The sequence below is a fragment of the Rhinoraja longicauda genome, chromosome 13 (assembly GCF_053455715.1).
Source record: "Rhinoraja longicauda isolate Sanriku21f chromosome 13, sRhiLon1.1, whole genome shotgun sequence".
Lineage (NCBI taxonomy): Eukaryota > Metazoa > Chordata > Chondrichthyes > Rajiformes > Arhynchobatidae > Rhinoraja > Rhinoraja longicauda.
In genome coordinates this window covers 49,871,476-50,002,839 of record NC_135965.1, presented here as the reverse complement: position 1 = coordinate 50,002,839, position 131,364 = coordinate 49,871,476, and the positions used below count along the sequence as shown (strand labels likewise).

Here is a 131,364-nt window from a genome sequence, read left to right as displayed (position 1 = left end):
ATCCCAGCTGAATCTTTTCCTTTATAAAGGTGAATTACTTTAATGTGGAAATAGCAAATATTTTGGACATTTTTAAATGGGATTCCTTCAATCTAATTTTTATATCGTATCATGATATTCTATTTTAATAAGTAGTGAATTGAAAAGAGCTGATATTTTGGTCATTTTTACAAAATAAAAGGAGACTGAAAATGAATGGGTTAGCAAGATGCAGATTAATTCCATGGACCCATGGCAATGGTTGAACGATTAAATATTTTTACTGTATTTGATGGAGTTACAAGGTATAAGTACCACTGTTAACAATTGGTGGGATGGGTTCTCACCAACCAAAGACACAGAGTGCTGGAGTAACTCAGCGGGTCAGGCAGCATCTGTGGAGAACATGGATAGGTGACGTTTCACAGAGTGCTGGAGTAACTCAGCGGGTCAGGCAGCATCTGTGGAGAACATGGATAGGTGACGTTTCAGGTTGGGACGCAAGGGATCCATGTTCTCCAGAGATGTTGCCTGGCCCCGCTGAGTTACTCCAGCACTTTGTGTCTTTTATTTTGTAAACACGCACTTGCAGTAGGCTTGTATACACTGGAATTTAGAAGGATGAGAGGGGATTTTATCGAAACATATAAGATTGGACACTTTAGAGGCAGGAAACATGTTCCCGGTGTAACCAGGGGCCACAGTTTAAGAATAAGGGGTAGGCCATTTAGAACTGAGATGAGGAAAACCTTTTTCAGTCAGAGAGTTGTGAATCTGTGGAATTCTCTGCCTCAGAAGGCAGTGGAGGCCAATTCTCTGAATGCATTCAAGAGAGAGCTAGATAGAGCTCTTAAGGATAGCGGAGTCAGGGGGTATGGGGAGAAGGCAGGAACGGGGTACTGATTGAGAATGATCAGCCATGATCACATTGAATGGCGGTGCTAGCTCGAAGGGCCGAATGGCCTCCTCCTGCACCTACTTTCTATGTTTCTATGTTTCTAGCTCACCAAAACACTAAAAGGTCAAACAGAAATGACACTCCTGCAAAGTTAAAAAAATATATAAAGTGCTGGGGAAACTCAGCGGGTAAGGCGGCATCTGTGGAGGGAAATGGACAGACGATGTTTGGGAAACAGAACCTTCTTCAGACTGATTCAAAAATGAGGTGAAGAAATAAAATGAAATCACGCCTTATAAAAGACACAAATGCTGGACTAACTCTGACATCACCACTTTACTGCCCCCTAACTCTGTCGTTTGTTTTGAAGCTATAAATCAAAATGCAAGATCAAGGTCTTGTTCACAATTTGCATGAATCAAACCTTTGTACGTTGAACTAATTAATCTCTCTGCTTTAAAGAACTTCACTTGGCCCCAGGGTCATTTGACTGGCGATTCATATAAGCTTATATGTAAAATTATATAATCCATTCTTTCTACCGAATCAAACAAAAATAAAATGACATTATTTGTTGGAATGGCAGAATTTCTAATTGTGTTGCGGGAAATAAATCAAATAAAAAGAATTAATATATCAGTCTCTAGGTCTAACTGCGATGCTGGAAAGCATACTCCTAACCCGATCCATGACCCTTAAGTTACAAACTTTCTTGCTTAGATCTGTATAATTCCAGTGAGGCACCATAAACATCGTAGTATGGCGAGTCCGAAACTCGTTAGTTGTAGACGAAGTTTATTGCAGCCGCAATACACGAATACAGAGTTAAACAACAAGGTACAGGACAACCAATATAAACTTACTGTCTTCCTTGAAGACTTCGCCGAACTGGCTAAATCGGGCGCCAAACGCGCACATGACATCGCTGGCCAATCAGCGATGTCGTTCCCTGGACCAATCCCCATGGTCGCGTTCCCACGTGACCTCGCTGGCCAATCCGAGGGTTCGACGACCTGGACCATTCTCTATGGTCGCTACATGACCCCCCCCAGAACCCGAGGTGCGGAACCTAGCTGGGAGCCGGATTTCGCGACCATAACGGGTACGGAGAGGGACAGCCGGAACCACAGGAGCCGGAGGTTCCGGACTTGGTGGAACAGCCGGCACGAGAGGTTCTGGAGGAACTACCGAAACGGGGGGTCCTGGAGGAACTGTCGGAACGGGGGTTTCTGGACTGGGCGGAACTAACGGAGGTCGGCCTCTCCTAGGGGTTTGACCGACCAGGACTGGTTGATCCGGGTCCAAATGGGCAGGTTTGAGCCGGGACACCGAGACGAGTTCACTCTTGCCGCCCATGTCTAAGGTGAAAGTAGCCGTTCCCTTACGTAAAACCCGGAACGGCCCTTGATAGACCCTCTGCAACGGGGCGCGATGGGCATCTTTACGCAAAAAAACAAACTCGCAGTCCTTCAGGGAAAACGGTTCATGTACCATGGGACACCCATGACGTGAAGTCGGCACTGGAGCCAGGGAGCCCACCCGTTCCCGGAGAGATGCTAACGCTGATGGGACTGTAGGGAGCAGGGCTGAAGGGTCCGGAAACAGATCTCCGGGTACTCGAAGGGTCGAGCCATATACTAGCTCTGCGGACGACGCACCGAGATCTGGCTTAGGAGCAGTCCGGATGCCCAAAAGAACCCAAGGGAGTTGGTCTACCCAGTCCGGGCCTTCCAGCCTTGCACTGAGGGACGCCTTAAGTTGGCGGTGGAACCTTTCTACGAGTCCATTTGCCTGGGGGTGATATGCAGTTGTGGGTTGTAATTTGGACCCGTACAGTTCCGCCAGCGCGGCCCAGAGGGACGAAGTGAACTGTGGCCCTCTGTCAGTTGTAATAACTGCCGGGACCCCGAAACGAGCTACCCAATGAAGGGCCAAAGTCCTAGCACAAGACGCTGACGAGATATCAAACAATGGGAAAGCCTCTGGCCACCGGGTGAACCGATCCACCACCGTGAGGAGGTGGGTGTAGCCCCGGGAGGAAGGCAAAGGCCCGACCAAATCCATGTGGATGTGGAAAAAACGAAAAGCCGGGACTTCGAAATCCTGTACGGGGGGCTGGACGTGGCGCTGGACATTAGCGGTCTGACAGGGCACGCAGGAACGTGCCCACCCCGCTACCTGTTTCCGCAGGCCATGCCAGACAAACCTCGCTGCCACCAAGGCAGAGGTGGAGCGGATGGACGGGTGCGCCAGCCCATGAATGGCATCGAAAACCCGGCGCTGAAGGGAGGGCGGTACTACCGGCCTGGGACGGGGAAGAGAAACATCGCACCAGACTTTCGTGCCCTCCGACCCACAAGCTACCTGGGCCAACTTCAATCCCGAAGTGGTGGACTGGTACGTCGAAACGGTATCCGCCAGGAGCTGTGCCTCCGCGAGCTCCTGGGGATCCACTTCGCAGTCCACCGCCGAAATAGGGGGAAAAGCAGGTCTAGACAGGGCGTCAGCAACGGCATTAAGCTTACCCGCGATATGACGGACATCTGTGGTAAATTCGGAGATAGCAGTCAGGTGCCGCTGCTGGCGGGCCGACCATGGGTCAGACAATTTCAAAAAAGCAAATGTTAATGGCTTGTGGTCCGTAAAGGCCACAAATGGGCGGCCCTCGAGGAAATACCTGAAATGACGGACAGCTAAATAGAGAGCTAGAAGCTCTCGGTCAAATGCGCTATATTTCAGCTCGGCCGAATTTAGTTGCCGGCTGAAAAACGCTAAAGGCTGCCAACGGCCACCAACCTGCTGCTCCAGAACCCCACCCACCGCCACGTCAGAGGCGTCAACCGTCAGGGCCGTGGGGGCGGAGGGGCTCGGATGGACCAACATGGTGGCGTCTGCCAAGGCTGCCTTAGCTGCCGTAAAAGCCGACTCTGCGGCCGGGGACCACAACAACTCTACCGGATTCCCTGCAAGGCATTGGAAAAGCGGGCGCAGGACTCGCGCCGCTGCCGGAACGAATCTATGGTAGAAATTAACCATGCCTACGAACTCCTGCAGCCCTTTTACTGTGGTGGGCCTGGGAAAAGCCCGGATAGCCTCCACCTTCTCTGGCAAAGGGACAGCGCCGGCAGAGGTAATTCTGTGACCTAGAAAATCGAGAGCGGGCAGGCCGAATTGACATTTGGAGGGTTGGATTATGAGCCCGTGGTCTTGGAGCCGCTGGAACACGGTCCGCAAATGGGCCTGGTGTTCCTGCACTGAGGGGCTGGCTACCAGGATGTCGTCTAAATAAATAAACAAAAAGGGTAAACCCCGGCCCACGCGGTCCATCAGTCGCTGGAAAGCCTGTGCCGCGTTCTTTAAACCGAAAGGCATACGCAACCATTCAAACAACCCGAACGGAGTAATAGTTGCAGTTTTTTGTATGTCCTCCGGTCGCACCGGAATCTGATGGTATCCTCGCACCAAATCGATTTTGGAAAACACCACCGCTCCTTCCAGCCCAGATGAAAAGTCCTGTAGGTGCGGTATGGGGTAGCGATCAGCCGTGGTGACAGCATTGAGACGCCAATAATCGCCACATGGCCTCCACCCCCCAGATGCCTTGGAGACCATGTGTAACGGCGAGGCCCACGGGCTGTCAGACTGACGGACAATTCCCATTTCCTCCATCTTCCTGAACTCCGCCCTTGCCACCACCAGTTTGTCTGGCGGTAGTCTCCTGGCCCGAGCGAAAACGGGAGAGCCTTCGGTGCGGATGTGATGGACCACACCGTGCTTAGCCGAAGGTGCGTCAAAACGTTGGACGAGCAGCTCTGGGAACTCTGCCAGAATCGCAGCATACGAGTCGGGGGCCGCGACGACGGCCTGGACGGTAGGGCTGGGCGAGGAGGCGATTGTCGGAGCGACGTGCTCATCTTCGGCGGAGGGTCGGAGGTCGTTACCGCGGACATCAGGAACCAGTGAAAAAGCCCAGAGAAAATCTGCGCCCAGGATCGCTTGTTTGACGTCGGCTATGATGAATGGCCATTCGTACGTGCGGAGGCCTAACACAAGGGACATCTTCCGTGTACCGAAAGTGCGAATTGGGCTGCCATTAACCGCGATGAGAGTGGGACCTGTCTTACCCGATCTGGTTTCGAGGTCGGTCGGCGGCACTATGCTGACGATGGCTCCCGTGTCGACCAAAAATTCTGTGTCCGTGAATCGATCATGGACATAGAGGCGCCGGTTCTGGCCAATCGAAACTGCCCCTATGTACGATCGGCCGATGCATTTCCCGCGAAAGTACAAGGCAAACGACAGTTGCGGGATTCGTTACCCCATCGTAGGTGATAATAGCACCAGCCGCGCTTGTGCGGATCTTTTTGGCGGGCTTTCGGAGAATTGGCGGGAGACGTGGCGCCATCTTGCCGTCGCTGTGGCGTGGTCACCGATGCTGAGACTTTGTTGATTGAACCACTTGCCTTGTTTTTTGCCGCTATGAGCGCGTCCACTTTCGCTGCATATGCTTCGGGGTCCTTAAAAGAACAATCCGTAAGCAGCAGTCGGACATCCTCGGGAAGTTTCTCGCGGAATGCCTGTTCAAACATCGGGCAATCCGTATGCTCACCGGCTAGCATCATCATTTCGGCCATGAGGACGGAAGGCAGTTGGTCTCCAAGCTCCGGTAGGTGCAGAAGTTTTGCCGCACCACCATGCTTATTAAACCCGAAGGTTCGCATTAATACCTTCTTCATGGCTTCATACTTGTCTTCCGCAGGTGAATTTACGATGAACCGCATCACGCGCTTGGTTGTGTCCGGCGATAGAGCGCTGACGAGGTAGAAGTACTTCGTGGATTCGTCCGACACCTTCTTTATATGGAATTGAGCCTCGGCGTGGATAAACCAAACTTGCGGTGCGTACGTCCAAAATAACGGAAGATGAACGCCTGCCGCGCTTGACTCCGGTGTTACCTGCTCGGTCATCGTCAACGAGGCGTCGGGTTCCTGCTCAGTCGGTGATCGTCCAGATCACGTTCGGGGTCACCAATATGGCGAGTCCGAAACTCGTTAGTTGTAGACGAAGTTTATTGCAGCCGCAATACACGAATGCAGAGTTAAACAACAAGTTACAGGACAACCAATACAAACTTACTGTCTTCCTTGAAGACTTCGCCGAACTGGCTAAATCGGGCGCCAAACGCGCACATGACATCGCTGGCCAATCAGCGATGTCGTTCCCTGGACCAATCCCCATGGTCGCGTTCCCACGTGACCTTGCTGGCCAATCCGAGGGTTCGACGACCTGGACCATTCTCTATGGTCGCTACAGTAGTCCTCAGGGATCTGCTTCGATGTTTATAACTCACTGTGTAAGTGAAAGAGCTTTCAAAATTAGAACTTCTTTCTCTATTTGATGGAGTTACAAGGAATAAGTACTACTGTTAACAATTGGTGGGATGGGTTCCCACCAACCAAAGACACAAAGTGCTGGAGTAACTCAGCGGGTCAGGCAGCATCTGTGGAGAACGTGGATAGGTGATGTTTCACAGAGTGCTGGTCTAAAAGAGAGCAGTTCCGACCTCCCATCTACCACGTTGGAGACTTTGAACTATCTTTGATTGGACTTGATCTTGCATTAAACGTTATACCCTTTCCCCTATGCTCTACTCTATGGACGGTTTGATTATAATCATGTGTGGTCTTCCGTTGAGTGGAATGCAAGCAAACGCACACAACAGCAAAGGCAGGAGAATGGGGTTGAGAGATCAGCCATAATTGAATGACGGAGTAGACACGATGGGCCGAATGGCCTTATTCTGCTCTGAGATCTTATGGACAGTAAACCTTTCATAAGGTGTGGAACTCTTTGCCACAGAAGGCTGTGGAGGCAAAGTCAGTGGATATATTTAAGGCAGATAGATAGATAGTTTCTTGATTAGTGCGGGTGTCAGGGGTTATGGGGAGAAGGCAGGAGAATGAGGTTAGGAGGGAGATAGATCAGCCATGATTGAATGGTGGAGCAAATTTGATGGGCCGAATGGCTTAATTCTACTCATATCACTTATGATCTTAATGACAATGTTCTCTATGTGTTACTACTGTACATCTGTGTTTGAAAGCCTCATATATGCCTCACTTTATTAAAGGCCTTGTGTATTCTTCACCAGTCGGAAGAAGGGTCCCGACCCTAAACATCGGTCCGATTCCCTCCACATCTACCTGGGTTCATCCAGTTTGTCTTTTACAAGGGCCTGACCTGTAGGGAGATAGCTAGGACTCTATTCCTTGGAATGCAGGAGGCTGAGGTGTGATTGTATAGAGGTGTGTAAGATCAAGAGGGGTTTAGATAGGCTGAATACACAGTCTTTTACCCCGGGTAGGGGAATCAAGAACAGAGGACATAGGTTTAAATGACGGGGGAAAGATTTAATAGGATTCTGAGGGGCAACTTTTTTTACACAAAGGGTGGTGGGTATATGGAACTAGCTGCCGGAGGAGGTTGTTGAGGCAGGGTATATCACAAAGTTTAAAAGACATTTGGACAGGTGCATGGATATGAGAGGTGTAGAAGGATATGGGCCAAAAGCAGGCGGGTGTGACTAGCATAGATGGGGCATGTTGGTCGGTGTGGGCAGGTTTGGCCGAAGGGCCTGTTTCCATGCTATATTAGTCTATGTCTCAATTCTAGCATCTTCAGTCTCTAGTGTCTGCATTGACTAGCTCTCTTCAGCTCTCTTCTAATCTGCCATGTACATATTCTGTTATACTCCTCTCTGCTGCATCTTGAAGGACCCCAACACAAACATCTGTCCATTCCCTCCACAGATGCTGCCTGACCCGCTGAGTAGGATTGCCAATTGTCCCGTATTAGCCGGGACATCCCGTACATTGGGCTAAATTGGTTTGTCCCGTATGGGAATGCCCTTGTCCCGTATTAGGCCTGGGGGCCGCTGTAGGCCCAGGCGCTGTAGGCCCGGACAGTGTAGGCCCGGACAGTATAGTAGGAAGAAAACTGCAGATCCTGGTTAAAATCTGTGCCTACCTTCCGGACAATGTCGGTGCGGACAGTGTAGGCCCCGAGGCCTGGGCGCCGCCTAACGGAGGTTGCGTAGCAACCCACCTCCTGGCCTGGGCGGTCGCCATTGGTGGAGCGGGAGCACGTGGTCGCTGGCTGGGTGAGGTCACGTGGGGCAGTGACGTCACCTTGTCCCGTATTTGGGAGTGAGATAGTTGGCACCCCTACCGCTGAGTCCCTCTAGCACTTTATGTTTTTGCTCAAGATTCAGCATCTGCAGGCTCTTACATAGAAAATAGGTGCAGGAGGAGGCCATTTGGTCCTTTGAGCTTTGTATTTTTATTAGATTTAGTACTGTACATCAGTTGAACTAAATCACATTCATTAATATTGGTTGAAGACTATTTTCATCTTGTGCTTTGTATGTAAAACACTTTGCACGCATAGGATTTTAAAGGTGGATTGTTATTTTGAAATGCTTCAGCATAGCCAAATATACTGCGGGAAATTAAAACAGCGTTTGTTTATGTTGGAGGATATTTCTGTACAACACTGCCCTCCTGTGTGAAAGTGATAAGTTGCAACAGTCCCTCCAAGATGAATTCAGCTTGCAACTTCTGCAGAAGAGAAGTTGATCTACGAGGGAAAAGTGTTCACTTCTTCATTATAAGTATAAACTTCTTCTAACATCGGTATTTATTCACAAAATGCTGGAGTCACTCAGCAGGTCAGGCAGCATCTCGGGAGAGAAGGAATGGGTGACGTTTCGGGTCGAGACCCTTCTTCAGACTGATGTCAGGGGGGGCGGGACAAAGGAAGGATATAGGTGGAGACAGGAAGATAGAGGGAGATCCGGGAAGGAGGAGGGGAAGAGAGGGACAGAGGGACTATCTAAAGTATAACATATATATCTTATAACATAGGAATGCATTATCAATGATTTTAGTACCTAGTTACATATTCACACAACACTGTTCTATTTAGGTAGATACAAAATGCTGGAGTACCTCAGCGGGACAGGCAGCATCTCTGGAGAGAAGGAATGGGTGACGTTTCGGGTCAAGATCCTTCTTCAGACTGATCACTCCAGAGATGCTGCCCGTCCCGCTGAGTTACTCCAGCATTTTGTGTCAACCTTCGATTTAAACCAGCATCTGCCGTTCTTTCCTACACTGTTCTATTTAGAGTCTGTGGAAGGGTCTCAACCCGAAACGTCACCTATTCCTTTGCTGCGGAGATGTTGCCTGACCCGCTGAGTTACTCCGGCTTTTTGTGTCTATCTTCAGTGTAAACCAACATCTGCAGTTCCTTCCCACACTGTGTTCTATTTATGCTGACACCATCAAAACCGCAGATGCTAGAAATCTGAAATAAAATTAGAAATCGCTAAATTTCTTGACAGATTGGGCAGCTTTTGTGGAAAAAAAGAATTAAAATAAAACATACGTCAGTGTGAAAGATAGACAATAGACAATAGGTGCAGGAGGAGGCCATTTGGCCCTTCGAGCCAGCAACATCATTCAATGTGATCATGGCTGATCATTCTCAATCAGTACCCCGTTCCTGCCTTCTCCCCATACCCCCTGACTCCGCTGTCCTTAAGAGCTCTATCTAGCTCTCTCTTGAATGCATTCAGAGAATTGGCCTCCACTGCCTTCTGAGGCAGAGAATTCCAGATTCACAACTCTCTGACTGAAAAAGTTTTTCCTCATCTCAGTTCTAAATGGCCTACCCCTTATTCTTAAACTGTGGCCTCTTGTTCTGGACTCCAACATTGGGAACATGTTTCCTGCCTCTAACGTGTCCAACCCCTTAATAATCTTAAACGTTTCAATAAGATCTCCTCTCATCCTTCTAAATTCCAGTGTATACAAGCCTAGTCGCTCTAGTCTTTCAACATACGACAGTCCCGCCATTCCGGGAATTAACCTAGTAAACCCACGCTTCACGCCCTCAATAGCAAGAATATCCTTCCTCAAATTTGGAGACCAAAACTGCACACAAGTACTCCAGGTGCGGTCTCACTAGGGCCCTGTACAACTGCAGAAGGACCTCTTTGCTCCTATACTCAACTATTTGCTCCTATACTCACATATCATCTCCATCTCTCCACAGATGCCTTCTGCCTTGTATATTGTTTCCAACATTTTCTGTTTCCTTTTGAGAAGTTTCAAAATGTAGAGCTTCAAATAATGAAATAGTGTATTTTAAGAAGTAGCCATTCGTTACAGTATTTATATATGAATTGTTTAGTGCAATTAGTAGCAATGTTTCTGAAGACAGACATAAAATGTTGGAGTAACTCAGCAGGACAGGCAGCATCTCTGTAGTGAAGGAATTGGTGACATTTCAGGTTGAGACCCTCCTTCAGATCCGCTAAGTTACTCCAGCTATCTTCAGTGTAAACCAGCATCTGCAGTTCCTTCCTACACAGTAACGTTTACTTTGGCGAAACACAGATCAAACTAAATCTTGGGCAGAGCAAAAGGCATTAAAATCTGAGGGCAGGCATGGGTGGCTTTAGTTTGGAAGATGAAAGGAAACAAATTGAAGTTTATGAAGTGATTAAAAGATATGATAAGATAATTGAGAAAAGATATTTCCTTGCGTATTCCTTGCGTGTTCCTTAACAAAGATAAATAACTTCTAAATAAGCGCTGCACTGCACAGGACATATTAGGAGGGTCTTTACCACAAAAGTTGTCTCTAATTAAGTTGTTGACAGGAGTGGGGGGGGGGGGAAATGGTTTTAACCATATAACCATATAACAACTACAGCATGGAAACAGGCCTGTCCGGCCCTACCAGTCCACGCCGACCATTCTCCCTGACCTAGTCTCATCTACCTGCACTCAGACCATAACCCTCTAATCCCCTCCTATCCATATACCTATCCAATTTACTCTTAAATAATAAAATCGAGCCTGCCTCCACCACTTCCACCGGAAGCCCATTCCATACAGCCACCACCCTCTGAGTAAAGAAGTTACCCCTCATGTTACCCCTAAACTTTTGTCCCTCAATTCTGAAGCTATGTCCCCTTGTTGGAATCTTCCCCACTCTCAAAGGGAAAAGCCTACCCACGTCAACTCTGTCCGTCCCTCTCAAAAATTTAAAAACCTCTATCAAGTCCCCCCTCAACCTTCTACGCTCCAAAGAATAAAGACCCAACCTATTCAACCTCTCTCTGTAGCCTAAGTGCTGAAACCCAGGCAACATTCAAGTAAATCTTCTCTGTACCCTCTCCATTTTGTCGACATCCTTCCTATAATTTGGCGACCAGAACTGCACACCATACTCCAGATTCGGCCTCACCAATGCCCTGTACAATTTTAACATTACATCCCAACTTCTATACTCGATGCTCTGATTTATAAAGGCAAGCATACCAAACGCCTTCTTCACCACCCTATCCACATGAGATTCCACCTTCAGGGAACAATGCAGTTATTCCCAGATCCCTCTGTTCCACTGCATTCCTCAATTCCCTACCATTTACCCTGTACGTCCTATTTTGATTTGTCCTACCAAAATGCAGCACCTCACACTTATCAGCATTAAACTCCATCTGCCATCTTTCAGCCCACCCTTCCAAAAGGCCCAAGTCTCTCTGTAGATTTTGAAACTCTACTTCATTATTAACTACACCACCTATCTTAGTATCATCTGCATATTTACTAATCCAATTTGCCACACCATCATCCAGATCATTAATGTAAATGACAAACAACAGTGGACCCAACACAGATCCTTGGGGTACTCCACTAGACACTGGCCTCCAACCTGACATACAATTGTCAACCATTACCCTCTGGTATCTCCCATTCAGCCATTGTTGAATCCATCTTGCAACCTCACTATTAATACCCAACGATTTAACCTTCTTAATCAACCTTCCATGTGGAACCTTGTCAAATGCCTTACTGAAGTCCATATAGACAACATCCACAGCCTTGCCCTTATCAATTTCCCTGGTAACCTCTTCAAAAAATTCAAGAAGATTAGTCAAACATGACCTTCCAGGCACAAATCCATGTTGACTGTTTCTAATCAGGCCTTGTTTGTCCAAATAATTATATATATTGTCCCTAAGTATCTTTTCCATTAATTTTCCCACCACAGACGTCAAACTAACAGGTCTATAATTGCTAGGTTTACTTTTAGAACCTTTTTTAAACAAAGGCACAACATGCGCAATGCGCCAATCTTCCGGCACCATCCCCGTTTCTAATGACGTTTGAAATATTTCCGTCATAGCCCCTGCTATTTCTGCACTAACTTCCCTCAATGTCCTAGGGAATATCCTATCAGGACCTGGAGACTTATCCACTTTTATATTTTTCAAAAGTGTCCGTACCTCCTCTTCTTTAATCCTCATAATTTCCATGACTACTCTACTTGTTTCACTTACCTCACATAATTCAATATCCTTCTCCTCGGTGAATACCGAAGAAAAGAAATTGTTTAATATCTCCCCCATTTCTTCCGGCTCAGCACATAGCTGTCCACTCTGACTCTCTAATGGACCAATTTTATCCCTCACTATCCTTTTGCTATTGACATATCTGTAGAACCCCTTGGGGTTTACTTTTACATTATTTGCCAAAGCAGCCTCATATCTTTTTTTCGCTTTTCTAATTTCCTTCTTAAGATTCCTTTTACATTCTTTATATTCCTCAAGAACCTCATTTACTTCCTGCCGCTTATATTTATTGTATATCTCCCTCTTTTTCCGAACCATGTGTCCAATTTCCCTGGAAAACCACGGCTCTTTCAAATTATTATTCTTTCCTTTCCACCGAACAGGGACATAAAGACTCTGTACTCTCAAAATTTCACCTTTAAATATCCTCCATTTCTCTATTATATCCTTTTCATAAAACAAAAATTTCCATTTCACTCCTTTTAAATCCTTTCTCATCTCCTCAAAATTAGCCTTTCTCCAATCCAAAATCTCAACCCTTGGTCCAGATTTGACCTTCTCCATAATGATATTGAAACTAATGGCATTGTGATCACTAGACCCAAAGTGCTCCTCAACACATACCTCCGTCACCTGACCCATCTCATTTCCTAACAGGAGGTCCAACACTGCCCCTTCTCTGGTAGGCACCTCTACGTATTGCTGCAAAAAACTATCCTGCACACATTTTACAAACTCCAAACCATCCAGCCCTTTAACAGAATGTGATTCCCAGTCGATATACGGAAAATTGAAATCACCCACAATCACTACTCTGTGCTTACTACTAATATCTGCTATCTCCTTACATATTTGCTCTTCCAATTCTCGTTCCCTATTTGGCGGTCTATAATACACCCCTATAAGTGTTGCTAAACCTTTCTCATTTCTGAGTTCCACCCAAACAGCCTCCCTAATCGAGCCTTCTAGTCTGTCCTGCCAAAGCACTGCTGTGATATCCTCCCTGACAAGCAATGCAACACCCCCACCTCTTGCCCCTCCGATTCTATCACATCTGAAACAATGAAATCCTGGAATATTTAATTGCCAATCGCAACCCTCCTGCAACCATGTTTCACTGATCGCCACAACATCATACTTCCAGATGTCAATCCAGGCTCTAAGCTCATCCACCTTTCTTACAATGCTCCTAGCATTAAAATATACACATTTAAGGGACCCATCATTTCTTATTCTCAGTTTATTTCTTTTCCCTTCTTTCTCTCCTACATATTGGGTCTGAGTGTTTCCCTTTTCTGCCTCCTGCCTCACACACTGCCTATTAGCTATCTGTGTTTGAGTCCCTCCCCCCAACCGTACTAGTTTAAAGTCTCCGCAATTACCTTAGCAAATCTCCCCGCCAGGATATTGGTTCCCCTCAGGTTCAGATGCAACCCGTCCTTTTTGTACAGGTCATACTTCCCCCAGAAGAGGTCCCAATGATCCAGAAACTTGAAACCCTGCTCCCTGCACCAGTTCCTCAGCCACGTATTTATCCTCCACCTCACTCCATTCCTATTCTCACTATCGCGTGGCACTGGCAATAAGCCTGAGATTATTGCTTTGGAAGTCCTTTTTTTTAACTCTCTTCCTAGCCCCCTAAATTCTCCTTTCAGGACCTCTTCCCTTATCCTACCTATATTGTTGGTACCTATATGTACCACGACCTCTGGCTCCTCTCCCTCCCCTTTCAGGATATCCTGGACACGCTCAGACACATCCCGGACACCGGCACCAGGGAGGCAAACCACCATCCGGGTCTCCCGACTGCGTCCACAGAAACGCCTATCTGACCCCCTCACTATAGAGTCCCCTATTACTACTGCTCTCCTCTTCCTTTCCCTACCCTTCTGAGCAACAGGGCCGGACTCCTTGCCAGAGGCCCGGGCACCGTCGTTGCCCCCAGGTAGGCTGTCCCCCCTAACAGTACTTAAACAGGAGTACTTATTTCCAAGGGGTACAGCCACCGGGGTACTCCCTAGTCCCTGCCTCTGCTCCTTGCCCCCCCTAACAGTGACCCACTTGTCTACCTCCCGTGGTCTTGGAGTGACCACCTCTCTGGAACTCCTATCTATAACCTCCTCACTCTCCCTGACCAGACGGAGGTCATCAATCTGCCGCTCCAGGTTCCTAATACGGTCCCTTAGGAGCCCCATCTCGTCACACCTGGCGCAGATGTGGATGTCTGGAAGACTATCAGACTCCCAGATTCCCCACATCCGACACCCAGAACAATAAACTGCCCTGGCACTCATACTCCCCAAACAAAGCCCCGTGCTCGGTTACTAAACCTACCGCCCGGCCGCTGCTCCAACCGCTCCAACCGCCCACCCAAAAGAACTGAGTGATCTCCTGGGAGAGGCGAAAAACCGGATAAAAAACCCAGGCCAATTTGGGAAAAAAAAATCCGGGAAATTCCTCTCCGACCCCAAGCTAGGCGATCGAAACTTGTCTGGGAGATCACACAGGTCTTACTCCTTACTATCCCCACACAATCCCCACACAATACTTCCCAAGCAACACAGCTTGGTGCTGCTGCTGCCGATTGCTGCTGCTTGCTACTGCTTGCTGCTACTTCTGCTACATTAACATTTCCAAAACAGAAGTTGAAAGACTTGTTATTTTGACTATTAAAAAGGTTTGGTTTAAGGATACAGCGTGGAAACAGGCCCTTCGGCCCACTGTGTCCATGCCAACCATCGATCACCCATTCACACTAGTTCTATCCTACACACTAGGGACAATTTACAGAAGCCAATTAACCTACAAACCCGCACGTCTGTGGAATGTGGGAGAAAATCCGAGCACCCGTCGAGAACCCACCCGGTCACGGGGAGAACGTGCAAACTCCGTACCGGCAGCACCAGTAGTAAGGATAGCACCTGGATCTCTGGCGCTGTGAGGCAGCAACTCTACCGCTGCGCCACCGAGCCACTCCTTTTGTTATCAAAGTATGTGCAGGAGTTAGGATACTTATCAGCAATGATCTAATCAACTTGAGGATCGGCGCAGGGGATGGGTCTACTCCTGTGTTGTACGCCTATGTTGTCAGGCCATTATCAATAGCATAGTTCTTATAACACAATCAAGTGGTAGATTCTTAGGAACATAAGCTGAGTATGAAATTGCAAACGGTTGTTAGGAAAACAACTCTGATTCAGATGTGCGAGGAAAATGAGTACAGTCAGATTTAGACAATAATTCCAAGCTAGTGCATTTACGTGGAGTCAGGCAGCATCTCTGGAGAACAAGGATAGGTTATGTTTCAGGTTGGGCACCTTCAGGTCAGGAAGAGTCCTGATCCAAAACGTCACCTATCCATGTTCTCCAGAGATGCTGCCTGACCCGCTGAGTTACTCCAGCACTCTGTGAAACGTTATATGTTTTTGTAAACCATGTTTCTCTAGGTTTGCATTTGGCCCAAATCCTTCCAAACCTAAGCTAACCATGCACCTGTCCAAATGTTTTGTTTAAAGTGGTTTCTCTAGTACGTTTACATCGTGCCTTCCTTTAAGTAACATGTTCCAATATATCTTACGAGACAATGAACAGGAGGGCAATGGAAAGATAACTGAAAATGAGATAGAAGTTAGGTTTTGGCGAAGTTTAGGAAGGGATAAGAGAACAGCTGAATTTAAATAGAAGCTTGCATCTGTTCATGATTTGTACATTTATTGAAAATAAGTGTTCCAAAACGAAATTGAAAGAGTCAAGTTTATACAGGAAGTGTTTGAGGAGACCTGTGGCCCATCTCTTCGAGAATGCAGAAGAGATGTGCGAGGATGCTGTGGCTGCAGGTCACCACCCAAAACGTCACCAAATCCTCGTTTCCAGAGATGCCGCTGAGTTACTCCAGCATTTTGTGTCTATCTTTTGTGAGGATGCTGCCAGAATTGGGGAACTGCAGCTCTGAGGAAATATTGGATAAGCTGGGGGGGGGGAGTCTTTGAACCAGTAGTGACCGAAGGCAGAGGTAACTGAGGTACATAAAACTATAAGGAAAATGGAATGGATATGCTCTGGGTTTATTTATTAGAAGTATAGCACATTATTTTTGAGGAAAAACAAAGCCAAATGATTCACATTTTGCTTTTACCATTTGCACCAAATAGAACCATAAAGAAAACAGGCTGAACAAAATTAAAATTAAAATTATTTTATTCCACAGGTTTACAGAAAGAACATGCATAAAATTGTGCAAAATTAAAACTATAAGACAAAGGTATTTTCAGGTAATGCATTCTTGTAGCTGAATTCGGTAATTAATCCAGTTCCTTATTTGCGTGATTGATCATGTTTACACTCTGACGTAAAAGTTATATTTGATTAATTTCAACAAATCAGCAAAATGCCAGCTCCGATAAATTTTTATGCACATTATGTGGAATTCTGTGATGATTCTTTTGTTGGATTGCGAGATGAAACATTAAAAATAAAAGCGTGTTACGTCTGAAATAGAGATGTCATCCAACAGATTGTACCATTGACTACAACCAAGCAGGTACAATCATGCAGTGGTCATAGTCTGGGCCATATACTTTTATAAATGCACTTGTTTAATATCAACATCTATCATGTAAACCTGAAAGACTCAATTTGAATAGCTTTTATATCATAAACACAAAACAGATTGTCATCTTTCACATTAAGTCCGGCACAGAGAAAAATATAACAAGGAGCATAATGATAGAAAAGTTCAGTACAATTTTACCTCCATAAAAAAATTATAAAAAATAAACTATAATTTGATGAAGAATATTCTTTAAACGCTTGCATTTAATAAAAAGATCCTTGTCCAATGGTTCTTAAAGATAGTCTTGGCAGCCAATGAAAAGGGATACAAGTGTATAGAATACAGAACTAGTATGGAAGTCATGAAAGTAACCCTTTTCTAACATTAAAATGGAACCTATGCAGAATATCCTCTGCTGATATTCCCCTTAACTCATTGCCGATCCAGGGTGCCAATTTCTACTATTTATAGTTACGTAACTAATCGCAGCTCTGATGAGTATTTCACAATGTCATTTATCTCAAACCTTGAAAAGGATTTTATCCATCAAATTCCGAGACTGGTTCTGATCATTTTGCAAAAGGCCAGCATTTGATTTGACAATTTTGAGCTTTAAAACGACTCAATGGTAGATTATTTCCGTTGAGATTTTGCATCATGAAACAGTGGTTAATGGGGGAATATCGTTAAGATATTTCTTTAAAATATCGTTTCAAGTCACAAGGTTAATAACATCAACACCATCTGTATTTTCTTCTGTTGTTGATTGTTTAAACAGTACATGCTGGCAATGCCAGTGGTGGCTAAAATAATGAGCCCGATTACAAATATTATCTGTGTGTCTATGCACGGTGGTCCAGTGCAGACCAACAAAGCATCAACTTTGGCTAATTCATAATATCACATCATTAAACTCATTAACTCCGGTATCTGGAATGAATATTAATCTTATGGTTTATTCAGTGTTATAATCATCCAACAGAGAGCCTGATGGTGAGATTCTCTTTGTAAAGATAGTCAACAGTAAAGGAATGATCAACGTTGAACATTTACTAGAATATCACCTTCAGGACTGAATTCAGAAGACCATTATATATTACTAAACAAAAAAATAAATAAATATATTAAGAGACTAAATTAGAATGACATTAAAATTGTAACAAAGAAACAATTTGTTGGAAAAATTGTAGAAGAGAAACAAATATTAAATGACTCAAACATTTCCAAATCATTTGTAAAAGCATCTTATGACCAATCACATACTCCCTTTAAGGGGCAGAAATTAAATATAAAGCAATCAGTTAATACTTTACACCTAGTAACATTAAATAAAATATTAAGCAAACATAAAATACACTTTGACTTTAAACAAGAGAATTTTGTACAATTAAAATGGCCTGAATCATTCCTTGCAGTTTCAACATTCTGGATAGATATTGGGACAATTTAAAGCATTCTCCTTGTGTTTTCAAACCTTCATACATATCCAAGATTCTCCATCTCACTGCGGTATCGCTGCTCTGATACTTTGCACTTGTGCAGTTTGCTTTCAAGGTGCAACCGAAATTCCTGCTCCTCACTGGCTCCAATGTTACACATGGAGCAATAGAACTGTCCACTTGGCGTCACGCACATTGCTAGGTCACGTGGAATCCGCTGCCTCGAACGAGGATTAAAATACGGACCTACATAAAGATAACGTTTTTGATGAAGGGTTTTTAAAGATAATTGCATTTCCTGGCACTTATTTGCCTTGTAAAAAAATGCACAGAAGAAAAATGTTAAAAAAAATTAAGAATACAATGTTCATTCAACACTTATTGTTATCTTATTATTTGCTCTTGTGAATTACACTGCTGATAAATTATCAAAAAAGAGGATTTTTCACCACCAGCATTTAGCTCTAATATTAATATAGCAGTAGCTCACTGATATCTTCTCATAGTCATAGTGTGATATTGTGTGGAAACAGGCCCTTCGGCCCAACTTGCCCACACCGGCCAACGTGTCCCAGCTACACTAATCCCACCTACCCATGTTTGGTCCATATCCATCCAAACCTGTCCTATCCATGTACCTATCTAACTGTTTCTTAAATGTTGGGATAGTCCCTGCCTCAACCATACACCCACCACCCTTTGTGTGTAAAAGTTACCCCTCAGATTCCTATTAAATCTTTTCTCCTTCCCCCTTAAACCTCTGGTCCTTGATTCACCTACTCTGGACAGAGACTCTGTATGTACCCGATCTATTCTTCTCATGATTTTATACACCTCAATAAGATCACCCCTCAACTCTCCTGCATGCCAAGGAACAGAGTCCCAGTCTACTCAACCTCTTCCTCTCGCTCACACCCTCTAGCCCAGGCAACATCCTTGTAAATCTTGTAACTCTTCTCTGCACCCTTTCCAGCTTGACATTTTTCCTATAACATGGTGCCCAGAACTGGACACATTACTCTAAATGCGGCCTCACCAACATCTTATACAACTGCAACATGACCTCCCAACATCTATACTCATTTAGAATTAGTTTATGTGTTTCTAAATTTTCACATCATTTTAAAATAGCATCGCAACTTTCTTTGTAGTGTTGCCGCCCTCTTCTTGAAACTATTTCACATTCCTAACAGCTAGCTACAAATTCACAGATTGCTACAGAACGACTGCTACTGTTGATGAATTAGCCTCTATTCTTTTTTTATTTTCCTTTCCCTTATTTCATTTCTATCCTACATCTTCAGCGTTTACTTCATTTTGGCTAAGATCCCAAAACAATACAGATGCAACAGCTTGCTCCAGTGCTCACCACAATATTCAACCTCTCCTTGGCAAAGTCCGTGGTCCCTGCATGCTTCAAAAGATTCATCATTGTACCGGTGCCAAAGAATGCCTCTCCAGCGTGTTTAAATGACTACTGACCGGTGGCCCTCACCTCGGTTGTCATGAAATGCTTTGAGAGGCTAGTCAAGAAGCACATCTGCGCCCTTCTTCCTCGCAACATGGACCCACTACAGTTCGCATACCGTCCGAACAGGTCCACGGATGATGCGGTCTCCCAGGTTCTACACACCGCTCTCTCTCATCTGGACAGCCAGGGGGGCTATGTGAGGATGCTGTTCATTGACTTTAGTTCAGCATTCAACACAATAGTCCCCAGCAGACTGGTTGAGAAGCTGCTGGAACTGGGGCTTAGCACCCCTCTGTGTGCCTGGGTCCTGGACTTTCTCACTGCCAGGCCCCAAGTGGTCAGGATGGGGGAACACACATCTAGCTCCCTCACCCTGAACATAGGATCCCCCCAGGGCTGCGTCCTAAGCCCCCTACTGTACTCCCTGTACACACATGACTGTAGGGCCAGGTTCAGCTCAAACTCCATCATCAAGTTTGCTGATGACACTGTGGTGGTGGGCCGGATCTCCAACAACGATGAGAAGGCCTACCGGGAGGAGGTGGCTGATCTGGCACTCTGGTGTCAGGACAATAGCCTCCTCTTGAATGTCACTGAAACAAAGGAGCTGATTGTGGACTTCAGAAGGGCTAAACATCCAAGGACGTACACGCCACTGGAGATAAATGGGTCTATTGTGGATAGGGTGAGCAGTTTCAAATACTTGGGAGTCCGCATTGCAGAGGATCTGACATGGGCAACGCACATTGCCGCACTGGTGGGTAAGGCTAAGCAGCGCCTTTACCACCTTAGACAACTGAGGAAATTCAGAGTGTCGCTGAGGATCCTTCATTGCTTCTACTCTGGGGCTGTAGAGAGCATCCTGTCCGGCAACATTACAGTCTGGTTTGGGAACAGCTCTGCCCAGGACAGGATGGCCCTGCAGAGAGTAGTGCGTTCGGCAGAACGCACCATGGGAACTACACTCGTCCCCCTGCAGGACCTATACATCAGGAGGTGCAGATCCAGAGCAAGCAAGATCATGAGGGACCCCTGCCACCCCAGTAACGGACTGTTCCAGATGCTACGGTCAGGCAAACGCCTCCGCTGTCACGCTGTGAAAACGGAGAGGATGAGACGGAGCTTCTTCCCACAGGCCATCAGGACTGTCAACTTTGATAACCCCAGAGACTAAATTTTTGTCGACACTTTTTGTGCTATGTTTAGTAACTTATTAACTTTATTTATATGCTGTAACTGTAATTCTTTTTGTGCACAACCCGCAGGCATTGCCACTTTCATTTCACTGCACATCGAGTATGTGTATGTGACAAATAAATTTGACTTGACTTGACTTAAACGGATTTAATAATGCTTGCATTAGTTTCCATCTCCATACTCTTTGTACATCTTAATTCTCTAGATATACTATGTTAGCCTTCATCAGATGTGCATTAAAAACAAACCCAAAGAAAAAGAAAAAAAGAAAGCACTGATGCAAAAATCAGTAAACGTATACCTACAACCTCTGGGTCAGTGGCCATTATAGATAATAGACAATAGGTGCAGGAGGAGGCCATTCGGCCCTTTGAGCCAGCACCGCCATTCAATGTGATCATGGCTGATCATTCTCAATCAGTACCCCGTACCTGCCTTCTCCCCATACCCCCTGACTCCGCTATCCTTAAGAGCTCTATCTAGCTCTCTCTTGAATGCATTCAGAGAATTGGCCTCCACTGCCTTCTGAGGCAGAGAATTCCACAGATTTACAACTCTGAATGAAAAAGTTTTTCCTCATCTCCGTTCTAAATGGCCTACCCCTTATTCATAAACTGTGGCCCCTTGTTGTGGACTCCCCCAACATTGGGAACATGTTTCCTGCCTCTAACGTGTCCAACCCCTTAATAATCTTATATGTTTCGATAAGATCTCCTCTCATCCTTCTAAATTCCAGTGTATACTAGCCTAGTCGCTCCAGTCTTTCAACATATGACAGTCCCGCCATTTTGGGAATGAACCTAGTAAACCTACGCTGCGCGCCCTCAATAGCAAGAATATCCTTCCTCATATTTGGAAACCAAATCTGCACCACACAGTACTCCAGGTACGATCTCACTAGGGCCCTGTACAACTGCAGAAGGACCTCTTTGCTCCTATACTCAACTCCTCTTGTTATGAAGGCCAACATTCCATTGGCTTTCTTCACTGCCTGCATGCTGCCTTTCAGTGACTGATGCACTAAAACACCCAGATCAAGTCAAGTCAAGTCAGATTTATTTGTCACATACACATACACGATGTGCAGTGAAATGAAAGTGGCAATGCCTGCGGATTGTGCACAAAAAAGAATTACAGTTACAGCATATAAATAAAGTTAATAAGTTACTATAGTGTAGACAAAAAATTAGTCTCTGGGGTTATAAAAGTTGACAGTCCTGATGGCCTGTGGGAAGAAACTCCGTCTCATCCTCTCCGTTTTTACAGCGTGACAGCGGAGGCGTTTGCCTGACCGTAGCATCTGGAACAGTCCGTTACTGGGGTGGCAGGGGTCCCTCATGATCTTGCTTGCTCTGGATCTGCACCTCCTGATGTATAGGTCCTGCAGGGGGACGAGTGTAGTTCCCATGGTGCGTTCTGCCGAACGCACTACTCTCTGCAGGGCCATCCTGTCCTGGGCAGAGCTGTTCCCAAACCAGACTGTAATGTTGCCGGACAGGATGCTCTCTACAGCCCCAGAGTAGAAGCAATGAAGGATCCTCAGAGACACTCTGAATTTCCTCAGTTGTCTAAGGTGGTAAAGGCGCTGCTTTGCCTCGTTGTACATCCCCTTTTCCTAACTTGACACCATTCAGATAATAATCTGCCTTCCTATTCTTACCACCAAAGTGGATAACCTCACACTTATCCACATTAAACTGCATCTGCCATGCATCCGCCCACTCACACAACCTGTCCAAGTCACCCTGCAACCTCATAGCATCTTCCTCACAGTTCACACTACCACCCAGCTTTGTATCATCTGCAAATTTGCTAATGGTACTTTTAATCCCTTCATCCTTCACCCTTCATTTTTACTGACATGTGGTGTAGATTGTGCCGGGCGGGGCCCTCTGCTACCCACTCAAGCTCCACAAACACCTGAACTCATCGTCTCTGGATCTCAAAGGCCCATCTTGCTTGTCCAGATGATCCTTTAGCTAAGAACAAGCTAATGCAACTTCTTAAAGATAGAACTGTCATTGTAACTTCTTTACAGGCATGTGACAGATGGGAATACCATCTTTTCAATTTTACCATCTTACAAACCTGACAAGGCCTCCCAATGCCTTTGAATGTCCCTTATATTCAGAAACATTTAAAAACTATTACATATGAAGTAAACAAATAAAACCATTGAACATTTCAAAATCATATTTAACAATATTAAACTAAAGACATGAAAAGAAACAAATAATATCAAGAATGTAACCTACCTTTCTTCTCGCCAAATACCCAATCAAATGAGCAGACTCGCACGGCCTGTCCCACATCTAACCTGCACAAGGATTGAGACCAGATTCCCCATGGAGTTTCCCACTCCATTGTTGAATTCCACGAGGTGTCCAGCAACAGGACCCATTGGAAAGTTGGCATCAGCACTCAGTCATTGAATCATAGAGTTGAACAGCTCAGAATTGAGCCAGTTGACACACCACATCCACACCAACCCTTTTGCCCAGGACATCTAGTAGTTTATTACTGTCACATGTACTGAGATACGGCGAGTAGCTTGTTCCTCACACCTTCCAGTGAAATCATATCATTCACGAGATCCTCTTCTGCAACAGATTGCAGAGAATCGCCATCTTTCAGCTTCCAAGTCTCTGTGTAAATTGACTGCATTAGGAGCACATCCTAATGTGCTTTACCTGTCGGGTTGCATCTTAAATGTAGTAATTGGATCTGATCCCATCACCTTGATTCCATCACCAAACATTGGAATAATATATTCCTGTATTTGTCCCACACCGGGGAAATTTACAATTTTACACCGGGAATCTTTGCACTGTACCTCGGTACACATGACAATACACCAAACTGTACACCTTCGCTGGCAGCATGTTCCAACATCCCCCTGTAAAATACTTACCCCTCAATCCCCTTTCAAACTCTGACTTGTAATTTTTGAAAGGATACCAGGGCAGAGATAACTTGGTCCCTCAGATGTATACATCAATTTTAGAAATAGTGTATTCGATACAGAAAGTGGTCTGATACATCATAAATGATACACTATAATTTAAGTTTACTACTTCAATTATACAATTCAGTTATACAAGACATTATCAAATGGTCTTTTCTGCTCCCAAATAGGGCCGTTAAATATGCACATATTTTAGTGGAATTTGGCAAATTATGATCAAGAACTTTCTGTTATGGCTCAATTCTCGATGATGAATACCAGACTCCGTTTTCAATATGTTCAGCACTGCACTTAACATTGATGTAAATGTATGTCGGCCATTTGCACACTTAATCAAACTGGCTTTATAGATTATTTGCATCATTCCATGTATCCATTGCCTTCTTATTTTATGTCATCAACAGACTTAACTAGTCTTCAGATAGGAAGGTAGACACAAAATGCTGGAGTAACTCAGCGGGACAGGCAGCATCTCTGGAGAGAAGGGATGGGTGACGTTTCGGGTCGAGACCCTTCGTCAGATACCTTTAGTATTAAAAGTCATTTAATCAGATTTATTTACAACAAATCATCTCTAATTTAGTTTATTGTCAGGTGTACCGAGGCACAGCTAATTGTTACGTGATATCCAGTCAACAGAAAGGCTATAGATAATTACAATCAAGCCGCCCACAGTGTACAGATACACAATAATGGGAATAAAGTTTAGTGCAAGATAATGCCCAGTAAAGTCTAAGGGTCTCCAATGATGTAGATGGTAGCTCAGGACTGCTCTCTAGTTGGTGATACCAATTTAATTGCAGGTTCCTGTAATTCTGGGGAAATCATATTTTGTTCATATCTATCAGAGCCACTTCTTCATCCTGATTCAGAAAGGTCAAAATGCAACCAGTGCACATTAAAATATTTTCGATAATAGCTTTAAGTATTAAGTGAATGAATGGAAGGGGAGATTTGACCTCAGGGCAAAAGATCACTTGGAAGAAAAGGAAGTGATCCCCTTGCCTTATTATAAAACACTTGTTTTATTGTTGCGCATTATGATGTGGCAAATATTTAAACACCTTGGCAAACAGAAAACATGACATACCAAGAGTATTTTGAACTCCATGTAGATTGCGACGATGTGACACCACTTTAAATGCACTCCCTTCGTTCCTTTGCCTTCTCTTTGTCAGCACGGTTGCTTCTCTGTTGAATTAAAATTCTCTGTTATTGATATATTTAATGATCATACAATTTACTTTTGAGCCTATTTCATTTATTTCTCAGTATTTAGCAAGCGTAGAGCAAGATACCTTCTGCTGCACGCTAGTTTCTAGTTTCAGTAATGTGCCATCACTGATTTCCACTTGCATCTCATGTCATACAAATTAGGAGCAGGCTTATGCCTCGTTAGTTAGTTTTAGTTTAGTTTATCGTCACGTGTACCGAGGTACAGGGAAAAGCTTTTTGTTCCGTGCTATCCAGTCAGCGGAAAGACTACACATGATTACAATCGAGCCGTCCATAGGGTGTAGATACATGATAAAGGGAATAACGTTTAGTACAAGATAAAGTCCAATAAAGTCTGATTAAAGATAGTCTGAGGGTGTTCAATGAGGTAGATAGCAGTTCAAAACGGCTCTTTCATTGTTGGTAGCATGGTTCAGTTGCATGAGGGTCAGGGTTACCCTTCCCTAACCCTAAAGCAAGCCCCCTAAAGCCTGCCCCACCTTTCATTCAGATGGTGGCTGATCTGATTATGACCTTTACATAGCTGCCTATGCCCACCAACCTTTCACTCCCCTTCTTGTCAAGGGTTTTTCTACCCCAGTCCAGATGCAGAGTCTTGACCCAAAACACAGCCAGTTCCTTTCCCCCGCACACAGATGTGGCCTGACCCACTGAATTCCTCCAGCACTTTGTGATTTGTTCCAGCTGTTTGTTTCTTACTCCAGATTTTACCATCTGTAATCTGTAATATCTACCGCTGACTTAAACTTTTTCAAAGACCCTTTGAAGATAATGTTCCACAGATTTATAACAATTGAGAGGAAAAAATCCCTCATCTGAAATGTGCATATGTCTAAAAAGGATGTCCTCTTATTTTTAAACAGTGATCCTGGTTCTAGATTTTCTCCACAACAAAACCATTGGTACCTTCAACTTTATCAAGACTGCTCAGGTTTTATATGTTTCAATGGAGTCACCGCTTCTGTTTTTTAAGTCCAGTAGATACAAACATGGTCAATCAAGCTTTCCTCACACAGCAGCCCGGCCATTCAATCCATCATTCATCTATTTTCCGACAGCAAATGTTGACAGACATGACTACCTGCACATTCATTGCGTAATCATCTGCGCAGTGATTGGTGACAACTCTGCCAGTTTTTTCCCTTACCTGGGCAATGGTTAAAGGTAATCAGGCTGAGAAATGTTCCCAATGTTGGAGGAGTCCAGAACCAGGGGTCACAGTTTAAAAATAAGGGGTAGGTTATTTAGGACTGAGATGAGGAAAAAGCTTTGTACCCAGAGAGTTGTGAATCTGTGGAATTCTCTGCCACAGAAGGCAGTGGAGGCCAATTCACTTGATGTATTCAAGAGAGAGTTGGAGATAGCTCTTAGGGCTAATGGAATCAGGGGATATGGGGAGAAAGCAGGAACGGGGTACTGATTCTGAATGATCAGCCATGATCATATTGAATGGCGGTGCTGGCTTGAAGGCCCAAATGGCCCACTCCTGCACCTATTTTCTATGTTTCTATGAGATTGGTTAATGGAGCACAGTTTAAAAAGTCAAATGTGGCACCTTCATGAAATGAAATCAGCAACCAGTGTATAAGATCTTTAAGATGTTGCAAGAATTATCATAACTTTCTAGGTTTTCTCAACTTAGTAAGCATGCAGAGGTTTGTTAGAATACAAAGCCTTCCATTAATTTGGCAGAATCCATAATAAGATGATGTCATTCCATCCTGAAGACCCATCTACAAAAAGGCTAAGCAAAAAGAATTGCACTTTTAGAGGAGTCTGAAAGTTCAATTGTGTGGCAGAGATTTAGCAAAATCTTGAGATATTTGATCAAAAAACTTTTCTGATACAATTTAAATAAAAATAGAACACTACAATGTGGAACCCATTGCCACAGAGGGCTGTGGAGGCCAGGTCAGTGGATATTTTTAAGGCAGAGATAGACAAATTCTTGATTAGAACGGGTATCAAGGGTTATGGGGAGAAGGCAGGAGAATGGGGTTAGGAGGCACAGATCAGCCATGATTGAATGGCGGAGTAGACTCGATGGGCCGAATGGCCTAATTCTGCTCCTATAACTTGTGAACTGATGAACACAGTGGTGTAGCTTCATGCATAGACTTAGGCAGAGACATTTAAATCCCCATTTTATTTGTTCCACTATCCAGGTTAAAAAATATACCTTATTCCTTACACTCACAAATGTTTGGGAAAATGAGGACAACTTGGCATCCAAAATTTCCTGAATGCTTTTGACAATAATGAATTCTGTATTAATGCATTATCATTTTTGATTGTAAATTTTATCCAAGATATAGACAGCCTGTTGGTGTTTATCGTTACAAAAACAGTGGTTCAATGCTAGAAACTGCAAAGTTCACCATGGATCAATGTGCAAGAGCTCATTCGGGAAACTCTCTTACTCTGCCACTTAGAATTCAACGTTTGATGTCATTTGAGTTTCGATTATATCATATTATAAACTTTTACTACATTGCTACTAATACTCCTGATATGTGATATTATAAAATCTGCAAGACTCATTTTATTACAACAGTGAAATCAACTTTGAAAGAAGTTTACAATGTTTCTATTATGGAACTGTTAATTTTGTAAAAACTAGCACGATACGTCGATAACTATGGATAACTATATCCAATGTACTTTACAAGTTGGCAAGAAAACTAGAAGATCAATTTTAATGTTCTGGACCTTCAGTTGCTGTACATGAATATAAATAAAAATTATTTACCTTTGATATGGTCTTTATTCTTCATATGTAGTTTATCCACCATGTACCTTAGGATATGCCTATTTTTTTCAGGAAGAGTGGGCAAAAATCAATAGAACAGTGCTCCTAGGATAGGTCTTACACTCAATGGCATCATGAGCCAAACATCTGATCTTCCCTCAATATTCTAAATCATAAAAGACTAGGCCACAGACTGATTCCAGTTCTTTTTTGAGGTAGGATTAACCAGAGGTATTGTCTTTGCTTCTTGGTCCAAGTAACATTGCATAATAAAATATACAATGGAAAGAGGTGGAGATTGCAATTAGAATATGAGAAAACTATGTTGATAATAAATGTCATTCAAAGAAAGAATAAGGACCAATAGATGGTATAGGTCTTAGATCCTGACTCATTTTTATTTCACATACTTTACGCCTCAAATTAATCACCTTTCGTTGCTTCATCAATGAGTTCCCTTCCATTGTCGTGTTAGCAAATGGACAGTTTGCAGATAACTATAATTATTCTACTCCATTTATTAATCTTTTGAAAATGAAGTAGCCCATTGTAGTCACTGTACGGTCTGGACTCACATTCAAGTCCGAGGCAAAACAGAAATAGCTCTAAATACTCAGAAAGTCAATCAGCATCGACAGAGAGAGGGAGGGGGAGTGAGAGTGGGAGACAAATGTTCTGATCAATAACCTTTCATTGGAATTGGTGAATGGTTATCAACCCAAAATGTTAGTTCAGCTTCTCTCTCCATTAGTGCCAGCTGACTAGCTGAACATTTTCTGCTTTTTGTGTTCTGTTTCGGATTTCGAGGCCAAGGCTAATGAGTGTTTAATTGTGGTGCTATATAAACGTTACAAGTGACCAACCACAACAATACATAGTTTGGCCTCATCATAATTAGCTTCAACAGCATTTCAATTAGGGCGGCACAGTGGCGCAGCGGTAGAGTTGTTGCCTTACAGCGCCGGAGACCTGGGTTTGATCCCGGCTACGGGTGCTGTCTATATGGAGTTTGTACGTTCTCCCCATGACCTGCATGGGTTTTCTCCGAGATCTTCGGTTTCCTCCCACACTCCAAAGATGTACAGGTATGTAGGTAAATTGGCTTTGTAAATGTAAAAAATTGTCCCTAGTGGGTATAGGATAGTGTTAGTGTGTGGGGATCGCTGGTCGGCGCAGACCCGGTGGACCAAAAGGGCCTGTTTCCACGTTGTATCTCTAAACTAAAACCAAGCACCACCACAGCTGAATTCCTATACTCACCTCTACCCAAAAGATAAACTTGCCAGGTCACTGTGGGTACAAGGACAGAAGCTGGTTACTGCCTCAAGTGATCCATCTTGATCAAAACATCACCAAAATCAAGACTGAATTAAGGACTACGTTTGAATACATACCATTTTCCTGGATGTGTGAAGATACCTGATCCCAGGTAGACCTACTGTTTGTTCCAAGTACTCCCGCTCAGGCAATATACACATTAGCACCTGAGACCCAAGGAAGATTTGGAAGCTGAAGGAAAAATTAATAACCTCTGAAAACATTAAACTTAAAAGGAGATAACACAGGATGGAGAACCATGAAGCCACTCCATGCTCCCATCCCCCTCCCTCCAATGCATTGATAGTAAATAATCAAGGCAAACATCAAAAAGGTAAAGTAAGTGAGATAGTCAGAAGGAAGTGCTAACCACAGGAAATTCGCCACCTTCGATGGGTCAATGGAGTACATGTTGAGAAGCTACTCCAAGAGGTATAGAACTAGCAACCATCACTCTTTGCTTTGGAGTTCTTCAAGATCATCTTCTGATCTGCTTTCCGCTTGGCAGACCAAGATGATGCGCGTTTGCGCTTTTTCCCAAAGGTTTATTGAGGTGGCTCAGTGTACACAGCATTGACAAAGGGGATGTCTCAGTAACACCCCCTCTACCTGGCATATTAACGATTGGCAAATCCTTCTATGTCCAGGGTCCCAAATTCCTTGACCGCCCCCTCGGTCGTTTTATGTGACAGCAGGTGGGAGAGTTGGACACACCATCTATTCTGGATGAGTTGTTAATGTCCATCCTTTCCCACCGCCGAGGCATGCAGGAACAATATCAAGCTCTCTGTGGAACCCACATGCAAGAGTGCAAGCACAGAAGGGGTGAAGGTAATGGAGGCACTCAGGTCAAAGACTCCCTGTACATCAACAGCATTGCTGACTGGTTCCACTGCTGGCCTTCAGTTTGCCGAGTATTTGCGCATAGTTCAAACTGGCCTCTTGTCCCAGGTTTAGGTGCAGCAAAAGCACGGCCATATTCCTTGGCAAATGATCTACATGACACTTTGCTCTGTTTACTGGCAGGGGCGGGTCTGATTTCCCGGAAGGTGATGAGAACATGGTTCAGAAGAGCTGGACAGCAGGAACAGAGCATGGTGCGTGAACTAAGGCAAAGTAGAAAATGGAATGGTGGCAAATGCATTCCTTTTCAATTGTAGAAAATGATCAGATGTAAGGAGGTCTCTCTGTTGTTGTACAAGTCATCCCAGCTATTTTCTCATTTATCTGGAGATTAAAACTGGGGAAGGGAATATTAACCATCTACTCCTGAAAGGTGTATTTACCAATTGGTCTGGAGAAAACTGCAGAGTTCTTTATCAGAGTTCATCTATAAAAAACTGTGTAACACAGGTTTATGTTTCAAATCACCCATTTTCAAGGATGTACGCTGGGACAAATACCAAATGCTGCCGAAAGATGATCAGAGCAGAGTGAAAGATGCACTCTGCTGCGTCTGAAACTTGTTGGACTCTCACACAGTCCCCGGGTCCTGGGATGTTGTGGTAGGGGCACGAAGGCTGAATGATAATAGACAATAGACAATATGTGCAGGAGGAGGCCATTCGGCCCTTTGAGCCAGCACCGCCATTAAATGTGATCATGGCTGATCATCCTCAATCAGTACCCCGTTCCTGCCTTCTCCCCATACCCCCTGACTCCGCTATCCTTAAGAGCTCTATCTAGCTCTCTCTTGAATGCATTCAGAGAATGGGCCTCCACTGCCTTCTGAGGCAGAGAATTCCACAGATTTACAACTCTGAATGAAAAAGTTTTTCCTCATCTCCGTTCTAAATGGCCTACCCCTTATTCTTAAACTGTGGCCCCTTGTTCTGGACTCCCCCAACATTGGGAACATGTTTCCTGCCTCTAACGTGTCCAACCCCTTAATAATCTTATAACACAGTTAAATATCACAGTTTAACACCCTCTGCTTTTGCACATTCTGGGGCTGGGAACAGGCCTAAGAAAAATAAACTCTCAGGCTGTCTTCTCAAGGGATCGTCTTAAAGAAAAATCAATGTCATGCTTACATACGCAAGTGGAATGATATCGCCTGCTCCGGGAATAGTGACATGTTTGGGTGTATATTTTATTCATGAAGCGTTTGTGAAATTAAAATTGCACAATATCAAAACAAGCCTTGTGGAGTAACTGATGTCATTCCAAACACTCAGCAGCCTCCAGGCACGTCACACAGGCAGAGAGATCTCAATAGTAAATAGTCTACTTCCAGCACAAAGTACCCAACAGTTTGTTATCAGCTTTTAAATCTTCAAAGTGTAGCAAGGAACTGCAGATGCTGGTTTACACTGAAGATTGACACAAAGTGTTGGAGTAACTCAGCCTGTCAAGCAACATCTCTGGAGAAAAGAAAGGTGACGTTTCAGGTCAGAACATTCCGACCCAAAATGTCACCTATTCTTGTTTAAATCTTCAATGTTGTGCGAACATTGGGTGGCGCCAGCAATGGCTGTCTCGCCAACAGTCTCTGTCCCTTCCTTCTCTGTTGTTTTTTTAGTATGTGTTAAATGTATGTTTTTGGTGTTTTCTTTAGCTTGGTTTATGTGGGGGGGTGGGGGTGGGGGGATACTTTTTTTAAAATCTCTTACCTCGACTGCGGCCTAACATCGAGGAGTTGGCGGCCTTTGCTGGAGACCGACTTCGGGAGCTCCAACCGCGGGAGCCTGCGGACTTGGAGCTTCGATCGCCCCGACGCGGGAGCTTCGATCGCCCCGACGCGGGAGCTTCGATCACCCCGACGCGGAGGCATCGACAGCTGGCTGCGGGAGCTTCGAGCCCCGACTGCGGATGGTTCGACTGCCCCGACCGCGGGAGAAAAATGAGGGAAGAAGATTAGACTTTATTGCCTTCCATCACAGTGAGGGATTTGGGGAATCCGCTGTGGTGGATGTTTATGTTAACTTGTATGTAGTTGTCTGTCTTGTTGCTTTTTTTTAGTATGGCTGTATAGTAATACGAATATCACTGTACCTTAATTGTTAAAAGTCCTTTGAAACCTTTGAAACATTGTGCTCAGTACAAATTAAATGCATATTAAGAATACATTTTACATTGAGTAGAGGCCTCTAATTGACAATTTCTTTCTCTGAATAACTCAATTCTTAGTGTAAGAAGGAACTGCAGATGCTGGTTACACTTGGTTCTTAGTGTCAGGTTAAGGACAATTCCTAAACAAAGAATTATTTGGTGATACTTCTCTAAGTAAATTAAACATTATGAGGTTAATTTCTGCCATCTTTAGGAGATGTTCAAAAACAACATTATACTATTCCTTCTTTAGTCTCTTTTATTATTACGGTTTCAGTACCTAAGCTAGAGAAAAGCCTCCTCAGATTTAAATTATTTCCACGTTTTTTTCCAGCCAGACAGACTTCAAGAGAGAACTAGAGCTGTTCAGGATAGCGGAGTCAGGGGGTATGGGGAGAAGGCAGGAACGGGGTACTGATTGTGAATGATCAGCCATGATCACATTGAATGGTGGTGCTGGCTCGAAGGGCCGAATGGCCTACTCCTGCACCGATTGTCTATTGTCATTACAATCATTATTCTGAAAATGCCTGTGTCCCAAGATCAAGTTGTGTAGAAAGGAATTGCAGATGTGTAGGAAAGAACTGCAGATGTTGGTTTAAATCGAAGGTAGACACAAAATGCTGGAGTAACTCAGCAGGACAGGCAGCACCTCTGGAGAGAAGGAATGGGTGACATTTCAGGTCGCGACCCTTCTTCAGACCCTGCAGATGCTGGTTTAAACCGAAGATAAGACCCAAAACGCTGGAGCAACTCAGTGAAGCAACGTTTCGGGTTGAGACTGTCTCGACCAAAAACGTCACCCATTCCTTCTCCCCAGAGGTGCTGCCTGTACTGCTGAGTTACTCCAGCACTTGAATGAATGAATGAATGAATTAATAAGTTTATTGGCCAAGTATGTGCACATACAAGGAATGTGCCTTGGTGCTCCGCTCACAAATGACAACACAAACATACAGTTAACAATTAAAATAAAGCATAACCACATCAAAACAATAAGGATACACCATTACGGTCTAAACATGTGGGTGAAAACAAACCAGAGCAAAAAAGAGACTACAGACTTTGGTTGTTGAGTAGAACTATCACTCGTGGAAAAAAAGCTGTTTTTATGTCTGGCTGTGGCTGCTTTGACAGTCCGGAGTCGCCTTCCAGAGGGAAGTGCTTCGAAGAGTTTGTGGCCAGGGTGAGAGGGGTCAGAGATGATCTTGCCCACTCGCTTCCTGGCCCTTGCAGTGTACAGTTCGTCAATGGGGGAAAGGTTATAGCCAACAACCTTCTCAGCTGTGCGAACGATCCGTTGCAGCCTCCGGATGTCGTGCTTGGTGGCTGAGCCAAACCAGACCATGATGGAGAAGGTGAGGATGGATTCAATGATAGCTCAATGATAGCAGTATAGAATTGGGCCATCATTGCCTGTGGCAGATTGTGTTTCTTCAGTTGCCGCAGGAAGTACATCCTCTGTTGGGCCTGTGGAGTCGATGGTGGCCCCCATTTAAGGTCCCTGGAGATGATGGTTCCAAGGAATTTAAATGACTCAACAGATGTGACTGTGGTGTTGTTGATAGTGAGTGGGGGGAGGGGAGGGGGATCTCTTCGAGGGGAGGGGGATCTGGACGATGACACCTTGGCCTGGCTCGCCTCAACGGAGCTGCAGGTCTAAAAGACATACGACAGAAGAAGAAGAAGAAGAAGAAGAAGTGCCTATCCCAAGATCAAGCTCTTCTATAAAACAAAAAATATATCTAAATGTGCTCTCGGCTATTAATTACCAATGCATCTCTTCAAATAATACAGATATTCTTTTGTGAGACAAATTATGATTAAAAGCTCCTCCTAACTTTAAGGAAGAAGGCTGATTGCTAAGTATGAGAAGTTAGCCTGTATACAGTGTGGAAAAAAACAAACAAATATCCAACATGAGATTTAAACCAAAGCTTCAGAAATAGGAAACAGCAAAAAATAAACGAGAAAATATTTTATTATTTTATTTTTTGTCCTATTCAATTGTTGCTGCCAGCAGTGGAAGAAGAAAAGGAGTTGTGGAATACAGGTCTGTGCTAAGCATTCTTGGGGGAAGATCAGATGACAAAACTTTCCTACCAGGGCACAGTTCCAATGATTAGTAGCAGGTTGGGTAACGGCCTTTCCTAAGATATATAGAGGATGAACACATGGAGGAATAATCATCTTTGACTGTGGACCCTAAAAGAAGCAACTGATATTTAGAAACCTATCATTGAAACAAAGTTTAATTAGGTTTTTGTTTAGAATTAAAACATCCATTCACATTATCAGAATTATCATACTTTTGCTGAAAAAATGTGTAATGGAGTTCTTAGCATACGTACGAGAGAGCATTGATTTTCTGAGCCTCTGCCAGCCGCAGTCTCTTGGCGTGGTTCTTCCCTTGATAGTGCGCTTGCGCCACAGCAGGGGAACTAAAAGAGGCATCACAGAGTTTGCAGTAATCATTTGCTGTGGCTAGAATCACACGACTTGCCGTCTTAGAGGACCCTGACTGAGTGGAAAATAAGACTCATAAATAATGAATAAAAAGGAGGCCAATTACTATTGTGTCCTATAGAGCTTCTAGTCAACAAGATAACAAGCCACTATATTTAACCCTCACATAGTACAGGTAATAATGACAAAAAAAAGCAACATTTAAGTATTCTAACTTTAAAAAAATAATTTCTGTAGATACTGTGAATACACTATAGTGTTAATTTACAGCCATTTTGGAAGACATCATATTTTGGCTCGTACAACAACCCTGATAGACTGGATTAAAAACCACTCCACGTGGCTTCTTGTGTAAAAAGGAACTGCAGATGCCGGCTTATACTGAAGAAAGACACAATATGTTTGAGTAATTCAGCATGTCAGGCAGCATCTCGGGAGAAAAAGCATGAGTGACGTTTCGTTGGAATCTGAAGAAGGGTTCCGACCCAAAACTTCATCTATCCTTTCTCTACAGGGATGCTGCCTGACCCACTGAGTTATTTCAGCACTTTGTGTCTATCCACGTGGCTTCTGGGTTATTTGTGTCTATCCACGTGGCCAGACTGGGCTATTTCATTCTACGTTATCAATAAATACCAAGCTCATTTGTAGCTAAAATGCTTGTTTAGAATTTGAATCACACATTGTAGTAATATTACATGAAACACTGATTTTCTTTATTGTTTGATTGGCGTAAAGTAACGATTTTACTACCAGAACAGCATTTATTATTAAAATTCATACTCTGAACCCACAAGAGTACTTTTGACAGTGTTACTGAATGTGGAAAATGCTTTTGACACGATAATCTATGGCCCAGTTTAATATCCCAGGAATGCAAATTTAAGAGATTTTACCTTTCCTGGCAGAGAATACAATTAGTAGTGTGTGAAATAAATTTGAGGCTTGATCCAACGGCAGGAAACAAAGTGTTGTGGAATACTGGTCTGTGCAATGTATACTTGGGGGAAGATCAGATGGCAGAACTTTCCTAAGAGGGCATTGTTCCAATGATTGATGGCAGGTTGGATGATGGAGGCTGCTTGTACAGTATCATTGTTTAAAAGGGGTAAGGCAGACCAGCTAGTCAAAAACTAGCCAGGTTCATCAGTGGCAATCTAAATCTCCTAAAAGCAAAAAAAACCCTGCAGATACTGGAATCTAAAAAAAACACCCACAAAATGGTGGAAATACTCAGAAAGCATTTGTGGAGGGAGAAACTGAAATGATATTTCAGGTCAATGGCTTTTCATCTGACTCAAGAACTTCCAGATTTTTATCTATTTGCTAGTCTTCATTTGTCCCATGCAAAAGGCTTCCTGCTATGTCACCTGCTTTACTATAAACCCACCGACTCGCACAGCTATCTGGACTACACTTCTTCCCACCCGGTCCCCTGCAAAAAGTCTATCCCCTACTCCCAATTCCTCCGTCTACGCCGCATCTGCGCCCGGGATGAGATGTTTCACACTAGGGCTTCCGAGATGTCCTCGTTCTTCAGAAAACGGGGCTTCCCCTCCGCCATTATAGATGAGGCTCTCACTAGGGTCTCTTCTACATCCCGCAGCTCCACTCTTGCTCCCCCTCCCCCCACTCGCAACAAGGACAGAATCCCCCTCGTTCTCACCTTCCACCCCACCATCCAACGGATCCAACATATCATCCACCAACATTTCCGTCACCTACAACGGGACCCCACCACTGGCCATATCTTCCCATCCCCTCCCCTCTCTGCGTTCCGCAGAGACCGTTCCCTCCGTAACTCCCTGGTCCACTCGTCCCTTCCTACCCAAACCACCCCAACCCCGGGCACTTTCCCCTGCAACCGCACGAGATGCAACACCTGTCCCTTTACCTCCCCCCTCAACTCCATCCAAGGACCCAAACAGTCTTTCCAGGTGAGACAAAGGTTCACCTGCACCTCCTCCAACCTCATCTATTGCATCCGCTGCTCTAGATGTCAACTTATTTACATCGGCAAAACCAAGTGCAGGCTCGGCGATCGCTTCGCTGAACACCTGCGCTCGGTCCGCATTAACAAAACTGATCTCCCGGTGGCCGAGCACTTTAACTCCCCCTCCCATTCCCAGTCTGACCTTTCTGTCATGGGCCTCCTCCAGTGCCATAGTGAGGCCTGCCGGAAGTTGGAGGAGCAGCACCTCATATTTCGCCTGGGCAGTTTGCAGCCCGGTGGTATGAACATCGACTTCCCCAACTTTAGATAGCTCCTCTGTCCCTCCCTTCCCCCCTCCTTCCCAGATCTCCCTCTATCTTCCTGTCTCCACCTATATCCGTCCTTTGTCCCGCCCCCCTGACATCAGTCTGAAGAAGGGTCTCGACCCGAAACGTCACCCATTCCTTCTCTCCCGAGATGCTGCCTGACCTGCTGAGTTACTCCAGCATTTTGTGAATAAATCCTGCTATGTCATACATTTTCAGCAATTTAAGTGAAAATAAAAGTTGGTTAGCTATTATGACAATAACATTGTAAAATTAAACAAAGGGACTGGGCTTTCTCATGATTGGATGATGTCAAGTCATTTGGGGATCTACTATTTGATTGATGCTTTTTTTGCTTGAATTATATAGCATCAGAAAACCTTTTAGAAATTCACAATCAATGTACAATGCATTCAGAAAATATTCAGACCCCTTCTTTTTTTCCACATTTTGTTACGTTACAGTCTTATTTAAAAATGGATTAGATTTTTTTTTTTTAATCATCAATCTACACACAATACCCCAAAATGAAGAAGCGAAACCAGGTGTTTAGAAATTTTTGCTAAGTAATTAAAAAGAAATAACTGAAATATTAAATTTACATAAGTATTCAGACCCTTTGCTGTGACACTCAAAATTGAGCTTGGGTTCATCCTGTTACCATTGATTATCCTTGAGATGTTTCTACAACTTGATTGGAGTCCACCAGTGGTAAATTAAATTGATTGGACATGATTTGGAAAGGCACATACCTGTCTATACAAGGTCCCACAGTTGACAGTGCATGTCAGAGCAAAAACCAAGCCACGAAGACGAAGGAATTGTCCGTAGACCTCAGAGACAGGATTGTGTCGAGACACAGATCTGGGGAAGGGTATAAAACAATTTCTGCAGCATTGCAGGTCTTGAAGAGCACAGTGGCCTCGGTCACTCTTAAATGGAAGAACTTTGGAACCACCAGGACTTCATACAGCTGGCCGCCCGGCCAAACTGAGCAATCGGAGGAGAAGGGCCTTGGTCAGGATCGAGGGAAAGATGAACGGAGCAAAATACAGAGATCTATGATGAAAACCTGCTCCAGAGCATTCTGGACCTCAGACTGGGGCGGAGGTTCACCTTCCAACAGGACAATGACCCTATGCACACAGCCAAGACAACACAGGAGTGGCTGTGTGACAAGTCTGTGAATGTCCATGAGTGGCCCAGCCAGAGTCCGGACTTGAACCTGATCGAACATCTCTGGAAGGACCTGGAAATAGCTGTGCATCGATGCTCTCCATCCAACCTGACAGAGTTTGAGAGGATCTGCAGAGAAGAATGGGAGAAATTACCCAAATACAGGTGTGCCAAGCTTATAGCGTCATACCCAAGAAGACTTGAGGCTGTAATCGCTGTCAAAGGTGCTTCAACAAAGTACTGAGTTAAAGGGTCTGAATACTTATCTAAATGTGATATTTCAGTTATTTCTTTTTAATTACTTTGCAAAAATTTCTAAACAACTGTTTTCCCTTTTTTTATTATGGGGTATTGTGTGTAGATTGATGATAAAAAAAATTTTTAATCCATTTTAAAATAAGGCTGCACCATAAGAAAATGTGGAAAAAGCGAAGAGGTCTGAATACTTTCTGAATGCACTGTATATAAATGGATCTGTGGATGGTGAATTCCACGGAAGTGCTGAATATTTCAGACGTTGTTATATTCCAAAGAAAACAACCGGAAGATCATAAAGCAAGATAGACACAAAAAGTTGGAGTAACTCAGCGGGATAGGCAGCATCTCTGGAGAAGGAATGGGTGACGTTTCGGGTCGAGACCCTTCTTCAGACTGGTTAAGGATAAGGGAAACGAGAGATATGGACAATGATATGGAGAGATAAAGAACAATGAATAAAAGATATGCAAAAAAAGTCATGATGATAAAGGAAACATGCCATTGTTAGCTGTTTGTAGGGTGATAACGAGAAGCTGGTGCGACTTGTGTGGGGGAGGGATAGAGAGAGAGGGAATGCTGGGGCTACCTGAAGTGAGAGAAATCAATATCAGAGAGTGGTGAGTCTGTGGCATTCTCTGCCACAGAAGGTAGTTGAGGCCAGTTCATTGGCAAGATTTAAGAGGGAGTTAGATGTGGCCCTTATGGCTAAAGGGATCAGGGGGTATGGAGAGAACGCAGGTACAGGTTACTGAGCTGGATGATCAGCCATGATCATATTGAATGGCGGTGCAGGCTCGAAGGGCCGAATGGCCTACTCCTACACCTATTTTCTATGTTTCTATGTTTCTAATATTCATACCACCAGGCTGTAATCTGCCCAAGTGAAATATAAGATGCTGTTCCTCCAATTTGCATTTAGCCTCACTCTGACAATGGAGGAGACTCAGGACTGAAAGATCTGTGTAGGAATGGGAAGGAGAATTAAAGTGGGGGATCAGGTAGGTTCAGGCGGGCTACGTGAAGGTGTTCTGCAAAACGGTCACCCAGTCTACGTTTGGTCTCACTGATGTACAAGAATCCACATCTTGAACAACGGATACAGTAGATGAGGTTGGAGGAGGTGCAGGTGAACCTCTGTCATAAAGCAAGGATTGAAATACTGCCCTATTTAATCTAAAGCATCAGATCAGACAAAAGCAGCTCAGCAGCAAAAGATGCATCTTACGTATGTTGGTCCATCACTTAGCAGGAGCTTTTTGGAGAGCCTAAGCTGTCAGCAAACATGTAAAGACTTCTGCAAACACATTAGATTACAGCTTGATTTCGATTATTAGCATTTTGATTCCTTGCCTCACCTAATCCAATGGGATGCTAAAATCAAGGCCAACATTTCAGGTAATTGAATTCAATTTGTCCATTAAGAGTGGCAAAAAGACCACTGGTATAAAGATGAACTTTAAAAAGGTTCAGCACTTCCAAGATTCCATGATGATATTTGAAGAACGAAATGTCTTAACCAACATTTTCAAAATATAGATTATGTTTCCTCTGGTGATCTAATTTTACTTGAGAACGTATATTACTGAGTGCATAAAATAGTGGACTTCAACCGTTAGTGCAAGGTAAATAGGAATGTTGTTCTGTTTTTGCCACTCACCATCATACTCAAAATCCCAAAATATGGCAGATAATTTAAACACCCACTGTTGCATCGGCTCTACAATGGTGGGGAATTTACACAGGAGCACATGAAACGTGTTATAAATAAGTACCGTAGATGCTGAGAAAATAACTATACAAACAAAACATTATTTAATGTATCAAATTCAACCATAATGCTAAATGAGTTATGCTCCTTCCAGAAAACCCGAGTTGTAATTTTCAGACATTTCTTCAATATCAACATACATTTACAATACCTGGGCTGCTGGAGGATGAGGCTGTGTTGGTGGCTGATCTACAGGATTAGTCATTTTGGAAGCAGACACACACTGATGCCCAGCATAATAATTACGAAGTTTCTTCGAGTGGTTTTTCCCCTAAAATAAACATTATTTACACATGACTGGGATAGAGAGAAAATATACATTCTGCAGATGGGATAATATGCAAGAGAGAGTATTTTCAATACTAGCTGTATATGCACACATCTTTCTCACCTTTGTTCATTGAGCTTAATAATCTATCTTTACTTCTAGTCCGATTCTCTGTTTATTAGCAAATTTATTTTCTCCTGAGGTCTTCCTCTAATTTTCTTACAGATAAATGTGATCAAGATAAACTAAGGCAAAAATAACTGTCACATCAATTATCCTTTGTCCTGACTGCTGTTTAAACAGTCGTTCAACTTTGCTTGATACTCCACAATTGCTGCCTTGTATAATGAGTATTTCTCTTTCCAGCATTTTCTACTTTTATCATTAAAATGCAGGGTGCACTGCTCTGGGGGAAATGTGAACGTGGCTGAGTGTGGATGCTATCTCAGCTTCTGTCAAGTTGCCATGCAACAGAATAAAGTGATTCTTCACATGGAAGCTATTTGACATTCATGTGAATTCAAACAGAAGCCTTCAGTACTTACGTTATTATATATTTGCTTCTCTAAACCCACTGGTATCTAGGGATTCTAATTCATTTATCTCCAGTTTAGTTTAGAGTTTTGAGATAGAGCGGGGAAACAGGCCCTTCGGCCCACTGAGTCTGTGCTGACCAATGATCACCCGTATACTAATTGTATGTTTTTGTCATTTTGCATCCGACAAACTAGGGGCAATTTACAGAAGCCTATTTACCTATAAATCTGCACGTCTTTGGAGTGTGTTGGAGCACCCAGAGAAAACTCACGCGGTTACAGGGGGAACGTACAAACTCCGTACAGATAGCACCAGTGGTCAGGATCAAACCCGGGTCTCTGGCGCTGTGAGGAAGCAACTCTGCTGCTGCACCACCGTTCCGCCCCATTTACTCTCCTTTTATTTCCTCTATCTCCTTCTCCTCCCTAACCCACTCACTCCACTCCTCATCTTCATTTTACCGTGCTGTACTCCCTCCACTGCTCTAAACTGATCTCTTCCCTCTCATTTTTGTGTCTTTCAATATGCTCCACTCTTCACCGTCACTCAATAAAATACCAATTGAATGGGGTTGCGCATGTGTGTGGTCAAAATCAACACACACATGCAGGTTGGAAAAAAACTGCAGATGCTGGTTTAAATCAAAGGTAGACACAAAATGCTGGAGTAACTCAGCGGGTTAGGCAGCATCTCGGGAGAGAAGGAATGGGTGACGTTTCAGGTCAAGAGACCCTTCTTCAGTCTGAAGCAGGGGTCTCGACCCGAAACGTCACCCATTCCTTTTCTCCCGAGATGCTGAGTTACTCCAGCATTTTGTGTCCACACACATGCAGGTAGCAGCAGGGAAATAATGTGGGAATCAGGGATTGAATAGTTGCAGAAAATGTAAAACTATGGTCATTAAATGTTTGAAAATAACCAAAACTTGAAGGAAAGAGATTCCGCAGCTGGCATTTAATACCAGTAACTTCTTTACATTAATTACCTCCTCACTTTTAATATACTCCAATATCAGGTTTGCTGCTGAAATGATAGCAAGGCACAGCTCGGGCAAGAGCAGATGAATTTTGCATTAATTTTCTGATGTAACTGTGCATATGCAATCACCAAAAATTGCTCCTCTATTTACTTTCACATCAGTCATTGACATTAGCATCACTGTTAATTGTACAAGAATCTGGCCGAATATAAAGTCAAAGTATTATGAAAATAAAAGCTTTTTATTTTAATATGAATGAAGTAGATCTTTTGTTCGATCATTAACTATACCTTTGCTTCACGGTGAAAGAGAAAAGCTCCACCCGTCCTGTCGCTGTTGTTCCCACCAGCCATCACCCCTGATCTAGTTCCATTCTTCATCACCCTTTCCCATCAGATTGCAGAATCTGCAGCCTTTTGTTCACTTATTACCCTGCCTGCTACCTCCACCTCCCTGCCTCCCTCACCTGACTTCACTGCCATCAACCCCTCCCTACCGATATCCATCTGTCCCCTGCTAACTCTTTCCCCACTCCCGCCATCTTACCCTCTACTCTTTCAGTCTAGGTGAAGGGTCCCGTCCCGAAACATCGACAGTCCATTCCCCCCCCCGCAGATGTTGCCCGGTCTGCTGATATTCTCCAGCTGCTCTCTCTTCTTGTAAGGAAATAAAATGACCCCGTAGACACAAAAAGCTGGAGTAACTCAGCGGGACAGGCAACATCTCTGGAGAGAAGGAATGGGTGACGTTTCGGGTCAAGACCCTTCTTCAGACTAGTTAGGGATAAGGGAAACGAGAGATATAGATGGTGATGTCGAGAGATAAAGAACAATGAATGAAAGATATGCAAAAAAGTAACGATGATAAAGGAAACAGGCCATTGTAAGCTGCTTGTAGGGTGAAAATGAGAAGCTGGTGCAACTTGGTTGGGGGAGGGATAGAGAGAGGGGAAATGCCGGGGCTACCTGAAGTGAGAGAAATCAATATTCATACAACTGGGCTGTAAACTGCCCAAGCGAAATATGAGATGTTGTTCCTCCAATTTGCGTTTAGCTTCACTCTGACAATGGAGGAGACCGAGGACAGAAAGGTCTGTATAGGAATGGGAAGGAGAATTAAAGTGTCCAGCAACTGGGAGATCGGGTTGGTTCACATGGGCTGAGCGAAGGTGTTCTGCAAAACGATTTCCTGGTCATTTCAATAGTTCAACAGAGTATTGGGGCTCACGTAGTCGACCTCCCCGTGGTGAGCCCTGTCAACTGATCTCAGTCAGGCGAACGACAACAAACAAGGACAGCAGAAGCAGAAGAAGCTTCATAACTTCTGCTGCCTCAAACGCAAGAAGAGAAGAACAGAGTATCATTGTATTCACAGATGCACATTTAATTCATTGTTGGCCCACTTACCTGGTAGTGTGCCTGTGCTTGCTGCGTTGAATTGAGAGAGACATTGCACAATTTACAATGTAGTGGTCTACAGAGATCTGCCAAAACAGGATCTTGGTCTGCATCAAAAGGTAGTGTTTTTTCTTGTGATAAAAGATCAATCTCTGACTTTGATGATTTAAACATCTGCGTAGGTAACAATTGCGAGGTTGGAGGCATCATTGCAGGCGAGATTGGCTGAAGGTTCTGGGATCGCTTTGAAAGTAGTGTCTGGGATAAAGCTGTACGTTCATATGGCTGTTGACACATTGGAGGTTCAGAAGCAGACTTTACCGTTGTTTCTCGGACTGAATAAAAGAATAAAATTGAATATCTGTATTATCCGTTCGCACACACTTCCTATCTGTGACACTCCCAGCTTTCTGCTATGTTTTTATTGGCTTTATGCTTTCATAATTCCCTGCATGATTTTTAAAGAAACATTCCTTATACAGATGGCAGAATCATCAGTGATTGTACAGAAGCTTTCTGGGTGCATTAGTAAGCACTGGCTTCACATTTTTAAAGATAAAGCCTATTAAGCTCATTGTTTGTACTATTTTTATTGAGTAGCAATTTTTTTCAGTTGCTGGAGTTCTCAAATATAAACAAAAAAACCCTCAAGAAACCTTCAGTCCAATTAGCGAGAAATTGATTCATTTTCAGGTCAATAACCTTTGCAGATGGCTTCATCAATATCCTGTCCACCTGTGACACCACTTTCAGTGAACTATGGACGCACTCTGTGGTGCCCCTGTTCTTCAACTATTCCTACAATCCCTGCCAACTATTCCACATATCCTACCAGAATTTGACTTCCCAAAATCCATGACCTGCATTCGCCCTGCCATTGTTCTGTCCACTTTCCCAGCTGATCTCTGTCCTGCTATATCCTTAGACAACATTCTTCACTATCTATGAATCCACGAGTTTTGGTGCCAACTGCAAACCTACTTATTCCCCCTGCATTCTCATCCAGGTTATTTATATACATTACAAACAGCAGCCATCCCATTTACCAGTACATGGCCCATTATCTGCATGCCAGGTGATTCAAAGTGGCAGCACAGAAAATTCATAATTGTCTGCAGTGCTGCAGTTAAATCTTTCACAATGTCCGAAGGTACACTTCAACCCCTGGTGATTTATCCACCGTAATATCCCTCAAGACTGCTAGCACCTCCTCTTTAGTAATTCAGATGTATTCATTTACCTCAGTTCCTTTGCTTCTGCGAACTTCTCCTCATTAAGAGCCTCAGAGGGGGTCTTTAATGACAGTCTCATAGTCACATCACCTCCAGAAAGATGTGAACAAAGGTTGTCAGCACCTGTTGCTTCTGCAATGATCTTAATTATCTTTCAGTTTCAAATTGTGAATAGTTACCACAATCCCTGGTGCCTTGGGTCTGGTGGCAAGTAACCAAGCATTTCCCAAGGCACATCCAAGCAAATTGCAAGGTTGAAGTTAGGGGAGTGGGTGGGGTAATGCAACATGTCTTTCCAGGATGATGATGATGATATATCTATATTGCGATGAATTTTACAGCCACCTCCTGATATTAGTCCACATGAATTCTTATTTTGGTACGTTTTTTGCTTCTCTACCGTTGGAGTTTTTCAGCGTTCATGGACATTATTCAATTTGAGTGTTTGCTTTGTGGGAGTCAAAAGGTTTGATTGCCACACTGAGATCAAACTTCATTTCTCCTCTATCTGTACACTGTGGATGGCTTGTCTAGTCTTTTCGGTGACTGCGTAGCATGCAACAAAAGCACTTTTCACTGTACCTTGGTACACGTGATGATAATAAACTAAACAAATCACAGTTTCAATAATTCTCCATATGATCAACCAGAAATCAGCTGTGGCTCAGTTACCATATTCTTGCCCCTGACTCAAAAGGTTTCCAACTCCATTCCAGAAAGCTCAAATATAAAAGAATATAGAAAAAAATGTTGGAATTAACCAATTGGATTGGTCAATGTTTATTACATAACCGATATTGTCATGTAGACACAAGGAACTGCAGATGCTGCTTTCCAAAAAAAAGGCACTGTGCTATAATAATTCAGCAGGCCAGGCAGCATCTCTGGAGAGCATGGATAGAAACATAGAAAGTAGGTGCAGGAATAGACCATTCGGCCCTTCGAGCCAGCATCGCGTTTCAATATGATCATGGCTGATCATCCAGGATCATTACCCTGTTCCTGCTTTTTCTCCATATGCCTTGATTCCGTCAGCCCCAAGAGCTATATCTAACTCTCTCTTGAATGCATCCAGTGAATTGGCCTCCACTGCCTTCTGTGGCAGAGAATTCCACAGATTCACAACTCTCTGGGTGAAAAGGTTTTTTCTCATCTCAGTCCAAAATGGCCGACCCATTTTTCTTAAACTGTGACCCCTGGTTCTGGACTCCCCCAACATCGGGGACATTTTTCCTAACCTCTCCAATCCCTTAAGAATTTTATATGTTTCTATACGATCTCCTCTCATCCTTCTAAATTCCAGTGAATATAAGCCCATTCAATCCATTCTTTCATCATATGTCAGTCCCGCCATCCCGGGAATTAACCTGGTGAACCTGCACTGCACTCACTCAATAGCAAGAATGTCCTTCCTCAAATTAGTATACCAAAACTGCACACAATACTCCAGGTGCCGTCTCACCAGGGCCCTGTACAACTGCAGGAGGACCTGCTTGCTCCTATACTCAAAACCTCTCGCTATGAAGGCCAACATGCCATTTGCTTTCTTCACTGCCTGCTGTACCTGCATGCTTACTTTCAGTGACTGATGTACAAGGACACCTAGTCTCGTTGCATCTCCCCTTTTCCTAATCTGACACCATTCAGATAATAATCTGCCTTCTTGTTCTGCCACCAGTGGAAAACCTCACATTTATCCACATTATACTGCCTCTGCCATGCATCTGCCCACTCATCCAACCTATCCAAGTCACCCTGCAGCCTCATAGCATCTTCATCGCAGCTCACACTGCCACCCAGCTTTGTGTCATCCGCAAAGTTGGAAATGTTACATTTAATTCCTTTGTCTAAATCATTAATATATATTGTAAGTAACTGGGATCCCAGCACTGAGCCTTGCGGCACCCCACTAGTCACTGCCTGTCATTCTGAAAAAGACCCATTAATTCCTATTCTTTGCTTCCTCTCTGCCAACCAGTTCTCAATCCATGTCAATACCCTACCCCCAATACCAACTGGTCTAATTTTGCTCACTAATCTCTTGTGTGGGACGTTGTCAAAGGCTTTTTGAAAATCCAGGTGCACCACATCCATTGGCTCTCCCTTATCCATTTCTACTTGTTACATCCTCAAAAAATTTCCAGAAGATTAGTCAAGCATGATTTCCCCTTCTTAAATCCATGCTGACTTTGACAGATCCTGTCACTGCCTTCCAAATCCGCTGCTATTACATCTTTAATAAGCATCTGCCCACTACTGATGTCAGGCTAACTGGTCTATAATTGCCTGTTTTCTCTCTTCCTCCTTTCTTAAAAAGTGGGGTTACATTAGCCACCCTATGATAGGCGATGTTTCAGGTCAGGACCAATCTTCAGCCTGATTGTGGTAATGGGGAGAAAGCTCAAAATTAGATGTGAGTGGGACAAAGTCTGGCAATGAATAGATGGATATAGGTGAGGGGGGGGGGGTTGATAAAGGGAAATTAAAGAATAATTCCCCCCCCAAAAATGGGCACCTATGGCTATGATCTGAATTTGTTAAAAAATGGTGCAATCAGAAACAGAGTCCAAGGACAAATGTGAAGAGCAATTCTACACTGAGCTGCACTGGAACAGTAGTTATCAATTAATCTCGCGTTAGTATCTGCTTTTCTGCAACAGGAAAATATATATTACTAAACTAAAAGAAATGTGTTTCACATTCGAGAGCATCTGGAAAAATAGGGCTCTCTTTACGTTTACCATACCCTTAGTAGTGGGAAAAGAAACTGACAACTGCCACGTCACCAGGTCAGCAACTCAGAATCAATTAACAGAGAAAGACAAATTATTAGCATTTCCAAAAAGTATTAGTCTACTGTAAGAAAAGTATCTGCAATCAAGTAATCTCCTGAGTATCTGAGTATTTTCAAAGTTAAAGGGACATCCTATGGTCTTATTTATTCTCTGACTAGACCAAGTGGACCCGTTGGGCCCAAACCTCTCCTGCATTGGTGCAACACCCTCTCCTCCCTCCTCCCCTTTCTCCCCCCTCCCTCCCTCAACCCCTCTTATCCTCCCTCCTCCCCACTCTCTCCCTCCCTCCCTCCCCAGGAGATTGATTTAAACTTTAAAATATGAATAACTTAAAAAAATAAGACCGATTTCAATGAAATTTCTTCCATTAGCACCAAAGGCACGACGGTGAGTAAGGTGGGCCTAAAATTGTCGCGCTATCGTGTACCGTTTTGGCTATAGTTCAGGAACAAACAAACAAACAAACTAGAGTTTTAGTATATAGATATATAGACGATCATACATAGACAATAAGAGCAGGCCATTCGGCCCTTCGATACACCGCCATTCAATGTGATCATGGCTGATCATCCACAATCAGTACCCCGTTCCTGCCTTCTCCCCATATCCCTTTATTCCACTAGCCTTAAGAGCACTATCTAACTCTCTTTTGAATGCATCCAGTGAATCGGCCTCCACTGCCTTCTATGGCAGAGAATTCCACAACTCTCTGTGTGAAAAGGTTTTTCTTCATCTCAGTCCTAAATGGCCTACCCCTTATTCTTAAACTGTGGCCCCTGGTTCTGGACTCCCCAAACATCGGGTACATATTTCCTGCATCTAGCGTGTCCAATCCCTAAATAATTTAATATGTTTCTATAAGATCCCCTCTCATCCTTTTAAATTCCAGTGAATCATGGAGTCATACAGCATGGAAAGAGACTCTTCGGCCCAACTCAACCATGCCGACCAAGATGCACCTTCTAAGCCAGTCCCAATTGCCCGTGTTTGGCCCAGATCCCTTTAAATCTTTTCTATCCATTTACCTGTCCAAGTGTCTTTTAAATGACACCTGCTTCAATTACTTCCTCTGGCAGCTTGTTCCATTTATCGACCAATTGGAGTGAAAAAGCTGCCCCTCAAGTTCCCATTAAATCTTTCCCTTCTCAACTTAAACCAATGCCCTCAGTTCTTGATTCCCCTAACCCAGCAAAAAGGCTGTGCATTCACCCTATCTATTCCTTTCATGATTTTATACACCGTTATAAGATCAGCCGTCAGCCTCATTTAAAAACTCAATCAAATTTATGAGACATGATCTCCCATGCACAACACCAAGCTGACTCTCTGTAGTCAACTACAAATGCATGTCCATCTAATCCTTCAGTATCCTCGCCAGTAACTTTCCTACCATAGTTTATAGATCTATGTTTCTTTCTTTGCAGTCTTTCTCAAATATATTTATTGTGCTGATCTTAAACCACTGATGGGCATCACAGTGGCGCAGCTGGTAGAGCAGCTGCCTCACCGCACCAGACCTGGGTTCGATCCTGACCTCGGGTGCTGTCCGTGTGGAGTTTGCATGTTCTCCTTGTGACCACGTGGATTTGCTCCAGTTTCGTCCCACATCCCAAAGTCGCGCGGCTTTGTAGGTTAGTTGGCCCTCTGTAAATTGTCCCCTAGTGTGTGGGGAGTGAATGAGAAAGCTGGATAACATAGAACTAGGGTGTGAATGGGCGATCGATGGTCGGCATGGACGTGGGCAGAAGGGCCTGTTTCTGTGCTGTATCTCTAAACTACACTGGATCCCTCGGCCCTTTTCTCCAGAGATGCTGCCTGTCTCACTGAGTTACTCCAGCATTTTGTGTCTATCTTCTATTTAAACCAGCATCTGCAGTTCCTTCCTACGCATGCTGAATGGTGGGATGTACAAGCAGCTGTGGTGGATCAGGGGCTTGACATCTGTGGTAGAAATGTGTAGGAAGGAATTGCAGATGCTGGTTACACACCGAAGATGAACAATTCTACTGATTGTACGCCTCCTTGTCACCTTCCCTCAGCTAACCTCTACATCTCCAGAGATGCTGCCTAACCTGCTGAGTTACTCCAGCATTTTGTGTCTATCTGTGGTGGGAAAGTTACAGGAGAGGATGCTGAAGGATGGATTGGATCAACCTGTGTTTGATCAGGGATAGTCAGCATGGCCGTGTGCATGGAGATAGATGCAAAGTGCAAGAGTAACTCAGCGGGTCAGGCAGCATCTCTTAAGAGAAGGAATAGGTGACGTTTCGGGTCGGGACCCTTCTTCAGACTGAGAGTCAGGGGAGAGGGTGTCTAGACCTATGGAAGGGTAAGGGAAGTTGTGAAAACGACAGATCAAAGCAGAAATTGATAAGGAAATATAGAATGGTTCGTTGATAGCTGAGGGGAAGGTGACAAGGAGGCATGCAATCAGTAGATTTGTGTTGGAAGGAACTGCAGATGCTGGTTTACACTGACACAAAATGCTGAAGTAACTCAGCGGGACAGGCAACATCTCTGGAGATGTAGAAATTAGCTGAGGGAAGGTGCAAGGAGGCGTACAATCAGTAGAATTGTCTATCTTCGGTGTGTAACCAGCATCTGCAATTTCTTCCTACGCATTCCTACTACAGATGTCAAGCTCACTGATCCACCCCAGCTGCTTGTACATCCCATCATTCAGCATGTGTAAGAAGGAACTGCAGATGCTGGTTTAAACCGAAGATAGACACAAAATGCCAAAGTAATTCAGTGGGTCAGGCAGCATCTCTGGAGAAAAGGAGACCCTTCATCATCCCCTCCAGTAACTTTCCCACCACAGATGTTTAAGAAGGAACATGCAGATGCTGTTTTCCCACCAGTGATGTCGGGCTCACTGATCCACCCCAGCTGCTTGTACATCTCACCCTTCAGCACGTGTAGGAAAGAACTACAGATGTGGGTTTAAATCGAAGGTAGTCACAAAATGCTGCAGTAACTCAGCGGGACAGGCGGCATCTCTGGAGAGAAGTAATGGGTGACGTTTCGGGTTGAGGCCACTTCTTCAGATTGACATTTTGCGATTACATTTTTGTATTTTGTGTCATTTTGTGCCTACCATCCTTCAGCACCCCCTCCAGTAACCTTCAAGAATTAAGATTCAATTTATTGTCACATATACCAATTTAAGGTACAGTGAAATTTGAGTTACCTTCCCACCACAGATGTGCAAGTAGGAACGTGCAGATGTGGCTTTCCCAGCACAGATGTGTAGGAAGGAACGTGCAGATGTTGCTTTCCCACCACAGATGTGCAAGGAACGTGCAGATAGATGCTGCTTTCCCACCACAGACACAGTCTGTTGTCAGGCATCACTGATCCAGCTTGCCCCAGGTATTTAGACGCACAGAGTGCTGGAGTAACTCAGCGGGACAGGCAGCATCTCTCTGGAGAGAAGGAATGGGTGACGTTTCGGGCCGAGTGTGAAGAAGGGTGTGGACCCGAAACTCCTTCTCTCTCCTCATTTCCCTCCAACATTTCTGTGTCAGTGTGTAAGATACAGCATCTGCCCGGGCACTTTACTAGTCACTTGGTCACGGTGCACCGTGCCGGTGCGGGCAGGACGGGGACAGGAGGGGGCATCCCAGCAGCCGCTCTCTACCCAAACACGACCCCCCCCCCCCCCCCCTCACCGCCATTTTGCCCGCTCCATCCCCACCTGTGCTGTGTTGCCCCCTCCGTTAGGTTGTTCACCGCGGCTGCGGCCAGTTGGGAGAGGAGGGAGGTGAGGGGCGGGAGGTGAGGGGCTGGAGCCACCTACCTTTGGGCCGGGCCCGCGGGCAGCCGGTGCCTCAGCGGCCGGTGCTGCGGCGGCGGCGGCGATGCCGGGCGGGCGGGCGGGGCGATGGACGCCGGGCCCGGCCCATGGCTCCGCCCCCCTCACCCCTCCCCGCTCGCGCTCCGCCGGCCGTGGCTCCGGCTCCAGCAACGGCTCTTCGCGTCGCGCGCCGTCGCCATGGCGACTGCGGGGCAATGGCCCCCACGCACGTGACGCGCTGCGGGGCAACGGCGCCGAGCCCCACCACGTGACGCGCAGCGGGGCAATCGCGCTCACCACGTGATCAGTAGGGGCGGGGCCCACCTGGATTGCTCCCTGGCCATCGCAACCGGGGCAAGCGGTGTGACCCACGTGATCCGCAGCGGGGCAACCAGACGGTCCCACGTGATCTGCGGGCGGGGCAATAGGGTGACCCACCTGATCCATTGCGAGCCCCACTTGCCGCGCTGCGGGGCGAGGCAGCGGCGACGGCCCACGTGATGCAACTTGTGGCCGACCGCGCCCGCCACGTGACGCGCTGCGGGGCAACGGCACGGGCGACGGCCCACGTGACGCACTGCGGGGCAGCGGCACTGGCGTCGACCCACGAGATGCACTGCGGGGCAACGACCCACGTGACGCGCTGCGGGGCGACGGCAACGGCGCCGGACCACGTGACGCGCTGCGGGGCAACTGCGCCCGCCACGTGACGCGCTGTGGGGCAACGGCAATGGCGCCGGCCCACCTGACGCACTGCGGGGCAACCGTGCCCGCCAATGCGCGCGCTGCCGATAGCCAGCCGGCCGGCGGTTTTCGTCGTCTATTGAGCGGCTGGTTCCCTGAAACTCCCCCACCCCCGACAGCACAGCACAGCAGCGCCGGCCCGTGTGGACAGGAGGTATCTCTCCCTCCTAACCCTTCTCCCATAACCTCCGACACCCGCTTGGTCTCCTCAACTTGGTCAAAATGGCCCACTACACTACTCACTCTCTCACTTATGAGGTGTTTGCGCAGTAATCAACCAGAACCGCACTAACCAAGCATCTCTCTCGCTCTCTCTCTGCCTTAAATATATCCACTGACTTGGCCTACACCGCCTTCCGAGACGGAAAATAATATGATGCCATTAAGCAGGAGAGAGAAGATTTAATTTACGAAGATGTTGGAAGGTCATGGGTAGGCCATGTTTCGGGCCGGAACCCCTCTTTAGACTGATTGTAGTAGGGGTGAGAAAGGTCGAATGATTAAAGCAGGATAGTGTGACATACTTCCCCCTTCCTTCCCTCCCTTCCCCCTTTCCTCTTCCTCCCTCCCCTTCCTCCACCCTTCCTTCCCTACTTCCTTCCTTCCCTCCTCCCTCCCCTTCCCGCCCTCCTCCCCTTCCTTCCCGCACTCCTCCCTCCCCTTCCTTCCCGCCCTCCTTCCTCCCCTCCTCCTCTCCCTTCCTCCCCCTTTCCCCATCCTTCCTTCCCTCCACTCCCTTCCCTCCACTCCCTTCCTTCCCCCCCCTCCTTTTCATCCCTAGCCTTTGTTCACCCATCTATTAATCATCCCCCCCCCCACCTGCATCCATCTACCAGAGCTTTGTCCAGCCCCACCTCTCATCCAGCTTTCTCTTCCCCTACTACAGTCCGTCAGATGAAGAGTCCCAACCCAAAACATTACCTATCCATGTTCTCCAGAGATGCTGCCTGACCTGCGGAGTTACTCCAACACTCTATGAAACGTCACCTATCCATGTTCTCCAGAGATGCTGCCTGACCCGCTGAGTTACTCCAGCACTCTGTGAAACGTCACCTATCCATGTTCTCCACAGATGCTGCCTGACCTGCTGAGTTACTCCAGCACTCTGAAACGTCACCTATCCATGTTCTCCGGAGATGCTGCCTGACCCCCTGAGTTACTCCAGTACTTTGTGTATTTTTGGTGTAAACGAGCACCTGAACTTCATTGTGTTATATTTGAAAGACAGTTGGACAATAGGAGAGGTTTAGAGGGGTAAGGGCCAAACTCGGACATATGGCACTAGTTTAGATGGGGCATCGTGGTCGGCATGGACGAGTTAGGTCAACTGGCCTGTTTCTGTGCTACATGAATCTCAGCAACCGAACCTGGTCCTAACTTGCTCATTCACCAATTTTAAAGTTTGTAAGTTCATAAGTGATAGGAGCAGAAATCAGCCCATCGTCTACTCCACCATTCAATCATGGCTGATCTATCTTTCCCTCTTAACCTCATTCTCCTGCCTTCTCCCCATAACCCATGACACCTGTACTAATCAAGAATCTATAATAATAATAATGCATTACATTTATATAGCGCTTTTCATATACTCAAAGACGCTTTACAGGGATTTAGAGAACATTGGGAAGTGAATAAATAGATAAATAAGTAAACGAACAGAGAAAGGAGACAGAAGGTGAGGTGACCTTCAGTGGTTGAAGGCAGTACTGAACAGGTGAGACTTCAGTGATGTTTTGAATGTGGTGAGTGTGGACGGTTTGGGGTAGTGAGTTCCATAGGGTGGGAGCAGCGATGGAGAAAGCCCTGTCCCCCCAGGATCTGAGTTTGGTCCGGATGTGGGGGGATAGGAGATTGGCAGCAGCAGAGCGGAGGGTGCAGGTGGGAGTGTGCCTATGGAGGAGGTCGGTCAGGTAGGATGGGGCCAGGTTATGGAGGGCTTTGTAGGTCATGAGGAGGATTTTGTACTGGATTCTCTGGGGGATGGGGAGCCAGTGGAGTTTGTAAAGGACGGGGGTGATATGGTCACGGATCGGGGTGTGGGTGAGTAGACGGGCAGCGGAGTTTTGAATGTATTGAAGTTTACTGATGATTTTTGAGGGTGCGCCATAGAGGAGGCTGTTGCAGTAGTCCAGACGGGAGGTGATGAAGGCGTGGATGAGGGTTTCTGCAGCTGTGGAGGAGAGGGATGGACGGAGACGGGCAATGTTTTTGAGGTGGAAGAAGGCTGTCTTTGTGATGTGTTTGTCGAAGGAGAGGGTTTGATCAAAGATGATTCCAAGATTCCGGATGTGAGGGGAGGTGGATACTGGGAGACCATCAATATTGAGGATGAAGTTTTGGGTGGATTTGGTGAGCGTTTTTGGACCAATGATGATGATTTCAGATTTGTTGCAGTTGAGTTTGAGGAAATTTGATTGAAGCCAAGATTTTATTTCAGTGATGCAGTTTGTCAGTGTAGAGTGTGTGGTGGGGGAGATTGACTTGGTGGAGATGAGGAGCTGGATATCATCGGCGAAGCAATGGAAGTTGAGACCATGACGGCGGATTAATTGACCAAGGGGTCAATCCTGTCTATCTATCCCTGCCTTAAAAATATCCAGATTCACCTATAGAAATTCCTCCTCATCTCCTTCCTAAAGGAACATCATTTAATTCTGAGGCTGTGACCTCTGGACCTGGACTCTCCCACTAGTGGAAACATCCTGTCCACGTCCACTTTATCCAAGCCTTTCACTGTTCTGTAAGTGCCTCACTTTCAACCTTAAATCAAATTTTGTAATTGAAATAACTAACAGATTGTAAAGGCATTGGCGAGGGCACTGTTATACAGAACCCTCTTTAAAGTATTAAGCCCTAGTTAATTTGTAAACAGAAGTGAAAAGATTTCCTTTGCGTTTGCCCTTCGACACTTTGTAGTGAAACTCATGTTTAATCAAATATTTAGCCTGTTGAAATGACAATATAAAACATGCTTGAGTGCATGATATCCATGATAAATAAAGGCCGTCGTCCAATAAAAACGGTTCAAGTGTGCCAGATGAGTCCGTGGCATTGTGACATGGAGTTGTCACCATTCATAAAAGTCACTCAATTTAAAGCTGCACTTGTCTAAGTGAAAATACTACCAGGAAGGAAGCAGGTAGGGTCATAATAAACTAACCATGGCGAGGGTTTTGGTCTAGTTTGTGCAACTGGGCACTCTAGGGTTTAGCACCCCAGTGTAGTGGGGGTGGGCATGGTGATTTATTTTAGCAGATTGACGGGCGGGTGAGCTCGGTGTGCTGTATTGGAGGGAGGGCATAATGTCAGTGTGACCTTGCAAGTGAACGGACGGTGAATTGTACCGGCATTATATTGATTCGTGATAGTTCAGCTGTTATGTTCACTCGTATGACCTCGGGTTATTTTCTGTAAATGTATTTTAGAACAATATATCCATATTTCGTTACCCAGACGAGCAGCGTCTGTGTTGTTTTTTTAATGCACTAAAACCATTAGAGAGAAGAAACAAAATACAATGAAACTCGCATGCATGCACAAGTTGCCCGGGGAAGAGGGGGGAAGGCAAGAATGGACTTTACAACTTCACTCTTGCCTTCTGACGCGCGTGCACGCGGAGGGCAGTGCTCGTGCACGCGGGCTCGGGCACGGGCACGCGTGGCCGCGGACGAGCTGCACTTGGGCTTGTTGCCTGTCAGCAGCCAGAGAGGTAGGTAGGTGGGTAATTGCAGGCTTCTGCAATGGTGCTGTTGCTGCGTTAGTTCTCGGGTTGGACCTGGTCTTATGCGAGCTGCTGCCTGGCCTGGTGAGTCTCTCACATCACACAGTCACACAGCACAGGCCTTCCTGGCTCTGACTGGGCCCTTGGAATAAACCAGCCCGAAGTTGCTGCTGCGAAATGCAGACACTGAGTCAGTCAGAGCAGCAGATTGACGTGACATTGATGCACTCAGTTTTAATAGTTTCCCTGCAGCCTCACTAACTGGCTGCGCGTTAAGAGTGGAGAGTGTTCACCATGCGAGAATATTTGTGGAGGGTTGGTTAGCCTAGCCCCCCCCCCCCCCACCCCAATAGTGCAGTCTCCTTATCTAAAACTGGATTATGCTCTGGCTCCACTGTATACTGGAGCACACACGGCTTTTACAGTGTGCCTTTCAAATCTGTAACTGCGATACAGAATGATCAGCCATGATCACATTGAATGGCGGTGCTGGCTCGAAGGGCCAAATGGCCTCCTCCTGCACATATTGTCTATTGTCACTGGTTCTGTGCTTCCACCCCACTAGACTCTTAGGGAGGGGTGGAAATTAGCATCGCCTACACTTTCAAGAGAGAGTTAAATTTAGCTCCTAGGGTTAAAGGAATTAAGGGATATGGGGAAAAGGCAGGAACTGATTTTAGATGAACAGCCATGATCATATTGAATAGCTCGAAGGGCCGAATGGCATACTCCTGCACCTATTTTTCAATGTAACCTGCAAGAAATGATTCCAAGTAAATGAAAGTGAAAATTAAAACTTTTTTTGAATAGTTATTATTGTTGTCGTTTTTGGACATTGATTGGATGTGCTGATACAGCCTGAGTTTAGTTGACTTGAATAAGTACGGCTTTCATATACTATATTGGTAAATGAATGAATTCTCAGCAGCCTGGATACTTTAACGCACTAACGGGATCTTCTGTAGCAAAGACGAGTGGTGTGTATAAAACCATGAGGAGAATAGAAAGGGTGAATGCACAGAGTATTTTACCCAGAGGAAGGGGACCAAGAACCAGAGGACAGAGGTTTAAGGTGAAGGGGGGGGGGTAAAGATTTAACTGGAACCCGAGGGGCAACATTTTCATACAGAGGGTGGTGGGGAAATGGAACGAGCTGCCAGAGGAGGTAGTTGTGGCAGGTACTATAACAACATTTAAAAGACAAAAATGAGTCTGACGAAGGGTTCCAATCCAAAATGTCACTGGTTTCTTTTTCTCCAGCTACCTGACCTGCTGAGTTGCTCCTGCACTTTGTGTCTATCTTCGATATAAACCAGCATCTGCAGTTCCTTCCGACACTAAGTGCCAGACCATCTCAGAGGGGCAGGCAGCATCTTGGGGGGGAACGTGGATAGGCCATGTTTGTGTCGGGTACCTTCTTTAGACTGATTGTAGCAGGCAGGAGAAAGCTATAATTATTAAAGCAGGATAGTATTAAACGTGATGATGCTAATTGTCTTTTTAAAACACTCTTTTTAAAATGTGCTCCATAAGTTAGCTGGTACTGCGTTAGAATAATTTTCTTTCACCTACTAATGTGTTCTGTACACAGTTGAACCATGGCAGACACAAGTTCATCTCCACTCAAGCACTTTGTACAAGCTAAGAAGAAGATTAACACCATCTTTGAACAACTGTTGGAATATGTTAATGAAGGCGCAAGGTTTATTGAAGGTAAACGATGAATGGATATTTTCATATACCTAATAGTTGTCAGCATGTACAGAAAGTAACAGGTGTTGAGCCATAACTTGTGCATTGTAATCTAGAGCTATGTTGCTTGTAACTTGTCCCACCCCGGTCATTCCACCTTCTCCCCACTCCTGCCCGGCAGAAGGTACAGAAGCTTGAAAGTGTGCAGCACCAGACTCAGGAACAGCTTCTTCCCCTCTGTTATCAGGCTTCTGAACGGCCCTTCCATAAGCTAGGGTACTGTCTGATTCACCTCTACCCCATTGCGGACGTTGGACTTTGTCTGTGGAACTGATGCGCTACGATGCTGAGAACTATATTCTGCACTCTGTATCTTCCCCTATGCTCTACCTATGATACTTGAGTTTGGCTGATTTGGCGCTCTGGTGTCAGGACAATAGCCTCCTCTTGAATGTCACTAAAACTAAGATTCAAGATTCAAGATAGCTTTATTTGTCATCCGATATTGGACGAAATTCAGTCACCCACAGTCCAACAATAAAAGCATTAAATAAGCATTCAACTTACACAACCCCAAAAACCCCCAAAACACAGTCCAACAATAAAAGCATTAAATAGGCATTCAAATTACACAACCCCAAAACCCCCAAAAACACAGTCCAACAATAAAAGCATCAAACAGGCATTCAAACCACCCAACCCCAAAAACACACAAAAAAAGAAACATCCATCAAAGAAACATCCATCACAGTGAGTCTCCTCCAGTCCTCTCCTCACTGTGATGGAAGGCCACAATGTCTTTCCCTTCTCCTGCTGTCCTCTCCCGCAGTCAGGTTGTTGTGGTTGTGGACTTTAGAAGGGCTAAACATCCAAGGACGTACACGCCACTGGAGATAAATGGGTCTACTGTGGATAGGGTGAGCAGTTTTAAATACTTGGGAGTCCACATCACAGAGGATCTGACGTGGGCAACGCACATTGCCGCACTGGTGGGTAAGGCAAAGCAGCGCCTTTACCACCTTAGACAGCTGAAGAAATTCAGAGTGTCTCTGAGGATCCTTCATTGCTTCTACTCTGGGGCTGTAGAGAGCATCCTGTCCGGCAACATTACAGTCTGGTTTGGGAACAGCTCTGCCCAGGACAGGATGGCCCTGCAGAGAGTAGTGCGTTCGGCAGAACGCACCATGGGAACTACACTCGTCCCCCTGCAGGACCTATACATCAGGAGGTGCAGATCCAGAGCAAGTAAGATTATGGGGGACCCCTACCACCCCAGCAACGGACTGTTCCAGATGCTATGGTCAGGCAAGCACCTCCGCTGTCACGCTGTGAAAACGGATGAGACGGAGTTTCTTCCCACAGGCCATCAGGACTGTCAACGTTTATAACTCCAGGGACTAACTTTATTAACTTTATTTATATGCTGTAACTGTAATTCTTTTTTGTGCACAATCCGCAGGCATTGCCACTTTCATTTCACTGCACATCGTGTATGTGTATGTGACAAATAAACTTGACTTGACTTGACTTGATTGCATTAATGTATATCTGATCTGATTACAGAGCATGCAAAACAAAGTTTTTCACTATTATCTCGATACACGTGTCAATAAAAATGATCAACATTGGTTGACTCCCTAAAGTGCCCCTAGAAAGTACATCTGAGGACCATCCACAGTGGGAGAAGTGGCATTAACGTTGGGGCAGCACTGCGGGGCACACCAGTGCTGATGCCAGGGCAGCACTGCGGGGCACCAGTGCTGATGCCAGGGCAGCACCATGCTCGTGCTTGGCCACACCCTGCCATTGTGGGATTTCTCCCATTTGGCAGAATTGCCTGCTAATTATTGAGCCAACATTCATCCAACACTACTGCCCACCTCTTGCACTACCATGACTGGTTTTCTAATTATGTTTCTCCACAAATATCTTTGTTTTTGTGTAGTCTGTTTCCTTTCCTTTTTTCTTTTCACTGCCTTGTATACTTTCTGTTTTGAGAGTTCTGAGTCTACGTACCTGCAATGCTGCTGCAAGCAGGACTTTCATGTACCTGTACCTCACCACACTTGTGCACATTAACACTAAACACTATTTCACTTGATTTTCTGATCTCATCTTAAGATTATCCTTGAACTCTACCTCTGACCAAAATTTTGTCAACTGTTATGGTGTCTTCTTTGATTCAGTGTTTTTCTCTTGTCAAGTGATTACGGGTGTCAATGATTAGATTCATAGAGTGCGGAAACAGGCCCTTCAGCCCAACTTGCCCACACCAGCCAACATGTCCCAGCTACACTAGTCCCACCTGCCAGCATTTGGTCCATATCCCTCCAAACCTGTCCATGTACCTGTCTAACTGTTTCTTAAATGTTGGGATAGTCCCAGCCTCAACTACCTCCTCTGGCAGCTTGTTCCATACAGCCACCACCCGTTGTATGAAAAAGTTACCCCTCAGATTCTTATTAAATCTTTTCCACTTCATCTTAAATTGGGATTACGGGGGGGAAGGCAGGAGAATGGGATTTAGATTTAGAGATACAGCGCGGAAACAGGCCCTTCGGCCCACCGAGTCCGTGCCGCCCAGCGATCCCCGCATATTAACACTATCCTACACCCACTAGGGACAATTTTTTTAAAACATTTACCCAGTCAATTAGCCTATAAACCTGCACGTCTTTGGAGTGTGGGAGGAAACCGAAGATCTCGGAGAAAACCCACGCAGGTCACAGGGAGAACATACAAACTCCGTACAGACAGCACCCGTTGTCAGGATCGAACCTGAGTCTCTGGCGCTGCATTCGCTGTAAGGCAGCAACTCTACCGCTGCGCCATCGTGCCGCCCTAAGAGGGAATGATAGATCAGCCATGAGTGAATGGCAGCGTTGACTTGATGGGCCAAATGGCCTAATTCTGCTCCAATGTCTTATGAACTTGTGATTCCTGATTTGCCTTGTGCATTTTAGTTTGTCAAAAGTGATTTTTTTAATTTTAAATGCAAGATTTTATTTTCACTGGCTCTCACTATGATTGTTTGATTCTGTCAGTGTCTCGTCAGAATGAAGGCCTGGAGAAGATAACAACACAGCAACAGTTGTCAGAGATAGAAGTATTTGCTTCTAAAGTGGCCGGAATCCGCGAGGTGCTGCAACGGAGGCACATGAAAGTCGCCTTTTTTGGAAGGTGAGACGCACGGTTCTCTTGTACAGGAGGGAACTGCGGGTGCTGGTTTACACTGAAGGTAGACACAAAATGTTGGAGTGACTCAGGGGGTCAGGAGAAGGAATGGGTAATGTTTCGGATGGAGACCCGAGAGTAAGGGAGGGGGATATGAGAGGAATGAGGTACAGAACACTGCTCTGCTCTGTACGGTACTGTCTGTACCTTCCCTCACCTCTGGTTTCCCCCTCCCCGACTCTCAGTCTGATGAAGGATCTCAACTCGAAACGTCACCTGTTCCTTTTCTCCTGTGCAAGATTCTCTTGTCTTAGATTAGAGACCCGGATTATATTTTTAGGTGTATAAAATGTAACCTTTTTTAAATCTGGGACCAAAAGGAAAGGGTGTTGCTTGACAAACTACAGTCTCCACATTTCAAGTTAGATAGACTAAAGAGTAGTGATTTGGCGATGGCTAGTTTGGGTGTCACCAATTTTTTTTACTTTATTAGAACTAGAAAGGCTCGTAGAAATAATTAAATTCATTGTTTTTTCGGTCATAGGAAAGAATTTGATTTGGGCATAACAGTAGGGCGGCACGGTAGCGCAGCGGTAGAGTTGCTGCTTTACAGCGAATGCAGCGCTGGAGACTCAGGTTCGATCCTGACTACGGGTGCTGCACTGTAAGGAGTTTGTACGTTCTCCCCGTGACCTGCGTGGGTTTTCTCCGAGATCTTCGGTTTCCTCCCACACTCCAAAGACGTACAGGTATGTCGGTTAATTGGCTGGGTAAATGTAAAAATTGTCCCTAGTGGGTGTAGGATAATGTTAATGTGCGGGGATCACTGGGCGGCACGGACTTCGAGGGCCGAAAAGGCCTGTTTCCGGCTGTATATATATGATATGATATGATAGTAGTTTTGGTTTAGAGATACAGTGTGGAAACAGGCCCTTCGGCCCACTGAATCCGCACTGACCAGCGATGACCCATATGCTAGTTCTATCCTACACACTAGCGACAATTTACAGAAGTCAATTAACCTACAAACACACACATCTTTTGAGTGTGGGAGGAAACCGGAGCACCCGGAGGAAACCCACGCAGGTCATGAGGAGAAGGTAGAAACTCCGTACAGACAGCGCCCGTAGTTGGGATTCTGTGGAGCTGTGAGGCAGCAACTCTATCGCTGGATTACTGTGCCACCCTAATAATCTTAATTTTAACTGAGGGATTGGAGGCAAAGAGTTTTTTTCTTTAAAATATTACTGCCTTTTAATCCATCCATCATTTTGGACATATTGGACTTGGCACACAGTCATTAGCATCAAATAAATGAAAACAACAAACATTTACTTTCCTCATTGAAGAACCCAAGGGACTTTCAGGTGGAAAACGAACAGCTCCAATTATTGCAGTGGTGATTTTCAGCCTTTCTTATTGCAAAGTAGGTACTATTTCCACGTGGAGAAACTATAGGAGGCTGTTGCTATTTCCCCATAGATCGAGGTCACATGCTATACTTTGAAAATATAGTTTAATTTAGTTTGGAGATACTGTGCAGAAACAGGCCCACCGAGTCCACGCCAACCAGCGATCCCCGCGCACTAACCCTATCCTAAACAGACTAGGGACAATTTACATTTATACCAAGCCAATTAACCTGCCAACCTGTACATCTTTGGAGTGTGGGAGGAAATTGAAGATCTCGGGGGGGGGGGGGGGGGGGGGGGGGAGAGACCCACACGGTCACGGGGAGAACTTACAAACGTCCGTACAGACAGCACCCGGAGTCTGGATGGAACCCGGGTCTCTGATATTGTAAGTGTTGAACGGCAGCAACACTACTGCCACTGCACATCCACACCAATCTGAAATGGCGGCACTGCCCTAGCAGCTGCGGCTCACCTGCGGTCCATTTGTCTTTGTGTTTTTGTTGGTTTTTTTTGGTCTTAATTGTAGTTGTGATGTGGTGTTTTTGTGTTTGTGTATTATGTGTGTATGTGGGGGGGGAAGGGGGAAACTGTAACATTGTAAATATGTGTCCCTTCCGAACGGAGACCCGACCTTTGTTTTCTGGGCCGTGTCTCCGTTCCTGCTGCGGCCTACCATCGGCCCAACTCCTGGAGCTGTCGGCCTCCAGGGCTCTGGTTCGCAGAGCCCGCGGATCGGACTTACCACCACCGGAGCCGGCCGTCTTCGGAGGCTGCGGGAGCGGATGCGACTCGCCTTAAGATCGGGCCGCGTGGATGCCGACATCGGGAGCTCCGGCAGCGGCAGCGGGTTCGCCCGCCCCGGATCGCGGGGCTTGGGTCGCGGACATTTCACCGTCCGGCGCGGCCTAAGATACGCCGCGGGATATTTCTCTGCTGGGCGGGGGCTTCAATGTCGGGAGCCACGACCGCCCCGACGTGCAGCAACAGCGGCAGCAGCGTGTTCGCCCGCCCCGGATCGGACTTATCATCGGCGGAGCCGGCCGTTTTCGGAGGCTGCGGGAGCGGCTGCGACGCGACGCGCCTTGGGCTTGTCCCGCTGCGGACCGTCCGGTGCGGCCTGCAACCACAACAACCTGGCTGCAGGCGAGGACAGCGGAAGAAGGGAAAGACATTGTGGCCTTCCATCACAGTGAGGAGAGGACTGGAGGAGACTCACTGTAATGGATGTTTCTTTGATGGATGTTTCTTTTTTTGTGTGTTTTTGGGGTTGGGTGGTTTGAGTGCCTGTTTGATGCTTTTATTGTTGGACTGTGTTTTTGGGGGTTTTGGGGTTGTGTAATTTGAATGCCTGTTTAGCGCTTTTATTGTTGGACTGTGTTTTTGGGGGTTTTGGGGTTGGGTAATTTGGGTGCCTGTTGAGTGCTTTTATTGTTGGACTGTGTTTTTGGGGGGTTTTTTGGGGGTGTAATTTTGATGCTTATTTAATGCTTTTGTTGTTGGACTGTGGGTGATTGAATTAACATTTTGTTCAAGATGGCCGCGCCGTTGTGTTTGGCTGCCTGCCACTGTATGTTTCTTTTTTTTTCCTGGTCAGATGTGCAGCACTTTGGTCAACGTGGGTTGTTTTTAAATGTGCTATACAAATAAATTGACTTGACTTGACTTGACTTGCACCACTGTGCTGCCCCATGGATAGTTGAATTTCTATTACCAATGTTTCTGCCCTCGAGTACACTTTCATATTGTCGCCTGAAAATATGTCGAGGGGCATTGTCTTCAATGAATTGAGTTGCGGATTTTCTGCGTAAAAGAAAATTCTGTGTGATGTCGAAAGAGAATATTTCCTTTAAATTGTTTTGTATTTTCATAGAACAAGTAATGGAAAGAGTACTGTGATCAACGCAATGTTATGGGACAAGGTACTGCCCAGTGGCATTGGACATACCACCAACTGCTTCCTGAGTGTTGAAGGAACGGATGGGGATAAAGCCTATTTGATGACTGAAGACTCTGAGGAAAAGAAGAACGTGAAAGTAAGTGTTTGTTTATGCAGGGACACGCGCTTCTGGGAATTTAAGATCAGTAGGAATTAAATATATTAAAATCACTTTTATATTTATTTACGTACTGTGTATGATGGAGTGAATATTTCTTGGTTGAGTACTTATCCTGGCATTATGGCGCAAGTACTTTGTGTTTTGACAGTAACTAGACGGGCGTGGACCCATCGGGTCCAAACCTCTCGGCAACCCCATTGGGTCCAAACCCCTCCCGCGGGCCCGGCAACCCTCCCCCAACTGACGACCCGTTGCCGGCTGGGGAGTCTACCCCAGGGCCATGGGCAGGCGAGGGGGAGAGAAGAGAGGGGAGAGGGAGCCACTCACCCCAGCCCCAGGCGCCCATTTCATCAGCCGTGGACCTGTTGGGTGCAAACCTCTCCTGCAGCGGCAGCTCGACGGAGACGGCCATCTTTTTTGACCTTCTGCCGCCGCGCTGCACCATGGGAGGAAGGTCAGGCACGGGGCACGCCGGGACGGACGCTGGTCCTCCCGGTGGGGTGGGGGGGAGCGCTTTTTAAAAAGTTTATTAAGGTCATTGCTTTTAAAATGTTACAAAACTTAATTAATCGAGACCGCAGGCGAATGCTGAGTCGGGTGGGCCTACAATTGTTGCGCTGTTGTGGCTGTATTTCGGGATCAAACTGACATGTAAACCAACATATGTACGAATCTACATGCAAGATGAGAGTTTTAGTAATATATAGATTCAGTAATGTCGTTTTGAAATGAAACAGCTCTGCTTTTAAGACCAATTAAGGTCAAACATATCCTGAACATAGAAGTGTTTGTTCCTAATCTCGCTTCCAAACTCATCATTCCCCGATGGTAATCCTAACCCCGCCCCAAGGAGACAGCTTCCCTGACTAATCTACAATCTGCAATATATAACATCTGCTTCACTTAATGGGGAATATTTCATGCTTGAAAGCGCGCACCACCAGACTCAGGAACAGCTTCTTCCCCTCTGTTATCAGGCTTCTGAACGGTCCTTCCAGAAGCTAAGGCACTGTCCGATTCACCGCTACCCCACTGTGGGCGTTGGACTTTGTTTCTGAAACTGATGCTCTACAATCTATATTCTACACTCTGCATCTTTCCCTTTGCTCTAACAGTCAACAGAGCTTTATTTGTCATTCGGTACCAAGGTACCGAACGAAATTACATAGCAGTCATACACAAAAAAGAACACACGACACATGACCCCAACACAAACGTCCATCACAGTGACCCCAAACACCCCCTCACTGTGATGGAGGCAACAAAACTTCCACTCTCTTCCCCACGCTCACAGACAGACAGCTCGTCCCCGACCGACCCGCACAGTCCCCGCAAGGGGATGGAAGTCCCCGCGGCCGAGCCGCACCGGGCGCTGAAACATCCCGCGGCCGAGCCGGGCGATTGTATTTGAGCTTGAGTTATAATTTGTATTATCTGATTGGATTGGCCTAGAAAAAGTGGATGTGGAGAGGATGTTTCCAGTAGTGGGAGAGTTTAGGACCAGAGGGCACAGACTCAGAATAAAAGAACGTACCTTTAGAATGGAGATGAGGACGAATTTCTTTAGCCAGAGGATACTGAATCTGTGGAATTCATTGCCACAGACGACTGTGGACGCTGTGGTTCAGTTGCCTATAATAGCTGGGAAGATTACCCCCCTCAGATGCTGCCTGGCCCGCTGAGTTCCACAAAGCAGTGTCTAGGCATTTGCATCATCTTGGGAGAGGCGCTTTATGTTTCATGTTCATTTTTTCATAAAGTAATCTGGACATTAAACTCTGCCCTGTTGATTACAGTCTGTTTCTTTTTCTCGATGGTATCACTTTTAATTTCCTTCTCATTCACATTATATATCGCCAATGTTATGGAACAATGTGCATCAGTGCAATGTGCAGTACTACATCTTTCTCTGCCCGTAGACTGTGAACCAGCTGGCGCATGCTTTACACCAGAATGAATACTTGGACGCTGGATGTCTCGTCCGTGTGTTTTGGCCAAAATCAAAATGTGCTCTTCTTCGGGATGACTTGGTATTAATGGACAGGTCAGATCAGTTCAAAATAATTTCACATTGATGTAAATTATAATTTGTTTGGTTGCTCCATTGCTGCACAACACTCTTCTCATCATTCGAAACATCATTCCTGTGGTATCTGATTCTCTTTTGTGGATTTTGAAGCCTAAAGTGCCGCTATAGGTGTTCACTACTGACCTTGAAGAAAGTTCTTAGCGATGGCAATTTCTGCATTTAGTTGTATATCTACACATAGGCATTCTCCCTAAGTTGATATCAGGGGAGGGGGCGAGACAAAGAAAGGATATAGTCGGAGACAGGAAGACTAGTGGGAGAACTGGGAAGGGGGAGGGGATAGAGAGGGAAAGCAGGGACTATCTGAAGTTAGAGAAGTTAATGTTCATACCGCTGGGGTGTAAACTACCCAAGTGAACTATGAGGTGCTGTTCCTCCAATTTGCGTTGGGCCTCACTCTGACAATGGAGGAGGCCCAGGACAGAAAGGTCAGATTGGGATTGGGAGGGGGAGTTGAAATGCTGAGCCACCGGGAGATCAGGTTGGTTAAAATGGACTAGGCGGAGGTGTTCAGCGAAACGATCGCCGAGCCTGCGTTTGGTCTCGTCGATGTGGAGAAGTTGACACCTGGAACAGCGGATACAGTAGATGAGGTTGGAGGAAGTGCAGGTGAACCTCTGCCTCACCTGGAAAGACTGTTTGGGTCCTTGGATGGAGTCGAGGGGGGAGGTGAAGAGACAGGTGTTGCATCTCCTGCGGTTGCAGGGGGAAATACCTCGGGAGGGGGTTGTTTGGGTGGGAGTGGACCAGGGAGTTTCAGACCCGAAACGTCACCCATTCCTTCTCTCCCGAGATGCTGCCTGACCCGCTGAGTTACTCCAGCATTGCGCGATTCTTCGATTTTAACCAGCATCTGCAGTTTTTTTCCTACTCCATAAGTTGATGGTGGATTTCTCCATGACATTGAGTTTCAAGACCCTCTTTGCAATTTCTGCATTTTTGTTTTCCTGATATTAATTTGTAATAATTGCCAGTGCATTTTAGCGGAATTTCAGAATATATGTTGTGTGTATTTATGTGAACCGATGTTATCTTCTGTAGCCCTGGTACAGATGTAACCACCGAGTTGGATAGTTGGATTGACAAATTCTGCCTGGATGCTGATGTCTTTGTGTTAGTTGCAAATTCAGAATCGACACTAATGCAAACGGCAAGTGAATGCTTTTTATTCTTGGTACAAAATTAGACAAATATTGGGAAGATTTTTTTTTAATCATTCCCAATCTTTTTTTTCTAACTCTGTTCGTGGCACATGTACGAATGAATGAATATACCTGTATAAAATTTAACAGTTATTGAAAATTAGACAAATTGTATAAATATAACTCGAGATTAAACTGAACAAAAAAAATGATATAAAGAACACAAGGTCAGATAAAGGCCCCCCAGGCTTATTCTGTTCCTAAACCCCTCGTCCAGAAATCGATCAATTTTAGACTATTTTATTGTCGCATGTACATGCGTACAGTGAAATTCTTTTTTTTGCAAACAGGTCAGTAAACTATTGCCATTCCCAAGTACAATCCCCGATTAGTGTACAGAGCATAGAAATGGTCCATTGAGACCGCATGCGCTAGTTGCCAGGATTTGCCACCAATTTCAACGTCCAGTCCGATCCCGACTAAAATCATTAGTCAGGTTGACTGTTTAATTATCATATATACTGACAGCAGAACAATGAAATTCCTGCATACATAAAGGTCCAGTAAACGCAATACTTAGTCAGGTGACACAGTGGTAGAGTCGCTGCCTCACAGCGCCAGAGATCCGGGTGCAATCCTGACCACGGGTGCTGTCCGTACGGAGTTTGTACCTTCTCCCCGTGACCGTTTGGGATTTATTGTGAATGTTATTGTGAATTTTGGATATTCAGCGTAATTTTTAACTCTTCCATTATGTTGACTTTCAGGAGAAACAGTTTTTTCATAAAGTTAATGAGCGACTTTCGAAGCCAAATATTTTCATCCTGAATAATCGCTGGGATGCTTCTGCTTCTGAGCCAGAGTACATGGAAGAGGCAAGTCACTAATGGATAGTGCTTCTAAACTGGGCTTAAATGGTCATGTCTGGATATCAGACATTGCTGGCTAATGTGGCCCTTCATTTAATGGGTTTAAAAAAATACTTAAATACCAAATTGAATAAGGGTGTAGTTAGATTGCTTGGAGAAACAAGAAATTGCAGATGCTGAAACCCGGAATAAAACAAAGTGCTGGTTAGATTCAGCAGATCAGACAACCAGGATGATGTAATAAAATTGAGTTTTAAGAAGGGTCCTGACCCGAAATGGCACCCATCCATGTTCTCCAGAGATGCTGCCTGACCCGCTGAGTTACTCCAGCACTCTGTGAAACGTCACCTATCCATGTTCTCCACAGATGCTGCCTGACCCGCTGAGTTACTCCAGCACTCTGTGAAACGTCACCTATCCATGTTCTCCACAGATACTGCCTGACCCGCTGAGTTACTCCAGCACTTTGTGTCTATCTTTAGCAAGGCTTAATTGCTTGCTTTAAATAACATTGTAAACCACTTATTTGTGTAGGAAAATAACTGCAGATGCTGGCACAAATCGAAGGTATTTATTCACAAAATGCTGGAGTAACTCAGCAGGTCAGGCAGCATCTCTGGAGAGAAGGAATGGGTGACGTTTCGGGTCGAGACCCTTCTTCATTTTATTTAATTTGTGCTCTTGAATCGATTGGAAACGTTTATTCATTGAGAAAACCTTACTTTGAAAAGGCATTGCAAACTTTATCAAAGTGTTCCACACTACTAACAGTCTGGGTTGGAATTACAAATACAGAATACGTTTCATTCATCTGCCATTAACTAGGAAGAACTTTTAAATAACTTGTAGAAGCAAGGAAATGCAGATACTGGTTTTCAACAAAAGACACAGTGCTGGACTAACTTCGCGGGTCAGGCAGCATCTGTGGAGAACATGGATAGATGGCATTTTGGGTTGGGATGTTTCTTCAGACTGTGAAGAAGGGTCAAAGTCTGAGGAAGGGTCCCGACCCGAATCGTCACCTATCCATGTTCTCCACAGATGCTGCCTGACCCGCTGAGTTACTCCAGCACTCTGAAACGTCACCTATCCATGTTCTCCGTAGATGCTGCCTGACCCGCTGAGTTACTCCAGCACTTTGTTCTTTTTTAAATAACTTGAAAACCACTTCCATTTTATGTAATTCATGCCCCTGAATCGATAGGAAGCATCTTTATGGTTGTAAAAACCCTACTGTGAGAGGTTAGTGCAAGCTGTGTCAAAAGGTACTTTACTAGTTGCTATGAATGCACATGTATATGAGAGAAAAAAAATTGCATCCATTTCCTGTTGCTATTGCTGAGCCATGAGCCTGTGTTTTCCTTGTAATGCAAGGTTCGGCAACAGCATACGGATCGCTGTGTAAACTTCCTGGTGGATGAACTTGGGATAATGGACTATGCACAGGCTGAGAAAAGGATCTTCTTCATTTCCGCTAAGGAGGCTGTAAACGCCAGGATTCATAAAGCTCAAGGGATGCCAGAAGGGGGTAAGTGTTTCGCTCTGTGGAGAGGATCTTTCCACCAGTGGGAGTGTCTAGAACCGGAGGCCATTGCCTCAGAATAAAAGGACGTACCTTTAGGAAGGAGATGAGGAAAATGTCCTTAGTCGGAAGGTGTTGAAGCTGTAGAACTCATTGCCATAGACGGCTGTGGAGGCCAAGTCAATGGGTATTTTTAAATTGGAGATTGACAGAATCTTGATCAGTAATGTTGCCATTAATTTCCAGATATCTACCCCGTCAAGCCTTCAAAAATGTTGGACACAAAATGCTGGAGTAACTCAGCGGGTCAGGCAGCATCTCGGGAAAGAAGGAATGGGTGACTTTTCGGGTTGAGACCCTTCTTCAGACTGATGAAGGGTCTCGACCCGAAACGTCGCCCATTCCTTCTCTCCCGAGATGCTGCCTGACCCGCTGAGTTACTCCAGCATTTTGTGTCCACCTTTGATTTAAACCAGCATCTGCAGTTTTTATTTCCTATGCTTCCTTCTAAAATGATATTTGTTTCAAAGAGTTTTTCTGCCTCATTCTTCTGAACTCTAGAATAAGAACCCTCCTGCCAGTCCATGAACCAGTTCATTGAGTTTTGCGATGATAACTAAAGCAATCAAGGTTTTGGGAGATATCAAGTGATGGGATTTGAATCCGAATGAGTGGAAAATTTTAAATGGCCACGTTCCAAATTGGTATAATTATTTGTAGAAGATGTTTTAATGTGTCATGAAATAGCCCTTGCAGAAAAGTCAAAGTAGATTTTGTTGTTGAGATAGACACAAAGTGCTGGAATAATTCAGTGGGTCAGGCAGCATCTCTAGGGAAAAAGAATAGGAGACGTATCGGGTCAGAACCAGACTCTTCGTCGTTTCAACCCAAAACATCATCTATTTTTTTTCTCCAGAGATGCTGCCTGACCCGCTGAGTTACTCCAGCACTTTTTATCTATCTTCGGTAGAAACCAGTATCTGCATTTCCTTCCTACACATTTTGATTTTGCGATCAGATATATCAGTTGACTTGTATGTAAACCACAAAGTATGCCTTTCTTTAATAATGAGATGACCACCCTACACTGAAGGAGCTAGATAAGTGTTATATGTTATCAACTTTGGTTTAGTGAACTGTACAGGTTTGCCTGGAACACATTTCTTTGGAGAAAAGTCCTTGCCTATTGACTTAATGCAGTCAGTACTTGAGAGTTATTCTTATTTTATCATGGATTATAATTGTCGAGCTGTCTGATTGAGAATGATCAGCCATGATCACATTGAATGGTGGTGCTGGCTCGAAGGGCCGAATGGCCTACTCCTGCACCTATTGTCTATTGTCTATTTGTGATTACAAGATTTGTAAGGTTTTTTTTTTTTTAAACCTCTCCCATATATTGGTCATGATAAATGTCGCAACACTTTTTTTTTTTTGTTCCATTTGATTTACAGGTGGTGCTTTGGCAGATGGATTCCAGGCTAGGCTTTTTGAATTTCAAAATTTTGAACGCCAATTTGAGGTATACAATAGACAGTTATCTTTTACTTTGACCCCATAACTTTTATAATGATTATTTTTCAGTTTCTGGTTTGTTTCAAGAATGGAGCAATTTCTGGTCTGCTTCCAAAATAGAGTAATTTAAAAATAATCTAGATGCATGTTTACATTGAAATATTTGGAGTTTAAAAACTTTGTTGGTTCAATAACTGTGCAAGCCCTGACGTTGTGATTCATTCAAGCAATCGGCCTTGCTTCCACAAAAGGCTCGAGTTGTAGCTTTAGGTTCCTGCAGAAATAAGACAGTAAACCGATATTTTAATCACATTTTACTTTTTTAATTGAATTTGACAGGCACGGCCTTTTAAATATAGTTTGATTTTGAACAAAAGTAATGAAAAAAAAAGCAGGCTTGAACGTAAGGGTTTTCTAATTCGTGTCAGTATACCTTGCTTGGCAGCAGGAAGGGTGGAAATTGTGAGGAAAGCTAACAATTGAAAGGTGCTTCTGGTTCTTAGTGTGTGAACATAGGACTGTAAATAACTCCAATGGCCTTCTGTCAACAGTTTATCTTCTTGTAGGCTGCTAGAAACCAGCAACTGTAGTTCCTTGGTATCACACTGTTCTTGTAGACTATTCAGCTTTTCTGTACTTTCTTTCCAATACCTTTCAATAGAAGGAAAAATTAGGTATTTTGTTTCTCGTGTGAAGCCCAATGCAACAAATGTTTGCTTCTGTATTCTTCAAGGTACCTGATACCCAGGCATTGAAGGCAGAATATACCTGGCATTGGTGCTCTTAAACAACATGTATTTACAATTTCCTTTCTCTTCTTTGTAATAAATATAGAAATTGTTGATTGGTAACATCATAGAAATTGATGATAGTATCTTGCCTAACCACGTCTCAGTTTCTCTTTGAGAAAATTCTTCTTTCCCACAGCTCTACCCGAACAATGTGTGCATTTTACTCGTCAATCTTTTGTGTTCATTGCTGAAGTCTAGACCAGCTTCGGCGAGGTGCTTTTACCAGTGATGTTTTACTTTCTGTTATCTTATTCTTATTTTCATGTTTTTGTTCCTCTCAAATTACAGTTCTTCACTTCCACTAGTTCTTGCATCTCTCCTCTCCACTAGAAACACATTTGTTAGATGCCTTAAAGATGGGCAAGAACCCAAGGGGCTATTTCTTCAATTCATTCCTTTTTAGATTGTTTAAGTTTAGTCTTAATTAAACATTCTTGCGTTATCGACCTACACTGCTTTTTAGGTTTAGGTTTTTTTTCTTGTCGCGTGTACTGAAGTACAGTGAAAAACTTTGGTTTGCATGATATCCAATCAGATCAGATAATGAATTGCAGGAATTTAGAAGACTGAGGGGGGATCTTATAGAAACATATAAAATTCTTAACGGGTTGGAGAGGCTAGATGCGGGAAGATTGTTCCCGATGTTGGGGAAGTCCAGAACCAGGGGTCACAGCTTAAGGATAAGGGGGAAGTCTTTTAGGACCGAGATGAGAAAACATTTCTTCACACAGAGAGTGGTGAGTCTGTGGAATTCTCTGCCACAGAAGGTAGTTGAGGCCAGTTCATTGGCTATATTTAAGAGGGAGTTAGATGTGGCCCTTGTGGCTAAAGGGATCAGGGGGTATGGAGAGAAGGCAGGTACGGGATACTGAGTTGGATGATCAGCCATGATCATATTGAACGGCGGTGCAGGCTCGAAGGGCCGAATGGCCTACTCCTGCACCTATTTTCTATGTTTCTATCCAGCCAAACTCAAGCATAACAAGTGGAGCAAAGGGGGAAGATACAGAGTGCAGAATATAGTTCTCGGCATCGTAGTGCACCAGTTCCACAGACAAAGTCCAATGTCCGCAATGGTGTAGAGGTGAATCACACAGTAGCCCTTTGCCGCTCGAACAGGAAAAATAATGTATTTAAAATGAGAGTATTGCAAGATCAGATTTCTATTTTAAGTCATTATACACCATTTATCCTTCTGGTCCAGTGCTGACCATGTATTGTCTGCATGTCTGGCCCCGTTCTCGCTGTGCTCCAGTGCATGCGTTGCTCTGGTCTGCCAGGCACATTCCCAGCCATGCACCCAGCTGCACATCCACCACACTCCCGATGCTGGTGGTCTCAGGGGTGTTGCTCCTGGGCATTTGCTGAGATTAGATGGACAAAAGACACACAGATGAGTGTGACCAGCCAGCAAGGCCACCGTCTGTCTCCATGTTCAATGTACCAGCACTTTGATCAACTGGGGATCAGGGCCTTAAACCTGAGCTCTTTGTCTACTGGGCAGTAATGGTCCCTGCACTGCTGCATGTTTCTGAGAGAGAGACAAAAATGCTGGAGCAACTCAGCGAGACAGGCAGCATCTCTGAAGAGAAGGAGTGGGTGACATTTTGGGTCGAGACGCTTCTTCAAACTTATGCATGTTTCTGAGATTTGGACTACCAATAGTAGATACTTCAGAGCGCTGGAAAGATAGCACGAACACTGTCTGCATTAAGTCTACTGCAAGAATAAGTGATCCAATGTCAGCATTCTTCTCCGGCCCAATATTCTGAATATTGAGACTCTAAATACATTTATTCACTCCATACAGAAAGAACTCAGCAAGTCAGGCAGCATCATTCTCTGGAGCGCATGAATAGGCGATGTTTTAGGTCAGGACACTTCTTCTGACTTCACTCCGATGGGCAAGCCTCATCATTCACATGACCAGCACCAAATGCCTAAACACCTAACATAAATCCCTAAAAGTCTATTTCAGGCTCTGTCACAATCAGAGATTACCAGGTGAGCAGAGAAGAAGATTCAAAGAATGTTCACAAGGGGTATATCAGGAAAAGGGTAGGATCCCCACTGACTGTTGTGAATTCCTGACTCTCGGCTTCTCAAAGTGGAGAAGGAACATCTGGGATGGAAGTGAGAACTTGGAGTCCATGTTCCACACAAAAGCCTGACGTTAAAGGTAGAAGGAGAAATCACTTCAAACTATTCAACTGCCTCATCATTTCATGCCTGCCTCACCAGTTGCTTTTGAACCTCAAAGAAATGAGTGGCAGCAAATCACCCTCAATCCTGAAGGGCTTGTAAATCTCATAAGTGCACTTCTTATCCAGTAGTTTGTAAAATTTGTGAAAGTCTGATGCACAGGCAATTTAAAAGTAAAGTTTTCATTAATATAATAAATGCAGGGTTGAAAGAAAAACTTGATAAGACACCTACGTTCAGATAGTAAGGTATATGTTCGGCTATTAGATGCCAAAATGGGAAACCATTTTTGCTTGATATTTTCTAATATGATAACCGTAAGAATTTTTCACGAGCAGCAGCTGCCTGCTTGGACTGCATGTGGAGGTGGAAGAAATAAATACAATACAACACAATACAATATATCTTTATTGTCATTGTACAGGGGTACAACAAGATTGGGAATGCGCCTCCCATACGATGCAATAATTTAATTAATTTAAACAATAACAACCCAACGAAACAAATTGTAACAGTTTTAAGACAGAATAAAGTGCAAGTAGATCTGTGCTGGATCACTGTGCGATGTGACCATAAAGGTTTAGTATATAGTACAAAGGAAAGTGAAGGGAAAAGTTAGAGACGGGTGAGAATTGCCAAAGAATGATTAAACATGGCTTTGAAATGGATGAAAGGGAAAAACATAGAAAGCAAAAGCCACTGAAATTTTGCATAAAGCAAACTGAAGATGGTTTCACGCTAATTAGAAAGCCATCGTGTGGTCAGAGTATGTAACTGTAGCATGCTGCCGGTGTATCAAATGTAAAAATGCAACGATAATGACAGAAGGTAGACACAAAATGCTGGAGTAACTCAGCGGGTCAGGCAGCGTCTCCGGAGAGAAGAAATAGGTGACGTTTCGAACCGAAACGTCACCCATCCCTTCTGTCCCGAGATGCTGCCTGACCCGCTGAGTTACTCCAGCATTTTGTGTCTACCTTCGATTTTAACCGGCATCTGCAGTTTTTTTTCCCTACACGATAATGACAGACATGGCAATAGCAGTTGAGGCATAGATGGGGTGGTCGGTCAGAGCCCTGTTCCCTGGATGGGAATGTCCAGTATTAGAGGGCATAGCTTTAAGGTGAGAGATGCAAAGTTTAAAGGAGATGTGTGTGCTGGGCAACTTTTTCCACACAGAGAGCAGTTAGTGCCAGGGGTGGGGGTGGAGGCAGATATGATGGGGGTGTTTAAGAGACTTTTAAATAGGCATATGGATATGCAGGGAACGGAGGGATATGGATCATGTGTAGGCAGATAAGAATTGGTCTTGGCATCATGTCCATTGTGTCCAAAGGGCTTTACTGTTCTATGTTCTGGTAAGAACAAGTAGCAAAAGGTATTTTTTATGAGATAAAGTTAGTTTTATTTGTCCCAGTGACGTATCAGCAGAGTCACAAGTGCCTTGCTCAAAGCTTCCATAATGATTACCGCACTGTACACGAGGAAACACAATTTGATTGCCTCAGCCACCAGGTCAGACCCCCTTTACATGTTATAAGCAATGCTTTATGTTATTTTATTGCGGTTTATGATTTTAAACACATTACTGTGAATACAAATCTGTGTTCCAAGGCACCGCCTTGCTGCTGATTGTTTGCCTTTTTGGTTTGAGTTTAATTTGGTGCTGTGTGTTGTGTTGAAGTTTCTGCATGTTTGTGTTGATAAGCAGCAGCAAGTCAGTATCTGAGCAGCTGTGTAGTTAGTCACTGTGCAGCGTGAGCAACTGCAGGTTCACAGTAATGTGTGCACGCTTGGCCCTCGCAGGAATGCATCTCGCAGTCAGCAGTCAAAACAAAATTTGAACAGCACACTATCAGAGCTAAGCAGATCATAGACACTGTGAAAAAAATCATGGACTCCATCAATGTCGTGGCAGCGGAGAAGAGGTAAGCGAAGCGGCTGGTGGCGTGATTTACGCGCAGGGTGTTAGCTTTGTCATTGCCTGCGATCTGACTCAGCAATGTTGAGGTGGGACGCTGAACATTTAATGAATTGTTAGGGTGGAAATGAATTCCATGAAGCATTACATTTCATCTCAGCAGTTCCAGCCAAGCCAATCTTGCTGCTCCACCACTTACCTGGCTGCTAATCAGAAAATGTGCAATATGTAATGATATCAGTCATCCAGCACAGAAACAGGCCTTTCGGCCCATCCTGTCCTTGCTGACCAAGATGCTCCTACGCTACCTGTGTGTGTTTGGCTCGTACCCTCTAAACCCTTCCTTTCTATGTACCATCTAAATGTCTTTTAAATGTTGCTTTGGTACCTGCCTCAACTACCTCCTCTGGCAGCTCGTTCCATACACCCACCACCCTCTGTGTGGGGAACGTTGCCCCGAGGGTTCCTATTAAATCTTTCCCCTCCCACCGTAGACCTATACCCTCTGGTTCTTGATTCCCATACAATACTCTGTACATTCACCCTATCTGTTCCCCTTATACACCTTTGTAAGATCACCCCACAGCCTCTTGCGATCCAAGGAACAAAGTGTAAATGCTGGGCTTGTGGAGCTGAGCTTGCACTTGGTCAGACATGAGCTAACTGAAAGACATGAAAATCTGCACGAGGACGTGTTGCAGTGAGGATATTTGCACTCTGCAACGGGACAAAGATAACACGATGAAGGGAATGCATGAAAACGTAGTCAATGGAGGTTCAAGTGGGGAGCGTCTGATGCCAATACGCAGAACCATTCTGTCATTGAAGAGATTATAGACAATAGACAATAGGTGCAGGAGGAGGCCATTCGGCCCTTTGAGCCAGCACCGCCATTCAATGGCTGATCATTCTCAATCAGTACCCCGTTCCTGCCTTCTCCCCATACCCCCTGACTCCCCTATCCTTAAAAGCTCTATCTAGCTCTCTCTTGAATGCATTCAGAGAATTGGCCTCCACTGCCTTCTGAGGTAGAGAATTCCACAAATTCACAACTCTCTGACTGAAAAAGTTTTTCCTCATCTCAGTTCTAAATGGCCTAACCCTTATTCTTAAACTGTGGCCCCTTGTTCTGGACTCCCCCAACATTGGGAACATGTTTCCTGCCTCTAACGTGTCCAACCCCTTAATAATCTTATACGTTTCGATAAGATCTCCTCTCATCCTTCTAAAGTCCCACTGAGATTGCAGTGGGATCTAAGTGATCTTGTGAATGAGTGTAGTAAAGCATTAGCTGGCAAATGCAGCAAGTGGTATGTTAACCTTTATTGCAAGAGGGATGGCATTTAGAAATAAGGAAGCATTGGCACAATCACACAAGGTACTGGTGAGGCCACACCTTGAACTGCGCACAGCTTCCATCCTTTCATTTGAGAAAAGTGCTGGCAATGGAAGCAGTCCAAAAGAGATTCGTCAGGTTTACTCCTCGGATGAGTGGCACGGGCTGCTAAAGACAGTAGATCTAAATGCTGTGGAGTTTGGAAGAATACTTCATAAGATCATAAGTGATAGAAGCAGAATTAGACCTCTGTTCCGAGACTCTCCCACTAGTGGAAACATCCACTCTATCCAAGCCTTTCACTATTCGGTAAGTTTCAATGAGTGTCCCCACCCCCCTCATTCTTCTACACTCCAGCGAGTACAGGCCCAGTGCCATCAAAGGCTCATCATATGTTAACCTACTCATTCCTTGGATCACTCTTGTAAACCTCCTCTGGACCCTCTCCAGAGCCAGCACGTCCTTCCTCAGATATGAAGCCCAAAATTGCATTACCCATTAATGAACTACGTAAGATCTTGAGGGACATGAGAGGGTAGATACGGAGATGTTTCCATCAATGAAAGAATCTCAAAAGAGATTCAAGATTAGCTACAAAATTACAGGGAGATCATTTAAACTGGTGCATTGGAATAACATCTCACGAGAGTAGAATTCCTTATCCAATCGAGTAGTGAAGGCTAGATCATTGGGAGATGGAGAAGTAGATACATTTTTGAAAGATCTAGGGAACTGTGAGCAATGGGGAAATGATGCACAAGAGGGGATGAAGTCATGGGGGGGGGGCATCAGCTGAGACCATACGGAATGGTGAGCTAGGCTTGAAGGGCCGAGTGGTCTAATCCTATTATTTCTTTATATTCTTATGCAAACGTTCTAATATTTCAAGCAGAACATTCTGCCCATGCATGTAGCATTACCTACAAAACATGTTGTAATGGCAACTTCAGTCTTTTGCAGTCAAGTCTTTTATAATAATAGCCATTACTTCACAAGGAGTGAGAGTGGTCTTGGCGCAGAGCCCCAACAGAGATCTTCAATATGTTTTTCCAGTTTAATTAGTTGTTTATTGAAATAGTTGTACAAACAAGAAGATGAACATACCAGGCTGTACTTATTTCGCATTCAGGTCATAGCTGGCTGCTCTGTTCTCCCCGCCTGCTCCCAGATCCCGTTGTAGGTCTGGTAAGAACTGTATCTCACCAAGCTTCCTGTGTCTAACTCCTCCCAGTCCTTGTGTCTCCAGATATACCGCCTAGTTCTGGCTACTCCCAGTATGTTATGCCCCTATATGTATTGATCTAACAACGGCCCCCAAGTGTTCAAAATAATACGGCAAGATATATCTAGACAAAATAATATCATATGCTAACACAGCCAGCACAAACACAAATGGCTCCTACACATGTGTAGGTGCAAAGGATTGGGAGGTTACCTGTGGTAGCGTCTCTCTCTCCCCTTCTCCCTCTTTCTCTCTCCCCTTCTCTCTTTCTCTCTCCCCTTCTCTCTTTCTCTCTCCCCTTCTCTCCCCCCCCCCGTTGTCTCTCACTACAAATAGAGGGAACTGTATGGTTACAGGGTTGGCAAGGTATTGTATAAGTGCCGGTTTTATTGTCATTTGGTATTCTTATCATGCTTGTCTATATTACATCAGAATATAGTTAAAGAGTCATACAGGCCATTCAGCCCAACTTGTCATGCTGACCAAGATGCCCCATTTGCCTGTGTTTAGCCCATATCCCTTAACACCTTTCCTGTCCCGTCCTTATCTCTCTGCAGCTTGTTCCTGATAATTGGAGACCAGTACTCCTCTAAATTGGGCATTTTGAGCACCTCCACGTTTTAATTCCCATTCCACTGACTACACTTCCAAACGATCTTCTTGGACATTGAAATTACCTTTCTCCTCCAATGTACTTCTTAAAACTTCTTTCTTTGGTAGAGCTTTTGGTCATTTATCCTGACTGATCCTGACTGATCTGAAGCTGGGTTTCAAATTGTAGCAGTGACGTGTTCTTGTGAAATGGCTTGGGATGTTCAGCTCCATTGAAGATATTTCTAAGCGTCCGTTCCTGTTGCAGATTGTAACCTGTCCCAACTGCATCAGGGATTTCTGCCCATATTTAAAGAAGAGCATCTTGGAAGAGGTAGTCTTTAGTTATTGATAATGCCAGCATAATGAAAGCTGTATCTCCAAATTCTGTGGCAAAGGATCAATCTGTTTATTTAAAAATAACGTCACCCTAGTTGACAGTGACAGATTACACTGCTTGTTTTTGGAGAATGGGTTTTGTCAAAAATTGAGAAACACCCTGCTTAATCTGGGATTCACCTGTGAGGGTACTTTACAATGATTTGGGAGAATTTATACTAATTAAATTAAGAGCGGCTATTCCCGAAAATCGATCATAATTTAACACAAAGGCGTCTCTGCTGTCAGAGTGTTTTCACTGGAAGAACGAGAGGACCACCTAGACCGGCTCGAGTTTGTACGCAGCCAACTGAACTTCCTCTCAGAGGATTGTAAGAGAAAAATCAAACTGGTGACAGAAGAAGTAGAAGTTAAGGTGAGAACTTCCCTCGTCAGTAAATGTTGTTAGCTTTCCAGTTTGAGTTTATTGTCACGCGTGCTAAGGTACAGTTGAATGCTTTTGTTGCGTGCTATCCAGTCAGCGGAAAGACTGCATGATTACCAATCGAGCCGTCAGCAGTGTACAGATACATGAATAACGTTTAGTGCAAGATTAAGTATGATCAAAGATTATCCAAGGTATTTATTCACAAAATGCTGGAGTAACTCAGCAGGTCAGGCAGCATCTCGGGAGAGAAGGAATGGGTGACGTTTCGGGTCGAGACCATTCTTCAGACTGAAGAAGGGTCTTGACCCGAAACGTCACCCATTCCTTCTCTCCCGAGATGCTGCCTGACCTGCTGAGTTACTCCAGCAGTTTGTGAATAAATACCTTTGATTTGTACCAGCATCTGCAGTTATTTTCTTATAAAGATTATCCAAGAGTCTCCAATGAGGTTAATAGTAGCTCAGGACTGCTCTCTACAGCAAATTACACTCCATTTTATCTTTGACCGTTTCTGAGATTAAACAAAATATTAAAACTAAACGTAACATGTTTTTAAAAATTGCTATACACAAGTCCCATGAATGAAATTGTATCTCAATAAATTTAAACTCGAATTATCTGCTTTCCAACTATTCAGAAATTCTGATAGTTCCTCATCTGGCTGACTAGGTAATGTTCACAATAGACAATAGGTGCAGGAGGAGGCCATTCGGCCCTTCGAGCCAGCACTGCCATTCAATGTGATCATGGCTGATCATTCTCAATCAGTTCCCTGTTCCTGCCTTCTCCCCATACCCCCTGACTCCGCTCTATCTTGTCATTTTGATCATAATGACTTTAGAGATACAGCGTGGAAACAAGCCCTTCACAGGGAGAATGTACAAACTCTGTAAAGACAGCACCTATAGTCGGGATGGCAGCCGGGTCTCTGGCGCTATAAGGCAGCAACTTTACCACTGTGCTGCGATTTGAATCTCTGGGTTTACTGAGAAATGTATTATGGTATTATTGTATAATCTCCTTCTTCCCTCCCCCCCCCCCAAAAAAGTAAATTAAAATTGTGTTGGAATATTAACAGAATTAACATACAATGGTCCAGAAAATCTATTAGTCGGGCACCAGTCGTGCTCCTAAGCAGAAGCCATTTGTGTATTGGGGATTACTTAAAAACTTTCTAATTTAAACTATTTTTTAACAGTCTTGTAAATAATAAGGAGCTCACTTGAAAAGAGTTTGACTGTTTAACAAGAGTATTATTTCAGGTTTCGGCTGCAATGACGGATGAAATCTGCCGCCTCTCTGTATTGGTCGATGAGTTTCGGGGCGACTTTCACTCTTCTCATTCAGTCTTGAAGTTTTATAAAAACGTAAGCAAAAAAAATGATCGACGGTCTATAGCATGTGGTCCCTTGTGAAATAAATTCAAAAGTTGAGTGAAAACAGACACTCAGCGGGTCAGGCAGCATCTGTGGAGAACACGGATAGGTGACGTTTCACAGAGTGCTGGAGTAACTCAGCGGGTCAGGCAGCATCTGTGGAGAACACGGATAGGTGACGTTTCACAGAGTGCTGGAGTAACTCAGCGAGTCAGGCAGCATCTGTGGGGAACATGGATGGGCGATGCTTTGGGCCAGAACCCTTCTTCGTACTGCATAATGAGAGTTGAGTGGTTCTTCATGTGACTAAATAAAGAAGAGGGCCTGTGGTGGGGGTGGGGGGGAATGGGATGGGGGTGGGGGGGGAATAGGATGGGGATGGGGGGGATGGGGTGGGGGGGATTGGATGGGTGGGGGGGGATGGGATGGGGGTGGAGGGGGAATGGGGTGGAGGGGATGGGATGGGATGGGGGTGGGATGGGATGGGGTGAGGGGGAATGGGATGGGGTGGCGGGAATGGGGTGGTGGGGAATGGGATGGGGTGGTGGGGAATGGGATGGGGTGGGGGGGAATGGGGTGGGGTGAGGGAATGGGGTGGGGTGAGGGGGGGGGAATGGGATAGGGGTGGGGTGGGGGGGGGAATGGGATGGGGGTGGGGTGGGGGGGGGAATGAGATGGGGGGACGATGAAGTGACCAACGATATTTAAGGGTACTTTTGTAACTTTGTCGGTGCCTTGAGGCGACTCGTTTGTGTGCTGTGTTGCCCAAACAAAGAGTTTCACTGCACCTTGCTGGTACATGTAACACTAAAGTTTCAGTCTTACTGTCTGTTGCGATTCCTCTGCAGGATCTGCACAAACACATCGAGGATGGACTGGGGAGGAATCTGGCTGATCGCTGCTCCAGTGCAGTGCATGCAGCGCTGCAGACAGCACAGCTGCAAATGATAGGTTTGTATGTCAAGGCATGACCCAAGTCCGCCTCTGGATTAAGCAGCAGGATGTGATTCCAGACTGTCTGTTGGATTTGCTGGAATCGTGACAGCCCTGGACAGAGTGGATGTGGTGAGGATGTTGCCACTACTGGGAGAGTCTAGGACCAGAGGGCACGGCCTCGGAATAAAAGCACGTATCTTTAGAAAGGATTTTATTCACAAAATGCCGGAGTAACTCAGCAGGTCGGGCAGCAGCTCGGGAGAGAAGGAATGGTGACGTTTCGGGTCGAGACCCTTCTTCAGACTGATCTCAGGGGAGGGGGCGGGACAAAGGAAGGATATGCCACCCCCCTGACAACAGTCTGAAGAAGGGTCTCGACCCGAAATGTCGCCCATTCCTTCTCTCCTGAGATGCTGCCTGACCCGCTGAGTTACTCCAGCATTTTGTGAATAAATACCTTCGATTTGTACCAGCATCTGCAGTTATTTTCTTACACCACCTTTAGAAAGGAATCAAGGAGGAATTTCTTTAGCCAGAGGTTGGTGAATCTGTCAAATTCATTGACACAGACGGCTGTGATATTTTTAAGGTGGAGATTGACAGCAGAAGAATGGGGTTGAGAGGGAGAGATAGATCAGCCATGATTGAATGGCGGAGTAGACATGATGGGCCGAATGGCCTGATTCTGCTCCTACTACCTATGCACTAATGAACTATCCATTCCCTTCAAGTACGTGACCGATACTCTTAGGAACCACCCCCACCCCTGGGGACAGCCCTAGTCCCTACACCCACCCCCACCCCATGGAACAGTCCTGGTCCCCACCCCTGGGAACAGTCCTGGTCCCTACACCCACTCCTGGGAACAGTCCAGATCCTCACCCCCACCCCTGGGAACAGTCCTGGTCCCTCCACCCACCCCTGTTCCACAAACCCTAATACATCCTGAGCTAATAATATAAAAGCCAAATGTGTTGTTTTGAGTCTGAAGCTGTCCTGATGAGGTGGTGCAGGTAGTAAATGTGAGATATGACGGGACTGGATATCTATGGTGTAGATAATGTTACCCAGGGAATTATTTGCTGCCAAAAGCAAAATAACTACTGAATAGCTCAAATAATTAACTCTCACTTGTTTCCTGTTATTTAAAGTCCAAGAACGTGAGGAGATGTAAATTATGCAGATTTATGTCAAAAATATATATTTTTTAAATCGCAAAGGAGACCAGAATTTTCTTGATCTGTTTAATTACCAAATAATCAAAGGAACACTACCTCAGAAAAGCAGCCAACATAATCAAAGACTTGTCATTCTCCCCGCTCCCGTCCAGCAGAATGTACAGAAGCTTGAAAGCGCGCACCACCAGACTCAGGAACAGCTTCTTCCCCTCTTATCAGGCTTCTGAACGGCCCTTCCGTAAGCTAGGGCACTGTCCGATTCACCTCTACCCCATTGTGGACATTGGACTTTGTCTGTGGAACTGATGCGCTACGATGCTGAGAACTATATTCTGCACTCTGTATCTCCCCCTTTGCTCCACCTGTTGTACTTGAGTTAGACCTGATTGTATTTATGCATGGCATTATCTGACCTATTTGGATAGCATGCAAAACAAAACTTTGTGTGACCCAAATAAACCCAAACCTAGAAAATATAATCTTTTGCTTTAGAAACAAGAGAAACGAGTTGGATTTTACATGTGAATTAACCAGCTTTTGGTAGACGGTCATAACGTAATGAACAGTTTCCCACTGCGATGCTGGTGCTAGTTTTTCTATTAAGGAGGTGCTTAATTTAATACGGAACATTGATCGGAGTCTGTGTATTTTCCAGGAAATCTCAAGACATTGCTTCCAGTGAATGTCCAGAATCAAGTGAGTGAACTGCTACCCTATCACAAGTTTGATCTCAGTTACGATCTGAATTGTGACAAGATCTGTGCAGATTTCCTGGAAAACATTGAGTTCCAATTCTCTCTTGGCTGGACGTCACTGGTCAGTCGCTTCCTGGGGCCCAAGAATGCCCGCCAAGCCCTGCTGGGACTGGCCGACCCCACCTCCCAGGTAAGCCTGTGATGGAGGAGTTACATTTTGTGTCATCAATTTAGACTTCAGACATACAGCATGGGAACAGGCTATTCGGCCCACCGAAGGTAGACACAAAAATGCTGGAGTAACTCAGCAGGTCAGGCAGCATCTCGGGAGAGAAGGAATGGGTGATGTTTCTTACGGATCTCGACCCCCGAAACGTCACCCATTCCTTCTCTCCCGAGATGCTGCCCGACCCGCTGAGTTACTCCAGCATTTTGTGTCTACCTTCGATTTAAACCAGCATCTGCATTTTTTTCCAACACCGACTCCACAATTTAACAACTGTACCGGTTTTCCTACAAACCTGCACGTCTTTGGAGTGTGGGAGGAAACCGGAGCTCCTGGAGAAAACTCACGTGGTCACAGAGAGAACCTACAAACTCCACACAGACAGCACCCATAGTCAGGATTGAACCCGGGTCTCTGGCGCACTAAGGCAACAACTCTACCACTGTGCCTCCCTTTCAACTATAAAATTCAAAAATAGTCGCTTTTTCATTTTGGAATTTAAGGTTTGTGATTTGAGGTGTATCATCTCTATATTGGTTCAGATTGTACAATTCTACTGATTGTTCTTGAGAGAATGGGTAGATAGCAATCAGCTTGCCTCTGCATTTCTTCGACTGCAAATAGAAGTGGTCCAATTGCCCATAAATAGTTTTCACTCGTGCCCGGAGCATTTTGCATTTTGCACTTCTTTTCCTTATCTCACAACCTGTTGTCTTCTTCCCATCTCTGGCTTTTGTCCAACCATCTCCCCCCTCCCCTGTATCCACCTCTCACTTGCCCCGCTCCAACCCCACCTCTAGCTTTCTCTCTCGAATCGGGTAGGTGCACAGAGCCTTTTACCCAGAGTAGGGAAATCATGGACCAGAGGACATAGGTTCAAGGTGAAGGGGAAAAGATTTAATAGGAACCCGAGAGGTAACCTTTTCACACAGAGGAGGGTGGTGGGTGTATGGATCAAGCTGCCAAAGGAGGTAGTTGAGGCTGGGACTATCCCATCGTTTAAGAAACAGTTGAACAGGTACATGGATAGGACAGGTTTGGAGGGTTATGGACCAAGTGCAGGCAAGTGGGACTAGGGTAGCTGGGACATTGTTGGCCGGTGTGGGCCAGTTGGGCTGAAGGGCTTGTTTCCACACTGTATCACTATGACTGTTACTACAATCAGTCTAAAGAAAGGTACCGACTTGAAACGTCACCTGTCCATGTTCTCCAGAGATGCTGCCTGACCCGCTGAGTTACTCCAGCACTCTGTGAAACGTCACCTATCCATGTTCTCCACAGATGCTGCCTGACCCGCAGAGTTACAAGAGCACTTTGCGTCTTTGGTTTTAGTAAAGCAGCGTCTGCAGTTCTTTGTGCCCAGGAGTTACTGTCAGTTTAGACCAGTAACAGTGGCCAACATAGTCTCTCTCCATCCTCACCATTCAATAAATCAACACAGGGCCAGTTACAGATGCCACAAAGTTAAACCGTTTGATTTGCACTTGCTGTACGTGTACCAGTAAGTCTTTCAGGCAGATGTTTACGCATCTGCCATTATGATGTTTTTGTAACCTGATCTAAATGATAGTTGAAAAATCAAAACTCTTTTAGTGTAGTTTCAGTTCAACTCGTTGGAATTTTGAGGTCCTTGTCGTATAGAGTCATACAGCAGGAAGACAGGTCCAACTTGCCCACGCCAACCAATATACCCCATCTACACGAGTTTCACCTGCCTGCGTTTGGCCCATATCCCTCTAAACCTATTCTACCTGTGTACCTGCCCAAATGGAAACGTTGTGATACTACCTGCCTCAACTACCTCCTCTGGCAGCTCATTCCACACACCCATCACCCTCGGTGTAACAAAAATTTGCCCCAAAGTTTCCTATTAATTTTTGTCCCTTGCCTTGAACCTGTCCTTGATGTTAAAGATCTTGTTTTAACTATATCTAATTCACCTACATTTAGTATTTTGTATGTAGCGGAGTATACATTTACAGAGCACCATTTTATAGGAAAATCATACTTCGTTGGAAAGAGCAGATAGTTGCATAGTTTAGCAACTGCACATCAATATGCTTCCAAGATTGCACCCAACCCAGGCGACTATTGAATTGAATAGATTTATTGGCCAAGTATGTACACATACAAGGAATGTGCCTTGGTGCTCTGCTCACAAGTAACAACATGGACATACAGTATACAGTTAAAAATAAAGCATAAAACATTAAAACATTACAGTTTAAACATGTGAATGAAATAAATCAGAGCAAAAGGAGGCTACAGACTTTTGGTTGTTGAGTAGAGCTACCAGTCTCAGCAAAAAGCTGTGTTTATGTCTGGCTGTGGCTGCTTTGACAGTCCGGAGTTGCCTTCCAAAGGGAAGTGCGTCAAAGAGTTTGAGGGGTCAGAGATGATCTTGCCCGCTGGCTTCCTAATGTGTTAGCCACAGGAGCAGATTTACATTCACATATTACAATCACTCCACTTTTAAATCTTGACTTCCACGGCAAAAAATAGCTCGATTGTAATCATGTGTTGTCTTTCCTCTGACTGGTCAGCACGCCACAAAAACTTTTCACTGTACCTCAGTACACATGACAATAAACTAACTTGGATTGACTGACTTCATTTGGCACCTTTTGCGTAGTATTGGCTTGATTTTCGTGAAGCTAAAACGTGATTTGAATTTGTTCTCGGCCTCACTGTTGTCTCCTAGTTCCTTCGGCCGCTGCCGGTGACACCGACCACGCCCAGCGTTCCTGCACACGGACAGGAAAACCTGGCTCAGGAAGAAATGATGATCTCCTTGGTGACAGGGCTGGCCTCTCTCACGTCGCGGACATCAGTAGGCGTTGTCGTCATTGGAGGAGTGGCAAGTAGCATTGCGTTACGTTGGTGTCAATAGACAATAGACAATAGGTGCAGGAGGAGGCCATTCGTCACGCATTTAAACCAGCCGTCATCTTGGCACCAGGCTCAAGGCTTGCCACACTGTGCTGTTCTACCATATCACCCGCGCCAGTAATCATTCCTGTGACCTCGAAGGTAGACACAAAATGCTGGAGTAACTCAGCGGGTCAGGCAGCATCTCGGGAGAGAAAGAACGGGTGACGTTTCAGGTCGAGTCCCTTCTTCAGACGAAACGTCACCCAAACCATCATCTGCAGTCTCTTCCTAAACGTTTTCATTAGTCTTGGTTTAACATTTCTGTAACTATGTCAAGGTTAGTAAAGATGTAGTAGGAAAGCACGTGTTAGACAATAGACAATAGGTGCAGGAGGAGGCCATTCGGCCCTTCGAGCCAGCACTGCCATTTAATGTGATCATGGCTGATCATTCTCAATCAGTACCCCGTTCCTGCCTTCTCCCCATACCCCCTGACTCCGCTATCCTTAAGAGATCTATCTAGCTCTATCGTCACCCATTCCTTCTCTCCAGAGATGCTGCCTGACCCGCTGAGTTACTCCAGCATTTTGTCTACCTTCGATTTGAACCAGCGTCTGCAGTTATTTTCCTATACATTCCTTGGACCTCCATAGTTCTGACATGGTAAGCCATTGCCTCGTTTAACTTGCCCACTCCTTTATATGCCTGACCTTCAAGTGAATAATACAATAGCTATTTTTTGATTTGCAAAATGAAAAGAGTCCTAGAAATTGTTGAAAGTTCATCGAGGATTATACTTGTATTATGTGTGGATTGCCTTCAAATTCAAATACAGCCACTTCAAGGAGAGGTGGCACCGTGATTTTAAAATATTGTATTAGCCAAATTACACTTTTCCCAGACATGCCCTCAGGAGATTTAGGAATTGGAGACACAACGCGGAAACAGGCCCTTCGGCCCCCTGAGACCGCGCTGACTAGAAGACCCTGCACACCAGGGACAATTTACAAACCTGCACGCCTTTGGAGTGTGGGAGGCAACCGGAGAAAACCCACGCAGTCACAGGGAGAACGTATGAACTCCCTACAGACAGCGCCCTGTAGTCGGGATGGAACCCGGGTCTCTGGCGCTGTGAGGCAGCAACTCTACTGCTGCACCACCGTGTCGCTCCGAATGAATGAAAGTACCCTGCAAGGCTCGAGATGAAACGCCATTGATAATGTTCCCACCCCTCTCTCATTCTCTCCCCACCCCCACCACCCTACAAATTAATGGCAAGTCATGATAAATAGTTTGTTTTCATTGCTAGTTAGTTTAGTTTATTGTCACGTGTACTAAGGGACAGTACAAAGCTTTCGAAGCAGCTGTGTGTAGCTGTACACACCTGGAAAAAAAAATCAGTCAGAGAGTTGTAAATCTGCGGAATTCTCTGCCTCAGAAGGCCAATTCTCTGGATGCTTTCAAGAGAGAGCTAGATAGAGCTCTTAAAGACAGCGGAGTCAGGGGGTATGGGGAGAAGGCAGGATCGGGGTGCTGATTGAGAATGATCAGCCATGATCACAATGAATGGCGGTCTGAAGAAGGGTCTCGACCTGAAACATCACCCATTCCTTCTCTCCCGAGATGCTGCCTGACCTGCTGAGTTACTCCAGCATTTTGTGAATAAATACCTTTGATTTGTACCAGCATCTGCAGTTATTTTCTTATACAATGAATGGTGGTGCTGGCTCGAAGGGCCGAATGGCCTACTCGTATTGTCTATTGTCTAAAACCTGCAGTAGCCATCATTTTAGGAATATAATTGCTGAACAAATATTAGAAATATATAAAAGTTTAGCTGTTATAAAAACATGATGCATGGGTCTTCATCTGAAACCTGTACACTGGTTAGACAACATAACACTCCCTTTTGTTATAGAAACATAGAAAATAGGTGCAGGAGTAGGCCATTTGGCCCTTCGAGCCTGCACCGCCATTCAATATGATCATGGCTGATCATCCAGCTCAGTATCCCGTACCTGCCTTCTCTCCATACCCTCGATCCCTTTAGCCACAAGGGCCACATCTAACTCTCTCTTAAATATAGCCAATGAACTGGCCTCAACTACCTTCTGTGGCAGAGAATTCCACAAATTCACCACTCTCTGTGTGAAAAAAAACGTTCTCATCTCGGTCCTAAAAGACTTCCCCCTTATCCTTAAACTGTGACCCCTTGTTCTGGACTTCCCCAACATCGGGAACAATCTTCCTGCATCTAGCCTGTCCAACCCCTTAAGAATTTTGTAAGTTTCTATAAGATGCTTTCTGGATGAAGAGGTAATCTTTGTACCAAATTCGTAGTGTTTTTGCATAAGCGTATCATCATGTTTGTAAATGATTCTCTGTGATTTTCCACCTAGATTTTCCGGGCAGTGGGCTGGAGGCTGATAGCTGTGGCTCTCAGTCTCTACAGCTTGCTGTACATGTACGAAAGACTGACGTGGACGACAAAGGCAAAGGAGAAGACGTTTAAGCGGCAGTTTGTGGACTACGCGACTGAGAAGCTGCAAATGGTGGTCAGCTTCACCAGCGCCAATTGCAGTCATCAAGTCAGTCAGTGAGTGCCCCTCTTCAAACCGTAAACACAATCACCGTCACCTCTCGGCACCGTAACCTCCAGAGTTCCCTCTTCCATTTGAAGTAGCTCGGAGCCTTCCCCCTCCTGCTGGAAGATTGCGTAGCTGTTGGTGAACGGCGGCACGTCTAATGGCAGTGTCGCTGTACGGTGTGGGATCAGTGGGCATTTGCCATCTTTATTGACTCATTTTTCCGAATCCAAAGTCCGTCAATAAGAAGGTAGACAACAAAATGCTGGAGTAACTCAGCGGGTCAGGAAGCATCTCGGGAGAGAAGGAATGGGTGACTTATACAGTGGCTTGTCTACACTGGAATTTAGAAGGATGAGAGGGGATCTTATTGAAACGTATAAGATTATTAAGGGGTTGGACACGTTAGAGGCAGGAAACATGTTCCCAATGTTGGGGGAGTCCAGAACAAGGGGCCACAGTTTAAGAATAAGGGGTAGGCCATTTAGAACAGAGATGAGGAAAAACTTTTTCAGTCAGAGAGTTGTGAATCTGTGGAATTCTCTGCCTCAGAAGGCAGTGGAGGCCAATTCTCTGAATACATTCAAGAGAGAGCTAGATAGAGCTCTTAAGGATAGCGGAGTCAGGGGGTATGGGGAGAAGGCAGGAACGGGGTACTGATTGAGAATGATCAGACATGATCACATTGAATGGCGGTGCTGGCTCAAAGGGCCGAATGGCCTCCTCCTGCACCTATTGTCTATTGTTTCGGGTCGAGACCCGTAACGTCACCCATTCCTTCTCTCCCGAGATGCTGCCTGACCCATTTTGTGTCTACCTTCGATTTAAACCAGCATCTGCATTTCTCTGGAGAGAAGGAATGGGTGACGTTTCGGGTCGAGACCCTTCTTCAGACTGATGTCGGGAGCGGGCGGGACAGAGATAGAATGTGGTCGGAGACAGTAAGACTGGTGGGAGAACTGAGAAGGGGGAGGGGATGGAGAGAGAGGGAAAGCAGGGGACTGTCTGAAGTTAGAGAAGTCAACAAGACATGTAGCTTCAAATAACACATTTCCTCATGGCTCTCATTTTGAACACATGGCCCTGAGATATTTTGCTCAAATTAATTATAGATACACCTATTAGGTATAAATGTTTTTATTTTGCTACATATTCTCCAGTTTTATCCTTAATTGGCTTAGAGTTTTAGCCTCTAATACTTTAAGATCTGTCATGAATGTACTTTGTTTAATTCTTAATAGCTTTATATATTGACTTGATTTGACCACAAGATAAAACAATACTTTTATGGATACGTTCTATAATTTTAGTTGTTTGGAGACACAGCATGGAAACAGGCCCTTCGGCCCACGCCGACCAGCAATCACCCGTTCACACTAGTTCTATATTATCCCACTTTCTCAACCACTCCCTACACAATGGGGGCAATTAACCTACAAACCCGCACGTCTTTGGGACATGGGAGGAAACCCACGCGGTCATGGGGAGAACGTGCAAACTCCACGCAGACAGGAGCCGAGGTCAGGATCAAACCCGGGCGTCTACCAGCTGCGCCACTGTGCTGGCCTAACCAATGGCACAAGATGGAGAACGTGCAAACTCCACACAGACAGGAGCCGAGGTCAGGATTAAACCCGGGCGTCTACCAGCTGCGCCACTGTGCTGGCCTAACCAATGGCACAAGATGGAGAACGTGCAAACTCCACAAACGGCAGCCGCGGTTCGCATTGAACCCGGGTCTCTGGCGTTATGAGCCACCAGCTCTACCAGCGTGGCCCACTTGAGTTTGACAACATAATCATGCTGTATCAAATGCTGTGGTCTTGCTTTTAAAAATGACTGTGTGGCTGGCATTTATCCTCTCCACCCCCACATGTGCAACCAAGCTGTACATTTCTGTTGACCCAGCCCCAAGGACAAGATAAACTTCCTGCTCCTGAGCCATCAGACATTTGGCTTCTTAAATTTGAACGTTAGCAAGATGCTTTATCTACTTAGACACCGTGTCTGGTGCGCTCCTACGAGTCGGGAACACCTGAATTGGAAGCTCTGAGTTTACCGCTTACCTCTAACTTGCATCAAGTGCCTGTATTTGGTCCTTTGAAGTATTGGCTGTTACAATAGCTCGCCTCATCGTGGCCTCTCCAACACGGCTACACCTCCCATTAGTCTTCAGGGGAGCACAGCTAAGCAAACCATGGCACATGAGAAATCAAGGGAGTAGGTATCAAATGGGTAGGTTTTATGCAGAATGATCAGCCATGATTAAATGTAAGGGTCGCTGGCAAAATATTAAATGTTGGTGTACAAGATTTTAAAAATTGGACAAAAAATAAGTTCAGTAATTGTTTCCTTTCTTATGCCTGCTCTGTTCACTGTTGTTTTTCCAGGGAAATGAGCAGCACATTTGCCCGACTCTGCCAACAGGTAGACATCACAGAGAAAAACTTAGAAGAAGAAATCTCCAAACTCAACAAAAAAATTGAACTCCTTGAATCTACACAAAACCGATCAAAGCTTCTGAGGTAGTGATCCTTTTTATATTTTAATGAAACCTACTCTTTAATTCAGGGTAAGGTATGTTTTGAAAACATTTCAGAGCCCAAAAGTTAATCCGTTTGTATATTTTTCTAACCCAAAGGTAATTGTGTAATTAGGATAAAACAGATTCCTTTCCTCTTGAAAGTCGTGTTGGGTTCAAACCTTGCCCATTGGTGTCAACAATCATCACCTTCGCTCTCGACTAATGGTCAACTAGCGTTCTCCTGCATTGTCCATGGTGGATCTTATCAATGGCATGGACACAGAATCGGTGCTTTTTGGCCAGTGTGGCTGGCATAGTATAACAGACTGTTTGTGTTCTTTATTATAGACTTGCTTCATAAACAAGTCTGGTCTTCCTTTTCCCAAGGAATTTAAGAAGAGTGAATGAATATGTAGGAAAGTACATTTGACACAAAAGTCAAAGACTAATGCTGACAGGGAACTGCAGATACTAGAATCTTGAGTAAAGCAGAGATGAGTGTCTTTGTTACTATTCCCTCCTCCACCTGTATCCACCTATCCTTTGTAGCTCTTCCCCTAACCAGCTGTGTGATGGGACCTGACTCACAACACTGCCTGTCCGATTCCCCATTCTCACTAACTATGCCTGACCCACTGAGTTCCTGCCGTCGTCTGTTTTTGCTCAAGATTCCAGCATCTGCAATATTGCATCACCAAGATGCTTTCAAAGACCACCCACTCTGCATAGACCCCCAGATATCACTTATTTCCTTTAGTCCATTGGCTTACATAGATACATGTTGATAGAGACATAGAAAATAGGTGCAGGAGGAGGCCATTGGGCCAGCACTGCCATTCAATGTGATCATGGCTGATCATCCACAATCAGTTCCTGCCTTCTCCCCATATCCCTCGATTCCACTAGCCCTAAGAGCTCTATTTAACTCACTTTTGAATGCATCCAGTGAATCGACCTCCACTGCCTTCTGTGGCAGAGAATTCCACTAATTCACAACTCTGGGTGTCCAATCCCTTAATAATTTTATGTTTCTATCAGATCCCACTCGCCCTTCTAAATTCCAGTGAATACAAGCCCAGTTGTTTCATTCTTTCATCATATGACCTCCAAAGTAAATCCACACACATATTTTGAGGAACTCTCTCCTCTCCTATGGTTCCACAGACACAAAATGCTGGAGTAACTCAGCGGGTCAATAGACAATAGGTGCAGGAGGAGGCCATTTGGCCCTTCGAGCCAACACCGCCATTCAATGTGATCATGGCTGATCATTCTCAATCAGTACCACGTTCCTGCCTTCTCCCCATACCCCCTGACTCCGCTATCCTTAAGAGCTCTATCTTGCTCTCTCTTGAATACATTTAGAGAATTGGCCTCCACTGCCTTCTGAGGCAGAGAATTCCACAGATTCACTGACTGAAAATGTCTTTCCTCATCTCGGTTCTAAATGGCCTACCCCTTATTCTTAAACTGGCCCCTTGTTCTGGACTCCCCCAACATTGGGAACATGTTTCCTGTGTCTAACCCCTTAATAATCTTATACGTTTCGATAAGATCTCCCCTCAGGCAGTATTCTTCAGAAGGGCCTCGATCCGAAATACTGCCTGACCTGCTGAGTTACTCCAGCATTTTGTGTCTACCTTCGATTTAAACCAGCATCTGCAGTTCTTTCCTCCACACACAGACAGTTACATTGATCTTTCACTTATCACTGACGTGTTAGAACAACTTGGACAAGTTTGTTCGGTTTAAGTTCCCGACTGTTGCTATTGCGAATGAATTATTTTGAAAACCATTTTTCTTGCAGAAACAAGGCAACGTGGCTAGAAAATGAATTGGACGTATTTACGAAGCAGTACCTGCAGCCAAGTCGCTGATTACGAGCCAGCGGTAGAATCTATGTTTGTTCCATAACCTCACCGATGGCAATTGTCACCACTGCTGCCCGAGTACCATGTGGAAAAATACAAACTTTGTCCCTTTATATACAGTAATGACTTTTGAGGATCCTATTGAGCAGCCTGTAAAAGATGCTTATTTTTCTAAACTAAATTGAGATGTTGGAAAAAGTAGTCACTGTCGTGTGGGGTAACAAACCCCATGTGGTGAGGCACATTTCAATTATAAATAACACCAGAACCAGTTTAATTAAACAAACTAGTTTTCATAATTTCAAACACTTCAGAAAAATTGGCAGATGCACTGAAAAAAAGTATTGCGTATAGGATGGAACTGCAGATGCTGCTTAACAGACAAAGTGCTGGAGTGACTCAGTGGGACAGGCAGCATCTCGGCCCCAAACATCGCCCATTCCTTTTCTTCAGAGATGCTGCCTGTCCCACTGAGTTGCTCCAGCATTTTGTCAATTAAAAGTATTAAGTATCAGATTATATAAACTGCATTCAGATGAGTTTCCATTTGCTCGTGTGCCTGCTTGATCAAAGCACATTGAACCTGTATTTATATTCTAATCTGCGGGAAAAAACTCATTTGCATACCCTCGAGCCTAAATTTGCATAGGTCCATTTTCATGTCGACTTCTATCGTTTCCTCACGAGTACAATGAAGCCAACAGGCAATGCTGACAATCCTAAACTATAATACCAACTTAAAGCAAGCAAAGGTTATGAATGGAACATCACACAATTGTGCAAATAGACGGTACTGGAGTGAAGTGGTTAAAGGAATAATGAACAGAACAGGTGGGTTTAAATAGACAGCACATGAAACTTTGAGGTCAAAATATCATTCAAGGTGCTCAAGGACTAATTGTCAATTCTTCAGTTTGATAGATTTTGTACAAACTGCATTGTAGAAGCTACTCATTCCAGTATTATTAAGTTATATCATGATTCTTCTACTTCCACCATGGAAACTTCATTATCTCATTACCTAATATTTAAAACATCCAGCTCTGGCCTTTTTGACATGCAAATTCTGAACAGCCTTATTGTATAATCTTGCAATCACCACTGGGTTGCTTCAGGACTTAGACATTAGATTCTGTTAAAGTGACTGGGCTAAGTATGGGACTCCTATACAATCCAATTTATAATATATTTAAAGAATCACATTTCCAATCATCTTAGTTTCTTTAGATACAGGCAAGTTATGAGAACTATAAACTTGCACTATTGCTACGATTTAAATTTAATAAAAACTGTACTAGTATTTTCCAAGTGAATTGTTGCCAATATTTCATTACTACCAAAAAGAGAAATGTTTTGGGTTTTTTTTTTAACATTGGATTTTTACACTGGTCACAGCTGTAATTCTACCAGCTCTTTATTTAAAATGGGGAAATTAGAATTTACCATTTACCAGAAGAAAATATCAAGCTTTATACAATCTTGGTGTAAATTGGCCTCAACTCATCGACTTCATTTCTAATGGATTAGTATCCAAATGGCTGGAGAAGGCTAATGCTTTAAATCACTTCATTCCACAGTTGACCCACAGAACGATGGAGCACAGTGTTTGAATGTAAAATTGAAAAAATTTATACTTCGTTAATCATCAAGTTTTGTGCTTTTAAACTACAAGATTTATTAAAGGAGCTTTGAATAAGTTTTGTACACCATTGGTTCTTACTGTTAAGTGACTGGTGTATATCTCTCCTGAAACAAGATGTGACTAACAAGCCACATTTAAATCTCTTGAGCATGTATACTTGAAGCAACTATGATTTCTAATAAATTATTTCACCAATGGTGCTTTAGTGTCAGTATTTTATTAAAAGCATGTTGTAATAAAATTCATATATGTGCTGCCTTACGGTGAAATAAAATGGGAAACCAGTCTTCCTGAAGGGATTTTTCAACTCATTTCCAAAACTACCAACGTTAATCAGGTCATGTTGGCATGCAAGATTGAGATGACTGAATCAATGGATGAGAAGATTGGAGAGGAGGGCAGGAATGTGGAGATGAGCGTTGAGGGACCATGTGGCTTATTCCCATTGCATGTGTTCAACTTGGAAGATAACCAAAATATTAGTCTTGAAACACAAATTTAACCTGTTCACTGCTAAGTTTTTTCACTATTGGCCATGGCCAGAGTATACTTAGGGGTGGCACTTAACAGGTTCAGTCTGAAGAAGGGTCTCGACCTGAAACATCGCCCATTCCTTCTCTCCTGAGATGCTGAGTTACTCCAGCATTTTGTGAATAAATACCTTCGATTTGTACCAGCATCTGCAGTTATTTTCTTACACTTAACAGGTTAAATAAGCTAGTGCAAAAGATATTACAGAACAATGTTGATACAAAATTATGCTTTCCTATAGGTATTAATTTAATTTAAGCATAAATTCTAAATTGCAAAGTCAAGTCTAATCATTTTCTTATTCAGTAGTTAAACTGCATTGATGGTAACAGTGGTATAGTTTGGGACTTTGAACATAATTTCACGTCTTAACCATTATCTGGAATCCTTTCTTATGAATGCCCGTTCGAACTAGGTGATCCAACTCCAAAATGTGATTTTTACTCTGTTCAGACTAGTGCTATATTTCTCACCAGAGTTGGCACACTAAGGCAATCACTACACTGGTAAATGTGTCTACACTGCAGGGTCAGTCAACATCCATCTAACTTTACGGGAGTAGTTAAAAAAAAAAAAAGTCAGGGATGCACATTTCTCAACCATGGTTAATGGCAGAGATATTTGGAAATAAATAATGGATAAATTACTGGAGTCACTCAGCGGGTCAGGCAGCATCTGTGGAGAACATGGATAGGTGACGTTTCACAGAGTGCTGGAGTAACTCTGGGTCAGGCAGCATCTGTGGAGAACATGGATAGGTGACGTTTCACAGAGTGCTGGAGTAACTCAGCAGGTCAGGCAGCATCTGTGGAGAACGTGGATAGGTGACGTTTCACAGTGCTGGAGTAACTCAGCGGGTCAGGCAGCATCTGTGGAGAACATGGATAGGTGACGTTTTACAGAGTAACTCAGCGGCTCAGGCAGCAACTCTGGAGAACATTGATAGCATAATTTTGTATCAACGTTCTGTAATATATTTTGCACTAGCTTACGGAAGGGCCGTTCAGAAGCCTGATAACAGAGGAGGAAGACTGTTTTTTTTTCAGAGAGAAAAAGAGAGAGAAAAAGAAGCGAGAGAGAAAACTCATTTCCAAAACTACCAATGTTAATCGGGTCAGTTAGCATGCAAGATAGAGATGACTGAATTCCCAAGCAAATGGATGAGAAGATTGGAGGGGAGGGCAGTACTGTGGAGATGAGCCTTGAGGGACCATGTGGCCTATTCCCATTGCATGTGTTCAACTTGGAAGATAACCAAAATATTATTCTTGAAACACAAATTTAACCTGTACACTGCTAAGTTTTTTCATTATTGGAGTAACTCAGCGGGTCAGGCAGCATCTATGGAGAACATGGATAGGTGATGTTTCACAGAGTGCTGGAGTAACTCAGCGGGTCAGGCAGCAACTCTGGAGAACATGGATTGGTGACACAGGTGAGGGTTTTTTTTGACAGGCAGATGAACTAATGCCAGAGATGAGAAGACAGGTGTGAGACGAAAGAGTTGTGGAGGAATATAGGTGGAAGGGGAGAAATAGGTACAAATCCAGGTGGGGCACTGGGGAAGGGAGGAAAGGGTTTCAAATTCTCCATTTTAGGTAACTACAATATTCATACCGTTGGGCTGTGAGCTAATTTGAGGTTGGACATTATTGCTATTGAGGGAGTGCAGCGTAGGTTCACAAAGTTAATTCCCGGGATGGCGGGCCTGTCATATGATGAAAGAATGGAGCGACTGGGCTTGTATACACTGGAATTTAGAAGGATGAGGGGATCTTATAGAAACATAAAATTATTAAGGGATTAGGCATAGGCACGCTAAATGCAGGAAACATATTCCCGATGTTGGGGGAGTCCAGAACCAGGGGCCATAGTTTAAGAATAAGGGTAGGCCATTTAGAACTGAGATGAGGAAAAACCTTTTGGACAGAGAGTAGTGAATTTGTGGAATTCTCTGCCTCAAAAGGCAGTGGAGGCCAATTCACTGGATGCACTCGAAAGAGAGTTAGATAGAGGTCTTAGGACTAGTGGAATCAAGGGGTATGGGGAGAAGGCAGGAACAGGGTACTGATTGTGGACGATCAGCCATGATCACATTGAATAGCGGTGCTGGCTGGAAGGGCTGAATGGCCTCCTCCTGCACCTATTGTCTATGTATCTATGTAATACAAGGTGCTGTTCCACCAGTTTGCGTGTGACCTCACTCTTGCAATGGAGGAAGCCCAGGACAGAAAGGTCAGTGGTCCAAGCTTTTAAGACATCTGGAAAATACAAACTTTACACATCCTTGGTTAAAAGCATTTTTATTGGTTACAATCATTTTATCGCAACATTATTTTCACAAAGTCACTGTACAAATACAAAAAAGGAAATACTGATGTGGAAATACTATAAACAAAGATACGGCAAGTGGATATCAGTTTGTCTTGTATATAATAGCACAATAGAAGAAAACATGGCTAAATTGCTGGTTTTATTGGCTGCAGAATAGTTATTAATACAAAATCCAAGGACAATACAGTATTACAAAACTGGTGTTAATACTGTAACCAGAAATTCAAGGAACATTATGTAAAACTATTTGTACAGGCTGGAAAAAAAAAATCAGTTTTGCACTTTCGACCATAATTCTAATACTGAACAAGATAGCAAATTAAACAACCCCAGTTATATTCTCCGTATTTTACAGTACAAATATCCCCATTCACTAAAGTTCAAGCCTTCATTGGTTGAAGGTCCAGCAATTCATATTTGAGATGTACATTTTGATCCCGATTGTTCGGACTACCTTGTACCAGAAGCAATGCATTGGAGGGGATAACATGAGCTGGATGCATCACGTGTGGGGTTACCTGCGTGCTGCCCTTCACAGGTAGATATTCTAATTGGCAACCACAAGATGTTTGATTTGGCCGATCCAAACGTCACTACATTCTGCACCAAGTCAGCCTCCGTATTTGGAGAGCCTGCAAGAGTAAAGAACATCCTGCAGAAGACACTAGCCCACCCAAGACAGGTGAAGCCAAGCGATTTTATCATTTAACAAATTGCAAAATCAAAAGCAATAGGATTGATTGATTGATTGATCCACAATAGTCGATTCTGAAAGGGCAACTGGAGAAAGATTAGCAATCTACTGCCTGTTTCAACGTATGGCTGATTAAATGAATAGAAACTGGAAAGGTTTTCAAAAGCTAAACAAACAGCACGTGCTCGAGTTCAACACATGAGTAAGCATGGCACAATGCGAAGTACAGAAGTTTAAACCTTTATCCACCCTTTGAAGATCCCCTTTCATGTATTAATTGGAAAGAGGAAAATACACGTATAAATCTTGGTATCAATGATCACCATCAGACCCGGTAGAATTTAACTGAAAATATTGGAGCTTGGAATTTACAAATTTGCAAAAACATCCGCTGGCCTGGCTTTAAGGAACTGCAAAGTAATGATCTATGCACGTCCGTCCTTTATGTTAAAGCATACGTATATAACCGGTGTTTATAGGGTGGGACGTGAACAACAACTGACTGTTTTTGTTAGTGGTTGAAACTGCAACTTTGCTGTGAAGTTGAGTTGTACAACACCCACCCACCCGTTCATGGTACTTACTGTGAGCACTGCACTGATGTGGTTTAAGGGTATATATCACACCAGACAGTCATCTGCAGCACAAGCCAAGCTTGTCATCACATTCTAAAGCCACGTTAAAATCCACATGATTTGAGACTGATCACAACTTCAGTAATAACTGGTCTTGGAAGAACAAAAACCCCCATGTAAAGTTCAATAATCCACCATTTTTATATTGTATAACGGGTTTTATAATGCTAATGATTTTGGTTAATTTTCCACCTTTAAGAAAAGCTGCTACTTTTAAACCCCATACTGCATTAATAAGCACTTTAGAGAAAGGCCATTGAGATTTACAAGGTGTAAATTGAGTTTCAGGTTAAAATAGTGCACATATTCACAATCAAAAAGAACGATTTGTCCCACTTATCAAGAATGTTAATGTCAAGCTAAACTCCAGTGGTTTCAGCAGCACCGAAGGTCACCAAATCAGATGGATGAGCAAGGAAGCAGCTTCAGTCACTCAGTGTGTGCTGGAATCGACTTTTGAATGGCAGGTATGTATGCGGGCAAGTGAAGAGAATGTAATGTACCCGGTAAAATCCTGTGCTGCTCAGGAACCTATGTACCTCATGGAAAGTGCACAAGATGATGCTATTTATGGTCTTTCGGCTCCACTGTGGCATGTAGTTATAGAAACCATTATGGTCCAGGGAGATGTAGACGCCAGCCTTGAGCAATATGCTGCTGGCAATGGCCTGATAGTTTGAAAGCTACAGCATGGAAACAGGCCCTTTGGCCCATCGAGTCCAGGCCGACCATCGGCCGTCTGTTTACACCAGTCCCACGTTCCTATCCCTGCACTTGGGGCAATCTGCAGAGGGGGGACTAACCTGCACGTCTTTGGGATGTGGGAAACTGGAGGAAACCCTCGCGGTCAGACAGAGCGTGCAAACGCCGCGCACAGACAGCGACAGAGGTCAGGGTCGAACCCTGGTCTCTGGCGATGTGATTCAGCGGCTCTACCCGCTGCGCCACTGTTCCGCTCCATGGTGATGTTCCATGAGCGGGGATCAACGGGGATGAAGGTAAACGTGAACGGGATGGGGGGGGCTGACAGAGCAAGCAGTCACTGCGCCAGAGAAGCAACAAACCGGTTACAGTGTTCGTTTGGCGGCTGTGGCTGCCAGGATACACGGCTGATGGAGATGCATTTTCTTGTAAAGGTGCAGCAGCATTTAGTTTTAACATGATAGGTCCTGTCTCTGTACAGTACGTTAGGCAGTGCAAATGCACAGACAATTCAAAGTATATAGATGGAATGTTCTGTATAATTATAAACCTGCAAAAAAGTGCGCACACCACCAAAATATTACACAATAAGTTAATTCACCCAAAAAATCTCAACAGCAATCAATTTATCACCAACTTCAGTGGAATTTGATAAATACAGGCAAGAAATTTAGCTTTAAAAATGTGACTTTTTTTTTTACAGAGACAAATTACACGATTCGCTGCTGTAATGTGTACATTCTGTACAAAACAGATTGGCAGATTAGCAAATAAAAACCTTCTGAACAATGCAGTCATTAAAACTGAACAATGGTTAGTTTGAACTATTTTCCGAGTCGCTATGATACTGTACCAGCCTTTTACAGTTTGCAGCTGACAGCGATTTTTCCTCTTCATTAGATTAGCCTACTTGACACAAGCCTCGTGTTATACAATTGTATTCAGTGATAGACAACTGTCATCTGCAAACGCTTGATAGAAAGGATGTTATTTGATTGCTGTGGGTGTCAGCCCAGGGGGTCCTGTGGTTAATGTCACGTCACCACCTCAGTTCCAGATTTTCAGGAAGCTGTCCCAAGAGCCGGTTCCTACCGCCATCCCATCGTCCGTGATGCCCAGACAGCTGACGCGGTTGTCGTGGCCAGCCAGCACGCCTAAAGGGCGCACAAAGCACAACCGGTATTATTGCCCGAATTACAACCGGGCAGCACCGCGGCGGTAATGAGGCTGCCTCACGGCACCAGAGACCCGCGTTCCATCCCGACTACGGGTGCTGTCTGTGCTGAGTTTGTACGTTTCCCATGTGACCGCTTGGGTTCCTTCCGGGTGCTCCGGTTTCCTCCCACACTCCAAAGGCGTGAAGGTTCGTAGATTAACTGGCTTCTGTAAATTTTTAATTGTCCCTCCGGTGTGTGTAGGATAGTGCTCGTGTACGGGGTGAGCGCTGGTCAGAGCGGACCCTGCTGTTCCCGCGCTACATCTCCGAACTAAACCTAAACCAAAGCAATTTTAACAGGGAAATTTGACTATAGTTTTACACCAGTGGGTGCCCCAGTGGTTCAGCTGGCACAGTTCCTCAATGTGCCAGAGTCCCGGGTTCAACCCTGATTTGGATGCTGTCTGTGTGGAGTCTTCACGTTTCCTCCCACATCCCACAAATGTGTGATTGTAGGTCAATATGCTCTGTAAATGTCCGCACTGGTGTGCAGGGAGTGGATGGGAAAGTGGGAGGACATACAACTAGTGTGAACAGGTGCTGTCTGTGTGGAGCTTGCACCTTCTCCTTCAGACAGCGTGGGTTTCCTCTTGGTGCTCCGGTTTCCCCCCACATCCCAAGGGCGTGTTGGTGAATTGACCCTAGTGTTAGGATGCAAAACTGGAATGACATAGCACTAGTGTAGGGGCGGGCGTGTGATTGTTGGTCGGTCGATGCATACTCAGTGGGTTCATTGATGTGCTAACAATCTTCAACATTACAGGGCAGCACGGTGTGTGGCGCAGCAGTAGAGTCGCTGCCTCACAGCGAATGCAGCGCCGGGTTCCATCCCGACTACGGGCGCCGTCTGTACGGAGTTTGTACGTTCTCCCCGTGACCCGCGTGGGTTTTCTCCGAGATCTTCGGTTTCCTCCCACACTCCAAAGACGTGCAGGTTTGTAGGTTAATTGGCCTTGGTAAATGTAAAAATTGTCCCGTGTGTAGGATAGTGTTAGCGTGCGGGGATCGCCGGTCGGCGCCGACCCGATGGGCCGAGAGGGCCTGTTTCCGCACTGTATCTCTAAACAAAACCATTACAGTATAATAAAGGGTAGAGTGGTCCTGACCTGCACGATCTCCCTTGAGAGAGTCCCACACGTTGCAATTGAAGTCGTCGTAGCCGGCAAGCAGAAGGCGGCCGCTCTTGGAAAAGGCGACGGAGGTAATCCCGCAGATGATGTTGTCGTGAGAGTACATCATCAGCTCCTGGTCGGCCCGCAGGTCAAACAGCCGGCACGTGGCATCATCAGAGCCCGTGGCAAACGCACTGCCGTTAGGGAAAAACTGGCAACGGGAACAGGAGAGACAATGCTGCTGCAGCAATTATCCACATTCAACAGCATGGTCACACAATCATGCTCATTACCCACCACTCATTCTTATAAAGCAATAGATTTTATGAAATTGGGATTGTAAATGTTTGCACAATTAAAAAACACACAAAAAGTTAAACACTTCAATCCAATTTCACTTGGTGTTTAAAAAGAAGGAAAAAAAGTCACTCATTGTGATAAGATTGTCCTGTATCAGCGCAGGTGTAAAGTGACGTTTATTATTTAATGTAAAACTGCCAGCATTTTGTGCCCATCTTTGGTATAAACCAGCATTTTGTGTTTATCTTTGTTTAAACTAATGCTTCTTAAACTGGTGAATGGTTCCCCCAAGGGGGAATGAAATTATTTTGGGGGGAAATGAAGGGTGAATGACTTAATAATATATATAAAATTATACACATGGGGGAAATACACAAGATGAAAATTACCAAAAAACATAGGAAAATTTCGTCAAGGGTGAATGAAATGTTGTGAGAAAGACTCAAGATTTTAAGAAGCACTGGTATAAACCAGCATCTGCAGTTCCTTTTTATTGTCTCCCCCTCAACCCCCCCCCCCACCCTTTTAAATGATCTAAAGAAGGGTCCCGACCCGAGACTGTGTCTGTCCGCTCCATCCACAGCTACTGCCCTCCTCTCCATTATAACAATAGACAATAGGTGCAGGAGGAGGCCATTCGGCCCTTCGAGCCAGCACCGCCATTCAATGTGATCATGGCTGATCATTCTCAATTAGTACCCCGTTCCTGCCTTCTCCCCATACCCCCTGACTCCGCTATCCTTAAGAGCTCTATCTAGCTCTCTCTTGAATGCATTCAGAGAATTGGCCTCCACTGCCTTCTGAGGCAGAGAATTCCACAGATTCACAACTCTCTGACTGAAAAAGTCTTTCCTCATCTCAGTTCTAAATGGTCTACCCCTTATTCTTAAACTGTGGCCCCTGGTTCTGGACTCCCCCAACATTGGGAACACGTTTCCTGCCTCTAACGTGTCCAACCCCTTAATAACACATTGCAGAGGCTGGATGGACACTTACGCACACTGCATTGATATCAGACACGTGCCCTGTGAAGGACTGCCGGCACATCCCGTCTCGAATATCCCAGAGTTTGGCCGAGGCATCGCAAGCGCCGGAGACAAAGATCTTCATGTCGGGGCCGAGGGTGAGGCTCATCACATCGCCTGTGTGACCTGCAAATGTCGTCGTTTGATGGCCCGTCTCAATGTCCCATAGCGCACTATAAATACAAAACATTAACACTGTACAAAAAACAACAGTGCCTGGAGAAGCAACAAGCCACCTGTCCACTCCCTCCACAGATGCTGCCTGACCCACTGAGTTCCTCCAGCATTTTGTGTTTTGCTCAAGATTCCCGCATCTGCAGTTCCTCTTTTCTCCATGTTCATATATTACATTCACAAGAGCAAAAGGTTCACATTAATCCCTATTAAACTGTCCAATGAACGAATAATGGGAATAATGTTCTCTTCCGGCTGATCCCACAGATGTTTCCGAACTTGGAATTGGAGTACAAACTTCATAAAATAGACAGAGTGCTGGAATAAATCAGCAGGTCAGGCAGCATCTCTGGAGAACATGGATAGGTGACATTTCACAGAGTGCTGGAGTAACTCAGCGGGTCAGGCAGCATCTGTGGAGAACGTGGATAGGTGACATTTCACAGAGTGCTGGAGTAACTCAGCGGGTCAGGCAGCATCTGTGGAGAACATGGATAGGTGACGTTTCACAGAGTGCTGAAGTAACTCAGCGGGTCAGGCAGCATCTCTGGAGAACGTGGACGGATGCCGTTTCGGGCTGGGAACCCTCTTCATACATGACGTGAAACACTGCCTCCAGAGATACTGCCTGCCCCATCGATTTACTCCATCACTTTGTATCCTTTTCTGTAACCCAGCAGCTGCAGTTCCTTGTGTATACAAATCTCCTAACGTCTCCATCTCCCCTCCGAGCTCAGAACGCCCGTGACGTCATTCTGTTCTCTCTACCCCATTTCAAATGGATTTACCTTCCTCCCTAACTCGGATTTCCCTTCCAATCCTCTCCTGCTCCCAGTTTGACAATTTCAATCCTCTTCCAGAAGGGTCTCGACCTGAAACGTCACTATTCCTTTTCTCCAGAGATGCTGCCTGACCTGCTGGGTTATTCCAGCGTTTTGTGTCTAAATGCAGATTTCACCTCATTTTCTAATCGGTAGCACAAATTACACCCATTTATTGGAGGCCCTTGCATCCCAGTTTACATCTTTTCACAAGGACTAAGCTATGACGGCAGGCTCGTCCCATGTGCTGTGGGCGTGCATGATGAAACACACTTACCAATTCGTATCTCCCGAGCTTGTAATAATCTGGTTGTCATCCAGAAAACGACAACACGATAAATAACCTGTTAAGACAAACGTTAATGCAGTCAGTGTCAATATTAGCAGAATTTATCATTATTTGGAGGAGGTCTTTAAAAACAGCTTCTCCAAACAAGGACTTCAAATCAAATCCAGCGTCTGATTTAAACACAAAATAAATGCTGGAGGAACTCGGCAGGTCAGGCAGCATCTGTGGAGGGAATAGACGGGCAACCATATAACAACGACAGCACGGAAACAGGCCCGTTCGGCCCTTCCAGTCCACGCCGACCACTCTCCCTGACCTAGTCTCATCTACCTGCACTCAGACCATAACCTTCTAATCCCCTCTTATCCATATACCTATCCAATTTACTCTTAAATAATAAAATCGAGCCAGCCTCCACCACTTCCACCGGAAGCCCATTCCATACAGCCACCACCCTCTGAGTAAAGAAGTTACCCCTCATGTTACCCCTAAACTTTTGTCCCTCAATTCTGAAGCTATGTCCCCTTGTTGGAATCTTCCCCACTCTCAAAGGGAAAAGCCTACCCACGTCAACTCTGTCCGTCCCTCTCAAAATTTAAAAAACCTCTATCAAGTCCCCCCTCAACCTTCTACGCTCCAAAGAATAAAGACCCAACCTGTTCAACCTCTCTCTGTAGCTTAAGTGCTGAAACCCAGGCAACATTCTAGTAAATCTCCTCTGTACCCTCTCCATTTTGTCGACATCTTTCCTATAATTTGGCGACCAGAACTGCACACCATACTCCAGATTCGGCCTCACCAATGCCCTGTACAATTTCAACATCACATCCCAACTTCTATACTCGATGCTCTATAGACAATAGACAATAGACAATAGGTGCAGGAGTAGGCCATTCAGCCCTTCGAGCCAGCACCGCCATTCAATGCGATCATGGCTGATCACTCTCAATCAGTACCCCGTTCCTGCCTTCTCCCCATACCCCCTCACTCCGCTATCCTTAAGAGCTCTATCCAGCTCTCTCTTGAAAGCATCCAACGAACTGGCCTCCACTGCCCTCTGAGGCAGAGAATTCCACACCTTCACCACTCTCTGACTGAAAAAGTTCTTCCTCATCTCCGTTCTAAATGGCCTACCCCTTATTCTCAAACTGTGGCCCCTTGTTCTGGACTCCCCCAACATTGGGAACATGTTATCTGCCTCTAATGTGTCCAATCCCCTAATTATCTTATATGTTTCAATAAGATCCCCCCTCATCCTTCTAAATTCCAGTGTATACAAGCCCAATCGCTCCAGCCTTTCAACATACGACAGTCCCGCCATTCCGGGAATTAACCTAGTGAACCTACGCTGCACGCCCTCCATAGCAAGAACATCCTTCCTCAAATTTGGAGACCAAAACTGCACACAGTACTCCAGGTGCGGTCTCACCAGGGCCCGGTACAACTGTAGAAGGACCTCTTTGCTCCTATACTCAACTCCTCTTGTTACGAAGGCCAACATTCCATTGGCTTTCTTCACTGCCTGCTGAACCTGCATGCTTCCTTTCATTGACTGATGCACTAGGACACCCAGATCTCGTTGAACTCCCCCTCCTCCTAACTTGACACCATTCAGATAATAATCTGCCTTTCTATTCTTACTTCCAAAGTGAATAACCTCACACTTATCTACATTAAACTGCATCTGCCATGTATCCGCCCACTCACACAACCTGTCCAAGTCACCCTGCAGCCTTATTGCATCTTCCTCACAATTCACACTACCCCCCAACTTAGTATCATCTGCAAATTTGCTAATGGTACTTTTAATCCCTTCGTCTAAGTCATTAATGTATATCGTAAATAGCTGGGGTCCCAGCACCGAACCTTGCGGTACCCCACTGGTCACTGCCTGCCATTCCGAAAGGGACCCATTTATCCCCACTCTTTGCTTTCTGTCTGTCAACCAATTTTCTATCCATGTCAGTACCCTACCCCCAATACCATGTGCCCTAATTTTGCCCACTAATCTCCTATGTGGGACCTTGTCGAAGGCTTTCTGAAAGTCGAGGTACACCACATCCACTGACTCTCCCTTGTCAATTTTCCTAGTTACATCCTCAAAAAATTCCAGTAGATTTGTCAAGCATGATTTCCCCTTCGTAAATCCATGCTGACTCGGAATGATCCCGTTACTGCTATCCAAATGCTCAGCAATTTCGTCTTTTATAATTGACTCCAGCATCTTCCCCACCACTGATGTCAGACTAACTGGTCTATAATTACCCGTTTTCTCTCTCCCTCCTTTCTTAAAAAGTGGGATAACATTTGCTATCCTCCAATCCACAGGAACTGATCCTGAATCTATAGAACATTGAAAAATGATCTCCAATGCTTCCACTATTTCTAGAGCCACCTCCTTAAGTACTCTGGGATGCAGACCATCAGGCCCTGGGGATTTATCAGCCTTCAGTCCCATCAGTCTACCCAAAACCATTTCCTGCCTAATGTGGATTTCCTTCAGTTCCTCCATCACCCTAGGTTCTCCGGCCCCTAGAACATTTGGGAGATTGTGTGTATCTTCCTCAGTGAAGACAGATCCAAAGTAACGGTTTAACTCGTCTGCCATTTCTTTGTTCCCCATAATAAATTCCCCTGCTTCTGTCTTCAAGGGACCCACATTTGCCTTGACTATTTTTTTCCTCTTCACGTACCTAAAAAAACTTTTGCTATCCTCCTTTATATTATTGGCTAGTTTACCCTCGTACCTCATCTTTTCTCCCCGTATTGCCTTTTTAGTTAACTTTTGTTGCTCTTTAAAAGAGTCCCAATCCTCTGTCTTCCCACTCTTCTTTGCTATGTTATACTTCCTCTCCTTAATTTTTATGCTGTCCCTGACTTCCCTCGTCAGCCACAGGTGTCTCTTACTCCCCTTAGAGTCTTTCCACCTCTTTGGAATAAATTGATCCTGCAACCTCTGCATTATTCCCAGGAATACCTGCCATTGCTGTTCTACCGTCTTCCCTGCTAGGGCCTCCTTCCAATCAATTTTGGCCAGCTCCCGCCTCATGCCTCTGTAATCCCCTTTGCTATACTGTAATACCGACACTTCCGATTTTCCCTTCTGCCTTTCCATTTGCAGAGTAAAACTTATCATGTTGTGATCACTGCCTCCTAATGGCTCTTTTACCTCTAGTCCCCTTATCAGATCAGGATCATTACACAACACTAAATCCAGAATTGCCTTCTCCCTGGTAGGCTCCAGTACAAGCTGTTCTAAGAATCCATCTCGAAGGCACTCTACAAACTCTCTTTCCTGGGGTCCATTTCCAACCTGATTTTCCCAGTCTACCTGCATGTTGAAATCTCCCATAACCACAGTAGCATCACATTTTTGACACACCAATTTTATCTCCTGATTCAACTTGCACCCTATGTCGAGGCTACTGTTTGGGGGCCTATAGATAACTCCCATTAGGGTCTTTTTACCCTTACAATTTCTCATTTCTATCCATACTGATTCAACATCTCCTGATTCTATGTCACCCCTTGCAAGGGAATGAATATCATTCCTTACCATCAGAGCAACCCCACCCCCTCTGCCCACCTGTCTGTCTTTTCTATACGTTGTGTACCCCTGGATATTCAGTTCCCAGCCCTGGTCCTCTTGTAACCATGTCTCAGTGATCCCTACAACATCATACTTGCCCATGACTAACTGAGCCTCAAGCTCATCCACTTTATTTTTTATACTACGCGCATTTAAGTACAACACTTTAACTTCTGTATTTACCTCCTCTCTCACATCGTTCACAATTGGCCCTGCCCTTAATTTCTTTTCCGCTCTAGAACTTCTGTTCCCATTCTTCCGAGAGTCTTTTGCAATATCTCCTGTATTCCCTTTTACCTCATCTTCATATTCACAATTTGTTAACCCCTCCCCCCCACTACTTAGTTTAAAGCCACAGGTGTCACACTAGCAAACCTGCCTGCCAGAATGTTTGTCCCCCTGCTGTTAAGATGCAACCCGTCCCTTTTGTACAAGTCACCCCTAGCCCAGAAGAGATCCCAGTGGTCCAGAAATCGAAATCCCTGCTCTCTGCACCAGCCCCTCAGCCATAAATTCATACCCTCTATCTCTCTGTTCCTGGCCTCACCAGCACGAGGTACCGGTAGCAGTCCAGAGATAACCACCTTCGACGTCCTACTGCTCAGTGCTTTTCCCAACTCTCTAAACTCCCGCTGTAGCACCTCCTTCCTCTTCCGCCCGACGTCATTCGTGCCCACGTGCACAACGACTTCAGGTTGATCGCCTTCCCTCACTAGGATTTTCTGAAGCCGGTCTGTGATGTGTTGAACCCTGGCACCAGGGAGGCAACAGACCATCCTCAAGTCCCTCCTGCTGCCACAGAATCTTCTGTCCGTCCCTCGGACTATGGAGTCACCGACCACTACGGCTCTTCCAGACTTCGGTCTCCCCTGTCGAGTATCCTTGCCAACAGGTCCGCCACTCGGACTGGAAACGTCTTCTGCCCCGACAGTTCCCAAGAGGGTATACCTATTTGCAATAGGCACAGCCACCGGGGTCTCCTGTAGTCCACGTCCACTCCCCCCTGAAACAGTCTCCCACCTTCGCTCGACCTGGACCCTTGGCGTGACAGCCTCACAATAGGTCCTGTCGAGGAAACTCTCGCATTCTCGGATGGCCCTGAGGTCATCCAACTGCCTCTGCAACTCCACCACACGTCCCTTCAGGAGCTGCACCTGGACACAGTTCTTGCAGGTGTAGCTCCCAGAAGCTCCAGCGACGTCCCTGTCTTCCCACATCCTGCAGGAAACACACCGCACCAACTTTTCCGCCATCACCTTGTGCCTATAACCAGCTCTGGCTTAAAACAATGGTATCCTCCTCACCTCAGCCTCCTCGCCGAAGACTCGCAGCCAAAGACTCGCACTTTTCTCACTGGGCACTTCCCTCACTGGGCTGCACCTGAACACGGCTGCACCCTTTTGCAAGTATTGCTTATATTACCAATTAAATTGCCTGATTGTCCAATTTACCTGACTTCTCACTTAAACTGGCACTTACTTTAGTGCTCAGCCAACGGGCGTCCTTGCTCTGCTCCCGGACTTTTGAAATTGACTACTAGCTTCCTTTTGGCGCTCTTTTTAAACTGCCTGCTCAACTGTGATTGGCACTTACTTTAGTGCTCAGCCAACGGGCGTCCTTGCTCTGCTCCCGGACTTTTGAAATTGACTACTAGCTTCCTTTTGGCGCTCTTTTTAAACTGCCTGCTCAACTGTGATTGGCACTTACTTTAGTGCTCAGCCAACGGGCGTCCTTGCTCTGCTCCCGGACTTTTGAAATTGACTACTAGCTTCCTTTTGGCGCTCTTTTTAAACTGCCTGCTCAACTGTGATTGGCACTTACTTTAGTGCTCAGCCAACGGGCGTCCTTGCTCTGCTCCCGGACTTCTGATTTATAAAGGCAAGCATACCAAATGCCTTCTTCACCACTCTATCCACATGAGATTCCACCTTCAGGGAACAATGCACAGTTATTCCCAGATCCCTCTGTTCCACTGCATTCCTCAATTCCCTACCATTTACCCTGTACGTCCTCTTTTGATTTGTCCTACCAAAATGCAGCACCTCACACTTATCAGCATTAAACTCCATCTGCCATCTTTCAGCCCACCCTTCCAAAAGGCACAAGTCTCTCTGTAGACTTTGAAACTCTACTTCATTACTAACTACACCACCTATCTTAGTATCATCTGCATATTTACTAATCCAATTTGCCACACCATCATCCAGATCATTAATGTAAATGACAAACAACAGTGGACCCAACACAGATCCCTGGGGCACTCCACTCCACGTTTCGGATCAGGACCCTCCCTCACACCAATAAATCCCAACCCAAAACTTCGCCTGTCCTTTCCCTCCACAGACGCTGCCTGACACACCGAGTTCCTCCAGCACTTGGTGTTCTGCTCAAAGTTCCAGCATCTGCAGTTCCTTGTGTTTCCAACATCAGTTCACATGTAGAAATTAAATGGATTATATTTATTACACGTTCCTTATAATTTTAGCTCCCTTGAATGCAATAAACAGTCTTTCACTTAGTTTCTTAGAAAGTGAACCGCATTTTGGCAGTTGATTGAGCAGAAATGAAATGAAGCAAAACAATTGCCACGGACAGTGTTCATGATGTGACTACCTTACACAGCTCTCATTTCAACAGGAACCATGGAACATGTCACCTGAACCTATGTTAACCATTAAGTCAAACGAAAGATTAATCAACGCATCATTAACTGCTTTAATCACAATCAAATCTGCCTTTCTGTTGTTCAGCTGGCAATGTCCCATTAAAGGATTTATTTATCCTGCTTATCCAATGCATCCTGATATCCAATTAACTTCTGCTGCCGATGCATTGCCAGTAGTGGCAGTGGGGAGAGCAGGGATGAGTGTGAACACATTACCTGCATGCCCAGGATGTGCAGGAAAATAACTGCAGGTGCTGGTTCAAACCGAAGGGAGACACAAAATGCTGGAGTAACTCAGCAGGTCAGGCAGCATCTCGGGAGCGAAGGAATGGGTGATCCATTCCTTCCCTCGTCACCCATTCCTTCTCTGCCTGACCCGCTGAGTTACTCCAGCATTTTGTGTCTACCTGCAAGCCCACTCACCTGCCCGCCCAGACTCACCTGTGTGTCCCGGCAGCTCCCTGCTTACTCGAACATTCCCCTCTCTAGTCTTCAGGCTGTATATGGAGCAGATGTTGTCTAGCCCACCACAGGCAACATAATTGCCAGATGGAGCATAGGCACAGGTCATAACCCAGGATGATCGCAATGGGATAGCGTGCATCTACAGGAGAAACATAGAAAATAATGCTTACTGATTTCACTCTTAAATACGATCTAAAAGATATACTCTGAAACAAGTAAACTCTGTGCATTCTTACTTTGTTCGTTGTATAACTATCCCAGATGATCAATTTTCCATCTTGAGATGCACTGACTAGCAGTCTGCAGATATAAAATTATATGAAGTTAATGACAAGGTCAGTAAAACATCAACTTTAGACAAAAAGCCTGGAGCAGCTGTTTTAGTCATGAAGAGGTGAGAGAAACAGGACTATCTCGTGCCTGACTACAACCTATTCTAAATGTGAAGAGTTTAGACACGATATATTGGGAAGGTACCTCATTAATCAGAGGAATTAAAGCATGTAAAATTTACAGCAGGATAGTGGTGTTTGAAAATTACTTTTAAATGAGTAATGCCTTTAGGATGTGGAACCAAATACCAGACACAGTAAAGATGGAAACAGAATGCAAAAGCTGTTTAAAAAGTTTGGAATGAAGATCAAAGTAATAACCAGTTTGGGTAAAAGTCAGGGATTGGATAAGTAAAGAACCTCTACTGAGAAAAGGAAGTAGTAGTTTTCTGTGGTAATTAAAATCCACTATTGCCATGCACTAAATAGAGTTATAGAGTCATGCAGTGTGGAAACAGGCCCCTCGGCCCTACTCGCCCACAACGGCCAACAATGTCCCAGCTACCCTAGTCCCACTTGCCTGCACTTGGTCCATATCCCTCCAAACCTGTCCGATCCATGTGCCTGTCTAACTGTTTCTTAAACAATGGGATAGTCCCAGCCTCAACTACCTCCTCTGGCAGCTTGTTCCATACACCCACCACCCTCTGTGAAAATGTTACCCCTCGGATTCTTATTAAATATTTTCCCCTTCACCTTGAACCTATGTCCTCTGGTCCTCGATTCCCCTACTCTGGGCAAGAGACTCTGTGCGTCTACCCGATCTAATCCTCTCATGATTTTGTACGCCTCTATAAGATCTCCCCTCATCCTCCTGCGCTTCATGGAATAGAGACCCAGCCTGCTCAACCTCTCCCTGTAGCTCACACCCTCTAGTCCTGGCAACATCCTCTTAAAAAATCCTTATTCTTCCATTATCTTCTCGGTTTAAATATTTAATTTTTAAATTCCACAACAGCTGATAATAGACTACAGAGCCCAAAATTCAGTCACACCCGTCAATTAAAATCTATCCAGATTAAAGAGCATTAGCAAGCTGGGATCCAAGCTAGAGATTTATTCCCATCACAGTATGTTGGGATAAAACCAGAATACCAGGTTCATATCCAGTAGACAGACACAAAAAGCTGGAGTAACTCAGTGGGACAGGCGGCATCTCGGGAGAGGAGGAATGGGTGATGTTTCTGGTCGAGACCCTTCCTCAGACTGGTCACCACAGATTCACCACAGATCAGTACCCCGTTCCTGCCTTCTCCCCATACCCCCTGACTCCGCTATCCTTAAGAGCTCGATCTAGCTCTCTCTTGAATGTATTCAGAGAATTGGCCTCCAGACAAAACTAGTTCATTAATCCTGCCCTATATTTAACCCACGATTCCCCTCTGACATCAGTCTGAAGAAGGGTCTCGACCCCACCCCCCGACATCAGTCTGAAGAAGGGTCTCGACCCGAAACGTCACCCATTCCTTCTCTCCCGAGATGCTGCCTGACCTGCTGAGTTACTCCAGCATTTTGTGAAATAAATACCTTCGATTTGTACCAGCATCTGCAGTTATTTTCTTCCATGGATATAAATGAATGTCAGAGTAATCTCCATCTGAAGTCAGGCTCCTTACTGCTGATCTCATACAATGAACAATGCAATTGATTCAACATATAAACCCCACAATGCATGATGGGCACGAGTTACACTTGGCAGCAGCTGATCATAGAGGCCCACCACAAATATTCCGGCAAATGATGGTCCTACCTTCTTTAATTCGGACTCTATTATGAGGGTGCCCTTGAACATCCCACCCAGAAGTCCCCCCAAATAACATGTCCCCTAGGCCGGGAGAGGGGGCCGATCTCAACCTCATCGGGAGATTTCCACGGTCGGTCAGCGGGTGGAATCTGCCCCCCTGCGGCCGGGGCTCTGGAACTCTGGCCCGGCCGGAGAAGGAAGATACGTTCCCACCGCCCAATTTGCCCTCGGCCGCCAGGACGGAAGGTTCCGGTACCGTTGGGACTCCTGTCCGAGGCCGTGACCCTTGTCGTTCCGACAACACGGATAATGCAGAAAGGCCCTGGAGCCGAGGCTGGTGGACGCGTATAACAGTAGAGCTTAGGCCTTTAGCGTACGATGACTAACCTGGAGTCTGTTCCCCAATGCATGGCGTAGATTTTGGCCAGGTGCCCCCTCAGTGTGCGCCTGGTACGCATTTGGATTCGACCCACGGAATCCAGGCCGGCTGTGATCTGGAAAGAACAGGTAGCCATGCTTGATTGAAAGTGACAGTGACACAGCAGAGAGAGAACACAAGCCAGTTTGTCCATGTTGCCAACGCGCTTACCTGGGCCAGCGTAGAATCACCACAAGCTTTCCTTGCATCCTGCAAAGACACACACAATGTTACCTGCTGCATTGCCAGCATAAGTCACGAGTAATAATATCACAGTCCACGATCCTATCTGCACAGCATTGTTCTCCATAAGTGATAAGCTCTTAGGGCTAAGGGAATCAAGGGATATGGGGAAAAAGCCAGAAGCAGGTACTGAATTTGGATGATCAGCCATGATCATATTGAATGGCGTTGCTGGCTCGAATGGCCGAATGGTCTACTCCTGCACCCATTTTCTACTTTTATGAGAGGAGCAGAATTAGGCCATTCGGCCCATCAAGTCTACTCTGCCATTCAATCATGGCTGATCTATCATTCCCTCCTCCTGCCTTCTTCCCTGTAATCCCCAACACCCATGCTAATCAATAATCTAGCAATCTCTGCCATAAAAATATCCACAGCCATCTATGACAATGAATTCCACAGATTCACCACCCTCACTATGGCGGCACGGTGGAGCAGCGGTAGAGTTGCTGCCTTACAGCGAATGCAGCGCCGGAGACTCAGGTTCGATCCTGACTACGGGTGCTGTCTGTATGGAGTTTGCACGTTCTCCCCGTGACCTGCGCGGGTTTTCTCCGAGATCTTCGGTTTCCTCCCACACTCCAAAGACGTGCAGGTTTGTAGGTTAATTGGCTGGGCAAATGTAAAAAATTGTCCCTAGTGGGTGTAGGATAATGTTAGTGTGGGGGGATCGCTGGGCGGCGCGGACTCGGTGGGTCGAAGGGCCTGTTTCTGCGCTGTATCTCTAAATCTAAAATCTATAATCTGACTGAGGAAGTCCTTAGACCTTGGTGATTGCTAGAATTGCAAACCAGCTAGTTGTGGAAGGCAGGGCCAACGTGGCATCTTACCCGGATCTGATTCCTCAGTTGCTCAGCTTCTTGCCGTAACTGTTCCAGCTCACTCATCGTGCCTGGTGTCAAAATGTCCACACACAGTTACAAAACCGATCTGTAATGAAGAGAGTCATTCAATGTACACAACCACCACACAATGAGCTATTTTTCGAATATTATGAAATATGATAGGATATTTGTTCCGAAAACACTTTTAGAATCAACAAGACAATGAACAAAAGATTCACTCTCTCCCCACGGAAAAGAACATTTCCCACCATTTTTTCTGGACTCGGAACTGCAGATGCTGGCTTGCAAAATAAGACAAAGTGCTGGAGTAACTCAGCGGGTCAGGCAGCACCTCCACCTCTGTGCTGCATCCTCTGGAGGGTGGCTGGAACAGTCAGGGTAATGTGTGGGACTCGCTTGTATCTCAGTAGTTGCACACAACTCCACGTAGATGGGACCTGGCCACAGCATTCCCCGGATAACAAAAGCCCACGATTTAAACGCCAAGATAGACACAAAATGCCGGGGTAACTCAGCTGGTCAGGCAGCATCTCGGGAGAGAAGGAATGGGTGACGTTTCGGGTCGAGACCCTTCTTCAGACTGATGTCAGGGGTGGGACAAAGGAAGGATATAGGTGGAGACAGGAAGATAGAGGGAGATCTGGGAAGGAGGAGGGGAAGGGAGGGACAGAGGAGCTATCTAAAGTTGGAGAAGTCGACGTTCATACCACTGGGCTGCAAACTGCCCAGGCGAAATATGAGGTGCTGCTCCTCCAATTTCCGGCGGGCCTCACTATGGCACTGGAGAAGGCCCATGACAGAGAGGTCAGACTGGGAATGGGAGGGGGAGTTAAAGTGCTGGGCCACCGGGAGATCAGTTGCGTTAATGCGGACCGAGCGCAGGTGTTCAGCGAAGCGATCGCCGAGCCTGCGCTTGGTTTCGCCGATATAAATAAGTTGACATCTAGAGCAGCGGATGCAATAGATGAGGTTGGAGGAGGTGCAGGTGAACCTCTGTCTCACCTGGAAAGACTGTTTGGGTCCTTTGATGGAGTTGAGGGGGGAGGTAAAGGGACAGGTGTTGCATCTCATGCGGTTGCAAGGGAAAGTGCCCGGGGTTGGGGTGGTTTGGGTAGGAAGGGACGAGTGGACCAGGGAGTTACGGAGGGAACGGTCTCTGCGGAACACAGAGAGGGGAGGGGATGGGAAGATATGGCCAGTGGTGGGGTCCCGTTGTAGGTGACGGAAATGTTGGTGGATGATATGTTGGATCCGCTGGCTGGTGGGGTGGAAGGTGAGAACGAGGGGGATCCTGTCCTTGTTGCGAGTGGGGGGAGGGGGAGCAAGAGCGGAGCTGCGGGATGTAGAAGAGACCCTAGTGAGAGCCTCATCTATAATGGAGGAGGGGAAGCCCTGTTTTCTGAAGAACGAGGACATCTCTGAAGCCCTAGTCTGAAACACCTCATCCCGGGCGCAGATGCGGCGTAGACGGAGGAATTGGGAGTAGGGGATAGACTTTTTGCAGGGGACCGGGTGGGAAGAAGTGTACTCCAGATAGCTGTGCGAGTCGGTGGGCTTGTAGTAAAGGATAGAGAGGGAAAGCAGGCACTACCTGAAGTTAGAGAAGTCAATGTTGAAACCACTGGGGTGTGAACTACCCAAGCGAAATAGGAGGTGCTTGTAAAATATGAGGGTGGTTTCCCTCTCTATCCCCTCCCCTCCCCTTCCAACCCCCTGTCTTCCTGTCTTCGACTACATCCAATCTTTGTCCCGCCCCCTCCCCATACATCAGTCTGAAGAAGAGTCTCGACCCGAAACATCACCCATTCTTTTTTTTTAGAGATACAGCACGGAAACAGGCCCTTCGGCCCACCGGGTCCGCGCCGCCCAGCGATCCCTGCACATTAACACTATCCTACACCCACTAGGGACAATTTTTACATTTACCCAGCCAATTAACCTACATACCTGTACGTCTTTGGAGAGTGGGAGGAAACCGAAGATCTCGGAGAAAACCCACGCAGGTCACGGGGAGAACGTACAAACTCCGTACAGACGGCGCCCGTAGTCAGGATCGAACCCGAGTCTCCGGCGCTGCATTCGCTGCAAGGCAGCAACTCTACCGCTGCGCCACCGTGCCGCCCCATTCCTTCTCTCCAGAGATGCTGCCTGACCTGCTGAGTTACTCCAGCATTGACTCTACCTTCGATTTAAACCAGCACCTGCAGTTTTCTTTCCTCTAAACCAAGATATCCAGGAAGATGCCCATTTACCGAAAGGATTACTCATTTGGCAATTTATTACATTTGAGTTTTTTTTATCTCCGACCAAGTTCAACAAGGACATAACTCAGGATTTTAAGGATTCATAAGCTGCAGTAAAATTTAAAATTCAAGCTCGTAGCTGCTGCCATAAAATTTGCATTGAAGCATGAATACTTAAATGCAATGCTCAAGACCAGGACACTAACAAAAACGGCAATCACCCATTTTTGATTTGCAAATTATTCTAGTACAATTTCATTGAACCTCCGTGTAGGAAGGAACTGCAAATACTGGTTTAAACCGAAGATAGGAACAAAATGTTGGAGTAACTCAGCGGGACAGGCTGGAGAGAAGGAATGGGTGACGATTTGGGTCCAGACCCTTCCTCAGACTGAAGGCTTCTTCAGACTGAAGGGTCTCAACCAGAAACTCACACCTGAAAGGTCAGGATCAAGCCCAGGTTTCTGGTCTTTGCTTGTTCTATCTACAGTGACGTGTTCGGGCATAGCCAGGTCCCTTCGAACATAAGCACCACCCAAACTCTCAGCTTTTAACAAATACCCTGCCTTTCTGTTCTTTCTACCAAACTGGATCAAGTTTTTCCGTACATTATATTCCATCTGGCATGGTCTCAGCCATTCACCTGAATCATCTACACTGATCAGCCACAACATTATGACCTGATGAGCCAAAACATTATGACTACCTGCCTAATATGCTGGTCCTCCGTGTGCAGCCCCATACGCAGCAGGGTGCGATGCACTGTGTATTGTGATACATTCCTCCCGTGACCACCATTACCATTTTCTGTGACTTGTGCCACAGTCGACCTTCTGTCGGTTCGGACCAGACGGGATAGCCTTCGTTGCCCTCGCGCATCGATGAGCCTTGGGCGCCCAATACCCTGTCTGTCGCCGGTTTGTGGTTTGTCCCTCCTCGGACCACTGTCGGTCGGTACTCACCACTGCTGACCGGGAGCACCCCACAAGCCTTGCCGTTTCAGAGATGCTCTGACCCAGTCGTCTGGCCAGAACAATTTGGCCCTTGTCAAAGTCGCTCAGGTCTTTACTCCTGCCCATTTCTCCTACATCCAACACATCAACTTCAAGAACTGATTGTTCACTTGCTGCCTAATATATCCCACCCCTTGACAGGTGCCATTGTAGCAAGATGATCAATGTTATTCACTTCACCTGTCAGTGGTCATAATGTTTTGGCTGATCGGCGTATATCCCACAAAGCCTCTTTATACACTCCTCACAATCCTACTGAGTCATGAATGGTGGGGACAATTTAAACACTGAGACACTGGTGTCTCGATTGGGAGTGAGAAAGACATGGTGAAACACGGAAACTGAGAAATATCCAGCCAAGTGTCAAATGAACATTCTGCGCCGACTTCCTCCAGAGTTCTCACCCGCTCAGAAGCCAGTGTTCACAAAGTCTATACACGCCAGGTGTTGTCAATGAACAGCCCATGGCACAGGATGCAGCAACGGATGGCACAGCACATAAACTATCAGCTAGCTGTCGCACTGAAGGTCTGGGCTCCACAACACACCACATCCCAGTCATCCTGCCAAAGGCCATCAATAATACTTCATTATTACTACATCAATAATTCAGTCTGAAGAAGGATCTTGCCCAAAACGTCACCCATTCCTTCTATCCGGAGATGCTGCCTGACCCGCTGAGTTACTCCAGCATTGGGTCTATCTTTGGTGTAAACCAGCATCTGCAGTTCCCTCCTACACACTGACCAATTACCGCCCATACAATGTCAGCATTTTGACAGAAGGCTCAATGACAATCCACAGAGCAGCATCTATGGACCAATGTTTAGTGTGCAGGACCCCCCCTGCTTCAGCTCTCTACAGAGCTCGGTCCAAACACAGACCAAACAACTGAAGTGAAGGCGAGGCAAGATAGACTGATGTCAACATCAACATCCACAATGTTGCCTTGATCCACAGACTTTGCTGCATCCCTTCAATGTTCCAAACCCTTGTTGCTGTGTCGGCAAAAGGATGCACTTATGCAAAGCCTTCAGCCTGGCCCTTGTTATCCTGCACGAGGCACTGTTCTGAAAGATCACCTGGCCCTTGTTAGAAAAGTACAGGAAGCCAGGGATTATAAATCAAAGTGGAAGAGAATAGACAATAGGTGCAGGAATAAGCCATTCGGCCCTTCGAGCCAGCACCGCCATTCACCGTGATCATGGCTGATCACCCACAATCAGTACCCCGTTCCTGCCTTCTCTATCATTATGAGCTCTATCTAACTTTCTCTGGAAAGCATCCAGTGAATTGGCCTCCACTGCCTTCTGAGGCAGAGAATTCCACAGCTTCACAACTCTGAGTGAAGGTTTTTCCTCATCTCAGTTCTAAATGGCCTACTCCTTATTCTTAAACTGTGGCCCCTGGTTCAGGACTCCCCAACATCGGGAACATGTTTCCTGCCTCTAGCGCGTCCAATCCCTTAATAATCATATATGTTTAAATAAGATCCCCTCTCATCCTTCTAAATTCCAGACTATACAAGCCCAGTTGCTCCAGTTTTTCAACGTACAACAGTCCTGCCATTCCGGGAATTAACCTCGTGAACCTACGCTGCACTCCCTCAATAGCAAGAATATCCTTCCTCAAAATTTGGAGACCAAAACTGCACACAATACACCAGGTGTGGTCTCACTAGGGCCCTGTGCAACTGCAGAAGGACGTTCAGTCCCATCAGTCTACCCAACACCATTTCCTGCCTAATGTGAATTTCCTTCAATTCATCAGAAGAAACGTCCCAACCTGAAACGTCACCTATCCATGTTATCCAGAGATGCTGCATGACCTGTTGAGTTAATCCCACACTTTATGCTTTTATTGGAGAATTAAAGTGGGAAGACACAGGATGCTTGGAGCAACTTTTGCAGACTGAACACAAGTATTCCACACAGCAGCTACAACTCCTGGAGATGAACTTGCTGAAGACTGGCTTCTGTGATGATGGGATCCTCATGGAGGCAGCAAGATAAGTGTTTAGTTTAGAGATACAGCGCGAAAACAGGCCTTTTCGGCCCACCGAGTCCGCGCCGACCAGCAATCCCCGCACATTAACACTATCCTACACCCACCTGGGACAATTTTTACATTTACCAAGCCAATTAACCTACAAACCTGCACGTCTTTGGAGTGTGGGAGGAAACCGAAGATCTCGGAGAAAACCCACGCAGGTCACGGGGAGAACGTACAAACTCCGTACAGACAGGGCCCGTAGTCTGGATCAAACCCTGGTCTCCGGCCCTGCATTCGCTGTAAGGCAGCAACTCTACCGCTGCGCCACCGTGCCGCCCTTTATAAAACTAGACCAAGTGGACCGTTGGACCCATTTCTCTGGGGGGGGGGGGGGGGGGGGGGGACAGGGAAGGGGAGAGGGTGTCACTGCGAGAGCGAGCCGTGGACTCAAAGCCTCTCCTGTATTGGTCCAGCACTCTCAGGCACTGGGCACTTGTGTGGCCTATCATAAGCCTGATCTTTTCCATTCACACACTATACATCACCACCGTGGCTGGATAGGAAATATTCTGGGGTTCACCTTCTGCTGACTATCTCATAGTCCACCACTCTTTACTATTAGAGGTGGCAGGCTGCCGGAGTTGGCACTGGAGGGGGTGGGGGGGGGGGGGGGGAGTCCATTTGATTGAATTCTTTGTAGTAGTTTTGATGTAACCGAGTGGATTTTCAGGTCACTTTGTAATACAGTTAACCATATTGCAGCATGTCAGGAATAAGATTTTGCCTGACTGCAGGTACAGTTCTCTGCCTCACATTAGCAGTAAGGCCTCAAGTATTCGATTCTCTCTGTTACAATAGGCAATAGGCGCAGGAGTAGGCCATTCGGCCCTTCGAGCCAGCACCGCCATTCAATGTGATCATGGCCCCCTTACGTTCAACTGCCCCCATGGCCTTGCCCCTTGGTTCTACCCCCGCACCTCTCCGCTCCTCCAACTCTGCACTCAATTCAATCTGCCCAAGATTTGCAATACTCTTCCTAAAACTCTGCTGCTCTTTTCCTTCTATGGGGCACATTAATACCATTGACCAAATGTCCGATTACTGATCATGATAAATGTGTGATTATAGTCCCATTGTAGTTTGGTATTAAAGTTCCTTTAGAATACATGTAAAGCATTCAGGACTTTTTGAAATGAATTAAAAGATGCAGCATGAAACAGGCCCTTCGGATCAAGTCCTCGCCAGTCATCGATCAGCTGTTCACACAGAACCCGCACGTCTTTGGTGTGTGGGAGGAAACCAGAGCACCCGGAGGAAATCCACGTGGTCCCAGGGAGAACGTGCAAACTCCACACAAACAGTGCCCGAGGTCAGGGTCGAACCCGGGTGTAAGGCTGCAGATTTCTGGCGCTGCAAGGCTGCAGTTCTATCAGATATGCCACTGCACTGCCTCTGACTTATGTTTGAGGCACAAGAGACTGCAGATGCTGGAATCTGGAACAAAGAACAAACTGCTGGAAAAACGCAGTGGGTCAGGCAGAATCTGCAGGGTGGGGGGGGGGGGGGGGGAATTGTCGACACATCGGGTCGAGATGCTGCATCATGATCCAGATAATCACCCTATCAAAGTCATTTCCTTTATTCTCTCTGCTCCACCATTCTCCCTCCAAGTTAAAACAGAATTTCTGTGCGTGCCAAACAGGTTCATTTTTGAAACTACTGACATAACTTACCTTAATAAAGAATTCTGCAGTAAAGCTAGATCTTTTGACTGGTATAATGTTGCAACATATTTATAAATGCTAGAATAAAATTGCTATTCAGCAACTTAATGTGTAGGAAAATAACTGCAGATGCAGGTACAAATCAAAGGTATCACAAAATGCTGGAGTAACTCAGCAGGTCAGGCAGCATATCTGGAGAGTAGGAATGTGCGACGTTTTGGGTCGAGACCCTTCTTCAGACTGATGTCTGATGCTGATACCGTCAGCAACTTAATAAACATTTCACAATTGACTTTGACTATTATTTCATTTGCACCTTTCCTCTACACTGGGTACTGGCCAAGCAATAGATTCGCACAAGGCCAGTGACAAGACAAACAAAAGAAAAATACTGAAATTATGAAATTAACAATAAAAAGCAGAAACACGCCAGCCAGCCAGCATTTAATGTCATTGACTTGAAACGTTAATCCATCTCTCCATAATGCGGCCTCAGAGCATTGCCACTGATAATACCACTGCACCAAAATGTGCTTCATTTACTAAAGCACGGTTCAGAATGCGGCTTGTTGTTCAGCATGCACTGATCTTTGCTAGTCTTTTGTTTGAAAATCATCCCGATTAAAAAAACATAATTACAACGTTTTCAAATGTTCTATGTGAGCTACCCTGTTAATTTCAACTAAATATAATGTGGGGGAAACCAGAATGTAATTTTCCATTTTGCAATCATCTACCTCTTGATTAATGTTGACTTAAGTGCAGGTAAGCTGCACACAACAGACAAGCAACCAGTCAAGTAAATACCAACTGTTATTTGATGTTTTTTGGTTGATGAACAAGGAGGATATAATAGGCTTCATTTCCTCAAACAACTTGGATTATATAGATTCAATTGAAGTCTAACATTGCCAACGATGCAACACACCTTCAATTCTGCAAAGTAAACCAATATCAGCTCAAGAAACAAGGAACTGCAGGTTTACAAAAAAATGACAAAGTGCTGGAGTAACTCAGTGGGTTAGGCAGCATCTCTGGATAACATGGCTAGACAGAGTTTCAGGCCGGGATCAGTCTGAAGAAGGGCCCTGCCCCAAAGCGTCACCTAGACATAGAGTCATACACCAATCAGCCAAAACATTATGACCACCTGCCTAATATGCTGCTGGTCCTCCGTGTGCAGCCCCATACGCAGCAGGGTGCGATGCGCTGTGTATTGTGACACATTCCTCCCGTGACCACCATTAACATTTTCTGCGACTTGTGCCACAGTCGACCTTCTGTCGGTTCAGACCAGACGGGATAGCCTTCGTTGCCCTCGCGCATCGATGAGCCTTGGGCGCCCAACACCCTGTCTGTCACCGGTTTGTGGTTTGTCCCTCCTCGGACCACTGTCGTTGGTCGGTACTCACCACTGCTGACCGGGAGCCTTGTCGTTTCAGAGATGCTCTGACCCAGTCGTCTGGCCATAACAATTTGGCCCTTGTCAAAGTCGCTTAGGTCTTTACTCCTACCCATTTCTCCTGCATCCAGCACATCAACTTCAAGAACTGACTGTTCACTTGCTGCCTAATATATCCCACCCCTTGACAGGTGCCATTTACAAGATAATCAATGTTATTCACTTCACCTGTCAGTGGTCGTAATGTTTTGGCTGATCGGTGTAGTCATACAGTGTGGAAACAGGCCCGACCAACATGTCCCATCTACACTAGTCCCATCTACACTAGTCCCACATTCCTCTGAATCTGTCCTATCCATGTACCTGTCCAATTGTTTCTTAAATGTTGAAATGGTCCCTGCCTCAGCTACCTCCTCTGGCAGCTCATTCCACACACCCACCACCCTTTGCATTAAAAAGTTACCCCTAAGGTTCCTATTAAATCTTCCCCCCCTCACCTTAAACCTCTGTCCACTGGTTCTAGATTCCCTTACTCTGTGCGTTTACCCGATCTTTTCATCTCATGATTTTATCCATGTTATCCAGAGATGCTGCCTGACCCGGCTGAGTTAATTCATGGCCCTTTGACCCCAGCAATGTGCTTTCATTGAGATAATTTGCACAACATTGGTTAGTCACATTTCCACCATAATACATTATATGATAGCAATCTTGCTCAGCCAAAAACACAACCAAGACAACCTCCAGACCCAACCCTTTAGGCCACAATCTATACAAATCTGCATGTCTATGACCCAGATGCAACTTAATTTCCCCGCATGCTACAGAACACTATCTATTCACAAAATGCTGGAGTAACTCAGCAGGTCAGGCAGCATCTCAGGAGAGAAGGAATGGATGACGTTTCGGGTCGAGACCCTTCTCCAGACCCTCCTTCTCTCCTGAGATGCTGCCTGACCTGCTGAGTTACTCCAGCATTTTGTGAATAAATACCTTTGATTTGTACCAGCATCTGCAGTTATTTTCTTACACTACAGAACACTAGTTGGCCTATGCAGAGGATCCAATGGAACAAATATCAACATACTGCAAAAGTGTAACTCAGCAGAGGCCCACAAGATCTTGCATGGCATTGTTTCTGCCCATTTTTTAATGAACTTTTAATGATGCTATTTCAAATATGAAAATCATTATGTAGAAGGTTAACAAAATTATTCCTTTGTTTTCTTTGCCTTTCCATCCAGTATTAACCCCGCATACATTAAAAAACTGCAATATTCAAAATGTCACCATATTTGAAATCGTTACAATAGCCAATCAAAGCTGTTTGACTGTGAACAAAATGTTGATAGACAATAGGTGCAGGAGTAGGCCATTCGGCCCTTCGCGCCAGCACCGCACTTAAAGAGTAAGAAATTAGACACACCTCCTCCGTAATTACGCCAACACTAGAGGCCAGCTCCATCTCATTTTTAGTTTTAATTTCATTTTAGAGATGCAGCAATGGCCCGAGTCCACACTGACCATCGAAAACATTCACACTGGTTCGTAATTATCCCACTTTCTCATCCACTCCGACACACTAGGGACAATTTTACAGAGGACCAATTAAGTTACAAACTAGTACGTCTTTGGGATGTGGGTGCACTGGAAGAACATGCAAACTCCACACGGACTTCACTCAATGTCAGGATGGAACCCGACTGCACCATCTCCAAAGGCACATTGCCCAATGAATCCCACCTCATTCCATCTATTCCATCTTTCGCCTACCCAGTTTTCACTGTACACAGACACAAACAATACTTGCAAATCCTTTTCTACATGTTTAATCGGGAATAGTCTATGCCGTTAAAAGGAAATACAAAGAACTGCAGATGCTGGTTTATATAATTAAAAGTGCTGGAGTAAGTCAGCGGGCCAGGCAGCATCTCTGATGGATAGGCGAAGTTTCGGTTCAAAATACTTCTTCAGACTGAAGGGTTCCGACCCAAACTATCCATGTTCTTCAGAGATGCTGCCTGACCCATTGAGTTACTCCAGTATTCCGTGTCTTGTTATGGTCCGTTCAGTTTCCAGGGATAGCATCACTATTTCCCAGAACGTTGAGGTCATCAACTGAGGAACAGATTCAAGGTAATAAGTAGAAGATGAGAGAGGATCAAAGGAAAGATCTTTCACTTTAAAAGTGGCAAGGTTTTGGAATTCACTGGTTAAAATGGTGGGAGGCAGAAACCAGAACCTGGTGGAACATCCGATGTTCTATTGCTACAAAGCAAGTCTTTGAAAATTAAATCAATCTAAATTACTTTCCGGACATGGGCTGAATCTGCACCCTGAATTTCTGGCAATTTTTTCATCACAAACAAGGTCTGCCAAACACACACCTACAGGTAAAAATGACCGGATTTTTGGAACACAAATTCTAGATAAATGTACCCTGTGTACAATGACAGCATTCTCACCGTCCCTCGAAGTAAAATAATCAAACACAGGCAAGTGGCTGAATGAAAGAAATTAGAAAATCACAGGCAAACCTCTCAGAAAGGGATCAAATTCAAATACTTAACCATTACTCTGCGGAGAAAAGAAAAATGATTGTAATTCCACTTAAAATACTTCGAACCGATGCAGTAAAATGCACATTGTAAAATGTTTGAAATTTATTAAATACAATTCCTCAAAAAGGCTTTGAATTATATACTTATTAATCCCACAAGATTCTCCGATATGGCAATTAAAAGATGCATTTTTTTTTTAAGGTAAATCCAAACAGATATATATGCAGGCAAATTATTTTTCAAATCTCTCATTATCTAACTAATTATTCTTTCATAATCCAGATTTGAGATTTTGTCATGTGTCACAGCCTGCTGCCAACTATAAAGAAATCAGATAACCAAGATGTTATCACTTGTGCCTGCGACACACTCACCAAAAATTCAATTAAGACTCCTTTGTTCGAAGAAAATATTCACAACAGGATGGTATTTTAGGAACCTCTTCGTTTCCCCACTCTCGAATCCCAATCCCCTCGTCCTCAACAAAAGTAACAAAATTGGCACCCACTGTACAACAGAATGGAATAGAGATTCCATCTGCTTAAATGAAATAAATCCCACTTTTTTTACATACAGATATTGCTAATTTCTTGTGGGGATTTATCTCGAGTATAATCAGTTGGACGGTTGCACTTGTTTCAACATACACACTCATCTTTGTATAAACTAAATTCATAAATGCAGCAATCAATGTGTTAACATCAAAGACAGACACAAAATGCTTGGAGCAACTCAGCTCCAGGGGGGATGTTGAGTTGCCTTTGCTTGACCCACTGAGTGTTACTCCAGCATCTTTGTGTGTCTTTCTTGGTGGCAAGTTCCTTCCCACACACAATAACATGAGCATCTTAAGATGTGACACCCCCCCCCCAAAAAAAAAAAAAAACCCAAAAAACCGTTATTGAACTGAATCACTAAGATTCAGCAGTTTCACAGAGTGAATTGAATATTAAGTCCAACTTTAAAATGTTGATTTAGAGGACACCGACCGTCAATTTCAAAGACGTTTTGCTGCTGATGATGTTTGGTAATTCAACGTTAAAGAGCAGAACACATTTTAGGTGTTTTTGTTTGTTTGCAGAGAGACAAACAATGAAGGTGTTGTTGAGAGATTGAGACACTTAAGTCACTCACTACTGTTGGTGCACTGAGAGATGTTGTCCCCTGGCCAGGCCTGGCCTGACCTGCCTCTCTTGGTCCAAAAACAAGGACTACAAAGTCAAGTCAAGTCAGTTTTATTTGTACAGCACATTTAAAAAACAACCCACGTTGACCAAAGTGCTGTACATCAGTGCAGGTAGTAAGAAAACGAACATACAATGAATGGCTTGACTTGACTTGACATGACATACAAAGTCAGACTGTCCTGCTTGGCATTGCTGGGACTCCTCCCAACATATATATATATATATATAGTCAATAGTCAATTTATTTGTCACATACACATAAATGTGCAGTGAAATGAAAAATTACCCGCAGTTCAACAATAAGACCAATAAGAATAATCAATAAAAATATGCAATAACATAAACCAACATATGGGGTTGGTTATATATATATATATATATTATATATATATATATATTATATATATATATATATAACGACATTTACTTGAGGCTGATTGTTATATATATATATATATATAACGACACTTACTTGTGCTGGAGGCTGATTGTTTTACGGTTAAATGATTTGATTAGAGCTCCTTTCCTGCTCCTCTCTGTGTTGGACAGACGCCGCCCGCCCGCCCGCCCCCGCCAGGGCCTCCCTTGGCCTCCTCACGTCCCCTCCCTGCTGCTGCTGCTGTTCGTCGTCGTCCTCCTCCTCCTCCCCTCAGCGGCCTCGCATGGCCTAGCGCCGGTGTAAGGGTGGCCGCTGTCCGGCTGTCGAGCGAGCTGGCTGGCTGACTGGGCCGCAGGCTCCGTGTGTGGGTGTGGGTGTGTGTGGGTGTGTTGGCGGCGAGCGCAGCAGTACTCCTCCCTCTGTGCGCCCGCCCGCCCTCCACTGACGGTCGCCTCGCCGCGCCGCGCCTTCCCACCACACCCAGACCCGGGCCCCTAGCAACCGCGGGGACAGAGGGGGGGGGGGGGGGAAACACACAGAGACAACTATTTAACCAATATCCCCCCCCCCCCTCCTCCTCTCTTATTACAATAACACACACACACAACTATTCAACCCTAAAACGCAAAGTAAATCTAACCATCTCTCTCTTTCACCATTTATTTGCAAATTTCCACGTCTGCTGACTCACCCCCCCCCCCCCCCCCCCCCGACGACATCAAGTCTCCCGGCCCCCGAACCATCCCTGCAGGAATAACGGTGCAGGCGGCCTCAATGCAAAAACAAACCGCAAAATCACAACTTGCACTGGTGCTTGCAAGTGCAAGTACAACTTGCAAAGTGCTTGCATTTTGTTTTATTCGTTGCAATATGTCAGTGTGTGCTTTTTTTTAAACCACTCAGTGTGACTTGATTGGGTTTGCAGGGAGGCGGATGGTTCAGCAACATGTAATGATGCAAGCTTCCCTTGCAATGTGAATGCAGCCTGGTTAAGATTACACTTTTTGCACGTGAAAGCAGCCAGCGCGTTTGACGGTCTTTTGCATATAAAAGTAGTGGGGTTAAGGTCATATTTTGCACGGTCTTTGCATATAAAAGCAGTGGGGTTAAGATCAGATTTTGCATGGTCTTTGCATATAAAAGCAGTGGGGTTAAGGTCATATTTTGCACGGTCTTTGCATATAAAAGCAGTGGGGTTAAGGTCATATTTTGCATGGTCTTTGCATATAAAAGCAGTGGGGTTAAGATCATATTATGCACGTCTTTGCATATAAAAGCAGTGGGGTTAATATATGTTGCATCGTCTTTGCATATGAAAGCAGTGGGGTTGAGATATTATGCAAGTCTTTGCATATAAAAGCAGTGGGGTTAAGATCATATTTTGCACGGTCTTTGCATATAAAAGCAGTGGAGTTAAGATCATATTATGCACGTCTTTGCATCTGAAAGCAGCAAGGGTAAAATTACATTTTGCACGTCCTTGCACGCGAAATTAAGATTGCACGTTTCCGTTTATGAAAGCAGCCAGACTACTACGACTACACTTTGCACATTTTTTGCAGAAGCACACAACGAGGTCAAAAGACTGCACTTTGCACGATTTTGCAATTTGCACAGGGCGAGGATAAGACCACACTTTACACGTTAACTTTCTCTGTTTAAAACTGCGTTTCCAGCCCAGCGGACGCATTCCCTTGGACATTGGCGCTTGCAGCTGAGTGGCGGCTGCCATGGGGACGGAGGCATTATAGACAATAGGTGCAGGAGTAGGCCATTCAGCCCTTCGTGCCAGCACCGCCATTCAATGTGATCATGGCTGATCACTCTCAATCAGTACCCCGTTCCTGCCTTCTCCCCATACCCCCTCACTCCGCCATCCTTAAGAGCTCTATCCAGCTCTCTCTTGAAAGCATCCAACGAACTGGCCTCCACTGCCTTCTGAGGCAGAGAATTCCACACCTTCACCACTCTCTGACTGAAAAAGTTCTTCCTCATCTCCGTTCTAAATGGCCTACCCCTTATTCTCAAACTGTGGCCCCTTGTTCTGGACTCCCCCAACATTGGGAACATGTTATCTGCCTCTAATGTGTCCAATCCCCTAATTATCTTATATGTTTCAATAAGATCCCCCCTCATCCTTCTAAATTCCAGTGTATACAAGCCCAATCGCTCCAGCCTTTCAACATACGACAGTCCCGCCATTCCGGGAATTAACCTAGTGAACCTACACTGCACGCCCTCCATAGCAAGAATATCCTTCCTCAAATTTGGAGACCAAAACTGCACACAGTACTCCAGGTGCGGCGGGGTTTGCAGTATGGGGGGGGGGGGGGTTTCCCCGGCAAAGCAACCAGTTACATGCACCCCCCTACCCCACACACACCCAGTTACATGCACCTCACTACACACACACTCAGTTACATGCACCCCACTACACACACACACCCAGTTACATGGACCCCCCTACCCCACACACCCAGTTACATGCACCCCCTACCTCACACACACCCAGTTACATGCACCCCACTACACACACACTCAGTTACATGCACCCCATTACCCCACACACCCAGTTACATGCACCCCCCTACCCCACACACCCAGTTACATGCACCCCCCTACCCCCCCACACACACACACCCAGTTACATGCACCCCTACCCCACACACACACACACAGTTACATGCACCCCCTACCCTACACACACCCAGTTACATGCACCCCACTACACACACACTCAGTTACATGCACCCCACTACCCCACACACACAGTTACATGCACCCCACTACACACACAGTTACATGCACCCCCCTACACACACTCAGTTACATGCACCCCTCTACACCAC

The 131,364-nt window shown here is 45.1% G+C and overlaps 3 protein-coding genes across 7 annotated transcripts; 1 reads left to right on the top strand and 2 right to left on the bottom strand.

The window, feature by feature from the left end:
• Nucleotides 1–16,504: 16,504 nt before the first annotated feature.
• Nucleotides 16,505–51,333, bottom strand: LOC144599707 (zinc finger matrin-type protein 3-like). The gene is made up of 6 exons (XM_078410937.1): nt 51,211–51,333; nt 43,394–43,719; nt 40,355–40,474; nt 34,628–34,797; nt 25,014–25,114; nt 16,505–18,536 (listed from the first exon to the last, which is right to left on the bottom strand). Exons 2-6 carry the CDS (start codon nt 43,679–43,681, stop codon nt 18,328–18,330), a joined length of 888 nt encoding a protein of 295 aa, XP_078267063.1. The 5' UTR covers nt 43,682–43,719; nt 51,211–51,333; the 3' UTR covers nt 16,505–18,327.
• Nucleotides 51,334–52,013: 680 nt separating this feature from the next.
• Nucleotides 52,014–96,069, top strand: LOC144599706 (mitofusin-1-like). 4 transcript variants are annotated; one of them, XM_078410933.1, is made up of 18 exons: nt 52,014–52,105; nt 57,264–57,385; nt 60,409–60,544; nt 63,824–63,986; nt 65,930–66,054; nt 67,141–67,249; nt 68,009–68,116; nt 69,485–69,638; nt 71,087–71,154; nt 75,947–76,068; nt 79,838–79,964; nt 81,239–81,343; nt 82,201–82,303; nt 84,122–84,351; nt 87,089–87,244; nt 89,658–89,854; nt 92,234–92,368; nt 94,175–96,069. In XM_078410933.1, the coding sequence occupies exons 2-18, from the start codon at nt 57,271–57,273 to the stop codon at nt 94,242–94,244; spliced, it is 2,223 nt and encodes a 740-aa protein (XP_078267059.1). In that variant the 5' UTR covers nt 52,014–52,105; nt 57,264–57,270; the 3' UTR covers nt 94,245–96,069. The 4 variants fall into 4 exon arrangements, with proteins under 4 accessions (XP_078267059.1, XP_078267061.1, XP_078267058.1 ...); XM_078410935.1 differs by lacking the exon at nt 52,014–52,105 and adding an exon at nt 54,666–54,691; XM_078410932.1 differs by lacking the exon at nt 52,014–52,105 and adding an exon at nt 55,565–55,660.
• Nucleotides 96,070–98,698: 2,629 nt separating this feature from the next.
• On the bottom strand, nt 98,699–128,976 carry LOC144599704 (guanine nucleotide-binding protein G(I)/G(S)/G(T) subunit beta-1-like). Of its 2 annotated transcripts, none has more exons than XM_078410930.1 (10): nt 128,609–128,976; nt 116,000–116,099; nt 115,098–115,136; nt 114,896–115,002; nt 112,669–112,732; nt 112,409–112,571; nt 105,702–105,768; nt 104,401–104,602; nt 103,099–103,315; nt 98,699–101,930 (listed from the first exon to the last, which is right to left on the bottom strand). In XM_078410930.1, the coding sequence occupies exons 2-10, from the start codon at nt 116,054–116,056 to the stop codon at nt 101,824–101,826; spliced, it is 1,023 nt and encodes a 340-aa protein (XP_078267056.1). In that variant the 5' UTR covers nt 116,057–116,099; nt 128,609–128,976; the 3' UTR covers nt 98,699–101,823. The 2 variants fall into 2 exon arrangements, with proteins under 2 accessions (XP_078267056.1, XP_078267057.1); XM_078410931.1 differs by lacking the exon at nt 128,609–128,976 and adding an exon at nt 127,324–127,344.
• Between the last annotated feature and the right edge of the window lie 2,388 nt (nt 128,977–131,364).

Coding starts and splice junctions, on each gene's coding strand:
- LOC144599707 (XM_078410937.1), bottom strand. CDS start 43,681: ATGTGTCAACAGCCATATGAACGTACAGCTTTATCCCAGACACTACTT. Junction 34,798..40,354: donor CTCATCCTCCAGCAGCCCAG/GTATTGTAAATG, acceptor TTTTCCACTCAG/TCAGGGTCCTCTAAGACGGC. Junction 25,115..34,627: donor CAGAAAATCAATGCTCTCTC/GTACGTATGCTA, acceptor TTAATTCAACAG/AGAAGCAACCGTGCTGACAA.
- LOC144599706 (XM_078410933.1), top strand. CDS start 57,271: ATGGCAGACACAAGTTCATCTCCACTCAAGCACTTTGTACAAGCTAAG. Junction 66,055..67,140: donor GACTTGGTATTAATGGACAG/GTCAGATCAGTT, acceptor TATCTTCTGTAG/CCCTGGTACAGATGTAACCA. Junction 92,369..94,174: donor AACCGATCAAAGCTTCTGAG/GTAGTGATCCTT, acceptor TTTTTCTTGCAG/AAACAAGGCAACGTGGCTAG.
- LOC144599704 (XM_078410930.1), bottom strand. CDS start 116,056: ATGAGTGAGCTGGAACAGTTACGGCAAGAAGCTGAGCAACTGAGGAAT. Junction 115,003..115,097: donor GTGATTCTACGCTGGCCCAG/GTAAGCGCGTTG, acceptor TGTTCTTTCCAG/ATCACAGCCGGCCTGGATTC. Junction 105,769..112,408: donor GGAGCTGCCGGGACACACAG/GTGAGTCTGGGC, acceptor TTGTCTTAACAG/GTTATTTATCGTGTTGTCGT.